Consider the following 144,179-nt stretch of genomic DNA (forward strand, 5'->3'; position numbering starts at 1 on the left):
TACTCCCACTCCTCCATGGAGAAATAGACAGTGACTTCCTGACACCTTATAGGAACCTGACACACACAATGATACAGTCACCATCCAGACACATCCCTTGTCTGTTACTGGATAATGTCCCAGAATTCCCAGAATCCTCCTCACCTCTCCTGTCAGCAGATGGACCATCATTGCGGTCAGTTCCAGGATCTTCTGCTCTTTCTTCCTCTCGGGTATGAGGGATGGAGGTGGGGGGATGGTAATGGGGTTCTGGCCTCTCCTCCATCTTGTAGAGGTTTGGTGATGTCTCCTCATTGTGTCATGTCCAGGAGAACATTTCATTACTACTTCACAGTCCTGTGTTATACAATAGAAGTGAGCCTGTATGGTCAGGTGTTGTGGATGGAGGGTTGGTGTAATGGGAGTAGAGGTGGAGCAGGACATGTTGGAGGTGATGGGGGTAGAGAATACATCAAGACTCAATGATGGACATAGAGAGAGATCAGTATATTCTGGAGTAGGGGGCGGGGGGATTAAAGCAAACCTGTCTAATGGGCAAAGCACATCTTTTTTTTTGGATGTGAATCTGCAAAAATACATCCCAGTGTACAACAAAGTCCTTTATTACACTCACCTCTCCGGACAGCAGGCTTAGGATCTCCAGGGTGAGGTTCAACATCTTTTTCTTGCCCACAATTTTCACAAAACCTAAAGTCTGCTGATTGTCTATCATGACGTCCTTGTAGAGATCCTTGTGTCCTTCTAAATACTCCCACTCCTCCATGGAGAAATAGACAGTGACATCCTGACACCTTATAGGAACCTGACACACACAATGATACAGTCACCATCCAGACACATCCCTTGTCTGTTACTGGATAATGTCCCAGAATTCCCAGAATCCTCCTCACCTCTCCTGTCAGCAGCTCCATCATCTTCTTGGTGACTTCTAGAATCTTCTCCATGTTGTGTCTCTCAGGTTTTAGGGAGTCACATGGAGGCACTGTGATGGTCATATGATCACCTGACTTCACAAGAGGAAATCTCTGTATTGAGGAACCAATAGGAATATCATGTTAGGATCCCAGAATCCTCCTCACCTCTCCGGTCAGGTCTGTGTATTATTAATAGAGATAAGAGTGATGTCATGTGACCTCCCAGAATCCTCCTCACCTCTCCAGTCAGGTCTGTGTTTTATTAATAGAGATAAGAGTGATGTCATGTGACCTCCCAGAATCCTCCTCACCTCTCCGGTCAGGTCTGTGTTTTATTAATAGAGATAAGAGTGATGTCATGTGACCTCCCAGAATCCTCCTCACCTCTCCGGTCAGGTCTGTGTTTTATTAATAGAGATAAGAGTGATGTCATGTGACCTCCCAGAATCCTCCTCACCTCTCCGGTCAGGTCTGTGTTTTATTAATAGAGATAAGAGTGATGTCATGTGACCTCCCAGAATCCTCCTCACCTCTCCGGTCAGGTCTGTGTATTATTAATAGAGATAAGAGTGATGTCATGTGACCTCCCAGAATCCTCCTCACCTCTCCGGTCAGCTGGTAGATGATCTCCAGGGTGAGGTTTATTATGTCCTCCATGCTATGACTCCAGCCCTTGTCCATCATCAATGAGGTGGTCATGTCATCTGTACAGGATGCTCCTCTTTGAAGATAGGTCATATACTGAAAATGTTATATCAATTTAAAATCTCAGAATTTTAGATAGAATAGAAAGCCCCCAGAGTGCTGAGCGTGGTCCGCAACCAATGGTTGTGTTATCATTAAGTGGTCCTCAATCCCAGGACTCTCCTATTCTCTGTTACATTATCTCCATCAGGAGAAAAGGATTATTACAAGGAGCCGAGTTCTCAATTATGGAATTAAAGCGGAGTTCCACCCATATAAAAGTCAGCAGCTACAGAAAGTGTAGCTGCTGACTTTTAATAATCGGACACTCACCTGTCCCACGGTCCAGCGATGCGGGAGCAGGAAGCTTCGCTCTTCTCCCTCTCCTCTCAGAGGCGCCAGCTGCGCGCTGTGAATGGCCGGACAATCTTCTGGGACCTGTGACATGTCCCAGAAGATTGCGGGGAGGGAGGGGTGAACTTCCTTCCGGCGTCTCAGAGCCAGGGGAGGAAGTAGGAGCTGGCTGCCTCTAAAAAGACGGTATCTGCCCCCCCACCACCAAAAAGATGACGAAACGTGGCATATCAGGGGGTCACCTGCACTTAAAGCCGAAGTTCCATTTGTGGGTGGAACTCCGCTTTAAACATTTATTTAAACACATCGAGAAACATTTTAATATCAGCAGACTACAAGGAACTCTCCGTTTTCCTGTCTAGCGTTTATTGGAAATATTATGAGCCGAGTTCCGGACAGATTGGGTTGGAGGAAGTGGTGGGACATCCAGACTGATATGTCAGATAGGAAGTTAGTAATGGGTGAGGAATCTGAAGGGTAAGCTGAGGAGTGTAGAGATAGAGTTGGGTGTCATCACCATAGAGGTGGTATTAGAAGCCATGGACAATCATCTGTCCCCGGGAGGAGGTGTGGATAGAGAATGGGACATGTCCAAAGGACAGAGCATTGGGGGACCTCTATGAAGTCCTGCCTCCTCCAACCTCAACCACAGCTACCCCATCACACCCAGACAACAATCCAAGACTTATACAATCTGGATGATCGGGAACTCTCAACACAGCTTGAGTGGACAGTCAGTGTCAGTTTTTTTTATTTTTTTTATTATTTTTACAATTTTACTTTTATTTATTACAATGTTTTCTTTTTTTTAATCTAAGCAGACCCCTGACATCTCCCTTTTGAGACATTGAAAGGGGCTGAGGACACAAACTCCTCACTCCCTTTCTCAGCTGCACTGCAGATGAATGGACAGAGAACGGCGGCTCCTCTTCATTCATAAACTGAAGCATAGCAAACACAGCTCACTATGATCAGTTATGATTGGACAGTCACTGACTCTGAGCATTCAGAAAAGGAAGGAGCCGGTAAATTACAGATTTACCAGCTCCTCCTTCCGCTCTCCATCCGACACAGAGGGGGGGACCGGACGACGACACAGAGGGGGGGGACCGGACGACGACACAGGGGGGGGGGAACCGGACGACGACACAGAGGGGGGGGGGAACCGGATGACGACACAGAGGGGGGGGGGAACCGGACGACGACACAGAGGGGGGGGGGAACCGGACGACGACACAGAGGGGGGGGGAACCGGACGACGACACAGAGGGGGGGGGGGACCGGACGACGACACAGAGGGGGGGGACCGGATGACGACACAGAGGGGGGGGGGACCGGACGACGACAAGAGGGGGGGGACCGGACGACGACACAGAGGGCGGACATCCAGACTGATATGTCAGATAGGAAGTTAGTGATGGGTAAGGAATACAATACCGGACATTTTCACCCCTTTCCTCCCCCCCAATACCGGGCACTTTCATCCCCTTCCTCCCCCCCAATACCGGGCACTTTCATCCCCTTCCTTCCCCCCAATATCGGGCACTTTCATCCCCTTCCTCCCCCCCAATACGGGGCACTTTCTCCCCTTCCTCCCCCCCAATACCAGACACTTTCATCCCCTTCCTCCCCCCCAATACCAGACACTTTCATCCCCTTCCTCCCCCCAATACCGGGCACTTTCACCCCTTTCCTGCCCCCCCAATACAGGGCACTTTCAATACCAGACACTTTCACTCCCTTCCTGCCCCCCCCAATACAGGGCACTTTCAATACCGGGCACTTTCACCCTCTTCCTGCCCCCCCCCAATATTGGGCACTTTCACCCCCATCCTGCCCAGGCCAATCATTAGTTGCAACCCTAGCAGATTCAGATGTGTCTTCTTTAAATCACTTCCATTCTCCTGATGCTCGGCAAATTGGCACCCAGTGCTGGTAGATCCGTATAACAACCTCAACCAACCTCCTCCAAAACTAGTCTTAGCTACCCCATCCCAACCAGACAACAATCCAAGACTCATACAATCTGGATGACCGGGAACTCTGAACACAGCTTAAAAGGGTATGCATGTCAGTTGGCGTGTCCTTCTTACCTACACTGATGGGTGACGTAGTGAGGACACATGGTGGTCTCCTCCATGTACTTACGCAACCATCGTAGAGCAGATTCAGATGTGTCTTCTTTAGATGATTTCCATTCTCCTGACGCTCGGCAAATTGGCACCCGGTGCTGGTAGATCTGTACAACAACCTCAACCAACCTCCTCCAAAACTAGTCTTAGCTACCCCATCCCAATCAGACAACAATCCAAGACTCATACAATCTGGATAACCGGGAACGCGGTGCTGGTAGATCCATATAACAATTATAAACACAGACGTAGTACATTGGGGGGAATCTATTGATGGGTTCCAAAACTGGAGCAAATTCTATTTATTGGTTATGTAATAATATGTAAATTTGGACTGGAAGTAGATATTAGATACATATATTTTGATTTCTGCAGTGTAAAATAATATATATTCACATATTATTACTTCTATATCATCTTATTACCTCCTTGGCTGTCCCAGCAACGTCTCCTCTCTACTTCCTCCCGAATCACCTCTCCCCGGAAATTCCTATTTATACCTGATATCACTTCCTGTCTGTAACTGACATCACTTCCTATCCAAAAGGAACCATTGACACTTCCTGTGTGTGTGTTCTTCTCAATATAAGTGAGATCGCCACCTTGTGGAGATGATAGGGACTGCAATCCTTGACGGGCCTTGTTCTACATCAGTGGTCTCCAAATTGCGGCCCGGGGCCAGATGCAGCCCTTTGCTTGCTTTTATCCGGCCCTTTGGGTACTATTTAATCCACTGATATCAACAATGGGACATAATCCCCCCCCAAGACTTGTGTGTTGGTGTCCTTTGATGTCATTTTGATATACCCACGGAGGTGGGCTGAGGCTAGCACTTGACTGGAGTTCCTATCAGGCACAAATCAATTTACCTGAAGCGGTGAGTTCTTCATTCCTGTATAATTCCCCCCACTGACACCAATGAAGGGGGCACGTTTCCTCCCAATGACACCAACAATGGGACTCAATTCCTCCTAATTACACAAACAATGGGGCCCAAGGACATCAATGATGGGGCACAATTCCTCTCAATGACACCAACCATGGAGCCCAGTGACATCAGCGATGGGGCACAATTCCTCCTAATTATAGAAACAATGGGGCCCAATGACATCAACGATGGGGCACAATTCCTCTCAATGACACCAACCATGGAGCCCATTGACATCAGCGATGGGGCAGAATTCCTCCTAATTATAGAAACAATGGGGCCCAATGACATCAACGATAGGGCACAATTCCTCTCAATGACACCAACCATGGAGCCCATTGACATCAGCGATGGGGCACAATGCCTCTCAATGACACCAACGATGGAGCCCAATGACATCAGCGATGGGACACAATTCCTCCTATTTATAGAAACAATGGGGCCCAATGACATCAACGATGGGGCACAATTCCTCTCAATGACACCAACGAGGAAGCCCAATGACAGCAACGATGGGGCACAATGCCTCTCAATAAAACCAACGATGGAGCCCAATGACATCAACGATGGGGCACAATTCCTCCTAATTATACAAACAATGGGGCCCAAGGACATCAATGAAGGGGCACAGTTCCTCTCAATGACACCAATGATCATGGCCGGACTGGGAATAAAAACCAGCCCTAGAAAAAATGTCATACCAGCCCCATAGCAGAGAAGACAGATATGAAAGCATATAGTGCTTTATATATATATAAAAGTGAATTCCAGTTAAAGGTGGTAAAAGTGTTTAATCGTCAAGGGGGACCCCAGTAACTCTGGGAACATGGGGGGGGACTCACCAGAGACCACCTTCCGCAGAGTGAAAACACCAAAGTAAGGGGGGGTGGGTTACTGATATAAGAGGAAACCTTTATATCAGTGCCCCCTTACAATATTGTATTCACTCTCCCCCTTACATCAGTGACCCCCCTCAGACTGGCCTGGCGGTGCTGTCACTGACCTCCTCTCAGGTGCACCATGCAGGGCTCAGTCAGTCGGCTCCAGCTTGGTTGGCTCTAGTTTTATCCCATAGTCTCCACTCCACAGTCCACACACATCTGACTTCTCCCATGACCCCCATCCCGGCGGCACTCCCACTCTTGACTCCTCTCCAGACTCTCCCTCAGAGACCGCAGACATGATATAAGACAAGAGATGGTCAGAGGTTGTGGGCATGATACAAGAGATGGTCAGAGACTGCAGACATGATACAAAAGATCAATGCAGCCTCACCACTGCCCATCAAATGCAGCCTCACTGTGTTCATCAAATGCAGCCTCACTGTGCCCATCATATGCAGCCTCACTGTACTCATCAAATACAGCTTTACAGTGCCCATGAATACAGCCTCACTGTGCCCATCAATACACTCTCACTGTGCCCATCATTGCAGCCTCACTGTGCCCATCATTGCAGCCTCACTGTGCCCATTATTTCAGCCTTTCTGTGCCTATAATTTCAGCCTTACTGTGCCCATGAATGCAGCCTTACTGTGCCCCTGTATGCAGCCTAACTGTGCCAATGAATTCAGCATTACTGCCCATGTATGCAGCCTCACTGTGCCCATTAATGCAGCCTCTCTGTGTCCATGTATGCAGCCTCACTGTGCCCATGTATGCAGCCTCACTGTGCCCATGAATTCAGCCTCACTGTGCACATCATTGCAGCCTTACTGTGCCCACATATGCAGCATCACTGACCATGTATGCACCTCACTGTGCCCATGAATGCAGCCTCACTGACCATGTATGCAGCCTCACTGTGCCCATGTATGCAGCCTCACTGTGCCCATGAATGCAGCCTCACTGTGCCCATGAATGCAGCCTCACTGACCATGTATGCAGCCTCACTGTGCCCATGTATGCAGCCTCACTGACCATGTATGCACCTCACTGTGCCCATGAATGCAGCCTTGTTGACCATGTATGCAGCCTCACTGTGCCCTTGAATACAGCCTCACTGTGCCCATGAATGCAGCCTCATCGTGCCCATGTATGCAGCCTCACTAACCATATATGCAGCCTCACTGTGCCCACGAATGCAGCCTCACCGTGCCCATGTATGCAGCCTCACTGACCATGTATGCAGCCTCACTGACCGTATATGCAGCTTCACTGTGCCCATGAATGCAGCCTCGCTGTGCCCATGAACGCAGCCTCGCCGTGCCCATGAATGCAGCCTCACCGTGCCCATGTATGCAGCCTCATCGTGCCCGTGTATGCAGTCTCACCATGCCCATGTATGCATCCTCACTGTGCACATGTATGCAGCCTCACTGTGCCCATTAATGCAGCCTCACTGTGCCCATGAATGCAGCCTCACTGTGCCCATGTATGCAGCCTCACTGTGCCCATGAATGCAGCCTTACTGTGCCCATATATGCAGCCTCACTGACCATGTATGCAGCCTCACCGTGCCCATGTATGCAGCCTCACTGTGCCCATGAATGCAGCCTCACTGTGCCCATGAATGCAGCCTCACTGTGCCCATGAATGCAGTCTCACTGTGCCCATGAATGCAGCCTCACCATGCCCATGTATGCAGCCTCACTGTGCCCATGTATGCAGCATCACCGTACCCATGTATGCAGCCTCACTGACCATGTATGCACCTCAATGTGCCCATGAATGCAGCCTCATTGACCATGTATGCAGCCTCACTGTGCCCATGAATGCAGCCTCATTGTGCCCATGTATGCAGCCTCACTGATCATATATGCAGCCTCACTGTGCCCATGAATGCAGCCTCACTGACCATATATGCAGCCTCACTGTGCCCATGAATGCAGCCTCACCATGCCCATGTATGCAGCCTCACTAACCATGTATGCAGCCTCACTGTGCCCATGAATGCAGCCTCACCGTGCCCATGTATGCAGCCTTACTGTGCCCATGAATGCAGCCTCACTGTGCCCATATATGCAGCCTCACTGACCATGTATGCAGCCTCACCGTGCCCATGTATGCAGCCTCACTGTGCCCATGAATGCAGCCTCACTGTGCCAATGAATGCAGCCTCACTGTGCCCATGAATGCAGCCTCACTATGCCCATGTATGCAGCCTCACTGTGCCCATGTATGCAGCATCACCGTGCCCATGTATGCAGCCTCACCATGCCCATGTATGCAGCATCACTGTGCCCATGTATGCAGCCTCACTGTGACAATGAATGCAGCCTCACTGTGACAATGAATGCAGCCTCACTGACCATGTATGCAGCCTCACTGTGCCCATGAATGCAGCCTCACCATGCCCATGTATGCAGCCTCTTTAACCATGTATGCATCCTCACTGTGCCCATGAATGCAGCCTCACCGTGCCCATGTATGCAGCCTCACTGTGCCCATGAATGCAGCCTCACCATGCCCATGTATACAGCCTCTTTAACCATGTATGCATCCTCACTGTGCCCATGAATGCAGCCTCACCGTGCCCATGTATGCATCCTCACTGTGCCCATGAATGCAGCCTCACCGTGCCCATGTATGCAGCCTCACTGTGCCCATATATGCAGCCTCACTGACCATGTATGCAGCCTCACCGTGCCCATGTATGCAGCCTCACTGTGCCCATGAATGCAGCCTCACTGTGCCCATGAATGCAGCCTCACCATGCCCATGTATGCAGCCTCACTGTGCCCATGAATGCATCCTCACCATGCCAATGTAAGCAGCCTCACTGACCATATATGCAGCCTCACTGTGCCCATGAATGCAGCCTCACCATGCCTATGTATCTAGCCTCACTAACCATGTATTCAGCCTCACTGTGCCCATGAATGCAGCCTTGCTGTGCCCATGAATGCAGCCTTGTCGTGCCCATGTACACAGCCTCACGGTGCCCATGTATGCAGCCTCACTGTGCCCATGTATGCAGCCTCACCATGCCCATGTATGCAGCCTCACCATGCCCATGTATGCAGCCTCACTGTGCCCATAAATGCAGCCTCACTGACCATGTATGCAGCCTCACTGTGCCCATGTATGCAGCCTCACTGACCATGTATGCACCTTACTGTGCCCATGAATGCAGCCTCATTGACCATGTATGCAGCCTCACTGAGCCCATGAATGCAGCCTCACTGTGCCCATGAATGCAGCCTCATTGTGCCCATGTATGCAGCCTCACTGATCATATATGCAGTCTTACTGTGCCCATGAATGCAGCCTCACCGTGCCCATGTATGTAGCCTCACTGACCATGTATGCAGCCTCACTGACCATATATGCAGCCCCACTGTGCCCATGAATGCAGCCTCACCATGCCCATGTATGCAGCCTCACTAACCATGTATGCAGCCTCACTGTGCCCATGAAAGCAGCCTCACTGACCATGTATGCAGCCTCACTGTGCCCATGTATGCAGCCTCACTGACCATGTATGCAGCCTCACTGTGCCCATGAATGCAGCCTCACAGTGCCCATGAATGCAGCCTCATCATGCCCATGTATGCAGCCTCACTGACCATATATGCAGCCTCACTGTGCCCACGAATGCAGCCTCACCATGCCCATGTAATCAGCCTCACTGACCATGTATGCAGCCTCAATGACCATATATGCAGCCTCACTGTGCCCATGAATGCAGCCTCACCCTGCCCATGTATGCAGCCTCACTAACCATGTATGCAGCCTCACTGTGCCCATGAATGCAGCCTCGCTGTGCCCATGTATACAGCCTCACCGTGCCCATGTATGCAGCCTCACTGTGCCCATATATGCAGCCTCACTGAACATGTATGCAGCCTCACTGACCATGTATGCAGCCTCACTGTGCCCATGTATGCAGCCTCACTATCCCCATGTATGCAGCCTCACCATGCCCATGTATGCAGCCTCACTGTGCCCATGAATGCAGCCTCACTGTGCCCATGAATGCAGCCTCACCGTGCCCATGTATGCCGCCTCACCATGCCCATGAATGCAGCCTCACTGTGCCCATATATGCAGCCTCACTGACCATGTATGCAGCCTCACTGACCATGTATGCAGCCTCACTGTGCCCATGTATGCAGCCTCACTATCCCCATGTATGCAGCCTCACCGTGCCCATGTATGCAGCCTCACCGTGCCCATGAATGCAGCCTCACCGTGCCCATGAATGCAGCATCACTGTGCCCATGTATGCAGCCTCACTGTGCCCATGTATGCAGCCTCACTGTGCCCATGAATGCAGCCTCACTGTGCCCATGAATGCAGCCTCATTGTGCCCATGTATGCAGCCTCACTGACCATATATGCAGCCTCACTGTGCCCATGAATGCAGCCTCACCACGCCCATGTATGCAGCCTCACTGACCATATATGCAGCCTCACTGTGCCCATGAATGCAGCCTCACCATGCCCATGTATGCAGCCTCACTAACCATGTATGCAGCCACACTGTGCCCATGAATGCAGCCTCACTGACTATGTATGCACCTCACTGTGCCCATGAATGCAGCCTCATTGACCATGTATGCAGACTCACTGTGCCCATGTATGCAGCCTCACTGTGCCCATGAATGCAGCCTCACTGTGCCCATGAATGCAGCCTCACTGTGCCCATGGATGCAGCCTCACTGACCATGTATGCAGCCTCACTGTGCCCATGTATGCAGTCTCACTATCCCCATGTATGCAGCCTCACCGTGCCCATGTATGCAGCCTCACCGTGCCCATGAATGCAGCCTCACCGTGCCCATGAATGCAGCATCACTGTGCCCATGTATGCAGCCTCACTGACCATGTATGCAGCCTCACTGTGCCCATGTATGCAGCCTCACTGTGCCCATGAATGCAGCCTCACTGTGCCCATGAATGCAGCCTCATTGTGCCCATGTATGCAGCCTCACTGACCATATATGCAGCCTCACTGTGCCCATGAATGCAGCCTCACCACGCCCATGTATGCAGCCTCACTGACCATATATATGCAGCCTCACTGTGCCCATGAATGCAGCCTCACCATGCCCATGTATGCAGCCTCACTGTGCCCATGAATGCAGCCTCATTGTGCCCATGTATGCAGCCTCACTGACCATATATGCAGCCTCACTGTGCCCATGAATGCAGCCTCACCACGCCCATGTATGCAGCCTCAACATGCCCATGTATGCAGCCTCACTGTGCCCATGAATGCAGCCTCACTGACTATGTATGCAGCCTCATTGACAATGTATGCACCTCAATGTGCCCATGAATGCAGCCTCATTGACCATGTATGCAGCCTCACTGTGCCCATGTATGCAGCCTCACTAACCATGTATGCAGCCTCACTGTGCCCACGAATGCAGCCTCACTGACCATGTATGCAGCCTCACTGTGCCCATGTATGCAGCCTCACTGACCATGTATGCACCTCACTGTGCCCATGAATGCAGCCTCATTGACCATGTATGCAGCCTCACTGTGCCCATGAATGCATCCTCACCATGCCAATGTAAGCAGCCTCACTGACATGTATGCAGCCTCACTGACCATATATGCAGCCTCACTGTGCCCATGAATGCAGCCTCACCATGCCCATGTATGCAGCCTCACTAACCATGTATTCAGCCTCACTGTGCCCATGAATGCAGCCTCGCTGTGCCCATGAATGCAGCCTTGTTGTGCCCATGTACACAGCCTCACGGTGCCCATGTATGCAGCCTCACTGTGCCCATGTATGCAGCCTCACCATGCCCATGTATGCAGCCTCACCATGCCCATGTATGCAGCCTCACTGTGCCCATAAATGCAGCCTCACTGACCATGTATGCAGCCTCACTGTGCCCATGTATGCAGCCTCACTGACCATGTATGCACCTTACTGTGCCCATGAATGCAGCCTCATTGACCATGTATGCAGCCTCACTGTGCCCATGAATGCATCCTCACTGTGCCCATGAATGCAGCCTCATTGTGCCCATGTATGCAGCCTCACTGACCATATATGCAGTCTTACTGTGCCCATGAATGCAGCCTCACCGTGCCCATGTATGCAGCCTCACTGACCATGTATGCAGCCTCACTGACCATATATGCAGCCCCACTGTGCCCATGAATGCAGCCTCACCATGCCCATGTATGCAGCCTCACTAACCATGTATGCAGCCTCACTGTGCCCATGAAAGCAGCCTCACTGACAATGTATGCAGCCTCACTGTGCCCATGTATGCAGCCTCACTGACCATGTATGCACCTCACTGTGCCCATGAATGCAGCCTCATTGACCATGTATGCAGCCTCACTGTGCCCATGAATGCAGCCTCACAGTGCCCATGAATGCAGACTCATCATGCCCATGTATGCAGCCTCACTGACCATATATGCAGCCTCACTGTGCCCACGAATGCAGCCTCACCGTGCCCATGTAATCAGCCTCACTGACCATGTATGCAGCCTCAATGACCATATATGCAGCCTCACTGTGCCCATGAATGCAGCCTCACCCTGCCCATGTATGCAGCCTCACTAACCATGTATGCAGCCTCACTGTGCCCATGAATGCAGCCTCGCTGTGTCCATGTATACAGCCTCACCGTGCCCATGTATGCAGCCTCACTGTGCCCATATATGCAGCCTCACTGAACATGTATGCAGCCTCACTGACCATGTATGCAGCCTCACTGTGCCCATGTATGCAGCCTCACTATCCCCATGTATGCAGCCTCACTATGCCCATGTATGCAGCCTCACTGTGCCCATGAATGCAGCCTCACTGTGCCCATGAATGCAGCCTCACTGTGCCCATGTATGCCGCCTCACCGTGCCCATGAATGCAGCCTCACTGTGCCCATATATGCAGCCTCACTGACCATGTATGCAGCCTCACTGACCATGTATGCAGCCTCACTGTGCCCATGTATGCAGCCTCACTATCCCCATGTATGCAGCCTCACCGTGCCCATGTATGCAGCCTCACCGTGCCCATGAATGCAGCATCACTGTGCCCATGTATGCAGCCTCACTGACCATGTATGCAGCCTCACTGTGCCCATGTATGCAGCCTCACTGTGCCCATGAATGCAGCCTCACTGTGCCCATGAATGCAGCCTCATTGTGCCCATGTATGCAGCCTCACTGACCATATATGCAGCCTCACTGTGCCCATGAATGCAGCCTCACCACGCCCATGTATGCAGCCTCACTGACCATATATGCAGCCTCACTGTGCCCATGAATGCAGCCTCACCATGCCCATGTATGCAGCCTCACTAACCATGTATGCAGCCACACTGTGCCCATGAATGCAGCCTCACTGACTATGTATGCACCTCACTGTGCCCATTAATGCAGCCTCATTGACCATGTATGCAGACTCACTGTGCCCATGTATGCAGCCTCACTGTGCCCATGAATGCAGCCTGACTGTGCCCATGGATGCAGCCTCACTGACCATGTATGCAGCCTCACTGTGCCCATGTATGCAGCCTCACTATCCCCATGTATGCAGCCTCACCGTGCCCATGTATGCAGCCTCACCGTGCCCATGAATGCAGCCTCACCGTGCCCATGAATGCAGCATCACTGTGCCCATGTATGCAGCCTCACTGACCATGTATGCAGCCTCACTGTGCCCATGTATGCAGCCTCACTGTGCCCATGAATGCAGCCTCACTGTGCCCATGAATGCAGCCTCATTGTGCCCATGTATGCAGCCTCACTGACCATATATGCAGCCTCACTGTGCCCATGAATGCAACCTCACCACGCCCATGTATGCAGCCTCACTGACCATATATGCAGCCTCACTGTGCCCATGAATGCAGCCTCACCATGCCCATGTATGCAGCCTCACTAACCATGTATGCAGCCACACTGTGCCCATGAATGCAGCCTCACTGACTATGTATGCACCTCACTGTGCCCATGAATGCAGCCTCATTGACCATGTATGCAGACTCACTGTGCCCATGTATGCAGCCTCACTGTGCCCATGAATGCAGCCTCACTGTGCCCATGAATGCAGCCTCACTGTGCCCATGAATGCAGCCTCATCGTGCCCATGTAAGTAGCCTCACTGACCATGTATGCAGCCTCACTGACCATATATGCTGCCTTACTGTGCCCATGAATGCAGCCTCACCGTGCCCATGTAAGCAGCCTCACTGACCATGTATGCAGCCTCACTGACCATATATGCAGCCTCACTGTGCCCATGAATGCAGCCTCACCATGCCCATGTATGCAGCCTCACTGTGCCCATGAATGCAGCCTCGCTGTGCCCATGAATGCAGCCTAGCCGTGCCCATGTATGCAGCCTCACCGTGCCCATGTATGCAGCCTCACTGTGCCCATGTATGCAGCCTCACTGTGCCCATGTATGCAGCCTCACCATGCCCATGTATGCAGCCTCACTGACCATGTATGCACCTCACTGTGCCCATGAATGCAGCCTCACCATGCCCATGAATGCAGCCTCACCATGCCCATGTATGCAGCCTCACTGTGCCCATGAATGCGGCCTCACTGTGCCCATGAATGCAGCCTCACTGTGCCCATATATGCAGCCTCACTGACCATGTATGCAGCCTCACTGTGCCCATGTATGCAGCCTCACCATGCCCATGTATGCAGCATCACCGTGCCCATGTATGCAGCCTCACCGTGCCCATGAATGCAGCCTCACTGACCATGTATGCAGCCTCACTGTGCCCATGTATGCAGCCTTACTGACTATGTATGCAGCCTCACTGTGCCCATGTATGCAGCCTCACTATCCCCATGTATGCAGCCTCACCGTGCCCATGTATGCAGCCTCACCGTGCCCATGAATGCAGCCTCACCGTGCCCATGAATGCAGCATCACTGTGCCCATGTATGCAGCCTCACTGACAATGTATGCAGCCTCACTGTGCCCATGTATGCAGCCTCACTGACAATGTATGCAGCCTCACTGTGCCCATGTATGCAGCCTCACTGTGCCCATGAATGTAGCCTCACTGTGCCCATGAATGCAGCCTCATTTTGCCCATGTATGCAGCCTCACTGACCATATATGCAGCCTCACTGTGCCCATGAATGCAGCCTCACCATGCCCATGTATGCAGCCTCACTAACCATGTATGCAGCCACACTGTGCCCATGAATGCAGCCTCACTGACTATGTATGCACCTCACTGTGCCCATGAATGCAGCCTCATTGACCATGTATGCAGACTCACTGTGCCCATGTATGCAGCCTCACTGTGCCCATGAATGCAGCTTCACTGTGCCCATGAATGCAGCCTCATCGTGCCCATGTAAGTAGCCTCACTGACCATGTATGCAGCCTCACTGACCATATATGCTGCCTTACTGTGCCCATGAATGCAGCCTCACCGTGCCCATGTAAGCAGCCTCACTGACCATGTATGCAGCCTCACTGACCATATATGCAGCCTCACTGTGCCCATGAATGCAGCCTCACCATGCCCATGTATGCAGCCTCACTAACCATGTATGCAGCCTCACTGTGCCCATGAATGCAGCCTCGCTGTGCCCATGAATGCAGCCTAGCCGTGCCCATGTATGCAGCCTCACTGTGCCCATGTATGCAGCCTCACTGTGCCCATGTATGCAGCCTCACCATGCCCATGTATGCAGCCTCACTGACCATGTATGCACCTCACTGTGCCCATGAATGCAGCCTCACCGTGCCCATGAATGCAGCCTCACCATGCCCATGTATGCAGCCTCACTGTGCCCATGAATGCGGCCTCACTGTGCCCATGAATGCGGCCTCACTGTGCCCATATATGCAGCCTCACTGACCATGTATGCAGCCTCACTGTGCCCATGTATGCAGCCTCACCATGCCCATGTATGCAGCATCACCGTGCCCATGTATGCAGCCTCACCGTGCCCATGAATGCAGCCTCACTGACCATGTATGCAGCCTCACTGTGCCCATGTATGCAGCCTTTCTGACTATGTATGCAGCCTCACTGTGCCCATGTATGCAGCCTCACGGTGCCCATGAATGCAGCCCCACTGTGCCCATGAATGCAGCCTCATCATGCCCATGTATGCAGCCTCACTGACCATATATGCAGCCTCACTGTGCCCATGTATGCAGCCTCACTGACCATATATGCAGCCTCATTGTGCCCATGAATGCAGCCTCACCATGCCTATGTATTCAGCCTCGCTAACCTTGTATGCAGCCTCACTGTGCCCATGAATGCAGCCTCACTGACCATGTATGCAGCCTCACTGTGCCCATGTATGCAGCCTTACTGACTATGTATGCAGCCTCACTGTGCCCATGTATGCAGCCTCACTATCCCCATGTATGCAGCCTCACCGTGCCCATGTATGCAGCCTCACCGTGCCCATGAATGCAGCCTCACCGTGCCCATGAATGCAGCATCACTGTGCCCATGTATGCAGCCTCACTGACAATGTATGCAGCCTCACTGTGCCCATGTATGCAGCCTCACTGTGCCCATGAATGCAGCCTCACTGTGCCCATGAATGCAGCCTCATTTTGCCCATGTATGCAGCCTCACTGACCATATATGCAGCCTCACTGTGCCCATGAATGCAGCCTCACCACGCCCATGTATGCAGCCTCACTGTGCCCATGAATGCAGCCTCACCATGCCCATGTATGCAGCCTCACTAACCATGTATGCAGCCACACTGTGCCCATGAATGCAGCCTCACTGACTATGTATGCACCTCACTGTGCCCATGAATGCAGCCTCATTGACCATGTATGCAGACTCACTGTGCCCATGTATGCAGCCTCACTGTGCCCATGAATGCAGCTTCACTGTGCCAATGAATGCAGCCTCATCGTGCCCATGTAAGTAGCCTCACTGACCATGTATGCAGCCTCACTGACCATATATGCTGCCTTACTGTGCCCATGAATGCAGCCTCACCGTGCCCATGTAAGCAGCCTCACTGACCATGTATGCAGCCTCACTGACCATATATGCAGCCTCACTGTGCCCATGAATGCAGCCTCACCATGCCCATGTATGCAGCCTCACTAACCATGTATGTAGCCTCACTGTGCCCATGAATGCAGCCTCGCTGTGCCCATGAATGCAGCCTAGCCGTGCCCATGTATGCAGCCTCACCGTGCCCATGTATGCAGCCTCACTGTGCCCATGTATGCAGCCTCACTGTGCCCATGTATGCAGCCTCACCATGCCCATGTATGCAGCCTCACTGACCATGTATGCACCTCACTGTGCCCATGAATGCAGCCTCACCGTGCCCATGAATGCAGCCTCACCATGCCCATGTATGCAGCCTCACTGTGCCCATGAATGCGGCCTCACTGTGCCCATGAATGCGGCCTCACTGTGCCCATATATGCAGCCTCACTGACCATGTATGCAGCCTCACTGTGCCCATGTATGCAGCCTCACCATGCCCATGTATGCAGCATCACCGTGCCCATGTATGCAGCCTCACCGTGCCCATGAATGCAGCCTCACTGACCATGTATGCAGCCTCACTGTGCCCATGTATGCAGCCTTACTGACTATGTATGCAGCCTCACGGTGCCCATGAATGCAGCCCCACTGTGCCCATGAATGCAGCCTCATCATGCCCATGTATGCAGCCTCACTGACCATATATGCAGCCTCACTGTGCCCATGTATGCAGCCTCACTGACCATATATGCAGCCTCACTGTGCCCATGAATGCAGCCTCACCATGCCCATGTATTCAGCCTCGCTAACCATGTATGCAGCCTCACTGTGCCCATGAATGCAGCCTCACTGACCATGTATGCAGCCTCACTGTGCCCATGTATGCAGCCTCACTGACCATGTATGCACCTCACTGTGCCCATGAATGCAGCCTCATTGACCATATATGCAGCCTCACTGTGCCCATGAATGCAGCCTCACCATGCCCATGTATGCACCCTCACTGTGCCCATGAATGCAGCCTCGCTGTGCCCATGTATGCAGCCTCACTGTGCCCATGAATGCAGCCTCACCATGCCCATGTATGCAGCCTCACTGTGGCCATGAATGCAAACTCACTGACCATGTATGCAGCCTCACTGTGCCCATGTATGCAGCCTCACTGACTATGTATGCACCTCACTATGCCCATGAATGCAGCCTCATTGACCATGTATGCAGCCTCACTGTGCCCATGAATGCAGCCTCACTGTGCCCATGAATGCAGCCTCATGGTGCCCATGTATGCAGCCTCACTGACCATATATGCAGCCTCACTGTGCCCATGAATGCAGCCTCACCATGCCCATGTATGCAGCCTCACTAACCATGTATGCAGCCTTACTGACCATGTATGCAGCCTCACTGTGCCCATGTATGTAGCCTCACTGACCATGTATGCACCTCACTGTGCCCATGAATGCAGCCTCATTAACCATGTATGCAGCCTCACTGTGCCCATGTATGCAGCCTCACTGTGCCCATGAATGCAGCCTCACTGTGCCCATGAATGCAGCCACATCGTGCCCATGTATGCAGCCTCACTGACCATATATGCAGCCTCACTATGCCCATGAATGCAGCCTCAGCATGCCCATGTAAGCAGCCTCACTGACCATATATGCAGCCTCACTGTCCCCATGAATGCAGCCTCACCATGCCCATGTATGCAGCCTCACTAACCATGTATGGAGCCTCGCTGTGCCCATGAATGCAGCCTCGCTGTGCCCATGTATGCAGCCTCACCATGCCCATGTATGCAGCCTCACCATGCCCATGTATGCAGCCTCACTGTGCCCATGAATGCAGCCTTGCTGTGCCCATGTATGCAGCCTCACTGTGCCCATGAATGCAGCCTCACCGTCCCCTTGTATGCAGCCTCACTGTGCCGATGAATGCAGCCTCACTGTGCCCATATATGCAGCCTCACTGACCATGTATGCAGCCTCACTGTGCCCATGTATACAGCCTCACCATGCCCATGTATGCAGCATCACCGTGCCCATGTATGCAGCCTTGCCGTGCCCATGTATGCAGCCGTGCCATGCCCATATATGCAGCCTCGCCATGCCTATGTATGTAGCCTCGCCGTGCCCATGTATGCAGCCTCGCCATGCCATGTATGCAGCCTCACCGTGTCCATGTATGCAGCCTCACTGCCCATCAAACTCACCATTGCCAGGCTGGATCACTCACACAGCGGGCATCTCCCGCTGTGTGTGACGGAGCTGGGTCTGTGTTCGGCGGCTGCGCTGTAACAAGGGCCCGCCTCCTAGGCCGTCTCGTGTGATAGTCTAGAATGGATGGAACACTGATTGAATCAGTGTTCCGCCTATCACATGAGACGACGGCCTAGGTGGCAGGACCTTGTTACAGCGCCGCCGAACCAAGACCCAGCTCCGTCACACACAGTGGGAGATGCCCGCTGTATGTTACACACAAAAAAAGGAGGAGAGAGGGAGGGAAGGAGGGGAGCGCAGCCACAGATCAAAGCAACCCCAGGGCAGACAGCCTACCGGGAAATTTCCCGGTATCCCGGTAGGCCAGCCCGGCCCTGCCAACGATGGAGCCCAATGACATCAACGATGGGGCACAACTCCTCTCAATGACACCAACGATGGAGCCCAATAACATCAATGATGGGGCACAACTTTTCTCAATTACACCAACGATGGAGCCCAATGACATCAACGATGGGGCACAACTTCTCTCGATGACACCAACGATGGAGCCCAATGACATCAACGATGGGGCACAATTCCTCTCAATGACACCAATGATGGAGCCCAATGACATCAACGATGGGGCACAATTCCTCTCAATGACACCAACGATGGAGCCCAATTACATCAACGATGGGGCACAATTCCTTCCACTTACACCAATAATGGGGCGCAATTACCCTCACTGAAACAAACAACGAGGCATTATTTTTTTCCCACTGACATTGGGACATTTTCTACTCCCACTGGCCACAACCCGGCCCTCCTAAAGTCCGAAGGACAGCAAACTGGACCTTTGTTTAAAAAATCTGGAGACCCCTTTTCTACATCTTATCAATCCAGATCACATTTCAGTTAACCCCTTGAGTGTCTGGTTCTTTTTCTCCCGTATATACCCTTGAGTTCATCCCAGAGCATTTTTTTCTTTTATAAATCATTTTTTTTATTGAGGTTTTAAGAGGAATACGGTTAGTACATACTCCAAATGACACAACCCACGCAGGGGGAGGTCACTTGTGACAACTTACAATCTACAACAAAAAGAAAAACAATTTAAAAAACACAACGTAGTGGTCCATAGCATAAATGTTGAAGATATCAGAGCATACTCCCCCCCCCCCCGGTTTTGAGTTCCACCGGGAAGGTGAACGGAAGACAGGGAATCCGGTTCAGGCCTTATTATGTATTTGGTTGAGAACATTAAGGCCTTGTTAACACTGGTGAGATATATACGCTCTGACTTTTGGGAGCACATGTCCCAGGACGTGTACAAAATCAAGGGTTCCCTGTGAGAGCCGTCTTAACTGGTCCGACACAAGTCGGTCCAACTTTGAAAAAAAGGTTCCTGAACTACTTTGGTCCAACTTGGGTCCGTTTTCAGCCCATTGAATATCATTGAAGTCGGATCAAAGTGGGATCCTTGTCATAACCATCCGACTTGTGACATCCTACATGGTGGTTACTCCATAGTTTAGTAACCGGATGAGAACGGGTCTTGGGATCGATGGTGCTGGGGGAATGCAATGTATACGCTAGGTGTCAGATCCTGCCCACGACTCGCCCCCTCACCCGTTGTGTCATTAATTAGATGTTGAAGGAAATGTACATTTTCCAGGTAGGTTTCTCCGCCCTCTGAACAGGTTTAAGGTCGTTCACGCTTGTGCGTTCTCTCGTGAACGTTAAGTTTTCCTCTATGAGAGAAGCCTTTCCCGCACACTGAACAATGAAAACGATAATCCCCCGTGTGGACGCTCAGATGCATAACAAGCTCATTTTTCCGGGTGAAGGATTTCTCGCACTCCGGACAGAAGAACCGCTTTTTCCCAGTATGGACTTTCTTGTCATTAGTTAAGTTCACCTGTCGTTTGAAGCCCGTGTGAGTTCTCTCGTGTACATGAAGCTTTCCTTTATGAGAGAAACCTTTCCCGCACACTGAGCATGAGAAAGGGTGATCCCCCGTGTGATCGTTCAGGTGCATAGCAAATTCACTTTTCCGTTTGAAGGATCTGTCGCACTCCGGGCAGGAGAACGGCTTCTCCTGAATGTGGACTTTCATGTGATTAGTGAGGTTCCCGTGTCGTGTGAAACCTTTCCCGCACTCTGGGCATGAAAACGGCAGCTCGCCGGTGTGACTTCTTTGGTGAATGACAAGTTCTGACATTACTACGAACCCTTTCTGGCATTGGGAGCATGAATAGGGCTTCACACCGGTGTGATTTCTCTGGTGGATAATAAGATGGGATTTACTTCCACACACTTTCCCGCACTCGGAGCAGGGAAAGATCTCCTTACCGGCGTGGGCTCTCTGGTGTATGGTAAGTTCAGATAGAGTATCAAAAGAAATCCCGCACTCCGAACATGAATGGGAACTCATCACCATGTGAATTTTCTGATGGCTGCAAAGGCCGTCTTTCTGATTGGAGCTCTGGCCGCAGTCTGGACAGGGATGCAGGTTATCATCTGTGTGGATCTTCAGGTGTCTGATGAGTCTATATTTCCCTGAAAAACTTTTCCCACACTTTGTACACGTATGCAGCTGTTCCCCGGTGTGGTTCCTTAGGTGTTCCGTGAGTCTATCACTCCGTGAAAAACATTTCCCGCACTCTTTACAGGGAAAAGACACACCGGTGTGAACTCTCATGTGTCTTTGCAGATTACTTTTCTCTTTAAAACCTTGACCGCACTCCGGGCACAAATATGTCTTCACTCCCCGAGATTTTGTTTTGGATCCATATTCTTCTCCGTCATAATCAGATGAAACCTGAGACCACTCTGAGGAACTCCCAACATCACATTCATCTGTTAGAAAGAAATATTATTATTATTTATCATACTCAAACATATTTCAATTGTTCGCAACCGTGCAACATAGATCTGAGGAATGGAGATGGACCTTTCATATGGTGTACAGTATCTCCTCATCATTTGTTGGGAACATGACATTATATTGAGGAATGGAGATGGACCTTTCATATGATGTACAGTATCTCCTCCTCATTTGTTGGGAACATGACATTATATTGAGGAATGGAGATGGACCTTTCATATGGTGTACAGTATCTCCTCCTCATTTGTTGGGAACGTGACATTATATTGAGGAATGGAGATGGACCTTTCATATGGTGTACAGTATCTCCTCCTCATTTGTTGGGAACATGACATTATATTGAGGAATGGAGATGGACCTTTCATATGATGTACAGTATCTCCTCCTCATTTGTTGGGAACATGACATTATATTGAGGAATGGAGATGGACCTTTCATATGGTGTACAGTATCTCCTCCTCATTTGTTGGGAACGTGACATTATATTGAGGAATGGAGATGGACCTTTCATATGGTGTACAGTATCTCCTCCTCATTTGTTGGGAACATGACATTATATTGAGGAATGGAGATGGACCTTTCATATGGTGTACAGTATCTCCTCCTCATTGGTTGGGAACATGACGTTATATTGAGGAATGGAGATGGACCTTTCATATGGTGTACAGTATCTCCTCCTCATTTGTTGGGAACATGACATTATATTGGAGGAATGGAGATGGACCTTTCATATGGTGTACAGTATCTCCTCATCATTTGTTGGGCACATGACATTATATTGAGGAATGGAGATGGACCTTTCATATGGTGTACAGTATCTCCTCCTCATTTGTTGGGAACATGACATTATATTGAGGAATGGAGATGGACCTTTCATATGATGTACAGTATCTCCTCCTCATTTGTTGGGAACATGACATTATATTGAGGAATGGAGATGGACCTTTCATATGGTGTACAGTATCTCCTCCTCATTTGTTGGGAACATGACATTATATTGAGGAATGGAGATGGACCTTTCATATGGTGTACAGTATCTCCTCCTCATTTGTTGGGAACGTGACATTATATTGAGGAATGGAGATGGACCTTTCATATGGTGTACAGTATCTCCTCCTCATTTGTTGGGAACATGACATTATATTGAGGAATGGAGATGGAGCTTTCATATGGTGTACAGTATCTCCACCTCATTTGTTGGGAACATGACGTTACATTGGAGGAATGGAGATGGACCTTTCATATGGTGTACAGTATCTCCTCCTCATTTGTTGGGAACATGACGTTATATTGGAGGAATGAAGATGGAATTTTCATATGGTGTACAGTATCTCCACCTCATTTGTTGGGAACATGACGTTACATTGGAGGAATGGAGATGGACCTTTCATATGGTGTACAGTATCTCCTCATTTGTTGGGAACATGACATTATATTGGAGGAATGGAGATGGACCTTTCATATGGTGTACAGTATCTCCTCCTCATTTGTTGGGAACATGACGTTACATTGGAGGAATGGAGATGGACCTTTCATATGGTGTACAGTATCTCCTCCTCATTTGTTGGGAACATGACATTATATTGAGGAATGGAGATGGACCTTTCATATGGTGTACAGAATCTTTTCCTCATTTGTTGGGAACATGACATTATATTGAGGAATGGAGATGGACTATGATGTACAGTATGTCCTCCTCATTTGATGGGAACATGACATTATGTTGGAGGAATGGAGATGGACCTTTCATATGGTGTACCGTATCTCCTCCTCATTTGTTGGGAACATGACGTTATATTGAGGAATGGAGATGGACCTTTCATATGGTGTACAGTATCTCCTAATCATTTGTTGGGAACATGACATTATATTGAGGAATGGAGATGGACCTTTCATACGGTGTACAGTATCTCCTCCTCATTTGTTGGGAACATGACATTATATTGAGGAATGGAGATGGACCTTTCATATGGTGTACAGTATCTCCTCCTCATTTGTTGGGAACATGACGTTATATTGAGGAATGGAGATGGACCTTTCATATGGTGTACAGTATCTCCTCCTCATTTGTTGGGAACATGACGTTATATTGGAGGAATGGAGATGGACCTTTCATATGGTGTACAGTATCTCCTCCTCATTTGTTGGGAACATGACATTATATTGAGGAATAGGGATGAGCCGAACACCCCTGGGTCGGTTCCCATCCAGAACATGCGAGCGGACCGAAAGTTTGCGCGAACATTCGAACACCATTAAAGTTTATGGGACTCGAACGTGAGAAATCAAAAGTGCTGATTTTAAAGGCTAATTTGCATGGTATTGTCTTAAAAAGTGTTTGGGGACCCGTGTCCTGCCCCAAGGGACATGTATCAATGCAAAAGAAAGTTTTAAAAACGGCTGTTTTTTCGGGAGCAGTGATTTTAATGATGCTTAAAGTGAAAAAATAAAAGTGAAATATTCCTTTAAATATTGTACCTGGGGGTGTCTATAGTATGCCTGTAAAGTGGCGCATGTTTCCCGTGCTTAGAACAGTCCCTGCACAAAATGACATTTCTAAAGGAAAAAAAGTCATTTAAAACTGCTTGCGGCTTTAACTGCTTGCTGACCGCCGGCCGTCAATTGACGGCCAGGCGGCGCAGCTCTCGTGGCGGGCGGGCGGGCGTCATATGACGGCCTCGCTTTCCCAGCCCACCAGGGGGCGCGCGCCCGCCGTGTCACTGGGCGCCCGGTGCGCGTGCCGGCGGCCGCGATGTCCGCCGGGCACCCGCGATTACCGGTAACACAGCAGGACCGTGGATCTGTGTGTGTAAACACACAGATCCACGGTCCTGTCAGAGGAGAGGAGACCGATGGTGTGTTCCCAGTACAGAGGCACACCGATCGGTCTCCTCCCCTAGTGAGTCCCCACCCCCTACAGTTAAAATCACTCCCTAGCAACACAGTTAACCCCTCGATCACCACCTAGTGTTAACCCCTTCCCTGCCTGTCACATTTATACAGTAATCAATGCATTTTTATAGCACGGATCGCTGTATAAATGTGAATGGTCCCAAATATGTGTCAAAAGTGTCCGATGTGTCCGCCGCAATATCGCAGTCACAATAAGAATCGCAGATCGCAGCCATTACTAGTAAAAGAATATAAAAAAATAAAAATGTTATAAATCTATCCCCTATTTTGTAGACGCTATAACTTTTGCGCAAACCAATCTATATACGCTTATTGCGATTTTTTTTTACCAAAAATATGTACAAGAATACATATCGGCCTAAACTGAGAAAAAATTTGTTTTAAAGAAAAAAAAATTGGATATTTATTATCGCAAAAGGTAAAAATTATTGTGTTTTTTTTTGTAAACTTGTCACTCTTCTTTTGTTTATAGCGCAAAAAATAAAAACCGCAGAGGTGATCAAATACCACTAAAAGAAAGCTCTATTTGTGGGGAAAAAATGATAACAATTTTATTTGGGTACAGTGTTGTATGACTGAGCAATTGTCATTCAAAATGTGACAGCGCTGAAAAATGGCTTGGGCAGGAAGGGGGAGCGAAAATGCACTGTATTGAGGTGGTTAATGTAATGTCGGGTCCTGGAAATATGGATGAAAATCCGTGAGACAAACGGCATTGGGCACCCCCCAGTCCATTACCATGCCCTTTGGGTCTTGTATGGATATTAAGGGGAACCCCGCATCCAAATTAAAAAAGGAAAGGCGTTGGGCCCCCAGGCCCTATATACTCTGAACAGCAGTATACAGGCGGTGCAAACAAGACAGGGACTGTAGGTTTGTTCTTAAGTTGAATCTGTTTGTAATTTGGAACTGGTACATTTTTAAAGTGTAGCTCCAGCCAAAAAATCTATTTTAAAGCTTTTTGGATAACATAGGGAAGGGTTATCACCCCTGTGACATTTGTTTTGCTGTCTGTGCTCCTCTTCAGAAGATTTCACCTCACTTTCTGTCCCAATGACAATTGGATTTTGAAAATTGGGGGTTATTAGGGAAACAAGGATTGGTGATAAAGCATCAGTGGAGGAAACACATTTTCCCCATATGAACTCTTACAGCAGAGAATTTCCTTTCCTAGGGGTAGATTTCATCTCACTTCCTGTTGTCTCCCTCCGTTTGTAAGTAGGAATCGTTTGTAAGTCGGATGTTTGAAAGTAGGGGACCGCCTCTATATACTATATGTCCTGCGTATATACTTTGCAGAAAATTGGGCCTCAGGTGTTGGTGGTACAAGAATACTGTAAGCCCTCACAGTTATTCTTGGTGGGCGCTGCAGCGAGCCCTGCTGTGAAATATTAGATCAAAAATTGTAATTACGCGACCCTGTTAAACAGGGCAGAAAAATTGGGCCTTTGGCGGCGGAGGTGGTGACACAACACTGTAAAGCCTCACAGATACTCTTGTTGAGCACAGGAACGAGCCCTGCTGTGAAATATTACAGCAAACATTGTAATTACACGCCCCTGTTCAACAAGGGCAGAAAATTGGGCTTCAGGCACTGGTGCTGGTGCCCAGAACCAAAAAATGTTCTTAGAAGCTTAGTCGCTGGATGCAGGACAGGCCAGTAGCTCAATTGCATACTGTACAAGCTCTGGCCAGTGATCCATCCTCAAGACCCAGTAACCCAGGTCCTATCCTGCCCCTAGGTATTCCTGCACCATGTAAATCAGACGCTAGCAATGGTTGCTGGAACCGCTCAAACCTTGGGGCTGCGGACTAAAAAATTGTCTGAACGCATAGGTCAGACGGCCACCTTCTCCACCGCTCCTTCTGTGACTGACCAAAGCCTCAGCAACACGTTGTCCAGGAGGACCAGGAAATTGTAACCTCCCAGGCTCTAGAAACGCATTGCACAAACCTTTCTGCAAGGCCTCCCGAAGAGGTTTCATCCTCTGCTCCCTCTGCGAAGGCTGGATAAGTTCCGCAACCTTACCCTTGTAGCGTGGATCAAGAAGGGTTGCCAGCCAGTACTGATTCCTCTCCTTGATAACACGAATCCGAGGGTCCTTTCCCAGGCTTTGCAGGATCGGGGAGGCCATGCAGCGTAGGTTTGCTGAGGCATTCGGTCCGGAGTCCTCTGGGTCACTAAGGACGACATGATCCGCAGCCACCTCCTCCCAGCCACGTACAAGTCCATGTGTTTCTGGGGACTGAAAACGATCTCTGAAAGACTGCTGCTGATGCTGAGTGCCAGGCTCCACCTCCATACTGACACAATCCTCCTCCTCCTCGTCCTCTTCCTGTGTGATAGGTGGGCCTGCAGGAATACTGTCTGGATAAAGGGGGCCTTGAGAGGTAAGGAAGTCCTCCTCTTCCTCCCTCTGTTCTGCCTCAAGTGCCCTGTCCATTATTCCACGCAGCGTGTGCTCCAACAGGTGGACAAGAGGGACAGTATCACTGATGCATGCACTGTCACTGCTCACCATCCTCGTGGCCTCCTCAAATGGTGACAGGACAGTGCATGCATCCTTGATCATTAGCCACTGGCGTGGCAAAAAAAAAACAAGTTCCCCTGACCCTGTCCTGGTGCCATAGTCGCATAGGTACTCATTGATGGCCCTCTGCTGCATGTGCAGCCGCTGCAGCATGGCCAACGTTGAATTCCACCTGGTGGGCATGTCACAGATGAGGCGGTTCTTGGGCAGGTTGCATTCCTTTTGAAGGTCAGCCAGCCGAGCACTGGCATTGTACGACCGTTGGAAATGACCACAGACTTTTCTTGCCTGCCTCAGGAAATCCTGTAAGCCCGGGTACCGGCACAAGAACCGCTGCACCACCAAATTAAGGACGTGAGCTAAACAGGGAACATGGGTCAAGTGTCCCTGTCGGAGGGCGGAGAGGAGGTTGGTGCCATTGTCGCAAACCACCAATCCTGGCTGAAGCTGGTGTGGCGTCAACCACCTCTAAACCTGCCCCTGCAGAGCTGACAGAATCTCTGCCCCAGTGTGGCTCCTGTCCCTCAAGCAGACCAGCTCAAGCACCGCATGGCATCTTTTTGCCTGAATGCTTGCGTAGCCCCTAGAACGCCTATAGAGCACCATTGGTTCCGAGGACAAATCTGCACAGGAAGAGGCCATGGAGGAAGAGGAGGGGGTGGAGGAGAGAGGTGTGTCAGAATCACCACTACCAGCATTTTGGAGGCGTGGTGGCAGAACAAGCTCCAACAATACTGCACCCTGTCCTGCATCCTTCCCAGCTACCAGCAGAGTCACCCAGTGCGCCGTGAAAGAAAGGTAACATCCCTGTCCATGCCTGCTGGACCATGAGTCAGCGGTAATATACACCTTACTGCTGAACGCCCTGTCCAACGAGGCCAAAACATTGCCTTCCACATGCAGGTAGAAAGCCGGAATGGCCTTCCGTTAAAAGAAATGGTGTTTTGGAACCAGCCACTGAGGTACAGCACATTCCACAAATTCTCGAAAGGGGGCAGAGTCTACCAGCTGAAAAGGCAGCAGTTGGAGTGCTAGCAATTTAGCCAAACTAGCATTCAGCTGCTGAGCATGTGGATGGCTGGGACCGAATTTCTTTTGACGGTTTAGCAACTGGGGTAGGGAAATTTGCCTGCTACAATCGGATGTAGGTGTAGCAATAGCAGATTGGCCGCAAGTGCTTGGGACACCTAATTCTACACCTTCATTCCTCTCAGTGCAGGTCTCTGAGAGGACTGAAGGTATAGTGGGGTTGGAGATCCCAGCTGATGAAGAGCAAGGAGAGGTCCGCCTTGTTCTTTGATGTGGGTCTTTTAAGTGCTGTTGCCAACGGACTGCATGGGAGGTCGACATATGTCTGGTCAAGCATGTGGTGCCCAAGCGGCTGCTGTTTTGGCCACACTTGATACGCTTCAGACATATGTTGCAAACAGCAATGGTGCAATCTGCTGCAAACGTTTCAAAAAAGGCCCACACCAAAGAACTTTTGAAAAAACGTGCGGAGTCAGCAGCGCCCTGCACATGCGGAGCTCTGCGGGGTGATGCAGTCAGTTGGCTGTCCTTAAGCTGCCCCCTGGAGGGCATCGTTGGAGATGTGACTCCTCCTTCCTTCTATCAGGCACCCACGTAGAGTCAGTGACCTCATCATCCCCTTCCTCCTCACAACTGGAGCAAACTTGGCAGTATGCTGCAGCTGGGGGGACATGACTGCCAGTTTCTTGTCCTTCTTGGGCACCCCCTCTCTCTGGGCTCACGTTACTGCCTTCATCCTCAACCTGGGTACCATCATCGGAGCCTTCAAAACGCTGCGCATGCTCCTGCAGCATGTACCCTACACTGTGGTTGAACAGTTTGGGGGACTCCTCAGGACATGAAGGTGGGGCTAGGGAAGGAGTGACTGATGACATTGAGCCGATGGAAGAGACCGCTCTGGCAGCTGCATTGGCAGCTAAACTTCTCTGAGCCTCTGTGACAGAGGATGAGGAGGATGAGGACGGCTTTGTGATCCACTCTAACAACTCTTCTGCATGTTGTGGCTCAACACGGCCAGCTGTCGAAAAAAAGGACAAGCGTGCCCCACGGCCACGTGCTGAGGATGTGTCCACGACCAGCACTGTTGGCTGTAGACACAGAGTCTACTTGCCCTCCTTTAGTGGCCTGTAAGCGTCTGCCTTTCCTTGGTGGCCTTCCACACATGCTGTAAAATTGGATTAGCAAAACACCACCTGAAGTTTACTAGAAAAATTACACCAGGAATGGCCTGCAGTCAGATATAGGCTTGGCTAAACTAGAATGCAGTGGATATATATGTAGGAGACTGTATATATATTTAATGCACTGCAGATCACTGAATCACCTGCCTGCCTGCCTGAAAGTGTATTTGAAAACGTACACCAGGAATGGCCTGCAGTCAGATATAGGCTTGGCTAAACTAGAATGCAGTGGATATATATGTAGGAGACTGTATATATATTTTATGCACTGCAGATCACTGAATAACCTGCCTGGCCTGCCTGCCGGAAAGTGTATTTGAATACGTACACCAGGAATGGCCTTCAGTCGGATCTAGCTACACAGGATACAGTGTATATATATATATATATATATATATATATATATATATATATATATATATATATATATACATACATATATATACAAAGCCGGAATGTATATATATATATATATATATACTAAATACACTGCAGCTAACTGAATCAACTGCCTGCCTGAAGTATATTAGAAACAGTACACCAGGAATGGTCTGCAGGAGATCTAGCTAAACTGTATGCAGTAGATATATATATATACCAGTCTGACTGCATATATATATATATATTAAATACACTGTAGCTAACTGAATCACCTGCCTGCCTGAAGTAGATTAGAAACTGTACACCAGAAACGGACTGCCTGCTCAATCTAACGCCAGCAACACAGTACACAGGGCCGACGTGCAGGGGGCCTTATATAGTGTGGGGCGTGGACCTAACTCCGCCTTTGGCCAATTATGGCTCTCTTTGCTGACGGTGCTGTGATTGGCCAAAGCATGCGGGTCATAGTGCATGCATGGCCAATCATCAGCCAGCAATGCACTGTGATGACACAGTGCATTATGGGGCGTGACGCGCCGCCTGAATTTGGCGCGAACGCCCCATAATCTTCCAACGATCGAACAGCCAATGTTCGAGTTGAACTCATGTTCGACTCGTACAGAAAGCTCATCCCTCTTGAGGAATGGAGATGGACCTTTCATACGGTGTACAGTATCTCCTCCTCATTTGTTGGGAACATGATGTTATATTGAGGAATGGAGATGGACCTTTCATACGGTGTACAGTATCTCCTCCTCATTTGTTGGGAACATGACGTTATATTGAGGAATGGAGATGGACCTTTCATATGGTGTACAGTATCTCCTCCTCATTTGTTGGGAACATGATGTTATATTGAGGAATGGAGATGGACCTTTCATATGGTGTACAGTATCTCCTCCTCATTTGTTGGGAACATGACATTATATTGAGGAATGGAGATGGACCTTTCATACGGTGTACAGTATCTCCTCCTCATTTGTTGGGAACATGACGTTATATTGAGGAATGGAGATGGACCTTTCATACGGTGTACAGTATCTCCTCCTCATTTGTTGGGAACATGACGTTATATTGAGGAATGGAGATGGACCTTTCATATGGTGTACAGTATCTCCTCCTCATTTGTTGGGAACATGACGTTATATTGAGGAATGGAGATGGACCTTTCATATGGTGTACAGTATCTCCTCCTCATTTGTTGGGAACATGACGTTATATTGAGGAATGGAGATGGACCTTTCATATGGTGTACAGTATCTCCTCCTCATTTGTTGGGAACATGACATTATATTGGAGGAATGGAGATGGACCTTTCATATGGTGTACAGTATCACCTCCTCATTTGTTGGGAACATGACGTTATATTGAGGAATGGAGATGGACCTTTCATATGGTGTACAGTATCTCCTCCTCATTTGTTGGAAACATGACGTTATATTGAGGAATGGAGATGGACCTTTCATATGGTGAACAGTATCTCCTCCTCATTTGTTGGGAACATGACGTTATATTGAGGAATGGAGATGGACCTTTCATATGATGTACAGTATCTCCTCCTCATTTGTTGGGAACATGACGTTATATTGAGGAATGGAGATGGACCTTTCATATGGTGTACAGTATCTCCTCCTCATTTGTTGGGAACATGACTTTTCTGAGGGACTAAAAACGTTCAATCCAAATGGCCAGGTTTCAGTTAATCATTACCTGGATAAGTTTATTTCTTATATTCGATTAACTACAACTACCAAAAGACAATTAAAAATGATTCAGTCTAACATAGGACAGATCGTCCTGAAATGAACAAGATTAACAGGGAATAAAAGTGAAGTAAATATACTCTCCTTACCCGGGGATGTGAGAGGCGGCTGATTGTCTAATAGGACGTCCTTGTGGAGATCCCTGTGTCCTTGTAAATAATCCATTACACCATACTCCTCATCCTCCTCTTTATACTCTTCTTTAACAAGAGTATTGTAATTCTCAAGGTTTCCACTCTGAAAATATAAAAAAACATTCATTGTAACGAACTTGCTGTGTATAAATCATAACTACCAATAATTATCAATTATCTACCTGATGATGGTGAGGGATGATGTGACCTTCCTGTGTGGAATCCCAGGAATACAGAGGACGGGGACATCTCGCTGGTGGGTTTCTGTAGCTGGATTGCTCCACCATGGTGTCCTGGTACAGATTTTTCTGTATTTCCTCCATCACCCCATCCTCATGATCCTCCTCTTTATACTCTTCTTTAATATGAATATTATTATCCCCAAAGTTTCCAAACTGAATATATAATAAAAATGACAACAATGGTAACAATGCAGATAATGTACAGATCCTAATGATACTATCAGTGATTGTTCCTCATCTACCTGATGATGGTGAGGGATGGTGTGATCTTCCTGTGTGGAATCCCGGGAATACAGAGGACGGGGACATCTCTCTGGTGGGTTCCTATTACTGGATCCATCTGTAGGAAACACACACACTGACTGAATACATTGTTTCTATGTATTTATCAGATGATGGGGGATCTAGGTGGAGCCTCCGTACTGCTCTCTCCTTTACAATAAAGTCTCCTCTTACCCGGTGATGTGAGGGGCGGCTGATTGTCCATCATGACGTCCTTGTAGAGATTCTTATGTCCTTCTAAATACTCCCACTCCTCCATGGAGAAATAGACAGTGACATCCTGACACCTTATAGGAACCTGACACACACAATGATACAGTCACCATCCAGACACATCCCTTGTCTGTTACTGGATAATGTCCCAGAATTCCCAAAATCCTCCTCACCTCTCCTGTCAGCAGCTCCATCATCTTCTTGGTGACTTCTAGAATCTTCTCCATGTTGTGTCTCTCAGGTCTTAGGGAGTCACATGGAGGCACCGTGATGGTCATATGATCACCTGACTTCACAAGAGGAAATCTCTGTATTGAGGAACCAATAGGAATATCATGTTAGAATCCCAGAATCCTCCTCACCTCTCCGGTCAGGTCTGTGTTTTATTAATAGAGATAAGGGTGATGTCATGTGACCTCCCAGAATCCTCCTCACCTCTCCGGTCAGGTCTGTGTTTTATTAATAGAGATAAGAGTGATGTCATGTGACCTCCCAGAATCCTCCTCACCTCTCCGGTCAGGTCTGTGTTTTATTAATAGAGATAAGAGTGATGTCATGTGACCTCCCAGAATCCTCCTCACCTCTCCGGTCAGGTCTGTGTTTTATTAATAGAGATAAGGGTGATGTCATGTGACCTCCCAGAATCCTCCTCACCTCTCCGGTCAGGTCTGTGTTTTATTAATAGAGATAAGAGTGATGTCATGTGACCTCCCAGAATCCTCCTCACCTCTCCGGTCAGGTCTGTGTTTTATTAATAGAGATAAGAGTGATGTCATGTGACCTCCCAGAATCCTCCTCACCTCTCCGGTCAGGTCTGTGTTTTATTAATAGAGATAAGAGTGATGTCATGTGACCTCCCAGAATCCTCCTCACCTCTCCGGTCAGGTCTGTGTTTTATTAATAGAGATAAGAGTGATGTCATGTGACCTCCCAGAATCCTCCTCACCTCTCCGGTCAGGTCTGTGTTTTATTAATAGAGATAAGAGTGATGTCATGTGACCTCCCAGAATCCTCCTCACCTCTCCGGTCAGGTCTGTGTTTTATTAATAGAGATAAGAGTGATGTCATGTGACCTCCCAGAATCCTCCTCACCTCTCCGGTCAGGTCTGTGTTTTATTAATAGAGATAAGGGTGATGTCATGTGACCTCCCAGAATCCTCCTCACCTCTCCGGTCAGGTCTGTGTTTTATTAATAGAGATAAGAGTGATGTCATGTGACCTCCCAGAATCCTCCTCACCTCTCCGGTCAGGTCTGTGTTTTATTAATAGAGATAAGAGTGATGTCATGTGACCTCCCAGAATCCTCCTCACCTCTCCGGTCAGGTCTGTGTTTTATTAATAGAGATAAGAGTGATGTCATGTCACCTCCCAGAATCCTCCTCACCTCTCCGGTCAGGTCTGTGTTTTATTAATAGAGATAAGAGTGATGTCATGTGACCTCCCAGAATCCTCCTCACCTCTCCGGTCAGGTCTGTGTTTTATTAATAGAGATAAGAGTGATGTCATGTGACCTCCTAGAATCCTCCTCACCTCTCCGGTCAGCTGGTAGATGATCTCCAGGGTCAGGTTCATTACGTTCTCCACACTGTGACTCCAGCCCTTGTCCATTATCAATGAGGTGGTCATCCACGTGGAAAGGTCATAAACTGAAAATTTTATATCAATTTAAAATCTCAGAATTTCAGATGGAAGAGAAAGCCCCTGGAGTGCTGAGCGCAGTCCAAGTTCTGATTATTACACAGAAAACCAATGGTTGTGTTATCATTAAGAGGTCCTCCATTCCAAGACTCTCCTCTTCCCTTGTTACATTGTCTCCATCAGTCAAAAAGATTATTATTACCAGCCAAGTTCTCAATGATCAGATTAAACATTTATTTGAACACATTGAAAAACATTTTAATACTAATATCATTATACTACAATAAACTCTCTATATTCCTATCCAGCGTTCATAGGAAATATGAGCTCAGTTTTGGAAAGAATGAGTGTGAGGAAGTGGTGAGACATCCAGACTGAAATGTCAGATAACAGAAATATTTACCTTTCCGTAATTTTCCTTTCCTGGTGCCTATTCATGGCAGCATACGGATGAATATGCTGCCATGAAGGCACCAGGGAAGTAAGTTAGTGATGGGTGAGGAATCTGAAGGGTGAGCTGAGGAGTATAGAGATAGAGTTGGGTGTCATCAGCATAGAGGTGGTATTAGAAGCCATGGACAATCAGCTGACCCTGGGAGGAGGTGTGGATAGAGAATGGGACACGTCCAAGGACAGAACATTGGGGGACCCTATGAAGTCCTGGCTACCTCCAACCTCAACCAACCTCCTCCAAAACTAGTCTCAGCTACCCCATCCCACCCAGACAACAATCCAAGACTCATACAATCTGGATGACCGGGAACTCTCAACAGCTTGAAAGGTAAGCGTGTCAGTTGACATGTCCTACTTGATACAGTGATGGGTGACGTAGTGATGTCACATTGTGGTCTTTTCTTCCATGCACTTACGTATCCATCGTAGGGCAGATTCAGATGAGTCTTCTTTATATCATTTCCATTCTCCTGATGGTCAGTAAATTGAGTTCTCGTTTTGGTGGAGCCATATAACAATTATAAACCCAGACGTAGTACGTAGGGTATATATTGATGGGCTTCACAATTGGAGGGAACTCTATTCATTGATCATGTAATAAATATTGATATGTGTGTTTGGCATGGAAGTAGATATTAGATACTTATATGTTGATGTATGTAGTGTAAAATGATTATATTCGCATATTATTACATCTATAATATCTTATTACCTCCTCGTCTGTCCCAGCAACGTCTCCTCTTTACGTCCTCCCGAGTCACCTTTCCCCCGGAAATTCCTATTTATACCTGACATCACTTCCTGTCTGTAGCTGACATCACTTCCTGTCTGTAGGGATCACAGAGACTTCCTGTGTGAGTTTCTCTCAATATAAGTGTGACCGCCACCTTGTGGAGATGATAGGGACTGCAGTCCTTGTTCTACCTTTTATCAATCCGGATCACATTTCAGTTAACCCCTTAAGTGTCTGGATCTTTCTCACCCTTATTCCCTTGAGTGTCAAAGAAATTTTTTTTTAAATCTTTTTTTATTGAGATTTTTAGAGAAATATGGTTACAACATACTACAAATGACGCAGCCCAAGTAGGGGGATGTCACTTGTGACAACTTACAATCTACAACAAAAGGGAAAACAATATAAAACACAACTTAGTGGTCCATAGCATAAATGTTGAAGATATCAGTGCATACCCCCCCCCAGTTTTGAGTTCCAAGGTGAAGGAAGGTGAACTGAAGACAGGGAATCCGGTTCAGGCCTTATTATGTATCTCATTGAGAGCAATAAAGCTGAAAACCAGGAATTCATCAACTTGGCAAAAAGTGCAGGCACACTATGAGTCGGTCCGATTGGGTACATGTCACCTCCGGGACTTATCTCTGTTATTTATATGGACAGCAAGGTAGCTAAGTGGTTAGCACTTCTGCCTAGCAGCACTAGGAGCGTGGATTCACATCCCAACCATGGCACTACCTGCCTGGAGTTTGCTTGGGTTTCCTCCAGGTTCCCCCGGTTTCCTCCCACACTCCAAAGACATGCTGGGAGGTTAATTGGCCCCGTGTCAAAATTAGCCCTAGAATGTGAGTTAGAGACCTTAGATTGTAAGCTTGTTAAGGGCAGGCACTGATGGGAATGTGTAAAGCACTGTGTAAATTGAAGATGCTATCTAAGTACCTGTATTAAATGTATTAATACACTCCGGCTGTGAGAGGCGAGAAGGACACAGAGCAGCTAAACCCTTCTCCGACCCATTCACAGAAGTCTCTTTTTTAATGAGTTCACCTAATACAAAGGCTTCTGTGAATGGGCAGAAAGAGGGGAGGGAAGCCTTTTTTTTTTTAATGAGTTCACATAATACAAAGGCTTCTGTGAATGGGCAGAAAAAGAGGTGGGCATAGCAGTTCCAGCGACTCTGCTCTTGAAGGAACAGACCACAGTGAGCAGCGTTGGAGCTCTTTAAGCTATCTTCCTGGAGCACAGTAAACCTGCCAGATGTGAATAATAGAGATAAGTCTACGAAGCAGTAGGCACCTTGATAGACTTAACTCATGCCATGCCTGTAGTTTTTACAAAGTAGCCAAATTCCTTGAATTCAGCTTCAAGGGGCTAGATCCATAGTGGTTGATGGCTCCTCTAGCTACTTCACCTAGACCAGGGGTCTCAAACTGGCGGCCCTCCAGCTGTTGCGAAACTACAAGTCCCATGAGGCATTGCAAGGCTAACAGTTACAAGCATGACTCCCACAGGCTGAGGCATGACGGGACTTGTAGTTTTGCAACAGCTGGAGGGCCGCCTGTTTGAGTCCCTTGATCTAGACATTTGTGAGTTTTTTCCTCAACCCCCGTGTCTTGATATAGCGGAAGGTTGGAGTTTACCAAATGTGTCCAAAAGGAGATAGAAGGAGGCACTTAATTTTTCCTAAGTCATGGTGATAGCCTTCCGGGCATAAAAGAACAGTAAGCCTAGACGTGTCCTTCCAGCAATAGAGGAAACCATGTCTTCTACTGGATCCAGTAAGCAGATTTTCGGTGTTGGAGTAAGGTGGGCCAAAGCCCGAAGTCCACTATTTCCTTCCAGAATAGAGAAACATAAGGACAGGTCTATGGAAAAAGCCTCCATCACGATGACCCCAACACCAACAGGCAGAAGGTAGGGCAGGGTTCAATTTGTGGGACCTATGGGGAGTGTAGTCTGTTCTATGAAGACTTTAGAACCTCATCAGCCTCCCCCTGACAGATACCGATTCCGGTCCGGTCCTCATCAATTATATCTGGTATGCCAAGTTACCATTTACTTTGGAGGTTAGGTCAAGAAAGAGGAATTAAGGTGACTTGTTGACAGAAAGACAAGGCTGGCTTCAGTAGCTGGTCGGCATGTAGGTTTTCATGGTGAAAAACAAAAAGCAGTGAAATGCCCTGAGCTTTCATAAGAGAATACACAAAGTTCGACTGAGCAGACTGAGGTGGTCTCCAGTAATGACGTGTGCTGATCAGAGGAGCCCCGTTTGAGCTTGTGGGTGTCCAACCTGGTGGATAAGGCAGCCGGGACATCAAAGAATCTGGTTGTCTCTCCCTCCAGGATATGGAGCCGGCTGGGATATATGAGGCTGTATTTGATGCCTTTATCCAGGAGATTCTTCTAAAACTCTGTGAAGGATCTACTGTAGCTGGTGTATCTCTGGAGCGTAACTGGGGAAGAGCGAGATCTTGGCATTTTGAAAACAAGACTTGGGCATATTCTAGGCTAGGATCAAGTTCCGATCTCCATAGTTTAGTAATCGGATGGGAAAGGGTCTTGGGATCGGTGGTGCTGGGGGAACACAATGTGTACGCTAGGTGTCAAATCCTGGCCATGTCCCCCCCACCCCATGACTACCCCCTAGCCCCCGCCTGTTGGGTTGCTAATTAGATGTTGAAGGAAATGTAAATTTTCCAGGTAGGTTTCTCCGCACTCTGAACAGGCTTAAGGTCGTTCGCGCTTGTGAGTTCTCTCGTGTAAGTGAAGTTTTCCTTTATGAGCGAAACCTTTCCCGCACACTGAACATGAAAAAGGATAATCCCCCGTGTGGACGCTCAGGTGCATAACAAGCTCATTTCTCCGGGTGAAGGATTTCTCGCACTCCGGACAGGAGAACGGCTTCTCCCGAGTGTGGACTTTCACGTCATCAGTTACGTTTCCTTGCCCCGTGAAACCCTTGTGCATTCTCTCGTGTAGGTGAAGTTTTCCTCTATGAGAGAAACCTTTCCCGCACACTGAGCATGAAAAAGGATAATCCCCCGTGTGAAAGCTCAGGTGCATCACAAATTCATTTCTCCGGGTGAAGGATTTCTTACACTCCGGACAGGAGAACAACTTCTCCTGAGTGTGGACTTTCGTGTCATTAGTTAAGTTCCCCTGTCGTGTGAAACCCTTGTGAGTTCTCTCGTGTACGTGAAGTTTTCCTTTATGAGAGAAACCTTTCCCGCACACTGAGCATGAGAAAGGGTGATCCCCCGTGTGATCGTTCAGGTGCATAGCAAACTCACTTTTCCGTTTGAAGGATCTGTCGCACTCCGGGCAGGAGAACGGCTTCTCCTGAATGTGGACTTTCATGTGATTAGTGAGGTTCCCGTGTCGTGTGAAACCTTTCCCGCACTCTGGGCATGAAAACGGCAGCTCGCCGGTGTGACTTCTCTGGTGGATGATAAGTTCTGACTTTACTACGAATCCTTTCTGACATTGGGAGCATGAATAGGGCTTCTCACCGGTGTGAATTCTCTGGTGGACAATAAGATGGGATTTACTTCCACACACTTTCCCGCACTCGGAGCAGGGAAAGATCTTCGTACCGGCGTGGGCTCTCTGGTGTATGGTAAGTTCAGATAGAGTATCAAAAGAAATCCCGCACTCCGAACATGAATGGGAACTCATCACCATGTGAATTTTCTGATGGCTGCAAAGGCCGTCTTTCTGATTGGAGCTCTGGCCGCAGTCTGGACAGGGATGCAGGTTATCATCTGTGTGGGTCTCCAGGTGTGTGATGAGTCTATATTTCCGCGAAAAACTTTTTCCGCACTTTGTACACGTATGCAGCTTTTCCCCGGTGTGGTTCCTCAGGTGTTCCGTGAGTCTATCGCTCCGCGAAAAACATTTCCCGCACTCTTTACAGGGAAAAGACACACCGGTGTGAACTCTCATGTGTCTTTGCAGATTACTCTTCCGTCTAAAACCTTTACCGCACTCCGGGCACAAATAAGTCTTCACTCCCTGAGATTTTGTTTTGGATCCATATTCTTCTCCGTCATAATCAGATGAAACCTGAGACCACTCTGAGGAACTCCCAACATCACATTCATCTGTAGGAGAGAAATATTATTATTATTTATCATACTCAAACATATTTCAATTGTTCGCAACAGTGCAACATAGATCTGAGGAATGGAGATGGACCTTTCATATGGTGTACAGTATCTCCTCCTCATTTGTTGGGAACATGACATTATATTGAGGAATGGAGATGGACCTTTCATATGGTGTACAGTATCTCCCCCTCATTTGTTGGGAACATGACATTATATTGAGGAATGGAGATGGACCTTTCATATGGTGTACAGTATCTCCTCCTCATTTGTAGGGAACATGACGTTATATTGAGGAATGGAGATGGACCTTTCATATGGTGTACAGTATCTCCCCCTCATTTGTTGGGAACATGACATTATATTGAGGAATGGAGATGGACCTTTCATATGGTGTACAGTATCTCCTCCTCATTTGTTGGGAACATGACATTATATTGAGGAATGGAGATGGACCTTTCATATGGTGCACAGTATCTCCTCCTCATTTGTTGGGAACATGACGTTATATTGAGGAATGGAGATGGACCTTTCATATGGTGTACAGTATCTCCTCCTCATTTGTTGGGAACATGACGTTATATTGAGGAATGGAGATGGACCTTTCATATGGTGTACAGTATCTCCACCTCATTTGTTGGGAACATGACATTATATTGAGGAATGGAGATGGACCTTTCATATGGTGTACAGTATCTCCTCCTCATTTGTTGGGAACATGACATTATATTGAGGAATGGAGATGGACCTTTCATATGGTGTACAGTATCTCCTCCTCATTTGTTGGGAACATGACGTTATATTGAGGTATGGAGATGGACCTTTCATATGGTGTACAGTATCTCCTCCTCATTTGTTGGGAACATGACATTATATTGGAGGAATGGAGATGGACCTTTCATATGGTGTACAGTATCTCCTCCTCATTTGTTGGGAACATGACATTATATTGAGGAATGGAGATGGACCTTTCATATGGTGTACAGTATCTTCTCCTCATTTGTTGGGAACATGACGTTATATTGAGGAATGGAGATGGACCTTTCATATGGTGTACAGTATCTCCTCCTCATTTGTTGGGAACATGACATTATATTGAGGAATGGAGATGGACCTTTCATATGGTGTACAGTATCTCCTCATCATTTGTTGGGAACATGACATTATATTGAGGAATGGAGATGGACCTTTCATATGGTGTACAGTATCTCCTCCTCATTTGTTGGGAACATGACATTATATTGGAGGAATGGAGATGGACCTTTCATATGGTGTACAGTATCTCCTCCTCATTTGTTGGGAACATGACGTTATATTGAGGAATGGAGATGGACCTTTCATATGGTGTACAGTATCTCCTCCTCATTTGTTGGAAACATGACATTATATTGAGGAATGGAGATGGACCTTTCATATGGTGTACAGTATCTCCTCCTCATTTGTTGGGAACATGACATTATATTGGAGGAATGGAGATGGACCTTTCATATGGAGTACAGTATCTCCTCCTCATTTGTTGGGAACATGACATTATATTGAGGAATGGAGATGGACCTTTCATATGGTGTACAGTAGGGGTGTTGAATTTAATCGCAGCATCAATGCATCGCGATTCGGCCGTCCACGATTCAGCATCGATGCTGCGACCAAAATAATCAATTTTTGGATGCTACGCCGAACGGAGCCGAAATGAGCCTTGGGCGTTAGCCGCGAAAGCAGCCAAAAGGCGCTGTGCCCTGCCTCTGCAAAAAGCCGAAATGAGCTGTGGGCGCTAGCCGCGCCCTCTTTTCCTGCCTCCCGCTGACGTCATCCCCAGCTGCCCAGCATCGCCGTGTGTTGAACTGGCTGCTACAGAAAGAGGAGACATGTGGAGCAAGTGTCCCCGAATCCCGGTCTCCAGAGAGTCCTCCTCCTCCTCGGCTCACTGTCACATAGGCTGCTGCAGAAGACCTGAGCCAGTGTCCCGCGCTTGTCCTCCTCACAACAGGCTGCTGCAGGCAGCGGAAAACCAGTGCAAACTCTGTCATCATCATCATCAGGTACTTAAGTCAGACACTGACAGTTTATATCTGATGCACCATTATGTGCAAATTGTCCAAATTATGACGATTGACCGTAATAAAAATAATAAATAAACTTGATGGTGGACATAAACATTAAAGTGAGCATACCATTTCATTAATTATGGTTTATGTATGTCTTATTGTCTTGATTCACATCACAACTTCATTGATACCTTTTTTTAATTTTTTTGTATGATTTATGGTTTTGCTCACCACTGCCCCACACATGCAGCCATACATTGCATGTGTGGGGCAGTGATGAGCAAAAACATAAATCATACAAAAAAAAAAAAAAAAGGTATCAATGAAGTTGTGATGTGAATCAAGACAATAAGACATACATAAACCATAATTAATGAAATGGCATACATTGTCGTTTGGGGGGACGTTATGGGGACATTGTCCACAGTCTCTGTCCATCTCCTGTATTATGCCTGCAGTCTCTGATCATCTCTTGTATCATGTCCGCATTCTTTGACCATCTCTTGTACCATGTCTGCAGTCTCTGATCATCTCTTGTATCATGTCCGCAGTCTCTGATCATCTCTTGTATCATGTCCGCCGTCTCTGATCATCTCTTGTATCATGTCCGCAGTCTCTGATCATCTCTTGTATCATGTCCGCAGTCTCTGATCATCTCTTGTATCATGTCCGCAGTCTCTGACCATCTCTTGTATCATGTCCACAGTCTCTGACCATCTTTTGTATCATGTCCGCATTCTCTGATCATCTCTTGTATCATGTCCGCATTCTCTGATCATCTCTTGTATCATGTCCACAGTCTCTGATCATCTCTTGTATTATGTCCGCAGTCTCTGATCATCTCTTGTATTATGTCCGCAGTCTCTGATCATCTCTTGTATCATGTCCACAGTCTCTGATCATCTCCTGTATTATGTCCGCATTCTCTGATCATCTCTTGTATCATGTCCACAGTCTCTGATCATCTCTTGTATCATGTCCACAGTCTCTGACCATCTCTTGTATCATGTCCGCAGTCTCTGATCATCTCTTGTATCATGTCCGCAGTCTCTGATCATCTCTTGTATCATGTCCACAGTCTCTGATCATCTCTTGTATCATGTCCACAGTCTCTGAACATTTCCTATACTATGTCTGCAGTCTCTAAACATCTCCTCTAGTATTTTGGGAGAGCCTGGAGCTCCTCTTTAAGTTGTCTGCTGTGTTTAGACTTTGCTACATGCAGAGAGTGTTGTCTTTTTTTTTTTAAGAACAGATCAAATAAAATAAATGGAGCATGGGCAGTAATCGTGATATCGAATGGAATCGTCGACAGGATAATCGTAATCAAATTGAATCGTGAGACGAGTGAAGATGCGCACCTCTAGTGTACAGCATCTTCACCTCATTTGTTGGGAACATGACGTTATATTGAGGAATGGAGATGGACCTTTCATATGGTGTACAGTATCTCCTCCTCATTTGTTGGGAACATGACGTTATATTGAGGAATGGAGATGGACCTTTCATATGGTGTACAGTATCTCCTCCTCATTTGTTGGGAACATGACGTTATATTGAGGAATGGAGATGGACCTTTCATATGGTGTACAGTATCTCCTCCTCATTTGTTGGGAACATGACATTATATTGGAGGAATGGAGATGGACCTTTCATATGGTGTACAGTATCTCCTCCTCATTTGTTGGGAACATGACATTATATTGAGGAATGGAGATGGACCTTTCATATGGTGTACAGTATCTCCTCCTCATTTGTTGGGAACATGACGTTATATTGAGGAATGGAGATGGACCTTTCATATGGTGTACAGTATCTCCTCCTCATTTGGTGGGAACATGATGTTATATTGAGGAATGGAGATGGACCTTTCATATGGTGTACAGTATCTCCTCCTCATTTGTTGGGAACATGACATTATATTGGAGGAATGGAGATGGACCTTTCATATGGTGTACAGTATCTCCTCCTCATTTGCTGGGAACATGACATTATATTGAGGAATGGAGATGGACCTTTCATATGGTGTACAGTATCTCCTCCTCATTTGTTGGGAACATGACATTATATTGAGGAATGGAGATGGACCTTTCATATGGTGTACAGTATCTCCTCCTCATTTGTTGGGAACATGACGTTATATTGAGGAATGGAGATGGACCTTTCATATGGTGTACAGTATCTCCTCCTCATTTGTTGGGTACATGACATTATATTGAGGAATGGAGATGGACCTCTTATATGGAAACTATTTTATCATGGCTGAGGGGCTAAAAACGTTTAATCCAAATGGCCAGATTTCAGTTAATCATTAACTGGATAGGTCTATTTCTTATATTTGATTCACTACATCTAGCAAAAGGCAATTACAAAGGATTCAGTCTAATAGAGGACAGATCATTCTGAAATGAACAAGATTAACAAGGAATAAAAGTTAAGTAAATATACTCTTCTTACCCGGTGATGTGAGGGGCGGCTGATTCTCTAATTTGACATCCTTGTAGAGATCCTTGTGTCCTTCTAAATAATCCATTACACCATACTCCTCATCCTCCTCTTTATACTCTTCTTTAACAAGAGTATTGTAATTCTCAAGGTTTCCACTCTGAAAATGTGATAAAACATTATAAACAAAAATGCTTGTGTATAAATCATAACTACCAATAGTTGGCAATCGTCTACCTGATGATGGTGGGGGATGGTGTGACCTTCCTGTGTGGAATCCCGGGAATACAGAGGACGGGGACATCTCTCTGGTGGGTTCCCATTACTGGATCCATCTGTAGGAAACACACACACTGACTGAATACATTGTTTCTATGTGTTTATCAGATGATGGGGGATCTAGGTGGACCCTCCATACTTCTCTCTCCTTTACAATAAAGTCTCCTCTTACCCGGTGATGTGAGGGGCGGCTGATTGTCCATCATGACGTCCTTGTAGAGATCCTTGTGTCCTTCTAAATACTCCCACTCCTCCATGGAGAAATAGACAGTGACATCCTGACACCTTATAGGAACCTGACACACACAATGATACAGTCACCATCCAGACACATCCCTTGTCTGTTACTGGATAATGTCCCAGAATTCCCAGAATCCTCCTCACCTCTCCTGTCAGCAGCTCCATCATCTTCTTGGTGACTTCTAGAATCTTCTGCATGTTGTGTCTCTCAGGTTTTAGGGAGTCACATGGAGGCACTGTGATGGTCATATGATCACCTGACTTCACAAGAGGAAATCTCTGTATTGGAGAACCAATAGGAATATCATGTTAGGATCCCAGAATCCTCCTCACCTCTCCGGTCAGGTCTGTGTTTTATTAAAAGAGATAAGAGTGATGTCATGTGACCTCCCAGAATCCTCCTCACCTCTCCGGTCAGGTCTGTGTTTTATTAATAGAGATAAGAGTGATGTCATGTGACCTCCCAGAATCCTCCTCAACTCTCCGGTCAGGTCTGTGTTTTATTAATAGAGATAAGAGTGATGTCATGTGACCTCCCAGAATCCTCCTCACCTCTCCGGTCAGGTCTGTGTTTTATTAATAGAGATAAGAGTGATGTCATGTGACCTCCCAGAATCCTCCTCAACTCTCCGGTCAGGTCTGTGTTTTATTAATAGAGATAAGAGTGAGGTCATGTGACCTCCCAGAATCCTCCTCACCTCTCCGGTCAGGTCTGTGTTTTATTAATAGAGATAAGAGTGACGTCATGTGACCTCCCAGAATCCTCCTCACCTCTCCGGTCAGGTCTGTGTTTTATTAATAGAGATAAGAGTGATGTCATGTGACCTCCCAGAATCCTCCTCACCTCTCCGGTCAGGTCTGTGTTTTATTAATAGAGATAAGAGTGATGTCATGTGACCTCCCAGAATCCTCCTCAACTCTCCGGTCAGGTCTGTGTTTTATTAATAGAGATAAGAGTGAGGTCATGTGACCTCCCAGAATCCTCCTCACCTCTCCGGTCAGGTCTGTGTTTTATTAATAGAGATAAGAGTGACGTCATGTGACCTCCCAGAATCCTCCTCACCTCTCCGGTCAGGTCTGTGTTTTATTAATAGAGATAAGAGTGATGTCATGTGACCTCCCAGAATCCTCCTCACCTCTCCGGTCAGCAGGTAGATGATCTCCAGGGTGAGGTTCATTATGTTCTCCATACTGTGACTGCAGCCCTTGTCCATCATCAATGAGGTGGTCATATCATTTGTACAGAACACTCCTCTTTGAAAGGTCATAAACTGAAAATTTTATATCAATCTCAGAATTTCAGATGGAAGAGAAAGCCCCTGGAGTGCTGAGCGCAGTCCAAGTTTTGATTATTACACAGAAAACCAATGGTTGTGTTATCATTAAGAGGTTCTCCATTCCAAGACTCTCCTCTTCCCTTGTTACATTGTCTCCATCAGAGGAAAGGATTATTACTACCAGCCGAGATCTCAATGATAAAATTAAAAATTTATTTGAACACACTGAAAAACATTTTAATACTAATATCATTAGACTACAATGAACTCTCTATATTCCTATCCAGCGTTCATAGGAAATATGAGCTCAGTTTTGGAAAGAATGAGTGTGAGGAACTGGTGAGACATCCAGACTGATATGTCAGATAACAGAAAATCAAATACTTACCTTTCCGTAATTTTCCTTTCCTGGTGCCTATTCATGGCAGAATACGGATGAATATGCTGCCAAGAAGGCACCAGGGAAGTAAGTTAGTGATGGGTGAGGAATCTGAAGGGTGAACTGAGGAGTATAGAGATAGAGTTGGGTGTCATCACCATAGAGGTGGTATTAGAAGCCATGGACAATCAACTGACCCTGGGAGGAGGTGTGGATAGAGAATGGGACACGTCCAAAGGACAGAAGATTGGGGGACCCTATGAAGTCCTGGCTACCTCCAACCTTAACCAACCTCCTCCAAAACTAGTCTCAGCTACCCCATCCCACCCAGACAACAATCCAAGACTCATACAATCTGGATGACCGGGAACTCTCAACAGCTTGAAAGGTAAGCGTGTCAGTTGACATGTCCTACTTAATACAGTGATGGGTGACGTAGTGATGTCACATGGTGGTCTCTTCCATGTACTTACGTATCCATCGTAGGGCAGATTCAGATGAGTCTTCTTTATATCATTTCCATTCTCCTGATGGTCAGTAAATTGAGTTCTCGTTTTGGTGGAGCCATATAACAATTATAAACCCAGACATAGTACGTAGGGTATATATTGATGAGCTCCACAATTGGAGGGAATTCTATTCATTGATCATGTAATAAATATTGATATGTGTGTTTAGAATGGAAGTAGATATTAGATACATATATTTTGATCATAGGTGTGCGCAGCCTATTGCATTAGGGTGTGCACCCGAAAGCTCAAGCACACATACGTGTGTATATGTATGTATAAACACCAGCCAATGTTTGAGCTGCTTCTGAGAGCGGGCGGGGCCACATAAATGTAGCGGCCCGCCCAGACCCCATCCCATTGGCTGGTGTTTGATGGCCATGCGGTCCCGCCCACCCCGGACATTTTGACAGCTGGTGTCTCTCTCCCTGCATGCGGTGTCATTATCTGACAGCTCTGGAAATTCTCATGATCTCCTGAATGTGAAACTGTTTCCCAGGCAGCGCGGGCCACACACTCACTTGGATGCAGCATTTTGGGGCAAATCTCTGGAGACAGCACGGGGTGATTAGGGTGTGCCCAGGCCCTCCCCTGTACGCACGCCTATGATTTTGATGTATATAGTGTAAAATTATTATATTTACATCTTATTACCTCTATAATATCTTACTACCTCCTCGTCTGTCCCAGCAACGTTTCCTCACGACTCACCTCTCCCTTGGAAATTCCTATTTATACCTGACATCACTTCCTGTCTGTAGCTGACATCACTTCCTGTACATAGGGATCATAGAGACTTCCTGTGTGTGTTCTTCTCAATATAAGTGAGATGGCCACCTTGTGGAGATGATAGGGACTGCAGTCCTTGACGGGCCTTGTTCTACCTTTTATCAATCCGGATCACATTTCATTCAGTTAGCCCCTTAAGTGTCTGGATCCTTTTCTTCCTATATCCCCTTGAGTTTATCCCGAACCTTTTTTTCATTCAATCGTTTTTGTTATTGAAAATTTTACAAAACAAGTGAAAAATAAACAGGTCACAAATAGCAATCTGATGACAGGTAAGCAAATTGTAGAAAACATATGTATAAGGAAAAACACAAGGGATATAACGTACATGGCCCATTTTGGAGAGTACCTAGGCAATGCTAGAAGGAGAAGAGTTATACCAATAGTCTGGTTAGACTTAAGAAGTTCTATATTCAATACCATTGGTCTCATTCAAGTACCAGAGGCAAGTTTCCATATTCTTGTAACATTTCAGCCGCCAAAATGCTACACCAAAACAGGTCACCTGTACTTTATATAATTGTATGAACGAATGTGTTTTCTAGATCAATCCCTGAGTTTTCTTGTCAAACTTTCAATGACGATCCGCCTCCGTCACGGGTGGGGGTCCGATTGCATCATGTAAGCCACCAATACTAGCCTATCCCTTAGTTAACAACAGGAAGGAGTATAGTTACGAATGGAGAAAAGGGGCTGAAGGGTTTATGATATTTTTTAATGCTGTATATATTTCTCTGTTTCTCATTTAACTATGTATATTTTATAGCGATGAGATTGTATTTGCACGTACAAGCATAATGGGCAGAAATAGTTCCTTCAAGAACATTTTGACTTGTAAACACAACAGCTGGAATATATTGTATGACTTTAACTCAAACCAGTTTCAAACGGTCTACCTCCTATTGTTTTTACCTGTTCATAAGCTTGGGATTTCTCTTGAATGAACATGTTTTGACCTCATCTTGTGTGTGTGTGGTGTCATTGTGTGTTCCCGGAGCTCCGTCTGGAGTTCCTGAGCCGTCCGGTTCTGAAAGTCCCCAACAGGGGCCTGATGGCCTAGAAAGCAAAGGGGGAAGAAGGGGAAAGGGGGTAAGGAACTTTGCGCTCCAGCCTTCACTGCCTAATAGTCAATCTAAGCGGGCAAAGTCCAGGGATCAGTAGTCAGATAGTTGATCCATGGATCCCACACCTTTTCAAACAGCTTCGTTTTTTTCATTTAGATTAGCCAATAACCTTTCATTTATCATAATCCAGGAGAGTTTGTTCTTAAGCTGATCAAAAGGTATGACCGCTGATTTCCAGGACTTGGCAATGATAATTTTTGCAGACACAAATATAGAGGTGATGAGTCTCATCTGATGTCTCGGTCCCTCCTCTATCACACTACCTAGTAACGCCTGTTTCGGAGATTTCATTAGGCTAATTTGTGTGAAGGGAAAAAATGAAATGATATACTCTTATCCAAAAACGCCTCACTTTGGGACACTGCCACCATATGTGGAACATTGTCCCCGCCTGACCGCAGCCTCTGAAGCATAGCGGAGAGACCCCCCCCCGGGACACAGGCGGCCAGCCTAACCTGCACTCTGGTGGATGAGGCGCTTTCTGGTGCACCATGAAGCAACACAGCACCCGACAGGCACTGTCAATGTCTTCCTGTGAATGAGTTACACAGGAGGGTCCGTTCAACACACCGAAGTGTGTGATTGCAGTCTGTGGTAAAAAGTCTTTAAGTTCTGGTTCAAAAGGCTCTCACCAGGTCCTGTGCAAAGGGGCATTCCCAGAAAACGTGCAAAGCAGTTTCCTCCAGGATGATACAAAAAGGGCAGTGTCTATATCTGCACAGGTTTCTGGCATGCATGAATGTCCTGAGCGGCAACCCCCCTTAGATTGCCATCCATGCCAGATCAGTGTGCCTGTTGGTGAGTCTCTTTGAAGAAACATTCCTCCAGACCACTTTGCAAGTGGCTGAAGGGAGTCCTGGAACAGTCTCAACAATGTCCGATGCTCTAATCAACTTGTGGATAGTTTTTGGCTGCCACAAGTCGGGCTTAACTCCATGCAGCCCCAGCTCCTTGATAAACTTAAAAGTATTCAAGTAATACCAAGTCGTGTCCCAGTTGTAGGGGATGGAACTTTCCCATTTGTTCCATCCTAGGGACTTCCAAAGAGGCAGGTGGAAAAAACAGGACATGGAGTTACCGCCAGAGTCCAAAGTTCTGTCAACCAAAGTCCTGCGGATGCAGTTACAAGCAAAGAACACCCTCACTAGAGTGGCAATGTCAGGCACGCCCTTAAGAGGTTCCTTAAACATAACCGCCCGCTTCACTCTGTCCATTTTGGACAGTGAAACACCACCCTGGTGATGGCCTTGCAGGTGTTAACCCGGGGGGGCCAGGCCTGGGTGAGGTACTGCAACACAGGGAGAATCTCGCTGCAGAGTACCAGTGTTTTACCTTCAATGGTGAGTTCTCTGAGGCTCCAAAGTCCAAACTACTGACGCATTTTGGCCAGTCTCTCCTCCCAGGACTTCAGGGCTGTGCCCTCAGCTCCAAACCAGACACCAAGAATTTTTATGAAGTCCGTTTAACGCTGAAAGGAATGGGTGCAGAAGAAGGCAGGAACCACTTTCCGCAGAGCATGACTTCCGACTTCCCGCAGTTGACCTTTGCTCCTGAAGCTTTGCCGAAGTCCTCACAGGTCTGGGCAAGTGTGTCGATGGAGCACCGATCAGCACAGAACACCGTCACATCGTCCATGTAGAGTGAACACTTGACCTCCCGTATGTCTGGTCCTGGTGCAGTGATCCCTCTGATCTCTAGGTTCCGTCTGACGCTTTGGGCGAAGAGCTCTATACAGCAAACAAAAAGCAGAGGTGAGAGAGGGCAGCCTTGTCTGACCCCAGATAGAACTGGAAAGGGGTCAGTTTTCCAGCCATTCACCAACACCAAACTACAGATGTCATTATACATCACATTCACATACGAACAAAACATTTCCCCAAGACCAAACCTGCGCAGAGCTCTGCGCATAAACTCATGGGAGACAAGGTCAAAGGCCTTCTCCTAGTCAAGACTGACCAAGGCCGTGTGCACACGGCGGCCATGAATGTACTGGACCATATCCTGGACAAGCGCAAGGCTGTCTGCAATCCTGCGACCAGGAATGCCACAAGTCTGATTCGGGTGGATGATCTGTCCGATGACTGACTTCAGCCTGTTGGCTAAAACCTTGGCGAGGATTTTGTAGTCCAGGTTCAAGAGAGAGATCGGACGCCAATTTTTCAGGTCCAATCTCTCCCCCTTCAGTTTATACAAAATCGTGATCATCCCCTCCCTAAGCGATGGAGGCATTTTGCCCTCCACCGCCATCTCCTCTCGGGCCCACGAGATCCCACAGCCAGCGCTACATAGAGCTCTGCAGGGAGACCATCGCAACCCAGGGTCCTGCCCCACCTAAAGGATCTAGCGGCAGAGTGCAGCTCCCCTAATGCCAAGGGAGCGTTGGTGGCCGATGAACCTGCTGGGCCAATTGGGTTAAAGATACCTGACAGGAACCTGTCAGCCGCCTTTGTGTCTGTTGCTTTCGAGCAGTAGATGTTGGTGTAGTAGTCACTGACCACTTGCATTACAGCCTCCTTCCCCTTCTGGAGTGTTCCGGTCTCGTCACGCAGCTCTGACAAGGGTGTGTGTCCCGAGTGAAGTTTCCTGAAAAAGAAAGAATTTCTCGCCTTTCTCAAGATTCTCCACCTTGGCACGGAAGACAATGTGCCTGGATTCTTCCATAAAGTGCCCTTTCAGGCTCTTCTTGGTGTCCTCCAGGTCCTGCCTAACATCCCAGCCGCAGTAGTGAAGGTGCTGCAGGGACTGCAACTGACCTTGCAGTCACCTGAGTTCCCTCTTCCTGGCACACACTTGCTGGCATCCCCTTGCCTGAAAGAAGCACCGCAGCTTGACTTTCACAAACTCCCACCATTCAATTATCCTTCTGAAGAATCTCTTTTCCTCCTTCCAAGTGGCATAGGCCTCTCTGAGTTCCCCCATCAGTTCCTCATTTTCCAGCAAGGTACTATTCAGCTTCCAGGAACCCGGGCCACGAGCAACGTCCTCGCCCAGGTCACCTCGAAAGTGAATGGCCCCATGGTCAGAGAAAAAGCAGGGGACCATGAAGAACTGATAATGCCTGACTGCCCTTGAAGTGAGCACGAAGTCAATCCTGGAATGCACAGATCCGTCAGGTCACACCATGAATAGTTCACTGAACTTTTCCCTATGGATCCCATGGCGTCCAGCAAGGAAGCCTCCGAGATCATCTCCCTGAGCAACCTAGAAGTGGCATTGAGTTTTGCGTACATGCTGGAGCTGCGCCCGTCCTCCTCAATCTGACAGTTAAAATCACCGCTGATCACTACTGTTCTGGCGGTGACAAGTTGGGTTTGCAGGGTCTGGAAAAGTTACAGCTGCACATTCTTATCTGGGGGCGGCGTACACATTGATGAGCCTAACTGGCTCTCCCACCCACAAGCCATCTATGACCAAAAGATGGCCACAGACTAACTCATGGATAGAGTCAACCGTGAAGCGCCCACCCCTGACAAGAATGGCTACCCCTGCAGATTTAGAATCGCCACCCCCAGACCAGTAGGAGGGACCAAGGGTGTGATGAGTGTACCTCTTCAAAGGAGGAAGAGTGCATTCCTAAAGCATGTAGACATCACTCTGCTGAGTAGAAAGAAAGGTCAGCACCGCTTGCCTTCTAGATGTATCCTTGATACTCCTCACATTAATGGAAAAGATGGAGATCTCAGCCATAATGAAAAAGGTTATGAGGTCTAGTTGGTAAGAGGCCGAACTTACCTCCCCGGGGGGGGGGGTGACTCTTTCATTGCATCCGCTGCCTGTCCTGTGTTCTGGGTCAGACCCAGCTACTTGCGGACAGCATCCATCATCTGGTTGAGGTCAGGCTCGGGGTTGGCCAGGATCTCCTCCTCCTCCCCCGCAGACTCAAGGCCCTCCACTACTGGCTCTGGTCCATCGCTGTCGCGCTGGACCCTGTTGGGCCGTTTGGTGGAGGCGGCGGGTTTCTCTGCTGTTGGACTCTGGTTTCCGTTTCCGGCTACCTGTTGGGCCACTGGCGGGGGTGGGGGTGGGAAGGGGGAGGGTGGGGAAGTCCTCAAGGGAGGACAGGTCTGGGGCAGGTGGGGGAGGCCTTTTTAAGGCTCCTTTGGCTTCTTTTCTGTGGGCTTACTCCCAGTGCTGGAGGATGACATACCCTGGATCAGGGCTCCAACATAGGTCCAGGTTCTCTTCGGGAAGTCTTTGAACACCTGCTCTGCCAATCCGCAGAGGTTGCAGGCTTTGGGCCTCAGACAGTCCTTGGTCTCGCGGCCTGCAACCCAACAAAACCTGCAAACAAGTTCTGTGCAATCCTTACCTACGTGTCCAGGATGGCCACATCTGATACAGTTGTGGGGCATGCTGGAGTAGTAGAGGCTTCCTGCGGAGTTGCCCAGGGAGAAGCACGGCTGCAGGTGCTGGAGGTCCCCTGAAGAGTCTCTCCTTGGCCTGCAAAACACAGTACACTTACCTATCCAGAAGCCATTGGCATTGAGGATTCGGACTGGGTCCTTTGCCACGATGCAGAACCTCTGGAGGTAGGTGACTATGTCCTTTCCTTGGGTATGGGGGTTCCTCATGGTCACCCGCACTTCATCCCGTTGTATGGGACAGTTGGCAACGAAGTTACGGAAAGGGGATTCCGCGCCACAAGTCTTCACTATCTCCCAGAATTGTCTGCAGACCTGAAAGGACACAAAAGTTATAAAGAATATACCTTTTGTGAAGGTCTGCACGGACAGCGTCTCCGCTTTGCAGAAGCCCTGCTCCAAGATCATCTTCTTTCCGAAGATCACCAGGGTTATGTCTGGGACTCTTCCGTCCACCTCCTTCAGCTGCAGCATGACAGTCTGCTTCATCCAAGGCTCCAGGATTGGGAGCCCATCTGCAGGCAAGTACAGCTTGGCTGGTCTCGGCAGGCTGGAGCCGGCTGGGGCAGGAGTGGTGGTTGAGGTGGCGACATGCTCGGGGGCTTCGGACAAAGTGGCTGGGGCAGGGTTTTTCTCCATCGTCTTGCTGGTCTTGTTGCCCTTCCCCATTATCGTGGAGTTGGATGTCGCTTCAGGAGTTCTTAAGCGGCGTCCTTCTGGTTCTTCGACATCTTCACTCTTTTCGTAGCCTTTACAAAGGCTCTAGAGCAGTGGTTCTCAACCTTACTAGTGCCGTGACCCCTTAATAAAATTTCCCCAAGTTGTGGGGACCCCTAACAGTAAAATTATTTTCGTAGCATCGGTTATCGGCACCCAAGGCAAGACAAGTATTATACGCCCCTAACCCACGGATATTACGAGTCCCTTCCACTCGTACAGTATTAAAACCCCTTTTGGTACATTTTAGGATGTACCACTCTTTCTCTTTGTTCTCCTTTCTTTCCCTTTTATCACTCTCTATCCTAATTTCTTGTTTTGTTTTTTTTCCCCACCCCTTTCTCATATTCTTTCTCTCCCTTTTTCTTTGTTCTTTCCCCTCTTTTCCTCTCCCTTCCATGTATTCTCTATTTTTATTCCTTCTCTTACTCCTTGGTGGAGAGGATGGGGGGAATGGGATGAGTGGCAGTGCTAGCGGGAGTTGGGATGAGTGGCAGTGCTAGCGGGAGTTGGGATGAGTGGCAATGCTGGGGGGAGTTCTGATTGGCCAACTTAGGTGCTCTTGATCAAGGTCATCTGCTGATCTGAGAACTGTAGTAGGGACTTTTAATGGCAACTATAATCACAGGTAGTGTTACCCACTGTGTCTCCGGCTTCACTGTGTCTCCGACTTTGTGGTGTCTCATAGCAGTGACACCTATGTCAAAATCAGGAGATAGGGTCTCCTCCAGCCTCTCCCACTTCACATTCTTCACCAGTCAGCTGACCTCTAGTCTCTGCCCCCCAGCCATGCCATAAACTGAATGGGCGGCTGTGAAGAGGCTGAGTGGGAGGCCGCGGGCTCCAGGAACAGCTCAGCTGGGCGGCCGCAAAAAGGCTGGGAGAGCGGTGCAGGCTTCAGGAACAGCCAAGGATTCGGTGACCCCTCGCAAATCATCATTCGGCCCCCAGGTTGAGAACCACAGCTCTAGAGCGTCTACTGCCCGAAGGTAGTAACGCAGAGCGGGGGGGTGGGGGAGGGAAGACTGCAAACTCGTTCCCTGTGGGGGGCTAAGCCTCTGCCCAATAGCAGCAAGTAGGTGAAGCTAAATTGAATCAACGATCCTACAAGGCCGAGTAGAGGGTACCCCACAAGGACCAAATGGCTTGGATAGATACAAGTGGTTCTCAACGTCCTAGCTGTGAAGCAGAGACACCCCTACAGGCTATAGTTGATACTACACTTGATCTTAGCCAAAAGGCCGAGAAGTGATGTAATGTACCCAAGAGATGTACTATATAGATCTGAACATATCTGAAGTGTTCTGAGGTTTCTCCAGTAAGGCTTGTTTTGTTAATATACCTTTATGATCACAAAGATCAGCTATGTGTAGGAAACCTTTATTAGTCCACCAATCAAAAGTCTGGGGTGAACTCTCTTTTTCGAGGCAGCATTTATTCTTTTAAACATCATGTTTTTATTAGGATTTTAAGAGACATACGGTTACTACATACTCCAAATGACACAACCCACACAGGGGAGGTCACTTGTGACAACTTACAATCTACAAGTAAAAGAAAAACAATACAAAACACAACTTAGTGATCCATAGCATTAATGTTGAAGATATCGGAGCATCTCCACAGTTTTGTGTTCCCCCTCGAGAAGGTGAACTGAAGACAAGGAATCCGGTTTAGGCCTTATTATGTTTCTGGTTGAGAGTAAAAGCTAAAATCCAGGAATTCAGCAAGTGGGCAAAAACTGCAGGAACACTATGAGTTAGGTCCAAATTAGGTGCACTTCACCTCCGCGGACTTATCTCTGTTACTTAAATGGGCAGCACAGTTGCTAAGTGGTTAGCACTTCCGCCTAGCAGCACTAGGGGCGTGGGATTGCATCCCAATCATGGCACTACCTGCCTGGACTTTGCTTGGGTTTCCTCCCACACTCCAAAGACATGCTGGGAGGTTAACTGGCTCAAGTCAAAATTGGCCCTAGAATGCGAGTTAGAGACCTTAGGTTGTAAGCTCGTTAAGGGCAGGGACTGATGGGAATGTGTAAAGCACTGTGTAAATTGAAGACGCTATATAAGTACCTGTAATAAATATATAAGATAGGTTTATTACACTCCGGCTGCGAGAAGGACACAGAGCAGATATGCCATTCTCCGGCCCATTCACAGAAGCCTTTTTTTATTTTATTAATGAGTTCACATAATACAAAGGCTTCTGTGAATGGGCAGAAGGAGGGGAGGGGACGGCATTGCAATTCCAGTGACTCTGCTCTTGAAGGAACGGAGACCACAGTGAGCAGTGTTGGAGCTCCATAAGCTATCTTCCTGGAGCACAGTAAACCGGTCAGATGTGAATAATAGCGAAGGCAGGCACCTCGTTAGACTTAACTCATGGCATACCTCCAGTTTTTACAAAGTAGCCGAGTTCCTGGAATTCAGCTTTAATGGACTGGATCCATAGTCGTTGATGGCTCCTCTAGCCACTTTATCCCGACATCGGTTAACATTTTTCCTTAAACCCGTTTTCATATGTGTCTTGATATAGAGGAAGGTTAGAGTTTACCAAATGAGTCCAAAAGGAGAAAGGAGGCGATTCTTTTCTCCCCCAAGTCATGGTGATAGCCACCCAGGCATAAAAGAGCAGTAGACCTAGCAGGGTTCTCTCAGCAATAGTGAAAAGCCATGTCTTCTACTAGATCCAGTAAGCAGAAGACATTCCTTACCTTCTCCGGCCCATTCACAGAAGCCCTTTTTTTATTTTATGAATGAGTTCACATAATACAGAGGCTTCTGTGAATGGGCAGAAGGAGGGGAGGGGGTGGGCATTGCAGTTCCAGCGACTCTGTGAGACCACAGTGAGCAGCGTTGGAGCTCCGTGAGCTATCTCCCCGGAGAACAATAAACCTGCCAGATGTGAATAATAGAGATAAGTCTACGAAGTGGCCCGGCTCCTCGTTAGACATAACTTATGGCATACCTGCAGTTTTTACAAAGTAGGCGAATTCCTGGAATTCAGCTTTAAGGGGCTGGATCCATAGTCGTTGATGGCTCCTCTAGCCACTTCATGTAGACATTGGTGAATACCAAGACATTAGAGTTTACCAAATGTGTCCAAAAAAGATAGAAGGAGGCGCCTCTTTTTCCCCAAGTCATGGTGGTAGTCATCCAGGCATAAAAGAGCAGTAGACCTAGCAGTGTCCTCTCAGCAATAGTGAAAAGCCAAGTCTTCTACTGGATCCAGCAAGCATATTTTCACTGTTGGAGTAAGGTGGGTCAAAGCCCGAAGTCCACTATTTCCTTCCAGAATAGAGACATGAGGACAGGTCTATGGAAAAAGTCCCCATCATGATGTCCGCAACACCATCAGGCAGAAGATAGGACAGGGTTAAATTTGTGGGGCCTATGGGGAGTGTAGTCTATTCTTTGAAGAATTTGGAACCGTATCAGCCTCCCCCTGACAGATACCGATTCCAGTCCGGTCCTCATCAATTATATCTGGTATGCCAAGTTGCCATTTACTTTGGAGGTTAGGTCAAGAAAGAGGAATTAAGGTGACTTGTTGGACAGAAAGACGAGGCTGGCTTCAGTAGCTGGTCGGCATTTAAGTTTTCATGGTAAAAAACAAAAAGCAATGAAATGCCCTGAGCTTTCATAAGAGAATACACAAAGTTCAACTGACCAGACTGAGGTGGTCTCCAGTAATGACGTGTGCTGATCAGAGGAGCCCCGTTTGAGCTTGTGGGTGTCCCACCTGGTGGATGCGGCAGCCGGGGCATTAAAGAATCTGGTTGTCTCTCCCTCCAGGATATGGAGTCGGCTGGGATATATGAGGCTGTATTTGATGCCTTTATCCCGGAGATTCTTCTAAAACTCTGTGAAGGATCTACTGTAGCTGGTGTATCTCTGGAGCGTAATTGGGGAAGAGCGAGATTTTGGCATTTTGAAAACAAGACTTGGGCATGTTCTAGGCTAGGATCAAGTTCCGATCTCCATAGATTAGTAATCGGATGGGAAAGGGTCTTGGGATCGGTGGTGCTGGGGGAACACAATGTGTACGCTAGGTGTCAGATCCTGGCCATGACCCCCCCACCCCATGACTACCCCCTACCTCCCCCCGCCCGTTGTGTTGTGAATTAGATGTTGAAGGAAATGTACATTTTCCAGGTAGGTTTCACAGGTTTAAGGTCGTTCGCGCTTGTGAGTTCTCTCGTGTACGTGAAGTTTCCCTTTATGAGCGAAACCTTTCCTGCACACTGAACATGAAAAAGGATAATCCCCCGTGTGGACGCTCAGGTGCATAACAAGCTCATTTCTCCGGGTGAAGGATTTATCGCACTCCTGGCAGGAGAACCGCCTTTCCCCAGTGTGGACTTTCGTGTCATTAGTTAAGTTCCCCTGTCGTGTGAAGCCCGTGTGAGTTCTCTCGTGTACGTGAAGTTTTCCTTTGTGAGAGAAACCTTTCCCGCACACTGAGCATGAGAAAGGGTGATCCCCCGTGTGATCGTTCAGGTGCATAACAAATTCATTTTTCCGGCTGAAGGATTTTTCGCACTCCGGACAGGAGAACGGCTTCTTCCGTGAGTGGACTTTCATGTGATTAGTGAGGTTTCCGTGTCGTGTGAAACCTTTCCCGCACTCCGGGCATGAAAACGGCAGCTCGCCGGTGTGACTTCTCTGGTGGATGATAAGTTCTGACTTGACTACGAACCCTTTCTGGCATTGGGAGCATAAATAGGGCCTCTCACCGGTGTGACTTCTCTGGTGGATAATAAGACGGGATTTACTTACACACAACATCCCGCACTCGGAGCAGGAATAGATCTCCTTACCGGCGTGAGCTCTCTGGTGTATGGTAAGTTCAGATAGAGTATCAAAAATAATCCTGCACTCCGAACATGAATGGGTTCTCCTGACCATGTGAATTTTCTGATGGCTGCAAAGACCGCCTTTCTGATTGGAGCTCTGGCCGCAGTCTGGACAGGGATTATCATTTGTGTGGATCTTCAGGTGTCTGATGAGTCTATATTTCCGCGAAAAACTTTTTCCGCACTTTGTACACGTATGCAGCTTTTCCCCGGTGTGGTTCCTCAGGTGTTCCGTGAGTCTATCGCTCCGCGAAAAACATTTCCCGCACTCTTTACAGGGAAAAGTCTCACCGGTGTGAACTTTGATGTGTCTTTGCAGATTACTCTTTCGTCTAAAACTTTGACCGCACTCCGGGCACAAATAAGTCTTCACTCCCTGAGATTTTCTTTTGGATCCATATTCTTCTCCGTCATAATCAGATGAAACCTGAGACCACTCTGAGGAATTCCCACCATCACATTCATCTGTAGGAAAGAAATATTATTATTATTTATCATACTCAAACATATTTCAATTGTTCGCAACGGTGCAACATAGATCTGAGGAATGGAGATGGACCTTTCATATGGTGTACAGTATCTCCTCCTCATTTGTTGGGAACATGACATTATATTGAGGAATGGAGATGGACCTTTCATATGGTGTACAGTATCTCCTCCTCATTTGTTGGGAACATGACGTTATATTGAGGAATGGAGATGGACCTTTCATATGGTGTACAGTATCTCCTCCTCATTTGTTGGGAACATGACGTTATATTGGAGGAATGGAGATGAACCTTTCATATGGTGTACAGTATCTCCTCCTCATTTGTTGGGAACATGACATTATATTGGAGGAATGGAGATGGACTTTTCATATGGTGTACAGTATCTCCTCCTCATTTGTTGGGAACATGACATTATATTGAGGAATGGAGATGGACCTTTCATATGGTGTACAGTATCTCCTCCTCATTTGTTGGGAACATGACATTATATTGAGGAATGGAGATGGACCTTTCATATGGTGTACAGTATCTCCTCCTCATTTGTTGGGAACATGACGTTATATTGAGGAATGGAGATGGACCTTTCATATGGTGTACAGTATCTCCTCCTCATTTGTTGGGAACATGACATTATATTGAGGAATGGAGATGGACCTTTCATATGGTGTACAGTATCTCCTCCTCATTTGTTGGGAACATGACGTTATATTGAGGAATGGAGATGGACCTTTCATATGGTGTACAGTATCTCCTCCTCGTTTGTTGGGAACATGACGTTATATTGGAGGAATGGAGATGAACCTTTCATATGGTGTACAGTATCTCCTCCTCATTTGTTGGGAACATGACATTATATTGGAGGAATGGAGATGGACCTTTCATATGGTGTACAGTATCTCCTCCTCATTTGTTGGGAACATGACATTATATTGAGGAATGGAGATGGACCTTTCATATGGTGTACAGTATCTCCTCCTCATTTGTTGGGAACATGACATTATATTGAGGAATGGAGATGGACCTTTCATATGGTGTACAGTATCTCCTCCTCATTTGTTGGGAACTAGGAGTGGGCCAAACACCCCCCGGTTCGGTTCACACCAGAACACCGCGAACAGGCAAAAAGTTCTAGCGAACATGCGAACCCTAATAAAGTCTATGGAAGACGAACATGAAAAATCAAAAGTGCTCATTTTAAAGGCTTTTATGCAACTTATTGCATCTAAAAAGTCCATGGGGACCCGGGTACTGCCCTGGGTCCCCATATGCAAAAAAAAGTTTTTTAACCACTTGCCGCCCGCCCTATTACACAATGACGGCGGCAAAGTGGTTTGATAATCCTGATCGGACATCATATGACGTGATCAGGATTATCCGCTATTGTGCGCCCCCGGGGGCGCGCAATACGGCGATCAGGGGTGATGCTTGTCCCTCGGACACAGCGCATCCCCGATCAGGGTAAACAGCCAATGAAATAGCTGTTTACCCACGTGATCAGCTGTGTCCAATCACAGCCGGTCACAAGTATAAACACTGTGACGGTTTCCAGGGATCTCTCCTTCGCTCTCCTCACACACCGATCGTGTGAGGAGAGAGGAGGAGAGATCTGATCAGTGAGTGAAACACCTTTATTTTTACATATCTACTACCGCCCATCAGAACCTGTCACAGCCCATCATCGGTACAGCCATCAGCACCACCACCGCCCATCAGCACTGCCACCACTCATCAGAACCTGTCACAGCCCATCATCGGTACAGCCATCAGCGGTACCGCCATCAGCACCGGTACCGCCATCAGCACAGCCACCGCCATCGGTACCATCTGGATCTGACAGCCCATCTGTTACACAGGCCGCCATCCGTGCCACTAACGGTACCGCTATTAGTGCCGCCATCGGTAAAATCTGGATCTGTCAGCCCATCTGTCACACAGGCCCGCCATCACTACCGTTGCACAGTCCCGCCATAAGTACCATCACACAGGCCATCAGTAACCTGTCAGTACCATCACACAGGCCCACCATCAGTGAGCTGTCAGGAGCACCACCAGTTCCATCACACAGGCCCGCCAAAAGTACCACCATCATGTCCCAAAGAGTTTACACAGCTGAGGAGGCATATAACATCCCTACCATGTCGGATGATGAGAGCAGCGGGGAGCTCTCATTATCCGATTCTGGTTCGGAATAGGAGCCAGTGCAGGGTAGCGGATCGGAGTCCGAGTCAGCGGAGGAAACCGCCCCTCCTAAAAGAGTAAGGAGATCAGGACACCAGAAAACCTGCCTACCACCAGCAGCGCCAGACCCCAGGAAGAGGAGCCCAGTACAAGTACTGGAATTGCACATCCAGCCCAAAGAATCCGGGCCCAGTCCTACCTTCCCGATGCCCTGGCAAACCCCTTATGGTTGCCTGCCAACTCAGGATCCGCTACAATCCCCCCTTTCACTGCACAGCCAGGTGTGCAGCCCAACACTTCGACTTTTCATATTTGGACTATTTACATAGTTACATAGTTACATAGTAGGTGAGGTTGAAAAAAGACACAAGTCCATCAAGTCCAACCTATGTGTGTGATTATGTGTCAGTATTACATTGTATATCCCTGTATGTTGTGTGATTATATGTCATATTACATTACATATCCCTGTATATTGCGGTCATTCAGGTGATTATCTAATAGTTTCTTGAAGCTATCAATGCTCCCCGCTGAGACCACCGCCTGTGGAAGGGAATTTCACATCCTTACCGCTCTTACAGTAAAGAACCCTCTACGTAGTTTAAGGTTAAACCTCTTTTCTTCTAATTGTAATGAGTGGCCACGAGTCTTATTAAACTCTCTTCTGCGAAAAAGTTTTGTCCCTATTGTGGGGTCACCAGTACAGTATTGGTAAATTGAAATCATATCCCCTCTCAAGCGTCTCTTCTCCAGAGAGAATAAGTTCAGAGCTCACAACCTTTCCTCATAACTAAGATCCTCCAGACCCTTTATTAGCTTTGTTGCCCTTCTTTGTACTTGCTCCATTTCCAGTACATCCTTCCTGAGGACTGGTGCCCAGAACTGGACAGCATACTCCAGGTGCGGCCGGACCAGAGTCTTGTAGAGCGGGAGAATTATCGTTTTATCTATGGAGTTGATCCCCCTTTTAATGCCAATATTCTGTTTGCTTTATTAGCAGCAGCTTGGCATTGCATGTCATTGCTGAGCCTATCATCTACTAGGTCCCCCAGGTCCTTTTCCATCCTAGATCCCCCCAGAGGTTCTCCCCCCAGTCTATAGATTGCATTCAGATTTTTGCCACCCAAATGCATTATTTTACATTTTTCTACATTGAACCTCATTTGCCATGTAGTCGCCCACCCAATTAATTTGTTCAGGTCTTTTTGCAAGATTTCCACATCCTGCGGAGAAGTTATTGCCCTGCTTAGCTTAGTATCGTCTGCAAATACAGAGATTGAACTGTTTATCCCATCCTCCAGATCGTTTATGAACAAATTAAATAGGATTGGTCCCAGCACAGAACCCTGGGGGACCCCACTACCCACCCCTGACCATTCTGAGTACTCCCCATTTATCACCACCCTCTGAACTCGCCCTTGTAGCCAGTTTTCAATCCATGTACTCACCCTATGGTCCATGCCAACGGACCTTATTTTGTACAGTAAACATTTATGGGGAACTGTGTCAAATGCTTTTGCAAAATCCAGATACACCACGTCTACGGGCCTTCCTTTATCTAGATGGCAACTCACCTCCTCATAGAAGGTTAATAGATTGGTTTGGCAAGAACGATTCTTCATTTCTATTTGTTTTTCCCGGAAGATTTGTTGCAGTACATGGTGGACCAAACAAATCTCTATGCAGAGCAATTTATTGCTGCCAACCCCAGTCCTTCCTACGCCTGTATGTTCCATTGGTGACGTCTCACACTAGACGAATTCAAATTGTTCTTGGGCCTTAATTTTAATATGGGGCTTACAAAGAAAAATGAACTGCATACCTAATGGTCCACCCACCCCATGCCCCTATATTCTTCTGTTATGTCCAGGACACGGTACGATATGATTATGTGTTTCCTACATTTCAATGACAATTCGCAGTGCCCTCCCCAAGATCATCCCAACCACGACAAATTATATAAGCATCGCCCCCTAATAAATTCTTTTAACAAACGAATTTCTGAAGTCTTTATCCCTGACCAAAATATTTGTGTAGACGAATCCCTTATCCACTTTACTGGCCGGCTGAATATCAAGCAGTATATCCCAAGTAAGAGAGCCAGGTACGGGGGTGAAATTGAACAAATTATGTGACCGAGCCACTGGTTACGTGTACTCATTTCATATTTATGAGGGCAAAGACTCCCAGCTCCAGCCCCGTGAGTGCCCCACGTACATAGGAACCAGTGGTAAAATTGTGTGGGACCTTGCATACCCCCTGCTCAAAAAAGGTTACCAATTATATGTAGATAATTACTACAGCAGCCTGCCCCTTTTCCGTCATCTGTATTGTGAAAAAACCCTGGCTTGCGGTACCTTCCCGAAAAAATAGGAAGGGCTTCCCACAGAATTTACTAGCAAAACGGCTACAAAAGGGGGAAGCCGCATTCATGAGGAATGAGGAGGTGTTGGCCATGAAGTGGCGGGACAAGAAGGATGTTCACATGATGACTACCATTCACAATGACACCTTGGTGGAGGTTCAGAGAAGACGTGGCCCCGTAGTAAAGCCTGAATGTGTCCATGACTACAATCTGTATATGGGGGGGGGTGGATTTAAATGATCAGATGCTGCAACCATATTTGTCAACCCGCAAGTCCAAATAATGGTATAAAAAAGTTGCATTTCATCTGTTTCATATGGCCATGTTCAATTCATTTGTCTGCTATCAAAAATCACCCGAAAACCAACCCATCACCTACCTCAAATATATTGAAAACATTGTCACTGCCCTTATTTACCAGCAAGGACCCGCCCCAGGAAGCATTCGCTCTGATAGTGTGAGTCGATTTCATGAGCAACATTTTCCCTATAACATTCCCCCCATAGAATCCGGAAGACGACGCCAAAAGAGATGTCGTGTATGCTCAAGTGGAGGAGCCAGAAGAGATACAAGTTATTATTGTCCCCAATGTCCCTCCCAACCTGGCCTGTGTATCGGTGATTGCTTCAAAAATTATCACACATCCATCAGATACCCTGTTTCCCCGAAAATAAGACCTAGCGTGATTGTCAGTGATGGCTGCAATATAAGCCCTACCCCCCAAATAATCCCTACCGTTTCCCCGAAAATAAGCACTACCTTAAAAATAAGACCTACAAGGACTTTAACTAGGGCTTATTTGGGGGGTAGGGCTTATATTGCAGCCATCACCGACAATCACGCTAGGTCTTATTTTCGGGGAAACAGTGTATTATTTCCCCTTATTAGTAACAGAATGCCATTTCCTCATTTCAGTTACCTGTGTGCATCATTTGCCTGCCACCATGTTTCTACCTTCCATGTTAACTGACCCTGGCCTGTTTACTGACAATGTCTTTGCCTGCTGTTTTAACCACGTTTCTGACTTCCACATGCACCAACCTCAGCCTGTTTACTGACGATGTCTTTGCCTGCTGTTTTAACCACGTTTCAGACTTCCACGTGCACCGATCTCAGCCTGTTTACCGAAGATGCCTTTGCCTGCCGTTTTAACCACGTTTCTGACTTCCACGTGCACCGACCTCGGCCTGCTAAAACGATCATGTTTTTGCCTGCCGCTTGGACTGATCTTTTGCCCTTCTACTTCAGTACACAGGGGTCTCACATATGTGAGGGGCTTGAGAATAGCGTTCTGAGTAGAGAAAATCATTTTTTGGTTTTCTGTGTTCCCAGAACAGGGTCTGGTTGCCCGGAGGCTTCAAAGAGATTTGGGTGGGAGAAGCCTCCACCCCTGTCCCCCTGGCCCTAAGCTTGATGGTCCTTCCTGCTGCCTGGACCAATACTTTGGCTGTGCTGACCATATCGCTGCCTGTAATGACCCAGGACTTTATGGACTGTGTTTATTTCTGCTGCCTGGACCAATACTTTGGCTGTGTTGACCATAGCTCGGCCTGCTGCCTCTACTGACTATACACAGTATTTTTGCCTGGACATCTCTGCCTGCTACCTGGACCAATGCTTTGGCTGTGCTGACAGTATCTCTGCCTGAACTGACTATGGACAGTATTGCTGCCTGGATGATTGCTTTTGCTGTCGCTGACCACATCCCCGCCTGCTGCCTGGACCGATGCGCTCCTCTGTGGACCACTACACTACTAAAACCACAGGTAATCTTTTGTTATTTGGTATGTACACGTTATGTATTAGAAATATGAAGTGTGTAATTTAGGCTCCTAGAACGACTGGAGGTACTATTTGGATGTTGGGCCTCTGTATGTGGCCAGGCTGTGTAAAAGTGTCACACATGTGGTATCGTTAAACTCAGGAGGAGTAGCAGAACGTATTTTGGGGTGTCATTTTTGCTATGCGCATGCTATGTGTTAAAAAAATCTTATAAATAGACAACTTTGTGTAAAAAAAATGCGTTTTCATTTTTTTCCCACGTTTTCCGAAAACTTCTGGAAAAAAATGAACTGTTCAAAAGACTCATTATGCCTCATAGATTATACATTGGGGTGTTAGCTTTCCAAAATGGGGTCATTTTGTGGGCATTTCCATTTTCCTGGTGCTCCAGGGCCATCAAAAGACAGATAGGTCGTCATGAAATGATATGTGTAATTTTGCTCCTAGAATGCCTGGAGGTACTCCCTGCATGTTGGGCCTCTGTATGTAGCCAGGCTGTGTAAAAGTCTCACACATGTGGTATCGCCATACTCAGGAGGAGTAGCAGAATGTATTTTTGGGTGTAGTTGCAAGTATATGCATGCTGTGTTCAAGAAATAACCTGTCATAGCAAAAAAAAAAAAAGTCTTCATTTTCCCAAGAATTGTGGGAAAAAATTACAACTTCTAAAAACTCACCATCCCTCTTACTAAATACCTTGGAATGTCTAGTATCCAAAAAGGGGTCATTTGGGGGGTATTTGTACTTTCCTTGATTGTTAGTGTCTCAAGAAATGAGGCCTTCAGTAAATCAGGTGTGGTCAGATGTGATCTATTTTCAGTGATTTGCACCCCAACTGGTAGACTCTAACTTTCACACAGACTAAATAATATCCACTAATTTGGGTTATTTTTACCAAAGCTATGTAGCAGTATAAAAATTGTCCCAAATTTATGAAGAAAAATGACTTATTTGCAAAAGTTTACAATAGAAGCTAAAAAAAAGTGCTTTTTTTAAAAAATTTTCGCTCTTTTTTCGCTTATATCGCAATTAAATACCAACAAAAGAAAGCTCTAATTGTGAGAAAAAAATGATAAAAATTTTGTTTGGATACAATGTAGCATGACAGAGTAATTGTCATTCAAAGTGTGAGAGTAGTGAAAGCTGAAAATTGGTCTGGGCGGGAAGGTGTTTAAGTGCCCTGTATTAAAGTGGTTAAACTGACCATTTTTTCAGGAGGAGTGATTTTAATAATGCCTAAAGTTGAACAACAATGAAAAATTCCTAATATATAATTCCTAAATAACGTGCCTGGGGGGGTCCCCTTAGTCTGCCTGTAAAGTGGTGCATCTGTTCGACGTGTATAACAGTGCCGCAGCAATAATGACATTTCTGAAGGAAAAAATGTCATTTAAACTTGCTCGCGGATGTAATGTATTGTCAGCTCAAGGCAATATATATATGAAAAGTCAAGGAAAAAAAAAAAAAAGGCGTGGAGGGCTTTCCCACCCCTCCTGAACTATACCAGGCCACATGCCCTCAACATGGGGAGGGTGATTTTGGGGTCCCCCCAAAACAGCTTGTCCCCATGTTGATGGGGACAAAAGCCTCTTCCCGACAACCCTGGCCATTGGCTGTTGGGGTCTGCAGGTGGGGGGCTTATCGGAATCTGGAAGCCCCCTTTAACAAGGGGACCCCCAGGTTCCACCCCCCCATGTGAATGGGTATCGGGTACATCATACCCCTACCCATTCACCAAAAAAAGTCTCCAAAAGTAAAAACCACAACAGACAGCTTTTGACAATTCCTTTATTAAAAAAAAAAAAGTGTCCCGCGATGTCCACCCAGCTTCAATCACACTGCCCGATGGACCCAAAAAAACTCTGCCTCCATGGGAGGCCTCCCAGTGACTGCAGTCTTTTCGCTTTGACAGCTCTTATGTAGGCAAGTGCAGGGCCATTCGCTGATGTAACTGGATGACCCCACCCCCTCTCTTGTCACATGACATCAGAAGGGGGTGGGGTCACTTGGTTACGTCACCGGGTTGCCCCACCCTTGCCTATGTAACAGCTGTCAAAAACCAAGTGACAGCAGTCGCCAGGAGGCCTCCCATCGAGGCAGAGCTTTTTAAATTTTATCTATTTTTCGGGTCTATTGGGTGGCGTGATTGAAGATGGATGGACATTGCTGGACATTTTTTTTTCTTTTTTAATAAAGGAATTGTCAAAAACTGTCTGTTGTGGTTTTTACACTTTTTCTGGTGAATGGGTAGGGGTACAATTTACCTGTTACCCATTCACATAAGAAGGGGGGGAGGATCTGGGGGCCCCTTGTTAAAGGGGGCTTCCAGATTCCGATAAGCCCCCCACCCACAGACCCCGACAACCACAACCCAGGGTTGTCAGGAAGAGGCTCTTGTCCCCATCAACATGGGGACAAGGTGCTCTGGGGTGGGCGGCGAAGAGCCCCCCTGCCCCAAAGCACCCACCCCCTCGCGTTGAGGGCATGTGGCCTGGTATGGTTCAGAAGGGAAGGGGCGCTTGCTTGTCCCCCCCTATCCTGACCTCTAGGCTGCATGCTCGGATAAGGGTCTGGTATTGATTTTGGGGGGGCCCCAAGCCAATTTTTTTATCAAGATTTGGCCTTAAAATCTATTCCAGACTCGAAGGGCCAGGTATGGATTTTGGGGGGGACCCCACACTGTTTTTTTCGTTAATTCTGTCATAGGGTTCCCCTTAACCACTTCAATACACTGTATTATATACTCTGCACTAAAAATTCTCCACTGTATTATATATACACTACACTGACTGCACTATATTTATATATATATATATATATATATATATATATATATATATATTTACGCTGACTGCACTAAATATTCTCCACTGTATTATATATACACTGCACTGACTGCACTATAAATTCTCCACTGTATTATATATACTACACTTACTGCACTATATACTCGCAACTGTATTATATATACTACACAGACTGCATTATATTCTCTAAACTGTATTATATATACACGACACAGACTGCACTATATACTCTCCACTGTATTATATATAGGTAGCGGTACCCCCGTAGGGGCTGCTAAGTGTTGTGGCCCACCTGTCACCCTGCCTGGCCCGGCCTTCACCTCTCAGACACTCTAAGACAGAAAAACAGCCCATGTGCTTGTTTTTATGTTTTATTGAGGGATTTGAACTTGGATGGGGTATAGGAAGTATGGGATGCCCAATGGAATTTTGCAGAACTTGCTGGGACAACTATACACACTCCTCTCTCCTCCTGCACATTGCTTCCTCTCTAATGTTCAGGCACAGTTAGCACAAAGCGGATAAGCCTGACACTGGCTCTGCCAGGCCTTGGCAATAGCCCTTTACTATAGGGGCCCACGGTCCCTGCCTGCATAGCAAGATAGAAAGTCTCTGGTGCTAGCTGTCCTACATGCAGCTATTGAGCCCAGTCAGCCATCTTCAGGCCCTGCCAGCCTTCCTGGCTGCAGCTGCTCTTCTCCACGGCCCATGACACCACAGTCTATTACTCTGGCTCTGCACCCATCTCAGACTGCATCCTCCCAGTCCTCACAGGCGTGCCTCTCCAGTTCTCTCAGGTCTGTGCATGTCACTCACCAGCCCTCCTGGCTGCAACTAGTCATTCCTCCCCCTGGGGACTTGTCTGGCAGTGCTCTCTCCTGCTGTCATCTCTTGCTCCTCCTGTCCAGGACACCCCTGTGGTTTGTACGAGGGTTCCGTCCACACCCGAGCCCAGGCCCAAGGTCACCAAGAACACTGTAACCCCTCACAGTTACTCTTGTTGGGCGCAGGAACGGGTCCTGCTGTTAAAAATTTGTGAAAAGATTGTAATTACATGCCCCTGTTAAACAGGTGCAGAAAAATTTGGTGTTGGTGGTGCCCTAAACCAAAAAAATTGTTGGAAGCTAGCATAATCGAGATTCAGGAATAGGATAAGCAGCATAGGCAGTCTTTAAGGGATTCCAGATCCCTATCAAATTAAATCAGTTACATCAGCATCAGGGGCTTGATAGCTGCTGATCCAGGATTGATTCATTTTGATAAATGTCAGCCTATCAACGGAGTCTGTGGACAGACGCACTCTTTGATCCTTCACAAACCCTCCAGTAGCACTGAATGTCTATTCAGAAAGCATGCTGGATGCAGGACGCTGGATGCCAGTAGCTCAATTGCATATTGAGCAAGTTCTGGCCAGTGGTTCATCCTCAAGACCCAGTGGATGCTCTGTTGGAAAGGTCTTCCATTCTGCTCTTGCCACTAGATATTCCTGAACCATATAATGCAGATGCTGCCGATGGTTGTTTAAACCTAATAGCCCTGGGCGCTGAGGACTAAAGAATTGTTTAAAGGCATCGGTCAGCCGGCCACCTTCTCCACCACTCTTCCTCTGACCGAACAAAGCCTCAGAATCACGTTGTACAGGAAATGGTAACCTCCCAGGGTCTGGAAAGGCGTTACACAATTTTTTCTTCAAGGCGCCCTGAAGATGTTTCATCCTCTGCGAAGACAGGATGAGCTTTGCAACTTTACCCTTGTAACGTGGATCAAGAAGGGTTGCCGGCCAGTAACGATCCCCCTCCTTGATACCACGAATCCTCGGGTCCTTTTTCAGGCTTTGCCGAATCAGGGAGCCCATGCAGCGTAAGTTTGAAGAGGCATGAGATTCTATGTCCTCTGGGTCACTAAGGATGACATTGTCAGTTACTACTTCCTCCCAACCACGTACAACTCCTTGGGTTTCTGGGGACTGAAAATTATCCCTTGAAGACTGCTGCATGTTATCCTCTACATCCATGCCGACACAGTCCTCCTCCTCCTGTGTGTTTGGCGGCCCCGCAGGAATGCAATCTGCATAAAGGGGGCCTTGAGAGGAAAGGAAGTCTTCCTCTTCCTCCCACTGTTCTGCCTCAAGTGCCCTGTCCATTATTCCATGAAGCGTGTGCTCCAGCAGGAAGACTAGAGGGACAGTGTCACTGATGCATGCATTGTCGCTGCTCACCATCCTTGTGGCCTCCTCAAATGGTGACAGGAAAGTGCATGCATCCTTTATCAGTAGCCACTGGCATAGCGAAAAGAAGCCAAGCTCCTCTGAGCCTGTCCTGGTGCCATATTCGCACAGACAAGTTCTCATTGAAGGCTCTTTCCTGTGTGTGCAGCCACTGCAGCATTGCCAACATTGAGTTCCACCTGGTGGGCAAGTCACTAATGAGGCGGTTGGTAGACAGGTTGAATTCCCATTGAATGTCAGCCAACTGAGCACTGGCACTGTATGACCGCCAGAAATGGCCACAGACTTTTCTGGCCTGCCTCAGAAGATCTTGTAATCCTGGGTACCTGGTCAAGGGTGGAGAGAAGGTTGGTGCCATTGTCGCATACGACCATTCTTGGCTCAAGCTGCCATTGCGTCAACCACCTCTGAGCCCGCCCCTGCAGAGCTGACAGAATCTCTGCCCCAGTGTGGCTCCTGTCCCCTAGGCAGACCAACTGAAGCACCGCATGGAATCTTTTAGCCTGAATGCTCAGACAAAATGTGGCAGAACCACCACCAGCATTTTGGAGGCATGATGGCGGAACCCTGTCCTGCATCCTTTCCAGCTGCCGGCAGTTACCCAGTATGCCATGAATGAAAGGTAACGTCCCTCACCATGCCTGCTGGACCATGAGTCAGCGGTAATGTGAACCTTACTGCTGACCGCCCTGTCCAACGAGGCCAAAATATTGCCTTCCACATGACGGTAGAGAGCTGGAATGGCCTTATGTGAAAAAAAAATGTCTTTTTTGGAACCTGCCACTGTGGTACAGCACATTCCACAAATTCACAAAAGGGGGCAGAGTCTACCAGCTGAAAAGGCAGCAGTCGCAGTGCTAGCAATTTGGCCAAGCTAGCATTTAGACACTGGGCATGTGGATGGCCGGAACAGTTTTTTTTTTTTTTTTTTTTTTTTTTACGGTTTAGCAACTGGAGTAGCGAAATATGCCTGCTGAAATCAACTGGTGGTGTACTGCTAGCAGATTGGATGCAAGTACTTGTGGCACCTATTGCTATACCTTCATTCCTCTCAGTGCAGGTTTTTGAGAGGACTTGAGGTATAGTAGTTGAGATCCCTGATGAGGAGCAAGGAGAAGTCTGCCTTTTTTATGATGTGGATCTTTCAGGTGCTGTTGCCAAAGGACTGCATGGCAGGTCATCATATGTCTTGCCAAGCATGTGGTGTTCTGGCCATGCTTGATCCGCTTCAGACATAGTTTGCAAACAGCAATGGTGTGATCTACTGCACAAGTGTTGAAAAAAGCCCACACCGATGAACTTTTGGAAGTCAGCGGGGAGTCAGCAGCGCCCTGCACCTGTGGAGCTCTGTGGTGTGATGCAATAGGGTGACTGCCCTTAAGCTGGCCTCTGGAGAACATCCTCCTCACTTTCCTCCTCTTTTCTCTCAGGCACCCAAGTACAGTCAGTGACCTCATCATCCGCTCCCTCCTCGTCACTGGAGCAAACTTGGCAGTATGCTGCAGCTGGTTGAACATGACTGCTAGTTTCTTGTCTTTCTGTGGCACCCCCTCTCTAGGCTCACATTACTCCCTTTCTCAACTTGTGAACCATCATCGGAGCCTTCAAATTGCTGCATGTAACCGACACTATGGTTGAATAATGACTGCACTGTATTATATACTGTACACTGACTGCAATGTATTATATACTGTACACACTATTATATACTGTGTACACCGACTGCACTGTAGTATATACTGTACACCACCTGCACTGTATTTTATACCGTACACCGCATGCACTGCATTATATACTGTACACCGACTGCACTGTATTATATACTGTACACCGACTGCACTGTATTATATACTGTACACTGACTGCACACCACCTGCACTGTATTATATACTGTACACCAACTGCACTTGTATACTGTACACCGCCTGCACTGTATTATATACTGTAAACCGCCTGCACTGTACATCGACTGCACTGTATTATATATCACCACAAAGCTTCTAATCCACTCCCTGGTCATCTCCCGCCTCGACTACTGCAACTCCCTCCTCATTGGTTTACCTCTAAATAGGCTATCCCCACTTCAGTCCATCATGAACGCTGCTGCCAGGCTCATCCACCACACAAACCGCTCAGCGTTTGCCACACCCCTCTGCCAATCTCTCCATTGGCTGCCACTCAGTCACCGAATTAAATTCAAGATACTAACTATAACTTACAAAGCCATCCACAACCTGGCCCCCAGCTACATCTCTAACCTAGTCACAAAATACCAACCTAATCGTTCTCTTTGCTCCTCCCAAGACCTCCTGCTCTCTAACTCCCTTGTCACCTCATCCCATGCTCGCCTTCAGGACTTCTCCAGAGCCTCCCCCATCCTCTGGAATGCTCTACCCCAATCCGTCTGATTTTCTCCTACTTTATCTACTTTCAGACGATCCCTGAAAACTCATCTCTTCAGAGAAGCCTATCTGGCCCCCACCTAACAATTGTACATTTATCTTCTCAATCAGCACATCACCCACAGTTATTACCTCTTGTATCTCTTGACCTTCCCTCTTAGATTGTAAGCTCTAAGGAGCAGGGCCCTCTGATTCCTACTGTATCAAATTGTATTGTATTTGTACTGTTTACCCTCAAGTTGTAAAGCGCTACGTAAACTGTTGGCGCTATATAAATACTGTATAATAATAATAATAATACTGTACACCGCCTGCACTGTATCATATACTGTACACCGACTGAACTGTATTATATACTGTACACCGACTGAACTGTATCATATACTGTACACCGACTGAACTGTATCATATACTGTACACTGCCTGCACTTGTATACTGTACACTGACTGCACTGTATTATATACTGTACAACTGTACACTGACCGCACTGTATAATATACTGTACACTGAGATATATATATATATATATATATATATATATATATATATATATATATATATATATATATATATATATATATATATATATATATTACATTGCCTGCACGCCACTAACCTGCCTAATCTATCACAAGTTCTCCATATTAACACACTACATATGGCTGCCATGTAAGCAGCCTTGTATAGTGTGGGGCATGGACTTAGCCCCTGAGCCATGATTGGCCAAAGGCACCCTGCCTTTGGCTAATCATGGCTCTGACAGCACTGTGATTGGCCAAAGCATGCAGGTCAGGTGCATGCTTTGGCCAATCAGCAGCTGTATCTGCACTGCGATCTCGCAGTGCATTATGGGTCACTCCGCGGCACTCGAATTTGCCTACGAACAGCTGATGTTGGAGTCGAACTTACGTTCGACTCAAAACATACAGCCCATCCCTATTGGGAACATTACATTATATTGAGGAATGGAGATGGACCTTTCATATGGTGTACAGTATCTCCTCCTCATTTGTTGGGAACATTACATTATATTGAGGAATGGAGATGGACCTTTCATATGGTGTACAGTATCTCCTCCTCATTTGTTGGGAACATGACATTATATTGAGGAATGGAGATGGACCTTTCATATGGTGTACAGTATCTCCTCCTCATTTGTTGGGAACAGGACATTATATTGGAGGAATGGAGATGGACCTTTCATATGGTGTACAGTATCTCCTCCTCATTTGTTGTGAACATGACATTATATTGAGGAATGGAGAAGGACCTTTCATATGGTGTACAGTATCTCCTCCTCATTTGTTGGGAACAGGACATTATATTGGAGGAATGGAGAAGGACCTTTCATATGGTGTACAGTATCTCCTCCTCATTTGTTGGGAACATGACGTTATATTGAGGAATGGAGATGGACCTTTCATATGGTGTACAGTATCTCCTCCTCATTTGTTGGGAACATGACGTTATATTGAGGAATGGAGATGGACCTTTCATATGGTGTACAGTATCTCCTCCTCATTTGTTGGGAACATGACGTTATATTGAGGAATGGAGATGGACCTTTCATATGGTGTACAGTATTTCCTCCTCATTTGTTGGGAACATGACATTATATTGAGGAATGGAGATGGACCTTTCATATGGTGTACAGTATCTCCTCCTCATTTGTTGGGAACATGACGTTATATTGAGGAATGGAGATGGACCTTTCATATGGTGTACAGTATGTCCTCCTCATTTGTTGGGAACATGACATTATATTGAGGAATGGAGATGGACCTTTCATATGGTGTACAGTATCTCCTCCTCATTTGTTGGGAACATGACGTTATATTGGAGGAATGGAGATGGACCTTTCATATGGTGTACAGTATCTCCCCCTCATTTGTTGGGAACATGACATTATATTGAGGAATGGAGATGGACCTTTCATATGGTGTACAGTATCTCCTCCTCATTTGTTGGGAACATGATGTTATATTGAGGAATGGAGATGGACCTTTCATATGGTGTACAGTATCTCCTCCTCATTTGTTGGGAACATGACATTATATTGAGGAATGGAGATGGACCTTTCATATGGTGTACAGTATCTCCTCCTCATTTGTTGGGAACATGACGTTATATTGAGGAATGGAGATGGACCTTTCATATGGTGTATAGTATCTCCGTGTCATTTGGTGGATGGGGGGTCTAGGTGTAGCTCTCTCCCTTACAATAAGGTCTCCTCTTACCCGGTGATGTGAGGGGCAGCTGATTGTCCATCATGACGTCCTTGTAGAGATCCTTGTGTCCTTCTAAATACTCCCACTCCTCCATGGAGAAATAGACAGTGACATCCTGACACCTTATAGGAACCTGACACACACAATGATACAGTCACCATCCAGACACATCCCCTGTCTGTTACTGGATAATGTCCCAGAATTCCCAGCACCGCTCACCTCTCCTGTCAGAAGATGGATCATCATGGTGGTCAGTTTCAGGATCTTCTGCTCATTCTGTCTCTCAGGTATTAGGGATGGAGGTGGGGGGGTGGTAATTAAGTTTTGGCCTCTCCTCTGTCTTGTAGAGGTTTGGTGAGGTCTCCCCCTTGTGTTATGTTTAGATTTCTTCATCACTACTTCACAGTCCTGGGTTACAGAAGGAGAAATATTACTGTCCCATCTTCCCTCACCCTAAAATTGTGCCTGTTCCATCACAGGAGGGACTATGAAAATTAAAGCAATCTGCTGTCTGGCAAGGGGGACACCAGTACAGTACAGGTACAGAACAGGTACACATCAGAGGGCAGACTGTGGAGCAATGTGAAGCATGAAATGTAGAGAATGGTGTACCATGTGGAGAAGTGTAGAGTATAAAATGTTGTGGACCAGTATGGAATATGGAAAGTACAGCACAGTGTAGAGTCTGAAGCAGTGTAGAGTATAGAAACATACAGCACAGTGCCCTGTGTGGAGCAGTATGGAGTATAGAATGAACAGCACAGTGCTGGTGACAAAGGTTGGAGTAATGGGAGTAGAGGTGGAGTAGGACATGTTGGAGGAGGTGGAGAATACATCATGGCTTCCAATGCTGGACAGAAAGAGAGATCAGAATATTCTGGGCTCGGGGGCGGGGGGGGGGGATTAAAGAAAACCTGTCTCATGGGCAAAAGCACAAGTTGCTTTATTAGGAATTTGAACAAAATACATCCCAGTGTAAATCAAATATTAACCCCTTCCTTCCACCCACCTCTCTAGTCAGCAGGCTGAGGACCTCCAGGTTGAGGTTCAATATCTTCTCATTCCGGGGAAATTCCGTCCTCTCAATATTCACAAAACTCAAAGGCTGCTGATGCTCTATCATGACGTCTTTGTAGAGATCATTGTGTCCTTCTAAATACTCCTTCATCGCCCCATACTCCTCATCCTCCTCTTTATACTCTTCTTTAACAACAATATTATAATCCTCGAGGTTTCCACTCTGAATATATTAAAAACATTCATTGTAACAATCATGCTTGTGTATAAATTACCAATAATTGTCAATCATCTACCTGATGATGGTGAGGGATGAGGTGACCTTCCTGTGTGGAATCCCAGGAATACAGAGGACGAGGACATCTCTCTGGTGAGTTCCTGTAGCTGGATGACTCCACCATGGTGTCCTGGTACAGATCTTTGAGTACTTTTGGAAACTCTGACTCCTCCATCACTCCATCGTCATCATCCTCCTCTTGTATCTCCTCTTTAACCTCAACTTTAGAATCTCTCATATTTCCACTCTGAATATATAATAAAAATGACATCAATGGTAACAATGCAGATAATGTACAGATCCTAATGATACTATCAGTGATTGTTCCTCATCTACCTGATGATGGTGAGGGATGGTGTGATCTTCCTGTGTGGAATCCCGGGAATACAGAGGACGGGGACATCTCTCTGGTGGGTTCCCATTACTGGATCCATCTGTAGGAAACACACACACTGACTGAATACATTGTTTCTATGTGTTTATCAGATGATGGGGGATCTAGGTGGACCCTCCGTACTGCTCTCTCCTTTACAATAAAGTCTCCTCTTACCCGGTGATGTGAGGGGCGGCTGATTGTCCATCATGACGTCCTTGTAGAGATCCTTGTGTCCTTCTAAATACTCCCACTCCTCCATGGAGAAATAGACAGTGACATCCTGACACCTTATAGGAACCTGACACACACAATGATACAGTCACCATCCAGACACATCCCTTGTCTGTTACTGGATAATGTCCCAGAATTCCCAGAATCCTCCTCACCTCTCCTGTCAGCAGATGGACCATCGTGGTGGTCAGTTCCAGGATCTTCTTCTCAGGTATGGGAAAACAAGGGGGAGGCACCATGGTGGGGCTCTGGGTCCTGCTCCATCCTCCTGAGATTGGCTCCCCACTAGACTTCTTCACTACAACATAATCCTACAGATCAGGAAAAATATAAACCGATATCAATCATCTGACATCATCTAAATGTCTACAATAAGAACATGGTCTACTGACCAGACTAGACAAGAGTGATGTCATGTGACCTCCCAGAATCCTCCTCACCTCTCCGGTCAGGTCTGTGTTTTATTAATAGAGATAAGAGTGATGTCATGTGACCTCCCAGAATCCTCCTCACCTCTCCGGTCAGGTCTATGTTTTATTAATAGAGATAAGAGTGATGTCATGTGACCTCCCAGAATCCTCCTCACCTCTCCGGTCAGGTCTGTGTTTTATTAATAGAGATAAGAGTGATGTCATGTGACCTCCCAGAATCCTCCTCACCTCTCCGGTCAGGTCTGTGTTTTATTAATAGAGATAAGAGTGATGTCATGTGACCTCCCAGAATCCTCCTCACCTCTCCGGTCAGGTCTGTGTTTTATTAATAGAGATAAGAGTGATGTCATGTGACCTCCCAGAATCCTCCTCACCTCTCCGGTCAGGTCTGTGTTTTATTAATAGAGATAAGAGTGATGTCATGTGACCTCCCAGAATCCTCCTCACCTCTCCGGTCAGGTCTGTGTTTTATTAATAGAGATAAGAGTGATGTCATGTGACCTCCCAGAATCCTCCTCACCTCTCCGGTCAGGTCTGTGTTTTATTAATAGAGATAAGAGTGATGTCATGTGACCTCCCAGAATCCTCCTCACCTCTCCGGTCAGGTCTGTGTTTTATTAATAGAGATAAGAGTGATGTCATGTGACCTCCCAGAATCCTCCTCACCTCTCCGGTCAGGTCTGTGTTTTATTAATAGAGATAAGAGTGATGTCATGTGACCTCCCAGAATCCTCCTCACCTCTCCGGTCAGGTCTGTGTTTTATTACTAGAGATAAGAGTGATGTCATGTGACCTCCCAGAATCCTCCTCACCTTTCCGGTGAGCAGGTAGATGATCTCCAGGGTGAGGTTTAATATCTTCTCCAACCTTTGACTCCAGTCTTCCTCCATCCTGATTGTGGTGGTCATGTGATCTGTACAGTACACTCCTCTTCATAGATGGGTCAAAAACTGAAAATGTTAAACCAATTTTATTATCTCCAAGAATCAGGATACTGCAGAATGAAAAGACACCTTTGGAGGTGTTGACTGTGGCCCGTATTCTGATTATCAAAGAGAAGATAAATGGTTGTGTGAGCTCTATGAAGTCTTCCAAGCCAGGACTCTCCTATTCTATCGGGTGAAAGGATTATTACTACTAGCCGAGTTCTAAATAATAAAATTAAACATTTATTTAAACACATTTAAAACCATTTTTTATATTAATAACAGGAGACTACCTTGAACCCTTTATATTGCTGTCTAGCATTCATAGGAAATATCACAAGCAACGTTGTGGAAATACGGAGTTTGAGAAAGTGATGAGACATCCAGACTGATACGTCAGATAGTAAGCTAGTGATAGGTGAGGAATCTGAAGGGGTGAGATGAGGAGTATAGAGATGAGGTTTTGTCAGCCTAGGGATGGTATTGTAAGCCATGGCCAACCAACTGACCCTGACAGGTGTAGAGGACAAAGCCTTGGGGAATCCCTATGGCCACTTCCAGCCTTAACCAATCTCAACCCTAACTAGTCTTAGCAATGCCATCCCACCAAAAACAGCAACCCAAAGACATATACAATCTCAAAGACTGACCGGATGTCCGGGAACCACAAAGCACAGCTTTGACCCGTAAGTGTGTCCAATGGTTGAGGTGTCCTTCATGAAACAGTGATGGGTGACATGTTGGAATGTACGTAGTGATGTCACATGGTGGTTTCTCCCATGTACCCACACACTCGTAGGGTAGATTCAGACAAGTCTTCTTTATGTCGTTTTCACGTTCCTGACGCTCAGTAAATTGGCTCCTGGTGCTGGTGGATCCATATAACAATGATATACCCAGACGTATAGTATGAAGGGCTTGTATTGATGGGCTCCAAGATTAGATCTGATTCCTATAATTATTAATGATGTAATAAATAGCAATATGTGTGTGTGGCAGTAGATATTGGATGTCTATATTAATGTATGTAATAATATTATATTCACATATTATTACTTCTATAAGATCTTATTCTCCTACCTATGCACTCCATGCAACTTCCCAAACAATCCTTTTCCTCTCTCCGACCATCACCTTATTAGTTTCTCTCTCCCCCCGTCTTCCACCACCTTTCCCTCCAATCGCCTAACCATCACCTGTAGAAACCTTCGCAACTTCAACTCCTCTCTCCTCTATTCTGCTACTGACCACCTCTATGACAAAATCTCTCCCCTGTCCTGCCCCAACCAAGCCACGTCCATCTACAATAAATCTCTGTCCTCCACCCTGGACAAGCTCACTCCCCTCACTACACGCAGAATCAGACCTCGACCCCTACAACCCTGGCAAACAGATGACACTAAAATTCTCAAAAAACGTAGTCGCGCTCTTGAGCGTCTGTGGCACAAGACTAAGTCTCTCAAAGACTTCAACCAATACAAATCTGCTCTCCAAAAATACTATTCTTTCCTCCACACTGCCAAGCAAACCTATTTTACAGCTCTTATTAACACTTTCTCATCCAGTCCCCGTAAACTCTTCTCTACCTTCAACTCTCTACTTTCTCCTCCACCGCCTCCACCCACTGACTCACTCACTGCCCAGGAAATCGCTAATCACTTCAAAAACAAGATTGATACAATCCGTGATGAAATCTCCACTCTACAGGTATCTCCCCCAGCTAAGACCCCATGTCAACAGGTACAACTGACACTCCCCCTATTCAAATCTGCTACTACAGATGAAGTTGCTAAACTCCTTTCTATCGCCCACCTAACCACCTGTCCCCTGGACCCTATTCCCTTTCCAATGTCACGGTCACCCTCTGACTCCATCCTACACTCTCTAACCCACATCTTCAATCTGGCATCTTCCCCAATGCTCTAAAACATGCACTGGTCACCCCCATACTTAAAAAGCCGTCCTTGGACCCCACCAATGCTAACAACCTACACCCAATCTCCTTGCTCCCCTTTTCCTCTTAACCCCTTGAATGCCTGTTTTACAACCAACTGAGTGACCACCTCATTAAAAACAACCTTCTTGATCCTCTTCAATGTGGATTTCGCCCTCAACACTCCACAGAAATTGCTCTTTTAAAACTCACAAATGACCTACTAACTGCAAAAACCAACGGACACTATTCTGTACTCCTACTTCTGGATCTTTCAGCTGCCTTTGACACGGTTGACCACCCCCTCCTCCTCGAAAAACGTTACTCCCTCAGTCTCCGTGACTGTGCTCTTCAGGGGCTCATCCTACCTATCCCAACGCACCTTCAGTGTCACTTACAATTCTACTTCCTCCACTCCTCTTCCCTTCTCCGTCGGGGTCCCCCAAGGTTCTGTTCTTGGACCTCTTTTATCTTCAATCTACACCTCTTCCCTGGGTCAGCTGATAGCCTCTCACGGCTTTCAATATCATTTCTACGCTGACGACACACAAATCTATCTCTCCACCCCTCAACTCACTCCATCAGTCTCCTCACGCATCACTAACTTACTAACCAACATATCTGTATGGATGTCACACCACTTCCTCAAACTCAACTTGTCCAAAACTGAGCTTATAATATTTCCTCCCCCACGTTCCTCTTCCCCGGACTTCTCTGTCAAGAGCAATGGCAAAACCATCCCCCCATCCCCCCATGTCAGGGTGCTAGGTGTTATCCTGGATTCTCAACTCTCCTTTCAGCCCCACATCCAATCACTTTCCAAAGCTTGTCGCCTCAACCTCCGCAACATCTCTAAACTACGTCCCTTTCTAACCAATGAAACCACAAAGCTCCTGATTCACTCCCTGGTTATCTCTCACCTCGACTACTGCAACTCCCTTCTCATTGGCTTACCTTTAAATAGACTCCTCCCCCCTTCAGTCCATCATGAATGCTGCTGCCAGACTCATCCACCTTACAAACCGCTCAGTGTCTGCTACCCCTCTCTGCCAATCCCTCCATTGGTCTTCATTCAGTGTCCTCAACCCCTCTCTGCCAATCCCTCCATTGGTCTCCATTCAGTGTCTGCTACCCCTCTCTGCCAATCCCTCCACTGGTCTCCATTCAGTGTCTGCTACGCCTCTCTGCCAATCCCTCCATTGGTCTCTATTCAGTGTCTGCTATGCCTCTCTGCCAATCCCTCCATTGGTCTCTATTCAGTGTCTGCTATGCCTCTCTGCCAATCCCTCCATTGGTCTCCATTCAGTGTCTGCTACCCCTCTCTGCCAATCCCTCCACTGGTCTCCATTCAGTGTCCTCCACCCCTCTCTACCAATCCCTCCATTGGCTGCCACTCGCACAACAAATTAAATTCAAAATACTAACAATAAGTTACAAACCATCCACAACTCTTCCCCCAGTTACATCACTAACCTAGTCTCCAAATACCAACCTAATCCCCCTCTTCGTTCCTCTCAGGACCTCTTGCTCTCTAGCTCCCTCATCACCTCCTCCCATATCCGCCTCCAGGACTTCTCCCGAGCCTCGCCCATCCTCTGTCTCCAAATGTATCCACCTTTAGGCGATCCCTGAAAACTTTCCTCTTCAGAGAAGCCTATCCTGCCTCCATCTAATAACTGCACTATTTTCTCCATTAGCTCATCCCCCACAGCTATTACCCTTTTGTATAACTTGACCCTCCCGCCTAGATTGTAAGCTCTAACGAGCCGAGCCCTCTGATTCCTCCTGTATTGTAGTTGTTCTGTCTGCCCTCATGTTGTAAAGCGCTGCGCAAACTGTCGGCGCTATATAAATCCTGTTATATAATAATAATAATCTTATTACCTCCTCATCTGTCCCAGCAGCGACTCCTCTCTACTTCCTCCCAACTCACCTCTCTCCCGGAAATTCCTATTTATACCTGACATCACTTCCTGTGTGTACCTGACATCACTTCCTGTCTGTGGTGGTCATAGAGACTTCCTGTATGCGTTCCATTGCATATAAGCGAGATCACCACCTTGTGGAGATGATAGGGACTGCCGTCTTTGGTCATTCTTTTTTTTGGCCGGTCTCGTTGTACATCTTCCAAATCCGGATCACATTTCAGTTAGCCCCTTCAGTCCCTGGGACTTTTTCTCCCCATATAAGGTTATCCTTAGATTTTTTTTTTTTTGTAAAGTATTATACGTCATATTTTTCTGCTCACAGATGGGTCTTTAATTTAACAAATTTGAATTGATATAAATATTTAAATAACACATTAATTCATGAATGCAATATAACACAATATAATACAACCTAGGAGAAGGGGTGCCAGCCAACTCATGACTAATTACTACCATATGTAAGCTCCCCAGAGGTGTACAGACTAGGCCTACAGTATATAAACTCACCGGCCACTTTATTGGGTCCACCTTGCTAGTCTCGGGTTGGACCCCCTTTATTAGGACCACCTTGCTAGTACCGGGTTGGACCCCCTTTATTAGGACCACCTTGTTAGTAGCGGGTTGGACCCCCTTTATTAGGGCCACCTTGCTAGTCTCGGGTTGGACCCCCTTTATTAGGACCACCTTGCTAGTAGCAGGTTGGACCCCCTTTATTAGGACCACCTTGCTAGTCTCAGGTTGGACCCCCTTTATTAGGAGCACCTTGCTAGTACCGGGTTGGACCCCTTCATTAGGGCCACCTTGCTAGTCTTGGGTTGGACCCCCTTTATTAGGTCCACCTTACTAGTCTCGGGTTGGACCCCCTTTATTAGGTGCACCTTGCTAGTCTCGGGTTGGACCCCCTTTATTAGGAGCATCTTGCTAATACCTGGTTGAACCCCCTTTATTAGGACCACATTGCTAGTCTCGGGTTGGACCCCCTTTATTAGGGCCACCTTGCTAGTCTTGGGTTGGACCCCCTTTATTAGGACCACCTTGCTAGTCTCGGGTTGGACCCCCTTTATTAGGTCCACCTTGCTAGTAGCAGGTTGGAGCCCCTTTATTAGGTCCACCGTCCTAGTAAATGGTTGGACCCCCTTTATTAGGTCCCCCTTGCTAGTAGCGGGTTGTACCCCCTTTGGCCTTCATTCTTGGTGGCATAAATACAACAAGGTGTTGGAAACGTTCCTCAGAGATTTTGCTCCATAGTGACCTGATAACATCACACAGTTGCTGCAGATTTGCTGGCTGCACATCCATGATACCAATCTCCTGTTCCACCACATCCCAAAGGTGCTCTATTGGATGGAGATGTGGTGAGTGTGGAGGCCATTGTCCAGTGGTGAGATGATTGGAGCTTTGTGACATGGTGCATTATCCTGCTGGAAGGAGCCATCAGAAGATGGGGACACTATAGTAATAAAGGGATGGACATGGTCAGCAACAATGATGTGGTGATTAAACCCCATCCCCCACACCATTACACCCCCAGCCTGAACCAGTGATACCCCATCCCCCACACCATTACACCCCCACCTCCAGCCTGAACCAGTGATATCCCATCCCCCACACCATTACACCTCCACCACCAGCCTGAACCGGTGATATCCCATCCCCCACACCATTACACCCCCACCACCAGCCTGAACCGGTGATACCCCATCCCCCACACCATTACACCCCCACCACCAGCCTGAACCGGTGATACCCCATCCCCCACACCATTACACACCCACCACCAGCCTGAACCGGTGATATCCCATCCCCCACACCATTACACCCCCACCACCAGCCTGAACCGGTGATATCCCATCCCCCACACCATTACACCCCCACCACCAGCCTGAACCGGTGATATCCCATCCCCCACACCATTACACCTCCACCACCAGCCTGAACCGGTGATACCCCATCCCCCACACCATTACACCCCCACCACCAGCCTGAACCAGTGATATCCCATCCCCCACACCATTACACCCCCACCACCAGCCTGAACCGGTGATATCCCATCCCCCACACCATTACACCCCCACCACCAGCCTGAACCGGTGATATCCCATCCCCCACACCATTACACCCCCACCACCAGCCTGAACCGGTGATATCCCATCCCCCACACCATTACACCTCCACCACCAGCCTGAACCGGTGATATCCCATCCCCCACACCATTACACCCCCACCACCAGCCTGAACCGGTGATATCCCATCCCCCACACCATTACACCCCCACCACCAGCCTGAACCGGTGATATCCCATCCCCCACACCATTACACCCCCACCACCAGCCTGAACCGGTGATATCCCATCCCCCACACCATTACACCCCCACCACCAGCCTGAACCGGTGATATCCCATCCCCCACACCATTACACCCCCACCACCAGCCTGAACCGGTGATATCCCATCCCCCACACCATTACACCCCCACCACCAGCCTGAACCGGTGATATCCCATCCCCCACACCATTACACCCCCACCACCAGCCTGAACCGGTGATATCCCATCCCCCACACCATTACACCCCCACCACCAGCCTGAACCGGTGATACCCCATCCCCCACGCCATTACACCCCCACCACCAGCCTGAACCGGTGATATCCCATCCCCCACACCATTACACCCCCACCACCAGCCTGAACCGGTGATATCCCATCCCCCACACCATTACACCCCCACCACCAGCCTGAACCGGTGATATCCCATCCCCCACACCATTACACCTCCACCACCAGCCTGAACCGGTGATATCCCATCCCCCACACCATTACACCTCCACCACCAGCCTGAACCAGTGATATCCCATCCCCCACACCATTACACCACCAGCCTGAACCATTGATAGAAGACAGGATGGATCCATGCGCCAAATTCTGACCCCACCGTCTGAATGTCGGAGCTGAAATCCAGACTCATCAGATCAGGCAACGTTTTTCCAATCTTTTATTGTCAAATTTTGGTGATCCTGTGCCAATTGTAGCCTCAGTTTCCTGTTCTTAGCTGACAGGAGTGGCACCTGGTGTGGTCTTCTGCTGATGTAGCCCATCTGCTTCAATGTTGGATGTTTTGTGCATTCAGAGATGGTATTTTGCATACCTTGGATGTAACGAGAGGTTATTTGAGTTACTGTTGTCTCTTTATCACCTGGGACCAGTCTGCCCATTCTCCTCTGACATCAACAAGGCATTTTCCTTCACACAACTGCCGCTCACTGGATATTTTCTCTTTTCCCCACCATTCTCTGTAATCCCGAGAGATGGTTGTGTGTGAAAATCCCAGAAATACTCAGACCAGCCCGTCTGCCACCAACAACCATGCCACGTTCAAAGTCACCCAGATCCCCTTTCTTCCCCATTCTGATGCTCAGTTTGTAACTTCAGCAAGTCGCCATCACCACGTCTAGATGCCTAAATGCATTGAGTTGCTGCCGTGTTATTGGCTGTTTAGCGATTTGTGTTGCCAAGCAATGGAACAGGTGGACCTGATAAAGTGGCTGGTGAGTGGATATTTTTACATGACTATAAAATATATTTATTTTACTCTTCACCAATCTAGAATAAATAAAATGGAACAACTCAATTATTATATTAAGATCCAACTCATTCATACATGTCAGTGATGCCAATGGAAGGCTTCTAACAAACAAAGAAAAATGCATTTTTCTAAACTTTTGGTCTTTTTTCATTTATTTAGCAAAAAAAAAAAATCCCGTGGTGATTAAATACTGCCAAAAGAAAGCTCTGTCTCAAAAAATGATCATTTCATATGAGTACAGTCAGTGTTGAATGACTGAGTAATTGTCATTCGAAGTGTGAGGGCGATGAAGGCTGAAAATCGTCCTGGACAGGAAGTGGGTAAAAGCGTCCGGTATCGAAGGGGCTACTGAAGAGCTTGGTCCATCTCCATGGTGCCCAAAACAAAAAAATGTGGCCTAAGTAGGCTTACTGTCTGGGGAAGAAAGCTGAAGAAGAGTCCTGCTTAGCAGATTGCCGGTCCTGGCTTAAAGGTCCACAACGGGCCTGTAAGTGGGGCTGAATATGCTTAAAGGTCCACAACGAGCCTCTAAGTAGGGCTGAAGATACTTAAAGGTCCACAACGAGCCTCTAAGTAGGGCTGAATATGCTTAAAGGTCCACAACGAGCCTCTAAGTAGGGCTGAAGATACTTAAAGGTCCACAACGGGCCTGTAAGTGGGGCTGAATATGCTTAAAGGTCCACAACGGGCCTGTAAGTGGGGCTGAATATGCTTAAAGGTCCACAACGGGCCTGTAAGTGGGGCTGAATATGCTTAAAGGTCCACAACGAGCCTCTAAGTAGGGCTGAAGATACTTAAAGGTCCACATCAGGCCTGTAAGTGGGGCTGAAGATGCTTAAAGGTCTTGTTAGAAACCATGAAATCAGGCCGAGACAGAAGTACAGTTAAATCACACTTGTTTAATAATAAAAGTATAAAAAAAAACAAACGTAGTCAAAACATAGACAAAGTTCAGTAACCGGAACGGATAGTCAGCCAAGCCAGAAGTCAGGGATCAATGTGGTGGAACATCAAGCAGGATCTGGAGCCAGAAGGGATGTCAGCAAAGCAAGTCTTGAACAGGATCACAGGAGTTTCTGTGATGTTGACCAAGGCGAAGGCAGAGATCTTCTGGACTGGATGGCTTAAGTAGGCAGGACTGATGATCAGGATATCATCAACAGCTGAGTAACTGTGGAGAGATAGGAGCTGGCAATTAGCTGACAGCTGAGCAACCAGCTCAGAAAAGGAAGGGCTGAGCCCAGCCCTAACAGTACCCCCTCCTCAACGACCCCTCCCCCTCTGAGGACCACCAGGCTTGAGGGGAAAACATCTATGGTAATCACGGAGGAGGACAGGGGCATGTACGTCCGAGGATGGGACCCAAGAGCGTTCCTCCGGACCGTACCCTTTCCAATGCACCAGGTACTGTATGTGCCCACGGAACCTATGGGAGTCAACAATGGAATGTACTTCATACTCCTCATGGTTCTCAAACTGTACAGGGTGAGGACGTGACACCAAGGTGGTAAAGCCGTTGCAGACCAAAGGTTTTAATAAGGAGACATGAAATACATTCAAATACGCATATTAGAAGGAGGGTCTAATGCGTAAGCCACTGGGTTAATTCTGCGAGGAAAACGGAAAGGCCCAATAAAACGAGGTGTGAACTTCAGTGAGGGAACACGAAGTTGGAAGTTGTGAGATGACAGCCAGACCCTGTCCCCAACCTGGTACGAAGGCGCAGGCAGGCATCTGCGGTCAGCATGGAGTCTGTACCTATCATTAGCATGACGCAAAGCCTCCTGGACTTGTGCCCAAGTGGAACGAAGACCACGGAGATGCTCCTCTAATACAGGAATACTCTGCGGAACAAACGAGTCAGGCAACATGGAAGGTTGGAAACCATAATTTGCCATAAACAGGGACAATCGTGAAGGAGAATTCAAGGCACTGTTGTGAACAAACTCTGCCCACGGTAATAGGTCTGACCAGTTGTTATGATGGTCAGAAATATAGCAACGTAGGAATTGCTCCAAGGACTGATTGGCTCGTTCTGCGGCCCTATTAGAATGCGGGTGATACGCAGAGGAAAAAGCAAGCTGAATTCCCAACTGAACACAAAAGGCTCACCAGAACCGGGACACAAACTGACTAACCCTGTCTGAGACAATCACCTTGGGTAGCCCATGTAAGCGAAAGATCTCCTGAGCAAAAATGGAAGCCAGTTCCTTAGAAGTGGGCAACTTCTTAAGTGGAATATAATGATACATCTTTGAGAACCAGTCAACCACCATAAGGATAACTGTGTTGCCCTGGGAGTTGGGTAACTCCACAATGAAATCCATAGACAGGTGGGTCCAGGGCCTCTCTCCATTGGGTATGGGTTGTAGGAGGCCCACTGGAAGGTGTCGTGGAGTCTTACTCTGACCACACATGGAACAGGCAGCTAAGAAGGCAGTTACATCAGCACATAGACTAGGCCACCAGAATTGTTGGGAAATGACCCAATAGAGTTGATTATTCCCAGGGTGGCCAGCAGCCTTGGGAGAATGGTAAGTTTGGAGCAGGGCAGTACAGAGACTGGGACAAAGAAGCGGTCACAAGGTTTCTCAGGAGGAACATGGACCTGAGCAGCAAGAATTTTGTCATCCAAAGGAGAAGTGAGACTTGTTCGAACCGTAGCCAGAATACGATCAGGAAGAATCACAGGAACCAGAACCGACTCCAACTAGGAAGTGGAGGAAAATTGTTGTGACAAAGCGTCAGCCCTTACATTCTTAGTACCGGGTAAGAATGAGACAATGTAATTGAAACTAGACAAGAAAAGAGCCCATCGCTCCCTTCTGGGAGAGAGGTGTTTAGCCTCAAACAAGAATGTAAGATATGGTCAGTAAGAATGAGAACCGGCAGAGTGGTACCTTCGAGGAGATGTCTCCATTCTTTCAGGGGTAAAATGATCGCTAACAGCTCTCTGTCACCAATCTCGTAATTGTACTCCGCAGGTGACAATTTCTTGCAAAAGTAGCCACAAGGATGCATAGCGCTCTCAGAGGTAGGACATTGAGACAGAAGGGTGCCAACACCAGTCTCAGATGCATCAATCTCAAGGATAAAAGGTAATGTAGGATCAGGATGTGCCAACACAGGAGCAGAAAAAAAGGCAGCCTTGAGACTCTCAAAGGCCTTAATGGACTCTGGAGACCAACTCTGTGGGTTACCATCCTTTCTGGTCATATCAGTCAGGGGCTTGACCAGAGACGAGAAGTTACAAATAAACTTCCGATAATATTTGGCAAAGCCCAGGAAACGCTGCAGAGGATGTAACCCCATGGGTCGGGCCACTTAAGAACTGCCGAAAGTTTCTCTGGGTCCATCAAAAAACCAGCAGTGGAAATAACAATACCCAGGAATTTAACCTGTTCTCGATGGAACTCACACTTTTCCAGTTTACAATAGGGATTGTTCTCTCTTAGTTTCTGAAGCACATGACAGACATCTGTGTGGTGGCTCTCCAGGGACTTGGAAAATATGAGAATATCATCGAGAGAAACCACCACACATAACTGCAACAAATCTCGGAGGACATCGTTAATAAATTCCTGGAAAACTGCCAGGGCGTTACAAAGGCCAAAAGGCATTACGAGGTACTCATAATGGCCTGTTCTGGTATTAAACGCAGTTTTCCACTCGTCGCCCTCCTTAATCCTCACGAGATTGTATGTCCCTCTCAAATCAAGCATTGTGAAAACCGTTGCTCCCTTGAGGCGGTCAAATAACTCCGTAATCAACGGAATCGGATAGGAATTCTTAAATGTGAAACGATTGAGACCCCTATAATCAATACAAGGTCTCAGTTCACCACTCTTCTTCTTCACAAAGAAGAAACCAGCACCAGCAGGAGACAAGGATTTGCGGATGAAACCTCGAGAAAGTGCGTCTGCAACGTACTTCTCCATGGCCTTATCCTCCAAGACCGACAAAGGGTAAACCCGGCCATGAGGGGGTATGGCACCAGGTGGTCAATTGCGCAATCATACAACCGGTGTAGAGGCAAACTACCAGCTTGACCTTTGTCAAAGACATCGCTAAAATCGCGGTACTCCTCTGGCAGGGAGGAGAGTGAAGAGGTGCACAGGACCTTGGCTACCTTCTGGAAGCATGTTTCACTGAATTGTGGTGACCAGTTGAGAACCTCAGCATGGAGCCAATCAAAAGAGGGGTTGTGCCTCTGTAACCAAGAATAACCAATAACCAGCGGAAACTTAGGTGAGGAAATAACTTGGATTATATCATGGTGAAGAGCCCCTATGGCCATGGACAATGGAACAGTGTCATGGGTCACATGGGCAGACTGTAGAGGTCTCCTGTCAAGAGCTTCAATGGCAAGTGGAGTGTCACACAGCTGCAGCAGAATCAAGTGCTTCGATACAAAGGCAGCATCAATGAACAGGCCTGCAGCCCCAGAGTCAATTAGAGCCTGTATCTCAACGGACGACTCAGCCCAAGAAAGGGTAACCGAAACCAGGGGCTTATCCTTCTAGATAACTGGGGATGAAACAACGCCACCTAAGCTCTGTCCGTGACAGGACCTCAAGGTTTGGGCGTTCCCTGGCCACAATAAAGGCACAATCTCTCGCTCCTCCTAACGGTTCTCTCATCTGCAGAGAGACGCGTGAAACCCAAGTGCATGGGTTCACCTTCACTGACCGACTCGGTACCAGGAGGCATGGGAGATGAGGGAGGCATGGGTGGGACTGCAAAGCTCGGAGACTAACGTACAGGAAGCTTCCGCAAGCGCTCCTTAAAAGAGACTCTTTCTCTGAGTCTGGAGTCAATGAGGATGGCAAACGTGATTACCTTCTCCAGCTCAGTGGGTATATCTCGTGCTGCTATCTCATCCTTGATGGTATCCGAGAGGCCATGAGAAAAAGCAGCCACAAGGACCACAACCTCTGCTTCCAGAGTACAGAATCCAATGGCGTAGTCGGCAACAGTTCTTGTTCTCTGTTCGATGGACATGAGGCACTTGGCAGCAGAAGTGGAGTGTGTGGGAACGTCAAATTCCCTTTTAAACGAAGCCACAAACTCAGGGTAGCTCAAGACAACAGGTTTTTGCGTCTCCCATAGAGGGTTTGCCCAGGCCAAGGCTCTCTCAGAAAGCAAAGATATCACAAAACCTACTTTGCTTCTGTCTGTGGGAAACGCCTCGGGCAGCATCTCAAAGTATATCTCAACCTGGTTGAGAAACCCTCTGCATTGGACTGGATCACCCCCAAATCGCCAGGGAAGCGGAGCGGAACCAGACATACCTCTTATAGAGTTATTACTCGAGGCGGGTGCCTGCACAGAGACTGGAGCAGCAACAGGGATGGCCTGCAACTCAGGTTGTACCAGAAGCGGCCACAGTGGGAGATTTCAGGTGAGCCGTGCGACTTAGGAGCGTCTGTAACTCCATGGCAAACTGATCCATGCGGTGATCCAGTTCATCCAATCTGGAAAAAATATTACCAAGTGGATTGACTGCATCTTCTGAATTCATGGCCTTCGCCTACTGTCAGAAAACATGATATCAGGCCGAGACAGAAGTACAGTTAAATCACACTTGTTTAATAATAAAAGTAATAAGAACAAACGTAGTCAAAACATAGCTAGAGTTCAGTAACCGGAACGTATAGTCAGCCAAGCCAGAAATGAAAGTAGTGGAACAGCAAGCAGGATCTGGAGCCAGAAATTATGTCAGCAAAGCAAGTCTTTAAACAGGAACGCAGGTGATAGTTTCTTGTGATGTGACCAAGGCAAAGACAGAGCTCCTCTGGACTGGACTGCTTAAGTAGGCAGGACTGACGAGCAGGATCATCAACAGCTGAGTAACTGTGGAGAGAGGTGGGACCTGGCAATTAGCCTACAGCTGAGCGGCCAGCTCAGAGAAGGAAGGGCTGAGCCCAGCCCTGACAGGTCCACAACGAGCCTCTAAGTGGGGATGAAGATGCTTAAAGGTCCACAACGAGCCTCTAAGTGGGAATGAAGATGTTTAAAGGTCCACAACGAGCCTCTAAGTGGGAATGAAGATGTTTAAAGGTCCACAACGAGCCTCTAAGTGGGGATGAAGATGCTTAAAGGTCCACAACGAACCTTTAAGTGGGGCTGAAGATGCTTAAAGGTCTACAATGAGCCTGTAAGTGGGGCTGAAGATGCTTAAAGGTCCACAACGAGGCTTCTAAGTGGGGCTGGTCCACAACGAGCCTCTAAGTGGGGCTGAAGATGCTTACATGTCCACAACGAGCCTCTAAGTGGGGTTGAAGATGCTTAAAGGTCCACAACAAGCCTCTAAGTGGGGCCGAAGATGATTAAAAGGTCCACAACGAGCCTGTAAGTGGGGCTGAAGATGTTTAAAGGTCCAAAACAAGTCTGTTAGGGGTAGAGTTACACCTTTTCTTCAAGCCAAACCAAACACTTTAGCAGCCTGGGACACCGCAGCGAACAGTGGGTGAGGCCAAATTGCTTTTGGTGACATTATCGCTTTGCCCCTGCGTGATGCCGAACTTGCCCCTGGACATACGCCTGCAGCTCCCAGACAGCAACAGATTTGTGTGAGACTATCTTGGGTTACTTAGGGACCCACAGCCCGGTCTGAATAATGTGTCCGGGTTTTATTCCACCTGAAACCTGAACACATGATTCCAAATCCAGACTGTCCGGGTTAATCCCAGACAGGTAGGTGTCCGCCTGGACTCCCTAATGTGCATTAGGGAGGCCAGCGACAGACCCTGTATGTCTGTCACTGTTGCTGTAGTGGCGATCCTCTAGGTGATGCTACAGGACAAGTCATCAGTAGTCAGGCTAGGATCGCTTCTCGGCCTTTTGGCTAAGATCAAGTGTAGTATCTGTTCTTATCAGTTTCCAGAGGAGGCGCTGTGTCACTCTCGTTGGGGAGAGCCAGCAAATCCAATGGTGTCATAGTACCTGGAAGGGCGGTACTCAGCAGGGACTACGCCGTGTTGCCCGACAGTATACTGGGGACCGGCCAATGGTTGAGTCTGAGCCGTCTGGAAGGGTGCTCCTGGTTGGGATGGGTGCTGCATTTTGATCTGGCCGGAGGGTCGGGTCCCTGGCCTTCTGGCCTGGATTGTGGTAGCTCTAGCTGCTGACAGTTATTTGGGTAGGAGAACGCCTACTCCCCTTTTGCTGGAGGGGGGGAGTGGCTAGTATCCATTTACCCGAATGTGAAACTGGAAGGGGTGATGGGAGTGACGGTGGAGCCTACGGGGCAAGGGCTCTCACCAAGATTCCTGAACCTCATGCCTTTTCTGTCTGTGGTGGGGGCTGCCGTGATCTGGGCTGTGGGCCAGGGTTGGTCTTGAAAGCCTATGGAGTAGTGCCCCTGGAGTGGCAGTCACTTTGATTTTGGGCACCATGATCACTGCACCATAACACGCTTTTTTTGCACCTGCCTCTTGGGCCGGGCCTTTTGGCTAGGACCAGAGGAATTTTTTATTCCTGGCCGGAGGGCCTGGTCATTGTTTTACACAATGGCCACTTCTTTCACTCTCCTCTCCACTATCCCTTCCCCCACTTTTTATTTATTTTGAAATCCTGTGTTGTCACGTCTTGTTTTTGTCACGTTTGTCTCACTGTGTGATGAGTAAGGATGCGGGTCCTCGGGCCAGCCCTGAAAGTCTTGGGAAGGGGTGGACATGGCCTTCTGGCTTAGTCCGCCCTCTCTCATGGGGTCTCCCTTCGGGGGAGCCCCACCTAGTACTTGGGTGGGTCCTGTCTCGGCAGGCCCTCCAGAGAATGGGGTCTGTCTGGTTTCGGCCAGATAGACCACAGTAAGTACCTTTGTCCCCGTCTGGAGCCTAACGCCCCGGGGGGAATCAGGGAATTGGCACGTCTGTGTACCCGTGGCACTTTTTTGTGAGCACTCTTTATGTGTGTGCACATTTTTTATGCACCGGGTGAAGTTTTTGGGTGTGTTTTGCACGCCATAGGCTTTTAAAAAAAAAAAAGTAGTCAGGCTAGGAGGGCCTGAAAAATCCACCAATTTTAAGGCTTGGCACGTTTGGTATCTATTTACTTGACACAACCCCATCCTTTATTTTTTTTTTCCCAAAAATTGGTATTTTATTGTACTTGTGTGCACTAAAATTCATTTTAGAATATTTTTTCTAAAAATGTATATAAGATAAACAGTTACGTGACATTAAAACATTGCAGTTGCCAACTTCTTCTTCTTCTACAGGGTCTCCTCTCCCAGAAAATATCAAATTGTTTGCGAGTTTTCATCTTGTAGAAAAATTTGGTAATATATATTTGAATACGGAGCATTTTTGCCTAAAAACATCCTGGAGTCGATATACGTTTTTTTTCTGTCTGATGAAGGAGGAGTTTCAGTCTGATGAAGGAGCTTCAGTTTGATGAAGGAGGGGCCTCTGTCTGATGAAGGAGGAGCTTCAGTCTGATGAAGGAGGAGCTTCAGTTTGATGAAGGAGGAGCTTCAGTCTGTTGAAGGAGCTTCAGTCTGATGAAGGAGGAGCTTTTCTCATCCGAAACGCGTTGAACGTTTTATGAGATGTTGCTAAAGAACCCTTAAAGCATTTTGGACTCTTTACCTTTTGGTTTGCTGATTCTGTTGTATTCTACTTTTAGTATAAAATGCTTTCAGAGCACGGGGAAAACTCGCTAACTCTTGTTGAGTTCTCTGGTGAACGGCAATGATATGTTTATCAATGAAACATGACCATTGTGACTTTTCCGGTACCTACGTAGGCGTCCTTCATCAGTCTAGGATTTATATGAAAAAGGACACCCCCCAGTGGGCCTGCACCGGTGTTTAACAAGAAGAGATTTATTTGGGAAACATCTCCCGCACTCTGAGCATGGAAAAGGGTGTTCTCCTGTGTGGCTTCTTAGGTGGGTAATAAAATCAGAATTTTTTAGGAAAGTTTTTCCGCACTCTGGACAGGTGTAAGGTCGCTCACCCGTGTGGGTTCTCTGGTGTCTATGAAATTTTCCTTTATGAGAGAAACCTTTCCCGCACTCTGGGCATGAAAACGGTATCTCTCCGCTGTGACATCTCTGGTGTATGGTAAGTTCTGACTTCACCACGAATGATTTCTGGCATTGGAAGCACGAGAACGGCTTCTCACCGGTGTGACTTCTCTGGTGGATGATGAGATGGGATTTCCTGTCACACATGATCCCGCACTCCGAGCAGGAGAAGACCTCCTTCCCGGCGTGGCCTCTCTGGTGTATGGCAAGTTCATATTTATTATCGCAAGAAGTCCCGCACTCCGAACACGTCAAGGAACTCTGGTGGGTTTTCTGATGGCTGCAGAGGTTGCCTTTCTGATTGAAGCGTTTCCCGCAGTCCGGGCAGGAAAACGGCTTCTCGCCCGTGTGGGTTCTCAGGTGCACAACAAGTCCCTCTTTCCGTATGAAACTTTTCCCGCACTCTGTACATGTATGCGGCTTTTCACCCGTGTGGATCTGCTGGTGTATGTAGAGTTTATCTTTCCGCAAAAAACATTTCCCGCACTCTTCACATGGAAAACCTTCACGCGTGTGAATTCTTAAATGTCTATGCAGATGATCTTTCCGTTTAAAACTTTGGCCGCACTCCGAGCACAAAAAAGGCCTTTTCTTCTCAGAATCTGTTGGGATTCCATCATAGTCTGTAGAAGAAATCCGGGGCCCCTCTGAGGAATTCCCATCACCACATCCAGCTGTTAGAGAGAAACATTATTATTTATCATCGACAAACGTATTTGGGGTGTTTGCGTTTTGCAGTCGGTCATTGTGTATGTAGGTCTAGTAGTCAACGGTGTAACATAGATCTGAGGAATGGAGATGGACCTTTCATATGGTGTACAGTATCTCCTCCTCATTTGTTGGGAACATGACGTTATATTGAGGAATGGAGATGGACCTTTCATATGGTGTACAGTATCTCCTCCTCATTTGTTGGGAACATGACATTATATTGAAGAATGGAGATGGACCTTTCATATGGTGTACAGTATCTCCTCCTCATTTGTTGGGAACATGACATTATATTGGAGGAATGGAGATGGACCTTTCATATGGTGTACAGTATCTCCTCCTCATTTGTTGGGAACATGACGTTATATTGAGGAATGGAGATGGACCTTTCATATGGTGTACAGTATCTCCTCCTCATTTGTTGGGAACATGATGTTATATTGAGGAATGGAGATGGACCTTTCATATGGTGTACAGTATCTCCTCCTCATTTGTTGGGAACATGACGTTATATTGAGGAATGGAGATGGACCTTTCATATGGTGTACAGTATCTCCTCCTCATTTGTTGGGAACATGACGTTATATTGAGGAATGGAGATGGACCTTTCATATGGTGTACAGTATCTCCTCCTCATTTGTTGGGAACATGACGTTATATTGAGGAATGGAGATGGACCTTTCATATGGTGTACAGTATCTCCTCCTCATTTGTTGGGAACATGACGTTATATTGAGGAATGGAGATGGACCTTTCATATGGTGTACAGTATCTCCTCCTCATTTGTTGGGAACATGACATTATATTGAGGAATGGAGATGGACCTTTCATATGGTGTACAGTATCTCCTCCTCATTTGTTGGGAACATGACATTATATTGAGGAATGGAGATGGACCTTTCATATGGTGTACAGTATCTCCTCCTCATTTGTTGGGAACATGACGTTATATTGAGGAATGGAGATGGACCTTTCATATGGTGTACAGTATCTCCTCCTCATTTGTTGGGAACATGACGTTATATTGGAGGAATGGAGATGGACCTTTCATATGGTGTACAGTATCTCCTCCTCATTTGTTGGGAACATGACGTTATATTGAGGAATGGAGATGGACCTTTCATATGGTGTACAGTATCTCCTCCTCATTTGTTGGGAACATGACGTTATATTGGAGGAATGGAGATGGACCTTTCATATGGTGTACAGTATCTCCTCCTCATTTGTTGGGAACATGACGTTATATTGAGGAATGGAGATGGACCTTTCATATGGTGTACAGTATCTCCTCCTCATTTGTTGGGAACATGACGTTATATTGAGGAATGGAGATGGACCTTTCATATGGTGTACAGTATCTCCTCCTCATTTGTTGGGAACATGACATTATATTGGAGGAATGGAGATGGACCTTTCATATGGTGTACAGTATCTCCTCCTCATTTGTTGGGAACATGACATTATATTGAGGAATGGAGATGGACCTTTCATATGGTGTACAGTATCTCCTCCTCATTTGTTGGGAACATGACATTATATTGAGGAATGGAGATGGACCTTTCATATGGTGTACAGTATCTCCTCCTCATTTGTTGGGAACATGACATTATATCGAGGAATGGAGATGGACCTTTCATATGGTGTACAGTATCTCCTCCTCATTTGTTGGGAACATGACATTATATTGAGGAATGGAGATGGACCTTTCATATGGTGTACAGTATCTCCTCCTCATTTGTTGGGAACATGACATTATATTGGAGGAATGGAGATGGAACTTTCATATGGTGTACAGTATCTACTCATATGTTGGATGGGGGACACACTTACCCAGTAATGTGAGGGACGGCTGATTCTTCATCATAATGTCCTTGTAGAGATCATTGTGTCCTTTTAAAAAATCCATCACTCCATACTCCTCATCCTCCTGTTTATACTCTTCTTTAACGACAATATTATCTCCAAGGAACCCACTCTGAATATATAAAAACAAACATTCATTGTAAAAAGCATGCTTGTATATAAATCACAACTACCAATAACTGTTCTTCACCCTACCTGATGATGGTGAGGGATGGTGTGACCTTCCTGTGTGGAATCCCGGGAATACAGAGGACGGGGACATCTCTCTGGTGGGTTCCCATTACTGGATCCATCTGTAGGAAACACACACACTGACTGAATACATTGTTTCTATGTGTTTATCAGATGATGGGGGATCTAGGTGGACCCTCCGTACTGCTCTCTCCTTTACAATAAAGTCTCCTCTTACCCGGTGATGTGAGGGGCGGCTGATTGTCCATCATGACGTCCTTGTAGAGATCCTTGTGTCCTTCTAAATACTCCCACTCCTCCATGGAGAAATAGACAGTGACATCCTGACACCTTATAGGAACCTGACACACACAATGATACAGTCACCATCCAGACACATCCCTTGTCTGTTACTGGATAATGTCCCAGAATTCCCAGAATCCTCCTCACCTCTCCTGTCAGCAGCTCCATCATCTTCTTGGTGACTTCTAGAATCTTCTGTATGTTGTGTCTCTCAGGTTTTAGGGAGTCACATGGAGGCACTGTGATGGTCATATGATCACCTGACTTCACAAGAGGAAATCTCTGTATTGGAGAACCAATAGGAATATCATGTTAGAATCCCAGAATCCTCCTCACCTCTCCGGTCAGGTCTGTGTTTTATTAATAGAGATAAGAGTGATGTCATGTGACCTCCCAGAATCCTCCTCACCTCTCCGGTCAGGTCTGTGTTTTATTAATAGAGATAGAGAAAATTGAGTACTGTCCGTGATACTTTTTTTATTTGCACTAACATACAATTTTTCAGGACAAGCTTTCGGGGTATGTCCCCTTCTTCATTGTCCAAGCAGTACACACAATGAAGAAGGGGACATACCCCGAAAGCTTGTCCTGAAAAATTGTATGTTAGTGCAAATAAATAAAAAAAGTATCACGGACAGTACTCAATTTTCTCTGTCACAATTGCACTAATACGGCTACAACAAATCAAGTATTAATAGAGATAAGAATGATGTCATGTGACCTCCCAGAATCCTCCTCACCTCTCCGGTCAGGTCTGTGTTTTATTAATAGAGATAAAAGTGATGTCATGTGACCTCCCAGAATCCTCCTCACCTCTCCGGTCAGGTCTGTGTTTTATTAATAGAGATAAGAGTGATGTCATGTGACCTCCCAGAATCCTCCTCACCTCTCCGGTCAGGTCTGTGTTTTATTAATAGAGATAAGAGTGATGTCATGTGACCTCCCAGAATCCTCCTCACCTCTCCGGTCAGGTCTGTGTTTTATTAATAGAGATAAGAGTGATGTCATGTGACCTCCCAGAATCCTCCTCACCTCTCCGGTCAGGTCTGTGTTTTATTAATAGAGATAAGAGTGATGTCATGTGACTTCCCAGAATCCTCCTCACCTCTCCAGTCAGGTCTGTGTTTTATTAATAGAGATAAGAGTGATGTCATGTGACCTCCCAGAATCCTCCTCACCTCTCCGGTCAGGTCTGTGTTTTATTAATAGAGATAGGAGTGATGTCATGTGACCTCCCAGAATCCTCCTCACCTCTCCGGTCAGGTCTGTGTTTTATTAATAGAGATAGGAGTGATGTCATGTGACCTCCCAGAATCCTCCTCACCTCTCCGGTCAGGTCTGTGTTTTATTAATAGAGATAGGAGTGATGTCATGTGACCTCCCAGAATCCTCCTCACCTCTCCGGTCAGGTCTGTGTTTTATTAATAGAGATAAGAGTGATGTCATGTGACCTCCCAGAATCCTCCTCACCTCTCCATGCAGGTCTGTGTTTTATTAATAGAGATAAAAGTGATGTCATGTGACCTTCCAGAATCCTCCTCACCTCTCCGGTCAGGTCTGTGTTTTATTAATAGAGATAAAAGTGATGTCATGTGACCTCCCAGAATCCTCCTCACCTCTCCGGTCAGGTCTATGTTTTATGAATAGAGATAAGAGTGATGTCATGTGACCTCCCAGAATCCTCCTCACCTCTCCGGTCAGGTCTGTGTTTTATTAATAGAGATAAGAGTGATGTCATGTGACCTCCCAGAATCCTCCTCACCTCTCCGGTCAGGTCTGTGTTTTATTAATAGAGATAAGAGTGATGTCATGTGACCTCCCAGAATCCTCCTCACCTCTCCAGTGAGCAGGTAGATGATCTCCAGGGTGAGGTTTAGTATCTTCTCCATGCTGTGACTCTGGCCTTCCTCTATCCTGATTGTGGTGGTCGTGCGATCTGTACAGGATGCTCCTCTTCATAAAAGGGGTATAAACTGAAACTTATCCTCACATCCAATAATCAGTGAACTCCAGAGGAAAAGGAAAGCCCATGGAGTACTGCTTGAGGTCCATATTCTGATTGTCAAAAAGAAAAGAAATGTTTTTGTGTACTCTATCAAGTCTTCGATCCCAGGACTCTCCTATTCCCTTGTTACATCATCCATATCAGGGGAAAGGATTGTTACTACCAGACAAGTTCTCAATGATAAAATTGAACATTTATTTAAACACATTTAAAACCATCTTCAATATCAGCCAACTACAATGAACTCTTTATATCTAACGTTCATGTGAACTGTTACCTTTGTCATGGACTCATGGTATTGGATTTTTAGTTTTTTTATAACTGCATGTCTCCAGTAGAGTATATGCCTAAGGCTCACCTCACTCCGATCCCAACCACTAGCTCGGCGTACGAAGGATGACCCTACTCCTAAGCCTTTCTGCTGCCTTTCACACAGTTGACCTCCCGCTCTTTCTCAAAAAGCTTCACTACCTTGGTCTCTGTAACTTTGCTCTTTCCTGGTTCTCCTCCTAACTATCTCAGCGTTCCTTCACTGTCACCTACAACTCAGTCTCCTCCATTACTAGAGGGGTCTCTTTCCATCAGGGTCCCCCCAAGGCTCTATCCCCAGAACTGCTGCTCTACTTCTTCTCTCTTTTCCTTCTTCATGGAGATTAAATGTACAACTATCAGTACTGCCTCTCATAGGCAGGGTGTTAGGTGTAACCCTGGGCTCTGACCTCCTCCTGCTTGGTGTCCTCCACCCCTCTCTGTCAGTCCATCCACTGGCTTTCATTCAGTGTTCTCCACCTCTCTCTGCCAACAGAGGTCCTCCTTCCTCCGGCTGGTGACCCCTCTAGTGATATAGATATCTATGTAGAGGAATCAGGACCTTCTTCCTCCTGCTGGTGATCCCTCTAGTGATATAAAGATCTAAATAGAGGAATCAGGACCTCCTTCCTCCTGCTGGTGATCCCTCTAGTGATATAAAGATCTATATAGAGGAATCAGGACCTCCTTCCTCCTGCTGGTGATCCCTCTAGTGATATAAAGATCTATATAGAGGAATCAGGACCTCCTTCCTCCCGCTGGTGATCTCTCTAGTGATATAAAGATCTATATAGAGGAATCAGGACCTCCTTCCTCCCGCTGGTGATCTCTCTAGTGATATAAAGATCTAAATAGAGAAATCAGGACCTCCTTCCTCCTGCCGGTGTCCCCCCTAGTGATATAAAGATCTATATAGAGAAATCAGGACCTCCTTCCTCCTGCCGGTGACCCCCCTAGTGATATAAAGATCTATATAGAGGAATCAGGACCTCCTTCCTCCTGCTGGTGATCCCTCTAGTGATATAAAGATCTATATAGAGAAATCAGGACCTCCTTCCTCCTGCCGGTGACCCCCCTAGTGATATAAAGATCTATATAGAGGAATCAGGACCTCCTTCCTCCTGCCGGTGACCCCTATAGTGATATAAAGATCTATATAGAGGAATCAGGACCTCCTTCCTCCTGCTGGTGACCCCTCTAGTGATATATAGATCTATATAGAGGAATCAGGACCTCCTTCCTCCCGCTGGTGATCCCTCTAGTGATATAAAGATCTATATAGAGGAATCAGGGCCTCCTTCCTCCTGCTGGTGACCCCTCTAGTGATATAAAGATCTATATAGAGAAATCAAGATCTCCTTCCTCCTGCTGGTGATCCCTCTAGTGATATAAAGATGTATATAGAGGAATCAGGACCTCCTTCCTCCTGCTGGTGATCCCTCTAGTGATATAAAGATCTATATGGAGGAATCAGGACCTTCTTCCTCCTACTGGTGATCCCTCTAGTGATATAAAGATCTATATAGAGAAATCAGGACCTCCTTCCTCCTGCCGGTGACCCCCCTAGTGATATAAAGATCTATATAGAGGAATCAGGACCTCCTTCCTCCTGCTGGTGACCCCTCTAGTGATATATAGATCTATATAGAGGAATCAGGACCTCCTTCCTCCTGCTGGTGACCCCTCTAGTGATATAAAGATCTATACAGAGGAATCAGGACCTCCTTCCTCCTGCCGGTGATCCCTCTAGTGATATAAAGATCTATATAGAGGAATCAGGACCTCCTTCCTCCTGCTGGTGATCCCTCTAGTGATATAAAGATCTATATAGAGGAATCAGGACCTCCTTCCTCCTGCTGGTGATCCCTCTAGTGATATAAAGATCTATATAGAGGAATCAGGACCTCCTTCCTCCTGCTGGTGATCCCTCTAGTGATATAAAGATCTATATAGAGGAATCAGGACCTCCTTCCTCCTGCTGGTGATCCCTCTAGTGATATAAAAATCTATATAGAGGAATCAGGACCTCCTTCCTCCTGCCTAGGTCCCCTCTAGTTATATTAATATCTATATAGAGGAATCAGGACCTCCTTCCTCCTGCCTAGGTCCCCTCTAGTTATATTAATATCTATATAGAGGAATCAGGACCTCCTTCCTCCTGCCGGTGATCCCTCTAGGGATATAAAGATCTATATAGAGGAATCAGGACCTCCTTCCTCCTGCCGGTGACCTCTCTAGTGTTATGGCCTCCATCCCTCTCTGGCTTCCAATTGCCCAACAGATAAAATTCAAAATATTAACATACAAAGTCATTTACAACTGTGGCCCGAGCTTCAGCACCAACCTCATCTCATAATATCATCCAAACCGTCCTCTTCATGACTTCTATAACATAATTTCGTATAACCTCCTCGTCTGTCCCACCAACGTCTTTTCTGCACTTCCTTCGGGGTAGCGGCTAGTTCCTACCCAGTAGAAGGTCCTGGTGATGTCAGGAGACCATGTGACTGTTCCGTCGGGTTTACCTCCTACCTACTTCCTATATGATGTGACATCACTTCCTGTCTGTAGGTGTCATAGAGATTTGCAGTGTGCGTTCCCTCACTATCACTAAGGTTGCCATCTTGTGGAGGGAATTAGGTACTGCAGTCAAAAATCTTTTTTTTTTTTTTGTCCTTGTCATACATCTTCTCATTACATTACCATCATTATTACAGATCCAGGTGACATTTTAGTTAAAGAAAAAAGACAAATGAAACTACAAGGAAACATTTTTTTGTCTTGCTGTTTTAACATTTGTCCAAGAGCAGATCTATGTTTGTTCAGAGAATGTTTGAATCCACTTACTGTTGAATGACTCAATACCTCTGATGGAAGTCTAAACCAACCATCAACTACGCTTTCAGCAAAATAATACTTTCTAAGGTTGGTTTTCAGAATTACTCCTGTCCTGATAGTTGGAGGTCATGTCCCCGTGCTCTTCATCCTGGCTTCAAATTCAAAATACCTCCCACCTGAACCTTATTCACACCCTTCACGTATTTAAAGATCTCAGTCACATCCATCCTTTCCTCCAGACTGTACATATAAAGTCCAAGCAGTCTCTCCTGATATGTTTTATCCCTTAGAACCTTCACATTTGATGTTGTCCATCTCTGGATTCGTTCTTCTAAATGAGGTCTAACTATATATATATATATATATATATATAAAGAGAGAGAGAGAGAGAGAAATCAGGACCTCCTTCCTCCTGCCAGTGATCGCTCTAGTGATATATAGATCTATATAGAGGAATCAGGACCTCCTTCCTCCTGCTGTTGACTCCTTTAGTGATATTTAGATCTATAAAGAGGAATCAGGACCTCCTTCCTCCTGCTGGTGATCCCTCTAGTGATATAAAGATCTATATAGAGGAATCAGGACCTCCTTCCTCCTGCTGGTGATCCCTCTAGTGATATAAAGATCTATATAGAGGAATCAGGACCTCCTTCCTCCTGCTGGTGATCCCTCTAGTGATATAAAGATCTATATAGAGGAATCAGGACCTCCTTCCTCCTGCTGGTGACCCCTCTAGTGATATAAAGATCTATATAGAGGAATCAGGACCTCCTTCCTCCCCCTGGTGATCCCTCTAGTGATATAAAGATCTATATAGAGGAATCAGGACCTCCTTCCTCCTGCCGGTGATCCCTCTAGTGATATAAAGATCTATATAGAGGAATCAGAACCTCCTTCCTCCTGCAGGTGACCCCTCTAGTGATATAAAGATCTATATAGAGAAATCAGGACCTCCTTCCTCCTGTTGGTGATCCCTCTAGTGATAGAAAGACCTATATAAAGGAATCAGGACCTCCTTCCTCCTGTTGGTGATCCCTCTAGTGATAGAAAGACCTATATAAAGGAATCAGGACCTCCTTCCTCCTGTTGGTGATCCCTCTAGTGATATAAAGACCTATATAGAGGAATCAGGACCTCCTTCCTCCTGTTGGTGATCCCTCTAGTGATAGAAAGACCTATATAGAGGAATCGGGACCTCCTTCCTCCTGCTGGTGATCCCTCTAGTGATATAAAGATCTATATAGAGGAATCGGGACCTCCTTCCTCCTGCTGGTGACCCCTCTAGTGATATAAAGATCTATATAGAGGAATCAGAACCTCCTTCCTCCTGCAGGTGACCCCTCTAGTGATATAAAGACCTATATAGAGGAATCAGGACCTCTTTCCTCCTGCTGGTGACCCCTCTAGTGATATAAAGATCTATATAGAGGAATCAGGACCTCCTTCCTCCTGCTGGTGACCCCTCTAGTGATATAAAGATCTATATAGAGGAATCAGGACCTCCTTCCTCCTGCTGGTGATCCCTCTAGTGATATAAAGATCTACATAGAGGAATCAGGACCTCCTTCCTCCTGCTGGTGACCCCTCTAGTGATATAAAGATCTATATAGAGGAATCAGGACCTCCTTCCTCCTGCTGGTGACCCCTCTAGTGATATAAAGATCTATATAGAGGAATCAGGACCTCCTTCCTCCCACTGGTGATCCCTCTAGTGATATAAAGATCTATATAGAGGAATCAGAACCTCCTTCCTCCTGCAGGTGACCCCTCTAGTGATATAAAGACCTATATAGAGGAATCAGGACCTCCTTCCTCCTGTTGGTGATCCCTCTAGTGATAGAAAGACCTATATAAAGGAATCAGGACCTCCTTCCTCCTGTTGGTGATCCCTCTAGTGATATAAAGACCTATATAGAGGAATCGGGACCTCCTTCCTCCTGTTGGTGATCCCTCTAGTGATAGAAAGACCTATATAGAGGAATCGGGACCTCCTTCCTCCTGCTGGTGACCCCTCTAGTGATATAAAGATCTATATAGAGGAATCAGGACCTCCTTCCTCCTGCTGGTGACCCCTCTAGTGATATAAAGATCTATATAGAGGAATCAGGACCTCCTTCCTCCTGCTGGTGACCCCTCTAGTGATATAAAGATCTACATAGAGGAATCAGGACCTCCTTCCTCCTGCTGGTGACCCCTCTAGTGATATAAAGATCTATATAGAGGAATCAGGACCTCCTTCCTCCTGCTGGTGACCCCTCTAGTGATATATAGATCTGTATAGAGGAATCAGGACCTCCTTCCTCCCACTGGTGATCCCTCTAGTGATATAAAGATCTATATAGAGGAATCAGGACCTCCTTCCTCCTGCTGGTGACCCCTCTAGTGATATAAAGATCTATAGAGGAATCAGGACCTCCTTCCTCCTGCTGGTGACCCCTCTAGTGATATAAAGATCTATATAGAGGAATCAGGACCTCCTTCCTCCTGCTGGTGACCCCTCTAGTGATAAAATGATCTATATAGAGGAATCAGGACCTCCTTCCTCCTGCCAGTGATCCCTCTAGTGATATAAAGATCTATATAGAGGAATCAGGACCTCCTTCCTCCTGCTGGTGATCCCTCTAGTGATATAAAGATCTACATAGAGGAATCAGGACCTCCTTCCTCCTGCTGGTGACCCCTCTAGTGATATAAAGATCTATATAGAGGAATCAGGACCTCCTTCCTCCTGCTGGTGACTCTTCTAGCGATATAAAGATCTACATAGAGGAATCAGGACCTCCTTCCTCCTGCTGGTGACCCCTCTAGTGATATAAAGATCTATATAGAGGAATCAGGACCTCCTTCCCCCTGCTGGTGATCCCTCTAGTGATATAAAGATCTACATAGAGGAATCAGGACCTTCTTCCCCCTGCTGGTGATCCCTCTAGTGATATAAAGATCTATATAGAGGAATCAGGACCTCCTTCCTCCTGCTGGTGACCCCTCTAGTGATATAAAGATCTATATAGAGGAATCAGGACCTCCTTCCTCCTGCTGGTGACTCTTCTAGCGATATAAAGATCTATATAGAGGAATCAGGACCTCCTTCCTCCTGCTGGTGATCCCTCTAGCGATATAAAGATCTATATAGAGGAATCAGGACCTCCTTCCTCCTGCTGGTGACCCCTCTAGTGATATAAAGATCTATATAGAGGAATCAGGACCTCCTTCCCCCTGCTGGTGATCCCTCTAGTGATATAAAGATCTACATAGAGGAATCAGGACCTTCTTCCTCCCGCTGGTGACCCTTCTAGTGATATAAAGATCTATATAGAGGAATCAGGACCTCCTTCCTCCTGCTGGTGACCCCTCTAGTGATATAAAGATCTATATAGAGGAATCAGGACCTCCTTCCCCCTGCTGGTGATCCCTCTAGTGATATAAAGATCTATATAGAGGATCTGAGTAGACCATGCTGATCTGTTCAAAGCACATGGAAAATAAACTTTTAAAATTGAGCTTCAGGCAAATGTATTTTAATTTGAAAAAACTGCCAGAATTGTAAAAAATGTTACTCCATAAAAAACAAATACACCGATGTCTGGGTGCCCACTTGGCTTCTCTCCTAGTTAAGCTCTAGTTGGGATGGTGGACACGGAATGGAGGTTCATAACATTTAAAGTTCCCGTTTCCATGTGATCACTGTGATTGGCTAATGATGGTGATCACTGTGATTGGCTAATGATGGTGATCAGTGTGATTGGCTGATGATGGTGATCACTGTGATTGGCTGATGATGGTGATCACTGTGATTGGCTGATGATGGTGATCACTGTGATTGACTGATGATGGTGATCACTGTGACTGGCTGATGATGGTGATCACTGTGATTGGCTGATGATGGTGATCACTGTGATTGGCTGATGATGGTGATCACTGTGATTGGCTAATGATGGTGATCACTGTGATTGGCTGATGATGGTGATCACTGTGATTGGCTGATGATGGTGATCAGTGTGATTGGCTGATGATGGTGATCACTGTGATTGGCTGATGATGGTGATCACTGTGATTGGCTGATGATGGTGATCACAAGATGGAAAAACCCTCAGAATGGTTACCGATCATCTCTCCAGGACCTGAGGCTCATTCCAAAGACATCAGCACTCGCCCTCCCAGACTTCACATACTTAACTCTTTCAGAATTCGTTTCTCTCTTCTTCTTTTGTGTCTTATGTAGGTTTTGTATTATTATACAGAGCGAAAAAAGAAGCAACGAGAAGACCTCAACGTGGGCAGGAGGACCCAAAGTGGGCAGAGTCAGGAAACGGGGGACTTTGTTGTCACCAGCAACTGATGGCTTGACTCCCATCAATATGTGTCCCAGCATTCACGCCGGGGGGGAATAAAAGAAATTTTCCCCGTGTGACATCTTTGGATTAACTTAAATATTTTGTGAATGTGGAAAAGTGTGTTATAAGCAGGTTGGCTTCTTCGGAAAGGAACATGGAAAAGCATGCTCACCCAACGCGGCTTCTCAGGTATATAAGAAGGTCTCAAGGTATCAAAGGCATTTAGAGGACGGGAGAGGCCGCTTACTCTTGTGACTTCTCTGGTGTACAGCAAGCTCGCGTTTATTACTGAAACATTTCCCGCACTCTCCACAGGAAAGAGAAGGCTCACCGGTATGGCTCTTCTGGTGCCGACGGTAGTGTCCTTCAATAATGTAACATTTCCCGCACTCTGCGCACGAAAAAGAATGCTCCCCCGTGTGGCTTTTCTTGTGTATATCAAGATCGATTTTCCTTGGGAAACAATTCCCGCACACCGAACATGAAAAAGGCCGCTCCCCCGTGTGGCTTCTTAGGTGTTCGAGAAGATGGCTGTTCTGTAGGAAACTTTTTCCGCACTCTGAACAGGCGTAGGGCTTCTCGCCCGTGTGGGTCCTCCGGTGCCTATTAAGTTTTCCTTTATGCATGAAACCTTTCCCGCACTCTGAACAGGAAAAACGGTGTATGCCCGTGTGAGTGCTCAGGTGCGAAACAAGGTCGCTTTTCCGACTGAAGGATTTCCCGCACTCCGTACAGGAGAACGGCTTCTCCCCAGTGTGCAGTATCATGTGGGCATTTAAGTTGTCTTTTTGTGAGAAACACCTTCCGCACTCCGTGCATGAAAAGGGCTTCTCACCGGTGTGAGTCCTCTGGTGCACCACAAGTTCTGACCTCACCGTGAAGGATTTCTGGCAGTGGGAACACGGAAACGGCTTCTCACCGGTGTGACTTCTCTGGTGTATGGTAAGCTGAGATTTACTTATATACAGTTTCCCACACTCCGAGCACGGGAAGATCTCCTTACCAACGTGTACTCTCTGATGTATATTCAGATCGGATCTCGTTTGAAAACATTTCCCGCACTCTGAACACGACAAGGAGCTCTTGTCCATGTGCTTTTTTCGATGTAGGGTAAGACTATATTTCCTGCAGAAACATTTCCCGCACTCTGGACAGGAATACGGCTTCTCGCCTGTGTGGATTCTCATGTGTAGGACGAGTCCCTCTTTCCGTATAAAACCTTTCCCGCACTCTGTACACCTATGCGACATTTCACCTGTGTGGGTTTTCAGATGTTCTGTGAGTTTCTCTTTCCGTAAAAAACATTTCCCGCACTCTTCACATGGGAAATTCTCACCGATGTGAGCTCTCACGTGTCTTATCAGATGATGCTTCTGTTTAAAGGTCTGACCGCATTCCGAGCACAAATAAGGTCTTTTTCCCTGAGAAGGTGTTGGGATTCCACTATCTTCTCCAGTATTATCCGCAGACGAAATCTGAGGACCCTCCGAGGAATTCCCAACATCACATCCATCTGTGAGAGAGAAACTTCATCAAAGTATTTTCATTGGTTACATTTTACAGTCAGTCAACATAGATCTGAGGAATGGAGATGGACCTTTCATATGGTGTACAGTATCTCCTCCTCATTTGTTGGGAACATGACATTATATTGAGGAATGGAGATGGACCTTTCATATGGTGTACAGTATCTCCTCCTCATTTGTTGGGAACATGACATTATATTGAGGAATGGAGATGGACCTTTCATATGGTGTACAGTATCTCCTCCTCATTTGTTGGGAACATGACATTATATTGGAGGAATGGAGATGGACCTTTCATATGGTGTACAGTATCTCCTCCTCATTTGTTGGGAACATGACATTATATTGAGGAATGGAGATGGACCTTTCATATGGTGTACACTATCTCCTCCTCATTTGTTGGGAACATGACGTTATATTGGAGGAATGGAGATGGACCTTTCATATGGTGTACAGTATCTCCTCCTCATTTGTTGGGAACATGACATTATATTGAGGAATGGAGATGGACCTTTCATATGGTGTACAGTATCTCCTCCTCATTTGTTGGGAACATGACATTATATTGAGGAATGGAGATGGACCTTTCATATGGTGTACAGTATCTCCTCCTCATTTGTTGGGAACATGACATTATATTGAGGAATGGAGATGGACCTTTCATATGGTGTACAGTATCTCCTCCTCATTTGTTGGGAACATGACATTATATTGAGGAATGGAGATGGACCTTTCATATGGTGTACAGTATCTCCTCCTCATTTGTTGGGAACATGACATTATATTGGAGGAATGGAGATGGACCTTTCATATGGTGTACAGTATCTCCTTCTCATTTGTTGGGAACATGACGTTATATTGGAGGAATGGAGATGGACCTTTCATATGGTGTACAGTATCTCCTCCTCATTTGTTGGGAACATGACGTTATATTGAGGAATGGAGATGGACCTTTCATATGGTGTACAGTATCTCCTCCTCATTTGTTGGGAACATGACGTTATATTGAGGAATGGAGATGGACCTTTCATATGGTGTACAGTATCTCCTCCTCATTTGTTGGGAACATGACATTATATTGAGGAATGGAGATGGACCTTTCATATGGTGTACAGTATCTCCTCCTCATTTGTTGGGAACATGACATTATATTGGAGGAATGGAGATGGACCTTTCATATGGTGTACAGTATCTCCTCCTCATTTGTTGGGAACATGACATTATATTGGAGGAATGGAGATGGACCTTTCATATGGTGTACAGTATCTCCTCCTCATTTGTTGGGAACATGACGTTATATTGAGGAATGGAGATGGACCTTTCATATGGTGTACAGTATCTCCTCCTCATTTGTTGGGAACATGACATTATATTGAGGAATGGAGATGGACCTTTCATATGGTGTACAGTATCTCCTCCTCATTTGTTGGGAACATGACGTTATATTGGAGGAATGGAGATGGACCTTTCATATGGTGTACAGTATCTCCTCCTCATTTGTTGGGAACATGACGTTATATTGAGGAATGGAGATGGACCTTTCATATGGTGTACAGTATCTCCTCCTCATTTGTTGGGAACATGACATTATATTGGAGGAATGGAGATGGACCTTTCATATGGTGTACAGTATCTCCTCCTCATTTGTTGGGAACATGACGTTATATTGGAGGAATGGAGATGGACCTTTCATATGGTGTACAGTATCTCCTCCTCATTTGTTGGGAACATGACGTTATATTGAGGAATGGAGATGGACCTTTCATATGGTGTACAGTATCTCCTCCTCATTTGTTGGGAACATGACATTATATTGAGGAATGGAGATGGACCTTTCATATGGTGTACAGTATCTCCTCCTCATTTGTTGGGAACATGACATTATATTGGAGGAATGGAGATGGACCTTTCATATGGTGTACAGTATCTCCTCCTCATTTGTTGGGAACATGACGTTATATTGAGGAATGGAGATGGACCTTTCATATGGTGTACAGTATCTCCTCCTCATTTGTTGGGAACATGACATTATATTGGAGGAATGGAGATGGACCTTTCATATGGTGTACAGTATCTCCTCCTCATTTGTTGGGAACATGACGTTATATTGAGGAATGGAGATGGACCTTTCATATGGTGTACAGTATCTCCTCCTCATTTGTTGGGAACATGACGTTATATTGAGGAATGGAGATGGACCTTTCATATGGTGTACAGTATCTCCTCCTCATTTGTTGGGAACATGACATTATATTGGAGGAATGGAGATGGACCTTTCATATGGTGTACAGTATCTCCTCCTCATTTGTTGGGAACATGACGTTATATTGAGGAATGGAGATGGACCTTTCATATGGTGTACAGTATCTCCTCCTCATTTGTTGGGAACATGACGTTATATTGAGGAATGGAGATGGACCTTTCATATGGTGTACAGTATCTCCTCCTCATTTGTTGGGAACATGACATTATATTGGAGGAATGGAGATGGACATTTCATATGGTGTACAGTATCTCCTCCTCATTTGTTGGGGACATGACGTTATATTGAGGAATGAAGATGGACCTTTCATATGGTGTACAGTATCTCCTCCTCGTTTGTTGGGAACATGACATTATATTGAGGAATGGAGATGGACCTTTCATATGGTGTACAGTATCTCCTCATTTGTTGGGAACATGACGTTATATTGAGGAATGGAGATGGACCTTTCATATGGTGTACAGTATCTCCTCCTCATTTGTTGGGAACATGACATTATATTGAGGAATGGAGATGGACCTTTCATATGGTGTACAGTATCTCCTCCTCATTTGTTGGGAACATGACGTTATATTGGAGGAATGGAGATGGACCTTTCATATGGTGTACAGTATCTCCTCCTCATTTGTTGGGAACATGACGTTATATTGAGGAATGGAGATGGACCTTTCATATGGTGTACAGTATCTCCTCCTCATTTGTTGGGAACATGACGTTATATTGGAGGAATGAAGATGGACCTTTCATATGGTGTACAGTATCTCCTCTTCATTTGTTGGGAACATGACATTATATTGAGGAATGGAGATGGACCTTTCATATGGTGTACAGTATCTCCTTCTCATTTGTTGGGAACATGACGTTATATTGAGGAATGGAGATGGACCTTTCATATGGTGTACAGTATCTCCTCCTCATTTGTTGGGAACATGACATTATATTGGAGGAATGGAGATGGACATTTCATATGGTGTACAGTATCTCCTCCTCATTTGTTGGGGACATGACGTTATATTGAGGAATGAAGATGGACCTTTCATATGGTGTACAGTATCTCCTCCTCGTTTGTTGGGAACATGACATTATATTGAGGAATGGAGATGGACCTTTCATATGGTGTACAGTATCTCCTCATTTGTTGGGAACATGACGTTATATTGAGGAATGGAGATGGACCTTTCATATGGTGTACAGTATCTCCTCCTCATTTGTTGGGAACATGACATTATATTGAGGAATGGAGATGGACCTTTCATATGGTGTACAGTATCTCCTCCTCATTTGTTGGGAACATGACGTTATATTGGAGGAATGGAGATGGACCTTTCATATGGTGTACAGTATCTCCTCCTCATTTGTTGGGAACATGACGTTATATTGAGGAATGGAGATGGACCTTTCATATGGTGTACAGTATCTCCTCCTCATTTGTTGGGAACATGACGTTATATTGGAGGAATGAAGATGGACCTTTCATATGGTGTACAGTATCTCCTCTTCATTTGTTGGGAACATGACATTATATTGAGGAATGGAGATGGACCTTTCATATGGTGTACAGTATCTCCTTCTCATTTGTTGGGAACATGACATTATATTGAGGAATGGAGAAGAACCTTTCATATGGTGTACAGTATCTCCTCCTCATTTGTTGGGAACATGACGTTATATTGGAGGAATGGAGATGGACCTTTCATATGGTGTACAGTATCTCCTCCTCATTTGTTGGGAACATGACGTTATATTGAGGAATGGAGATGGACCTTTCATATGGTGTACAGTATCTCCTCCTCATTTGTTGGGGACATGACGTTATATTGAGGAATGGAGATGGACCTTTCATATGGTGTACAGTATCTCCTCCTCATTTGTTGGGAACATGACGTTATATTGAGGAATGGAGATGGACCTTTCATATGGTGTACAGTATCTCCTCCTCATTTGTTGGGAACATGACATTATATTGGAGGAATGGAGATGGACCTTTCATATGGTGTACAGTATCTCCTCCTCATTTGTTGGGAACATGACGTTATATTGAGGAATGGAGATGGACCTTTCATATGGTGTACAGTATCTCCTCCTCATTTGTTGGGAACATGACGTTATATTGAGGAATGGAGATGGACCTTTCATATGGTGTACAGTATCTCCTCCTCATTTGTTGGGAACATGACGTTATATTGAGGAATGGAGATGGACCTTTCATATGGTGTACAGTATCTCCTCCTCATTTGTTGGGAACATGACATTATATTGGAGGAATGGAGATGGACCTTTCATATGGTGTACAGTATCTCCTCCTCATTTGTTGGGGACATGACGTTATATTGAGGAATGAACATGGACCTTTCATATGGTGTACAGTATCTCCTCCTCGTTTGTTGGGAACATGACATTATATTGAGGAATGGAGATGGACCTTTCATATGGTGTACAGTATCTCCTCTTCATTTGTTGGGAACATGACATTATATTGAGGAATGGAGATGGACCTTTCATATGGTGTACAGTATCTCCTTCTCATTTGTTGGGAACATGACATTATATTGAGGAATGGAGAAGAACCTTTCATATGGTGTACAGTATCTCCTCTTCATTTGTTGGGAACATGACATTATATTGAGGAATGGAGATGGACCTTTCATATGGTGTACAATATCTCCTCCTCATTTGTTGGGAACATGACATTATATTGAGGAATGGAGAAGAACCTTTCATATGGTGTACAGTATCTCCTACTCATTTGTTGGGAACATGACATTATATTGAGGAATGGAGATGGACCTTTCATATGGTGTACAGTATCTCCTCCTCATTTGTTGGGAACATGACATTATAGTGAGGAATGGAGATGGACCTTTCATATGGTGTACAGTATCTCCTCCTCATTTGTTGGGAACATGACATTATATTGGAGGAATGGAGATGGACCTTTCATATGGTGTACAGTATCTCCTCCTCATTTGTTGGGAACATGACGTTATATTGGAGGAATGGAGATGGACCTTTCATACGGTGTACAGTATCTCCTCCTCATTTGTTGGGAACATGACGTTATATTGGAGGAATGGAGATGGACCTTTCATATGGTGTACAGTATCTCCTCCTCATTTGTTGGGAACATGACGTTATATTGAGGAATGGAGATGGACCTTTCATATGGTGTACAGTATCTCCTCCTCATTTGTTGGGAACATGACGTTATATTGAGGAATGGAGATGGACCTTTCATATGGTGTACAGTATCTCCTCCTCATTTGTTGGGAACATGACGTTATATTGGAGGAATGGAGATGGACCTTTCATATGGTGTACAGTATCTCCTCCTCATTTGTTGGGAACATGACGTTATATTGGAGGAATGGAGATGGACCTTTCATATGGTGTACAGTATCTCCTCCTCATTTGTTGGGAACATGACGTTATATTGAGGAATGGAGATGGACCTTTCATATGGTGTACAGTATCTCCTCCTCATTTGTTGGGAACATGACGTTATATTGAGGAATGGAGATGGACCTTTCATATGGTGTACAGTATCTCCTCCTCATTTGTTGGGAACATGACATTATATTGAGGAATGGAGATGGACCTTTCATATGGTGTACAGTATCTCCTCCTCATTTGTTGGGAACATGACATTATATTGGAGGAATGGAGATGGACCTTTCATATGGTGTACAGTATCTCCTCCTCATTTGTTGGGAACATGACATTATATTGGAGGAATGGAGATGGACCTTTCATATGGTGTACAGTATCTCCTCCTCATTTGTTGGGAACATGACGTTATATTGAGGAATGGAGATGGACCTTTCATATGGTGTACAGTATCTCCTCCTCATTTGTTGGGAACATGACATTATATTGAGGAATGGAGATGGACCTTTCATATGGTGTACAGTATCTCCTCCTCATTTGTTGGGAACATGACGTTATATTGGAGGAATGGAGATGGACCTTTCATATGGTGTACAGTATCTCCTCCTCATTTGTTGGGAACATGACGTTATATTGAGGAATGGAGATGGACCTTTCATATGGTGTACAGTATCTCCTCCTCATTTGTTGGGAACATGACGTTATATTGAGGAATGGAGATGGACCTTTCATATGGTGTACAGTATCTCCTCCTCATTTGTTGGGAACATGACGTTATATTGGAGGAATGGAGATGGACCTTTCATATGGTGTACAGTATCTCCTCCTCATTTGTTGGGAACATGACGTTATATTGAGGAATGGAGATGGACCTTTCATATGGTGTACAGTATCTCCTCCTCATTTGTTGGGAACATGACATTATATTGAGGAATGGAGATGGACCTTTCATATGGTGTACAGTATCTCCTCCTCATTTGTTGGGAACATGACATTATATTGGAGGAATGGAGATGGACCTTTCATATGGTGTACAGTATCTCCTCCTCATTTGTTGGGAACATGACGTTATATTGAGGAATGGAGATGGACCTTTCATATGGTGTACAGTATCTCCTCCTCATTTGTTGGGAACATGACATTATATTGGAGGAATGGAGATGGACCTTTCATATGGTGTACAGTATCTCCTCCTCATTTGTTGGGAACATGACGTTATATTGAGGAATGGAGATGGACCTTTCATATGGTGTACAGTATCTCCTCCTCATTTGTTGGGAACATGACGTTATATTGAGGAATGGAGATGGACCTTTCATATGGTGTACAGTATCTCCTCCTCATTTGTTGGGAACATGACATTATATTGGAGGAATGGAGATGGACCTTTCATATGGTGTACAGTATCTCCTCCTCATTTGTTGGGAACATGACGTTATATTGAGGAATGGAGATGGACCTTTCATATGGTGTACAGTATCTCCTCCTCATTTGTTGGGAACATGACGTTATATTGAGGAATGGAGATGGACCTTTCATATGGTGTACAGTATCTCCTCCTCATTTGTTGGGAACATGACATTATATTGGAGGAATGGAGATGGACCTTTCATATGGTGTACAGTATCTCCTCCTCATTTGTTGGGGACATGACGTTATATTGAGGAATGAAGATGGACCTTTCATATGGTGTACAGTATCTCCTCCTCGTTTGTTGGGAACATGACATTATATTGAGGAATGGAGATGGACCTTTCATATGGTGTACAGTATCTCCTCCTCATTTGTTGGGAACATGACATTATATTGAGGAATGGAGATGGACCTTTCATATGGTGTACAGTATCTCCTCCTCATTTGTTGGGAACATGACGTTATATTGGAGGAATGGAGATGGACCTTTCATATGGTGTACAGTATCTCCTCCTCATTTGTTGGGAACATGACGTTATATTGAGGAATGGAGATGGACCTTTCATATGGTGTACAGTATCTCCTCCTCATTTGTTGGGAACATGACGTTATATTGGAGGAATGAAGATGGACCTTTCATATGGTGTACAGTATCTCCTCTTCATTTGTTGGGAACATGACATTATATTGAGGAATGGAGATGGACCTTTCATATGGTGTACAGTATCTCCTTCTCATTTGTTGGGAACATGACATTATATTGAGGAATGGAGAAGAACCTTTCATATGGTGTACAGTATCTCCTCCTCATTTGTTGGGAACATGACATTATATTGAGGAATGGAGATGGACCTTTCATATGGTGTACAGTATCTCCTCCTCATTTGTTGGGAACATGACATTATAGTGAGGAATGGAGATGGACCTTTCATATGGTGTACAGTATCTCCTCCTCATTTGTTGGGAACATGACGTTATATTGGAGGAATGGAGATGGACCTTTCATATGGTGTACAGTATCTCCTCCTCATTTGTTGGGAACATGACGTTATATTGAGGAATGGAGATGGACCTTTCATATGGTGTACAGTATCTCCTCCTCATTTGTTGGGGACATGACGTTATATTGAGGAATGGAGATGGACCTTTCATATGGTGTACAGTATCTCCTCCTCATTTGTTGGGAACATGACGTTATATTGAGGAATGGAGATGGACCTTTCATATGGTGTACAGTATCTCCTCCTCATTTGTTGGGAACATGACATTATATTGGAGGAATGGAGATGGACCTTTCATATGGTGTACAGTATCTCCTCCTCATTTGTTGGGAACATGACGTTATATTGAGGAATGGAGATGGACCTTTCATATGGTGTACAGTATCTCCTCCTCATTTGTTGGGAACATGACATTATATTGGAGGAATGGAGATGGACCTTTCATATGGTGTACAGTATCTCCTCCTCATTTGTTGGGGACATGACGTTATATTGAGGAATGAACATGGACCTTTCATATGGTGTACAGTATCTCCTCCTCGTTTGTTGGGAACATGACATTATATTGAGGAATGGAGATGGACCTTTCATATGGTGTACAGTATCTCCTCTTCATTTGTTGGGAACATGACATTATATTGAGGAATGGAGATGGACCTTTCATATGGTGTACAGTATCTCCTTCTCATTTGTTGGGAACATGACATTATATTGAGGAATGGAGAAGAACCTTTCATATGGTGTACAGTATCTCCTCTTCATTTGTTGGGAACATGACATTATATTGAGGAATGGAGATGGACCTTTCATATGGTGTACAATATCTCCTCCTCATTTGTTGGGAACATGACATTATATTGAGGAATGGAGAAGAACCTTTCATATGGTGTACAATATCTCCTCCTCATTTGTTGGGAACATGACGTTATATTGGAGGAATGGAGATGGACCTTTCATATGGTGTACAGTATCTCCTACTCATTTGTTGGGAACATGACATTATATTGAGGAATGGAGATGGACCTTTCATATGGTGTACAGTATCTCCTCCTCATTTGTTGGGAACATGACATTATAGTGAGGAATGGAGATGGACCTTTCATATGGTGTACAGTATCTCCTCCTCATTTGTTGGGAACATGACGTTATATTGGAGGAATGGAGATGGACCTTTCATACGGTGTACAGTATCTCCTCCTCATTTGTTGGGAACATGACGTTATATTGGAGGAATGGAGATGGACCTTTCATATGGTGTACAGTATCTCCTCCTCATTTGTTGGGAACATGACGTTATATTGAGGAATGGAGATGGACCTTTCATATGGTGTACAGTATCTCCTCCTCATTTGTTGGGAACATGACGTTATATTGAGGAATGGAGATGGACCTTTCATATGGTGTACAGTATCTCCTCCTCATTTGTTGGGAACATGACGTTATATTGGAGGAATGGAGATGGACCTTTCATATGGTGTACAGTATCTCCTCCTCATTTGTTGGGAACATGACGTTATATTGGAGGAATGGAGATGGACCTTTCATATGGTGTACAGTATCTCCTCCTCATTTGTTGGGAACATGACGTTATATTGAGGAATGGAGATGGACCTTTCATATGGTGTACAGTATCTCCTCCTCATTTGTTGGGAACATGACGTTATATTGAGGAATGGAGATGGACCTTTCATATGGTGTACAGTATCTCCTCCTCATTTGTTGGGAACATGACGTTATATTGAGGAATGGAGATGGACCTTTCATATGGTGTACAGTATCTCCTCCTCATTTGTTGGGAACATGACATTATATTGGAGGAATGGAGATGGACCTTTCATATGGTGTACAGTATCTCCTCCTCATTTGTTGGGAACATGACGTTATATTGAGGAATGGAGATGGACCTTTCATATGGTGTACAGTATCTCCTCCTCATTTGTTGGGAACATGACGTTATATTGAGGAATGGAGATGGACCTTTCATATGGTGTACAGTATCTCCTCCTCATTTGTTGGGAACATGACGTTATATTGAGGAATGGAGATGGACCTTTCATATGGTGTACAGTATCTCCTCCTCATTTGTTGGGAACATGACATTATATTGGAGGAATGGAGATGGACCTTTCATATGGTGTACAGTATCTCCTCCTCATTTGTTGGGGACATGACGTTATATTGAGGAATGAAGATGGACCTTTCATATGGTGTACAGTATCTCCTCCTCGTTTGTTGGGAACATGACATTATATTGGAGGAATGGAGATGGACCTTTCATATGGTGTACAGTATCTCCTCCTCATTTGTTGGGAACATGACGTTATATTGAGGAATGGAGATGGACCTTTCATATGGTGTACAGTATCTCCTCCTCATTTGTTGGGAACATGACGTTATATTGAGGAATGGAGATGGACCTTTCATATGGTGTACAGTATCTCCTCCTCATTTGTTGGGAACATGACGTTATATTGGAGGAATGAAGATGGACCTTTCATATGGTGTACAGTATCTCCTCTTCATTTGTTGGGAACATGACATTATATTGAGGAATGGAGATGGACCTTTCATATGGTGTACAGTATCTCCTTCTCATTTGTTGGGAACATGACATTATATTGAGGAATGGAGAAGAACCTTTCATATGGTGTACAGTATCTCCTCATCATTTGTTGGGAACATGACGTTATATTGAGGAATGGAGATGGACCTTTCATATGGTGTACAGTATCTCCTCCTCATTTGTTGGGAACATGACGTTATATTGAGGAATGGAGATGGACCTTTCATATGGTGTACAGTATCTCCTCCTCATTTGTTGGGAACATGACATTATATTGAGGAATGGAGATGGACCTTTCATATGGTGTACAGTATCTCCTTCTCATTTGTTGGGAACATGACATTATATTGAGGAATGGAGAAGAACCTTTCATATGGTGTACAGTATCTCCTCCTCATTTGTTGGGAACATGACATTATATTGAGGAATGGAGATGGACCTTTCATATGGTGTACAGTATCTCCTCCTCATTTGTTGGGAACATGACATTATAGTGAGGAATGGAGATGGACCTTTCATATGGTGTACAGTATCTCCTCCTCATTTGTTGGGAACATGACGTTATATTGAGGAATGGAGATGGACCTTTCATATGGTGTACAGTATCTCCTCCTCATTGTTGTGAACATGACGTTATATTGAGGAATGGAGATGGACCTTTCATATGGTGTACAGTATCTCCTCCTCATTTGTTGGGAACATGACATTATATTGAGGAATGGAGATGGACCTTTCATATGGTGTACAGTATCTCCTCCTCATTTGTTGGGAACATGACATTATATTGAGGAATGGAGATGGTCCTTTCATATGGTGTACAGTATCTCCTCCTCATTTGTTGGGAACATGACGTTATATTGGAGGAATGGAGATGGACCTTTCATATGGTGTACAGTATCTCCTCCTCATTTGTTGGGAACATGACGTTATATTGAGGAATGGAGATGGACCTTTCATATGGTGTACAGTATCTCCTCCTCATTTGTTGGGAACATGACATTATATTGAGGAATGGAGATGGACCTTTCATATGGTGTACAGTATCTCCTCCTCATTTGTTGGGAACATGACATTATATTAGAGGAATGGAGATGGACCTTTCATATGGTGTACAGTATCTACTCCTCATTTGTTGGGAACATGACATTATATTGAGGAATGGAGATGGACCTTTCATATGGTGTACAGTATCTCCTCCTCATTTGTTGGGAACATGACATTATATTGAGGAATGGAGATGGACCTTTCATATGGTGTACAGTATCTCCTCCTCATTTGTTGGGAACATGACATTATATTGGAGGAATGGAGATGGACCTTTCATATGGTGTACAGTATCTCCTCCTCATTTGTTGGGAACATGACGTTATATTGAGGAATGAAGATGGACCTTTCATATGGTGTACAGTATCTCCTCCTCATTTGTTGGGAACATGACATTATATTGGAGGAATGGAGATGGACTTTTCATATGGTGTACAGTAGCTCCTCCTCATTTGTTAGATTGGTGATCTAGGTGGAGCCTCCATACTGCTCTCTCCTTTACAATAGAGTCTCCTCTTACCCGGTGATGTGAGGGGCGGCTGATTGTCCATCATGACGTCCTTGTAGAGATCCTTGTGTCCTTCTAAATACTCCCACTCCTCCATGGAGAAATAGACAGTGACATCCTGACACCTTATAGGAACCTGACACACACAATGATACAGTCACCATCCAGACACATCCCTTGTCTGTTACTGGATAATGTCCCAGAATTCCCGGCACCGCTCACCTCTCCTGCCAGCAGATTGACCATCATGGTGGTCAGTTCCAGGATCTTCTGCTCATTCTGTCTCTCAGGTATCGGGGATGGAGGTGGGGGGCTGGTAATGGGGTTTTGGCCCCTCCTCAATATTGTAGAGGTTTGATGAGGACTCACTGTTGTGTCACGTTCAGTTGGTTTCTTCAATACTAATTCACAGTCCTGTGTTATACAGATAGAAAAGTCTCATTCCCATCATCCTTCACATCTATGGTCAGGTCTATATTTACTAAGGACTGGTAAAAGTGTGCTCATATCAGCACAGGAGAGACTAAGAAGTTGAATGTAATCTGCTGTCTGGCAAGGAGAGGAAACGGTCTATTGCAGGTATATATCAGAGAGGTAAATGTAATCAAGCACAATTTCACACAAAAATTAAGGTAGTATAGTGCAGTGTAGTCGGAGAGGAGGATGCTAAGGTTGGGGGGGTTTCTACTAGTTGGGGTAATGGGAGTACATGTAGGACAGGAATAGTTAGAGGAACAGGGGGTGGAGAACAAAAGACCCCATTTTGCAGGATACAGAAGAGCAGGACTATGGGGGCTGGGGAGGGGTGGTAAGCAGTAGGCAGAGACCACTTGGTCTCCAGTGGGATTCTGGTGAGTGAGTACTGAGGATTTTCCTTGGCTCTCGGCACTGGACAGAAAGAACAACCTCACCTCTCCAGTCAGCAGGCTGAGGACCTCCAGGGTGAGGTTCAATATCGTCTCATTCAGGGGAAATTCCTTCCTCTCAGTCTTCACAAAACTCAAAGTCTGCTGATTGTCCACCATGACGTCCTTGTAGAGATCCTTGTGTCCTTCTAAATACTCCCACTCCTCCATGGAGAAATAGACAGTGACATCCTGACACCTTATAGGAACCTGACACACACAATGATACAGTCACCATCCAGACACATCCCTTGTCTGTTACTGGATAACGTCCCAGAATTCCCAGCTCCGCTCACCTCTCCTGTCAGCAGATGGACCATCATGGTGGTCAGTTCCAGGATCTTCTGCTCTTTGTTCCTCTCAGGTATGGGAGAAGGAGGGGGAGGCACCATGGTGGGGCTCAGGGTCCTGCTCCATCCTCCTGAGATTGGCTCTCCACTTGACTTCTTCACTACAACATAATCCTACAGATCAGGAGAAAGATAAACCGATATCAATCATCTGACATCATTTAAATGTCTACAATAAGAACATGGTCTATTGACCAGACTAGACAAGAGTGATGTCATAAGACCTCCCAGAATCCTCCTCACCTCTACCGTCAGCAGGTAGATGTTCTCCAGAGTAAGGTTTAGTAGCTTCTCCATGTTGTGACACTGGTCCATCTCCACCTTGATTGAAAGGGCCGTGTGATCTGTACAGGACACTCCTCTTAGAAGATGGGTCATAAGCTGAAAATTTTACGTCAATTTTAATTATTTCAGCTTCCAGGATACTAAATGTTATCACGTGTCTTTTTCATAAGTGTGACTAAATATGAAAGAAATACAGTGCCGCCTGCTTACGCCTTGCATCCATACTAATCTACTGTTTCTCCTAGGTGGACAAAGATCTAGAGATGGAGATGAAGTTTTAATTTTCATATGGTGTACAGTATCTCCCCCTCATTTGTTGGGAACATGATGTTATATTGAGGACTAGAGAAGGACCTTTCATATGGTGTACAGTATCTCCTCCTCATTTGTTGGGAACATGACATTATATTGAGGAATGGAGATGGACCTTTTCATATGGTGTACAGTATCTCCACCTCATTTGTTGGAAACATGACATTATATTGAGGAATGTAGATGGACCTTTCATATGGTGTACAGTATCTCCTCCTCATTTGTTGAGAACATGACATTATATTGAGGAATGGAGATGGACCTTTTCATATGGTGTACAGTATCTCCACCTCATTTGTTGGAAACATGACATTATATTGAGGAATGGAGATGGACCTTTTCATATGGTGTACAGTATCTCCACCTCATTTGTTGGAAACATGACATTATATTGGAGGAATGGAGAAGGACCTTTCATATGGTGTACAGTATCTCCTCCTCATTTGTTGGGAACATGACATATTGGAGGAATGGAGAAGGACCTTTCATATGGTGTACAGTATCTCCTCCTCATTTGTTGGGAACATGACATATTGGAGGAATGGAGAAGGACCTTTCATATGGTGTACAGTATCTCCTCCTCATTTGTTGGGAACATGACGTTATATTGAGGAATGGAGATGGACCTTTCATATGATGTACAGTATCTCCTTCTCATTTGTTGGGAACATGACGTTATATTGAGGAATGGAGATGGACCTTTCATATGGTGCTTTCCCTTTTCTGCCCAAACCAATGGCCTCCAGCAAATGCACAAATTTCCTGACCACTCGTGGCCTTCCCCTGGGACTCACAACAACCTGTACCAACCTCACAAACTTATAGTCAGTTGCCCCTTCCCACCCAACCCAGACCACAACTCGAGACCTATGCAATCTCATAGAGTGACTGGATGACCAAATCCTGGATATGTGGTTAGGAGTGCTTTCTACAGTCATATTTCGTTCATTGAACAAGAACCTTAATTTCAGCCAACGTATTTTGGGACTCATTGTAGTCAGAGAGGGTGACATACCCAGCCCCATTTTATTTGGAATACATTCTTTAAAGATAAAACCAACTTGATTCTTTTTTTTTTTTAAATCGTAGTTTAAAACCCTGAAGAAGGGCAATGGCCTTCTTACTGAAATGCATAGGCTGTACTTGATGATCTCTGAACCTCCAAGCTGAATGACCATCTGCACTAGGAACGCCTAACCACTTCTTGTCTAATGAGAGGTTCCTTCTACCATGGTCAGAGAGGTGGAAGCTGAAGAAGAGAACCAGGTCCTATATATACCTCACTTTCACCAGGGGATCACCTTCTCATGTTAGAACCCTATTGGTCCACCACATATCTACCTGACTGGATGAACGAGAATCCTGAAGCACAACTTGAAGTGGGTTGGATGGTTGACGTGTCCTACGTGATGAATGACGTGTTTCGCCATATGTAGGTAGTGCTGGTGGCCTTTTCCATATACTGGCACAGCCACCGTAAGGTAGATGTAGAAAAGTCTTCTCTATATCATTTCCAAGTTTCTGACGCCCAATAAATTCCCACCCGATACTAATAAATCCATATAATAATGATAAACCCAGAAGTAGTACGTAGTTATTGATTATACAATATATCGATATATGGAGGCAGATATGACACTTATATAATAATTTACTGCATGTGATTGTAGTGTAATGTATTATATTCACATATTATTACTTCTATAAGATCTTATTACCTCCTCGTCTGTCCCAGCAATGTCTCCTCTCTACTTCCTCCTGACTCATCGCTCACCCGGAACTTCCTATTTATACCTGACATCACTTCCTGTCTCTACCTGACATCACTTCCTGCCCATAGAGGTCATAGAGACTTCCTGTGTGTGTGTCCTATCAGCTTTAGTGAAATTACCACCTTGTGGAGATTATAGGAACAGCGGTTGTCAACCTTTCTTTTTCATTCATCCTCGTAATACATTTTTCTGGTGCCTCCATGGCAGCATACCTGTGATAGAGCTCCACCTCAACTCCTCCCACAGCACCAGTGAAGAGCATAAATTAAAGACCCCCAACATTCTCCTTTTTTTCCTCATATCTCTTGAGCTGGTGAAGAGCAGCAGTATGTCCATACCTCTGCCTTTGGCAGCTTCCACCGGGTTCAGCCTCTCCCGTGCGCAGTCCCTGTTTTTGGGCCACTATTAGCGCTGATAAGACTGGGAACCTCTTCTGTGGATCTTTTGGGGTCTTATAGAGTTTTCTCATAGGAACGCAGTCTGCTGGTGCATCATGAACGATGAATGCTGGTGGATACAGCAGGAGGATCAGCTTCTTTACATCCCTGGACAGGTTAGACTTTCTCCCTCGTTTACCTCAATAAAAAAAAAATTTTTTTCCCCTTTAAGACTTTTATTCCCAGACCACGTATGCGCGGCTCGGCCGGCACGGCTCGAGTTTTTAATTTTTTTTGTAAAACTGAAGTCTCGGGAAATAATGACCTCCACCCTTTGTTTTTGGGTTTGGGCTGCTCTGGACCTTTGGCCATGACTGGCGGGCTTCCAGGTTTTCGCGCACGAGAGAGAAAGGGGGGGCGGTGACGCAGGGCGTGTTCCGGTGGACAGTGCACGTGCGCAGCCCCGGAATACGGAGCTGATGTCCATCTCAGTCAGGGGCCTATGCTGCTGTTAGTGCCCATGCGCGAGCGCAGGCGCACACGGCGGCAAGCCCTTGGCAGCCATGTTTGATTAGGGAAAACATACTGTAGCTTAGTTTAATGGTGCCAGAAGAGGGTCGGACATATTCATTAATCCGCCTACTCTTTGCCTTTTAAAAGTTTGGCTCCATTTGGGCTCAGGGCTGCGTTTAATAGCCAGTGGTGCCCTGCAGGTCAAAAGATATCAGCAAGCAGGTATGTGTTTCTTCTTCCACTGTTGAGACCGTGGTCATGTTTGTTTTTCCCAAAGGGTTCTATCCCTATTCTCACTTTATCTTCTTGCAGCTGATCCTCCTGCCCATTTCACTATGAGTCATTAGTCACGAAGCCAAGATCCCCCTTTGTCCAATAGGTATGGGACCATCTGTACGTGAAAAAAAAAAAAAGTGCGCCACCGACGAACAAACTGATCTCGAGTTGGGCCTCAGTCAGAGCTCCCTTAAGGTGCAAGTGGCAGCAATTTCTGCAGCGACTGATACAAAGTGGGCAGAAGATCCCCTAGTGGTCACATTTCTCATTGGAGTGCTGAAGATACGTCCGCCTGTCAGGTGCCCCTTTACCAAGTGGGATCTTCCGTTAATACTAGAAGTCTTATCCAGCCATCCCTAAAAACAACATTTCTTCTGGCCATCACATCTGGCAGAAGAATCTCAGAACTCCATTCCTTGGGCATAGGGGATGAGCACATCTCCTTTTTTACGGACAGGGTAGAGCTTCGCCCTCTCCGAGGATTCACACCTAAAGTCACCACGCCAGCACATCTAATGGAGCCATGGGCGTTGCCAGTTTTTTCTGATTCAGAATCAGACCCCTGTCATGAGTTAGATATATCCAGAGTCCCCAGGGCCTACTTGGAAGCCTCGGGGTGAAGAACATGTAGCCTCCTTCTTCTGCTCATTCGACTAGAGCGGTGTCAGCATCATAGGCAGCGAGGATGAACCTTTCTTTGGAAACAGTACGCAGGGCCGCCACTTGGTCTTTTCGGCACACATTTCTTAAGCACTATCGTGTTCGGAAGAAGTGCAGATCATGCGGCTATGTCGGTGTCTACTTAAATTTTTTTTCGTTCGGAAAGCGGCTTCCCATGGCGGTACTGGACATAGAGGAGAAGCCAATAGCTTCTGGCAGGCGGACCCGAAAAGAGGAGGATCGGGGCCAATCTGCGCAATTCCATATAGACATGTTTGTTATTAACCACTTCCCGCCGGGAGGGTGTACATGGAGGTCCTCCCGTTTTCATTGGATATACGGGGAAGAAGCACGTGCCTACAGGCATCATCCCCGTTTTGATCTTTTCGGCTGGCGATTCCCTACACCATAAGAACAATCATAGCGCTGGAAGTTGACCATAGAGATTTCTGAGGAACAGATTGTTCCCTGGTCATCTCTATGACTCTCGGAGGCCTGGGCGCGATGCTAGGACGTCACGTCCAGCCTGGCAGTTGTAAATAAGGCCATGTACTTGGCTGGAAAGCCAAGATCATCTTGTTTTTTTTTTTGTTTTTTTTTATCTCAGGCTTTCCAGCCTGGAGGAGAGATGTGGGGACTTTTGACACCAGATCTCTCCATAAAGAGGACCTGTCATGCCCCATTCCTATTACAAAAGATCTCTCCATAAAGATGACCTGTCATATCCTATTCCGATACAAGAGATCCCTCCATAAAGAGGACTTGTCATGTCCTATTCCTATTACATGAGATCTCCATAAAGAGGACCTGTCATGTCCTATTCCTATTACATGGGAATCTCTCCATAAAGAGGACCTGTCATGTCCTATTCCTATTACATGGGATATCTCTCCATAAAGAGGACCTGTCATGTCCTATTTAAATTACGAGAGATCTCTCCATTAAGAGGACCTGTCATGTCCTATTCCTATTACATGGGATATCTCTCCATAAAGAGGACCTGTCATGTCCTATTCCTATTACATGGGATATCTCCATAAAGAGGACCTGTCATGTCCTATTCCTATTACATGGGAATCTCTCCATAAAGAGGACCTGTCATGTCCTATTCCTATTACATGGGAATCTCTCCATAAAGAGGACCTGTCGTGTCCTATTCCTATTACGAGAGATCTCTCCATAAAGGGGACCTGTCATGTCCTATTCCTATTACATGCGATATCTCTCCATAAAGAGGACCTGTCATGTCCTATTCCTATTACATGCGATATCTCTCCATAAAGAGGACCTGTCATGTCCTATTCCTATTACATGCGATATCTCTCCATAAAGAGGACCTGTCGTGTCCTATTCCTATTACATGAGATCTCTCCATAAAGGGGACCTGTCATGTCCTATTCCTATTACATGGGATATCTCCATAAAGAGGACCTGTCATGTCCTATTCCTATTACATGGGAATCTCTCCATAAAGAGGACCTGTCATGTCCTATTCCTATTACATGGGAATCTCTCCATAAAGAGGACCTGTCGTGTCCTATTCCTATTACGAGAGATCTCTCCATAAAGGGGACCTGTCATGTCCTATTCCTATTACATGCGATATCTCTCCATAAAGAGGACCTGTCGTGTCCTATTCCTATTACGAGAGATCTCTCCATAAAGGGGACCTGTCATGTCCTATTCCTATTACATGGGATATCTCTCCATAAAGAGGACCTGTCATGTCCTATTCCTATTACATGGGATATCTCCATAAAGAGGACCTGTCATGTCCTATTCCTATTACATGGGAATCTCTCCATAAAGAGGACCTGTCATGTCCTATTCCTATTACATGGGAATCTCTCCATAAAGAGGACCTGTCGTGTCCTATTCCTATTACGAGAGATCTCTCCATAAAGGGGACCTGTCATGTCCTATTCCTATTACATGCGATATCTCTCCATAAAGAGGACCTGTCGTGTCCTATTCCTATTACGAGAGATCTCTCCATAAAGGGGACCTGTCATGTCCTATTCCTATTACATGGGATATCTCTCCATAAAGAGGACCTGTCATGTCCTATTCCTATTACATGAGATGTCTCCATAAAGAGGACCTGTCATGTCCTATTCCTATTACATGAGATCTCTCCATAAAGAGGACCTGTTATGCCCTATTCCTATTACAAGAGATCTCTCCATAAAGAGGACCTGTCATGTCCTATTCCTATTACATGAGATCTCTCCATAAAGAGGACCTGTCATGTCCTATTCCTATTACAAGGGGATGTTTACATTGTAATAGGAATAAAAGTGATTGAAAAAAATAAAAATTTAAAGGCAAAGTGTAAAAATTTAAAAAATTAAATAAACAATAAAAAAAAATAAAAATGTAAGTTCCCCCATCCAGTGGTAAAAAAAAAATTAAAACCTTTACAACCACTTTAAGGAGGTCATACGTGATTTTATTTTATTTTTTTTCGTTCAACCAGCAAAAAAAGAGTGGATTTCCCCATTCACACATTTGAGGTGGCTGGGACAATCTCTCCTGCTGAGCGATTATATTCTGGCTGCAGGGAGCCTTCCCACTGCCCACTCACTACAAGGGGATCCTGAGCCTGCACTCACAGCTACCTATGCTGACACCTACTGGCCAAACTGGGGAATTACACCGGGCACTCCTGCGCTCACCAAAGGCTTGGTACTACTGTGTTCTGGTCATGTATGCAGAGGCGTAGATAAGGGGGGTCAGGGGTGTTCAACCCCCCCCCCAGAGCACCCTGGCAAAATGCACAGACAGTGTCCTTGCTGTTTAGCCTCAGCATCAGCACAGTAGAAGCAATCAGAGTTTCTGAGTGCAGCAGCCAGCCCCCCTTCTATTGTGCCCCATCCCCTCAGTTTAAAAAGGGGTCCCCCTGAAAAGCATGAAATTACTGAAAGGTTTCAGATGACGGCAAGGTATCATATGACACAGCTGAAGGGAGACTGGGGATGCAGAAGTTTTCCTACTTCTGTGTTGTGCTGAATTTGAGGTCTGAGGTCCATCGACTCCAACAGTGGGGCATTATTCATTCCACCGACTCCAACAGTGGGGCACTATTCATTCCACCGACTCCAACAGTGGGGCACTATTCATTCCACCGACACCAACAGTGGGGCACTATTCCTCCCACCAACACCAACAGTGGGACACTATTCATTCCACCGACTCCAACAGTGGGGCACTATTCCTCCCACCAACACCAACAGTGGGACACTATTCATTCCACCGACACCAACAATGGGGCACTATTCATTCCACCGACACCAACAGTGGGACACTATTCATTCCACCGACACCAACAGTGGGGCACTATTCCTCCCACCGACACCAACAGTGGGACACTATTCCTCCCACCGACACCAACAGTGGGACACTATTCATTCCACCGACACCAACAATGGGGCACTATTCCTTCCACCGACACCAACAGTGGGGCACTATTCATTCCACCGACACCAACAATGGGGCACTATTCCTTCCACTGACACCAACAGTGGGACACTATTCATTCCACCAACACCAGCTTCTAGATGTGCTTTTGCATCCAATGTCCATGTAGATGCCTTCTAACTGAGCCTGCACCCATAAAGATAACCTGCCAGGATAAAAAAAAATGGTGGCCACCACTGGCGTCTAATTTTGGAAGCTGTTACCGTTACCTTTTGCTTTACTGCTTAGTAAATCTCTAACCCAGCACTGATTTGCTGCCAATAAAATGAGCGCTGCATTTATGAAGTCTTGGAAAATAGAAAGGTCTCCAGAGGGGATGATTGTGTGCTTTTGACTTAGCTCAATCTGTAGAGCGCTGGTCTTGCACCTTAAAGGTTGTGTGTTGAAATCTGCACGTAGAAAAAAAACAAATGTTGTGTTTCATGAGCCACCAAATGTTTTTTGATTGTTCCCATCATGTCGTATTTGGTATATAGTTCTACAGAGAAGGTAGCTCGCAGGCTAGAGCCTGTGGTGCACGGTGTTGGTGTGCTGCTGTTGAGTGCTGAAAGCTCTGAATTTCTTATTACAAATCTGATGTAGTAAAAAAAAAAAATGTGTTCTATGGGCCACAGGAAGTTTTTCAATTGTTCTCACCATGTTGTATTTGGTATATAGTTCTACAGAGAAGTGGCATGGCTGGCTAGAGCCTCTGGTGCATGGTGTTGGTGTGCTGCTAGTGAACCTGTAACTGGGGCAGGAATACAGTGAAGGAGAAGCGTTTGTTGATGAAAAATATAAGGTTTTTTGGTAAAAAAAAACACAAAAATTCCTTCCTCGGTCTTAAGATAATTAACCTTTGAGGTTGTGGGTTCTTTCCTAAGCCTTTAGCACCTATTGTACCAACTCTTCTGTGCTTTCTATGTTCAAGTTGCCCTTTGTGGCACAGTAGCCACTGATTGTGGTTTTCACTCAGATGGTTTCAAGGACACACCCTTGATGGTTACATGGCTGGAATGCATCTCATTGAGGCTTCATTCACATGGTGCCAAGGTCCCCTACTCAGTGATTACATAGCTGGAATGCTACTAAGGTCACCCACTCAGTGATTACATAGCTGGAATGCTGCTAAGGTCACCCACTCAGTGATTACATAGCTGGAACGCATTTCATTGAGGCTTCATTCACATGGTGGCAAGGTCACCCACACCATGGTTACACAGATGTCCACTCCTCTGTAACCCCTTTGCCAACAAGCACATGGTTGCTGTTCCACCCCAAACAGCTCTGCTGAGTAGACACCTCTTTGATCTGCTTTGGGAATCAAACTCATGGTCTTCAGATTCCATAACCACCACCCTGCATGTTGTACCACAGCCCTAGATGCTCACACCTAACAGCTGTGCCTATACATCCTATAATTCAACCAATATTCAACCTGCAAAATGTAGTAACCCATAGCAACCGATATGAAGAGGATTGGTTGCAGCAGTTTGTACAGCGTTCATTAATAAACCAGGGAAGGTGACCAACTGAGGATTTGAACTCACAACCATTTTGATGATGAGATTACAAACATTCCCCCAAGGCTATAATCTCAGATGGTGAGCAGTATCCCAAACCAGAGTTGTAATATCATGACCTACCATATGATCAGTGGATTAATGTTTAAACATTGTACTAAAAAGCCATCATCTAACAAAAACTAGACTACCAGTTGACCTTCCAAAGGACATTCCCATCTGGTAAAGCTGTATCTTCAAGTGTACGTTACCTTGATCATTAGCTTAATTGCTGTTTGCAAAGTACAATAACCCAAAGAAACCATAATGAAATAATACCTAGTCTGAAAATTGGTTGGTTATTATAGGCGTCTTCAGTTTGTGTAACGTTAATAAATTAATCATGGAAAGGTGGTTGCTTGAGGATTTGAACTGGCAAACTTGTCATTTATGAGATCAGCAGCATACATAGAAGGCCATTGTCTCAGATGGTGAGAGGTTTTTAAAACTCAAGCTTAAATATCATGAAATAACACATCACTGGGGCCTAATATTTGACCAAATTGCTACCATCAGACCCTAGACCGGTCTGCCACTTGGCCTAGAGGAACTTCCAATTTGGTAAAACTTTACTTTCAAGACTCTATTGCCATGAACCACAGAGAACTCATCTGCTGCCTACAAAAGTGCAATAATCTATAGCAATTAAACGATAAGTTCTCTGAGAGGTGATTGGTAGCTTTAGGATTTTGTCATTTTAATAAATGAATCTGAAAAGGTGGCCACAGTGGGAATCAAACTTGCAATCATTTACTTGCTAGACCAGTGTCCTACATATAAGGACACAGCCTCAGATGGTGGGTATGGATCAAAACTAGATCTTTAATGCAATGGAAAACCATATGACTCGTGGATTAATATTCACACAATTTACTAAACTGCGACCATCAGACCTAGACAAATCTCTCACCCGGTCTAGAGGAAATTCCCATCCGGTAAATCTGTACCTTCAAGAGTCCATGGCTAGAAACCACAGGGCATTATCTCAGCTGCTGCCTACATATCAAAGTCATCAACTAAGGCCATCCACCACAGACAGGGAAGCAAGCCACCAGAGAAACACTGAACCCCTTTTAAGCACATATCAAACATTTTGTTTAATATATTGAAGCTTACCACCCTTAGATGTGGTGGCTACATTAGTTCTCTTTTCCTAATGCTTTTTTTCCCTTTATGTTTACCTGGTGATCCTGCCCTTAAAAGAGAAGTTCAGGATTAACCACTTGCTGCCCATGGTACATCCACGGACGTCCTCGGGTTTCAGTGCTTATACCGGGATGGTGGGCGCACCTACAGGAATCATCCCGGTATCACTCTTTTCAGCCGGCGATTCTCTTGCATGCAGAAGTGATCCGAGTGGCTAATTAGTCACTCGACCACTTCTGCAAGTGGCGGAAGGGGGTCCCTGTACAAAGGAGACAGAGAGGAACTGATGCAAATAACTGATACAAAACCGTTTTATATTTTGTTAATACATTTTGCAAACAGGCAATTTTTCTCCTTCATTGATGTACGCTGATGAGGCGGCACTGATGGGCACTGATAAGGTGGCACTGATGGGCACTAATAGGCGGCACTGGTGGGCACTGATGGGTGGCACTGAAGGGTATTGATAGGTGGCACTTAAAGCGGAGCGCCACCGAAAAAAAAATTTTTAAAAGTCAGCAGCTACAAATACTGCAGCTGCTGACTTTTAAAACATGGACACTTACCTGTCCAGGGCGCCCGCGATGTCGGCACCCGAGGCCGAAGCCTCTCTCCGTCCTCGGGTGCTGCCGCCTCCATCTTCGGTAAGGGAATCAGGAAGTGAAGCCGTGCGGCTTCACTTCCCGGTTCCCTACTGCGCATGCGCGAGTCGCGCAGCGCAATCCGGATGGTCCCTGCTGCCTCTGGGACCCGTGTGTTTCCCAGCAGGCAGCGGGGAGGGAGCAGGAAGTGGCGTAAATACCCGCAGATCCTGCGGGTATCTATGCCGGAAGTGGGTACAGATACCTGTAATATACAGGTATCTGTACCCCCCTCCCCCCTGAAAGGTGCCAACTGTGTCACCGGAGGGGGGGAGGGATCTGATGAGTGGAAGTTCCACTTTTGGGTGGAACTCCACTTTAAGGGCACTAATAGGTGGCACTGATGGGTGGCAGTGGTGGGCACTGATCGGCACTGGGAGGTGACACTGATAGGCAGCACTGCTAGGTGGCACTGATGTGCATTGATAGGTGGCACTGATTGCTGGCACTTATGTACTGGTGGGCACTGATTCGTGGCACTGCCAGGTGGCACTGGCAGGCGGTACTGGCGGGCATATATGAGGCGGCTTTGCTTCTCCCTGCTTGGGACCGATGTCTCTTCAACAGAAGCCAGTGATCTGCTTTTTCTTCTTCTTCTCATGCTGTCAGCGTGAGAAGAAAAAAAACCTATTACCGATCTTCTGTTTACATCATGTGATCAGCTGTCATTGGCTAACAGGTGGTGAGGGGCCGGGATCGACCCCTTACTCCGATCTGTGATCACCTGAGTCCCATCGACTCAAGTGATCACAGCCCGCGCCGCGCACGCCCTTCGGGGGGGGGCGTGGCGATCGTGCAAAGGGGAGGGCGTCTATCGACGGCCTCCCGGCAAAGCAGATCCGCGCTGTAGCCGTCGTTCGGCTATAGCGCTGATCTGAAGCAGTTAATCGTTAAACTTGCATGAATATTGAGACATAAACACATACAATGCCTTGAAAAAGTATTCATACCCCTTGAAATTTCCCACATTTTGTCATGCCACAACCAAAAACGTAAATGTATTTTATCGGGATTTTATGTGATAGACCAACACAAAGTGGCACTTATCTGAAGGCACGCTTTGATCAATCATCTTGCAAAGAACGTGATAATTGTAGGTATATGTATTTTAATATGAATTTGTTGGAGAGTAACATAAATAAGTAAATATATTGATATATTTGCCATTTTTTCAGATAAATGTGCAAAGATTTGTTTAAAAAATGTCATATTTTCCACTTTCAGCCAGCAGGTGGCGCTCTCTAATCAGTCAGACGGAACCCGGAAGTCTTTAGTGAAATCTGGTTTCCTTATGTAGCGCTGGTAGAGTTTTCAATCTCTTATAGGTAAATTTAGTGGGTCGTCTGTTCTGTATATAGTTCAGATTTAGTTTATTGTCAGATTTAGCCTCTGTTCCTGTTTGGCTGTGTTGCGTGTAGTTTCACATTGTGCCTGTGGGTGTCGTTGTCGCCATGGGTCGGTGTTGGAAAGGCAACATGCTGAAGTGTATGAGTGCTCTTCTGTCCCGGAGATAACTCGGCGGAGGTGGTCCTCCGAGTTGCATTCTGGGAGAGGGTATTTATGGGACAGACGCCATGTTTAGGAAGGTTTTTCTGCCTCGTGGTCCTCCTGGCCTAGAGGTATGTGTCAGTGAGTTCTACCTCGTAGCCCACCGGGCTGGAGGGTTGCGTTGCTGCAGCCTAGGTGGGCCTAGAAGCCTATCTGGGGCCTGCTCTTGCTGGGATGGTCCTGTGCTGTCTGTGCTGCGGGAAGAAGCCAGACAATCGGGAAGATCCACGGGAGGACCCATCTTGGTAAGGACCATGCAAGGCTGGTCTTAAGAAGGGCCTGGCGACTCGATTGGAGGACGTATCCTAAACTACCTTACCGCACAAGTACTGCCGGGTTGGCTTAAAGGTTCTGGTACTGTGTTTGCTGTTCATCGAAAACTTCTACATCCTGTGGCAGAGGATCGTATGAGTTTGTTTCATTCAAGTCTGTGGCAGAGACTTTTTGTTCGTGCTGTGTTCCGGCTGCTAGGTCAGTGAGAGAGACCTATCCAGGCGGGCAAAGGTTCAATCCTAAGCTGAGGATACATCCATCCTAAAGATTTCAATTCCTTAGTGCTACGCCAAGAAAAGGTATTTGAACTTCCCTGCAACTCTTCTTCTACCTCTTTCCTGCTACTTCTTCCAGTTATCTCCCATTAAAGCATTGGAAAAGTACTCAAGTGACTGTGGCCTACGTTGTTTGATAGTAAGCTCAACGGGACCCTAGACCCGGTATCGGTGAAATTACAGGTAACAAGGTGACGGTAACAGCCTGCTTTAAACCTGCAGCTCCACCGTGAGTTAGTGCTACATATATAAAGCGCTTCTTTCATTATAAAGATCAGAGGAGCGCTCCGCCATGTGTTTTCTGAGGTGTGCTTCTTCCTAGCGTGAGATGTCCGGCAAAATATGATCCAAATAGAAGACATTTCCCGCACTCGAGACAGTAATACAAGTCAAGGGTTGTGAGACAATCTCTGATGTCTGGTAAGACAGGAATATGGCTTCTCTCCTATGTGGTATCTCCAATGTAACGAAAGGTAGGACTTCTTCAAAAATGTCCCACACTCAGAACAGCAATATGGCTTCTCCTCTTTGCGAGACCTTTGATACCTGACAACTTTTTATTGCAAAACTTTCCGGAATCAGGAAAGGAATACAGTTTCTCCTTCATGTAAGACCTCTGATGTGTAGCAGGATGTTGTCGACATACAAAACATTTCCCACACTCAGGACAGTAATATGGCTTCTCCCCCGCGTGAGACCTCCAATGTCTAGTAAGATGTTCTTTTCACCCCTATGAATGTATTGGTGTCTATCTAAATCTGATTTTGTGAAAAAACCTTTCCCGCACTCAGGGCAGGAATATGGCTTCTCCGCACGTGAGATTTCTGAAGTTTTGGTAGTGAGGAATGATTTCCTTCACTCAGGGGCAGGAACGTGTCATTTTGCCTTTGTGATATATTTGATGCCTATTTAGTTGGGACTGCCACAGAAAACATTTCCCGCACTCGGGGAAAGAATACGGTTTTTCCCCCGTGTGAGACCTCTGATGTGTAGTAAGATGTTGACGACATACAAAACATTTCCCGCACTCAGGACAGGAGTATGGTTTCTCGCCCCTGTGAGATTTTTGGTGTCTATCTAAATCTGATTTTGTGGCAAAACATTTCCTGCACTCAGGGCAGGAATACGGCTTCTCACCCGTGTGACACCTCTGATGTCACACGGGCCCTGCCCCTGTTGAAGGTCTATTGATCGAAACGCGTAAGGCGGCTTTTAACCTTATACACTGCCTTTCTGTTTTATTTGTGATCACTTTTATGTACTACGGTTTTTTAGTAATAAACGAACCCTGATTTACACTATGTGGAGGCATCCCCCCTTTTTTCCACCTCCGTGATTTGAGAAAACAATTGAATCTTGGAACCAGTTTGGGCTCCCTTCCTGTTGATCCAGAGATGACATCTTGGCTCGCAGACGCTCTATTCATCCTTGACCACTCCATACATCTGCCCTTGGTGGCACACAGCTCGATTGACTCTATGCTGATGGCAGTAGAGTCCAACAGTTCCGGTAAGCGTATCCAATCTACTTAATTTTTGATGACATCTAAGTGGATATTTGGAAAGCTGATGGAACTTCTACACTGATTGCACTGATTTGTCGTAGACTATTATTTCTTCTGACAACACCTCACCATTGGGACATATACTTTTGTTTACAGAGACATTTACTATATACCACACATGGTGTTTTTTCTTTTTTAGCGCTACAATTTATTTTTATATTGGTCCTCAGGATAAGAGGAATACGATGGTCCGGCACCGTCCCGCACAGTCTGAGGTTCCTCAGGATAAGAGGAATACGATGGTCCGGCACCGTCCCTCACAGTCTGAGGTTCCTCAGGATAAGAGGAATACGATGGTCCGGCACCGTCCCTCACAGTCTGAGGTTCCTCAGGATAAGAGGAATACGATGGTCCGGCACCGTCCCGCACAGTCTGAGGTTCCTCAGGATAAGAGGAATACGATGGTCCGGCACCGTCCCTCACAGTCTGAGGTTCCTCAGGATAAGAGGAATACGATGGTCCGGCACTGTCCCTCACAGTCTGAGGTTCCTCAGGATAAGAGGAATACGATGGTCCGGCACCGTCCCTCACAGTCTGAGGTTCCTCAGGATAAGAGGAATACGATGGTCCGGCACTGTCCCTCACAGTCTGAGGTTCCTCAGGATAAGAGGAATACGATGGTCCGGCACCATCCCGCACAGTCTGAGGTTCCTCAGGATAAGAGGAATACGATGGTCCATCTACACTGTGTGGTGCCGGATGGACATTTGAAGTAGTCGGGTTTTCTCCTGGACTATACTGTGTGATGTCCTCATCTTCTACTTTACAGTCTGGAGACAAAGTGAGACAATCCTCTGAGCCTTTCCTCATCTCCCGTCCATCTACTAAAATAGTCTTGAATGGAGGAGAAGATTTGGATGCCGCACACCGGATGTAGTCAAAAAACTTCACTTTATTGAAAGCTATGCTAGCTATGAGTAAGCACTCAGTCCTGAGTGCGAAACGCGTCAGCTTACCTGTACTTTCTGCATGACAGTCTTGTTATTTTGATGATCCCATTTTTTCAATAAAGTGAAGTTTTTTGACTACATCCGGTGTGCGGCATCCAAATCTTCTCCTCCATTCAAGACTGCTTTGCTTAGCATTCAGCCAGCACCTGGAGCTCTTCTGCTCTGAAACTTCCACTTACACCTGGGTCAGTGTCAGCCTGAGCGGTGGAAACACTTTCTTTGCTTGTCTGCATCTACTAAAATAGAAATACAAAGATTATTACTAGACATGAGCAGATTGGTTAATTTAAATCAAGACTCCTCCCACATCAGGTGGCTTTTCTTGGTTAATTGCTAAATGGTTTCTCTTGGCCTCTATATTCACTGACTCTGAACTTTGCACAGTCGTTCCAGGTCAGTGACTGAAAGTACTCAAGCCAAGAACTTAGTCTGACACCCAGACAACTAGTATTTCCAGCAGGAGGTTCAGCAATGGAAGCCTCGTCCATCATTGAATACACTATTTGAAAGATTGATCTGAGAGAAATAAGATCTAATGTGCAGTTACCATTACTAGCTTATTATAGGCCGATACCCCCAGTCCCCGCCCTACTCTGGACCAATCAGTGAGCAGTATGGGTGGAGGAGTGTATTTAGTGTTAATGACCCACCTGTGCTGATCTTTGTAGGAGTGTCCTCCTCTATAAATGTCCCCGTTATTCCATCCTCCTCCATAGACTGCTGATCATCCCTCACATACCTCTCTTCTTCTTCTGATTTAACCTCAACTTTTATACCTAGCAGATCTTCACCCTAAACCAAGAGAAGTATCAACAATAACATCCATTAAATATAAAGTCTAATGACGAGACCACAGACAAATGTCATCTTGTAGGGTCCACACATCGCCTCCATGAGTTGTTTTCATGTTCTAGATGCTCCACCCCACCAACCTGATAATGTTGTGTGTAGCTGCGATCTTCCTGTGTGGAATCCCGGGAATACAGAGGACGGGGACATCTCTCTGGTGGGTTCCCATTACTGGATCCATCTGTAGGAAACACACACACTGACTGAATACATTGTTTCTATGTGTTTATCAGATGATGGGGGATCTAGGTGGACCCTCCGTACTGCTCTCTCCTTTACAATAAAGTCTCCTCTTACCCGGTGATGTGAGGGGCGGCTGATTGTCCATCATGACGTCCTTGTAGAGATCCTTGTGTCCTTCTAAATACTCCCACTCCTCCATGGAGAAATAGACAGTGACATCCTGACACCTTATAGGAACCTGACACACACAATGATACAGTCACCATCCAGACACATCCCTTGTCTGTTACTGGATAATGTCCCAGAATTCCCAGAATCCTCCTCTCCTCTCCTGTCAGCAGCTCCATCATCTTCTTGGTGACTTCTAGAATCTTCTCCATGTTGTGTCTCTCAGGTTTTAGGGAGTCACATGGAGGCACTGTGATGGTCATATGATCACCTGACTTCACAAGAGGAAATCTCTGTATTGGAGAACCAATAGGAATATCATGTTAGAATCCCAGAATCCTCCTCACCTCTCCGGTCAGGTCTGTGTTTTATTAATAGAGATAAGAGTGATGTCATGTGACCTCCCAGAATCCTCCTCACCTCTCCGGTCAGGTCTGTGTTTTATTAATAGAGATAAGAGTGATGTCATGTGACCTCCCAGAATCCTCCTCACCTCTCCGGTCAGGTCTGTGTTTTATTAATAGAGATAAGAGTGATGTCATGTGACCTCCCAGAATCCTCCTCACCTCTCCGGTCAGGTCTATGTTTTATTAATAGAGATAAGAGTGATGTCATGTGACCTCCCAGAATCCTCCTCACCTCTCCGGTCAGGTCTGTGTTTTATTAATAGAGATAAGAGTGATGTCATGTGACCTCCCAGAATCCTCCTCACCTCTCCGGTCAGGTCTGTGTTTTATTAATAGAGATAAGAGTGATTGTCATGTGACCTCCCAGAATCCTCCTCACCTCTCCGGTCAGGTCTGTGTTTTATTAATAGAGATAAGAGTGATGTCATGTGACCTCCCAGAATCCTCCTCACCTCTCCGGTCAGCAGGTAGATGATCTCCAGGGTGAGGTTTAGAATCTTCTCAGTCATGTGACTCCGGTCCTCCTCCATCCTCATTGGTCATGTGATCTATACGGGTTTCCTGTAGACCAATAGTTGATAAGAGAGAATGATTTGGACTGTACTGGTTGTACAATATTAGGATGGGGGGTAATATGAGGGTTTCTATCAGGGAAGAATGTGGGATTACACACAGAGGAACATTCAGTTTAGGGTTTTATATGTTTTTGGGGCCTGGGAGCCTCTAACTTTTTGGCCTGCCAGATCAGAAATCCCATGTAAAGTCTGTTTTTTTTATTGTTTGTTTAGTTTGGTTAGCTTTTGATCAAACAAAGCTGAACAAGATTCTAATGTCTAAATAAACCTTCCCATCCCTTGGCCTCCCAATAAAAGTCATACAATCCGTATAGTATAGACTGATGAGGTGATTGGTGGGAAAGGTGACACATCTCCAAAATGAAGAGAATGTTCCGGCCCCGTAAGTGGGGGAATGTTCTGCCCCTGAAGGGGTTAATCTAGGTTCCCACACTATATATGTGTGTATCATCATCTGCTGGAGATAAAAGACATCACAGTGACTATGGAGGAAGAGGACGGACATGACGGGGGGGGGGGGGGGTTACTGGGTGTAAATAGGAAATAAGATCTTTTTACCTCCTCTGCTGCCACTTCCAGCAACGTCTTCTCTCTACTTCCTCCCGTCTCCCTCTCAACGGGACTTCCTATTTATAACCTGACATCACTTCCTGTCTATACCTGACATCACTTCCTGTCTTCCATAGAGACTTCCTTTCTGGGTAGAAGTGAGATCACCACCTTGTGGAGCTCAGAAGAACTGCCGCCCCGAGACCCCAATATTTAAAAAAAGGCCAAAATACATCCCTGGGAATTACAGACCAATTAGCCTAACATCAATAGTATGTAAACTCTTGGAGGGGATGATAAGGGACTATATACAAGATTTTAGTAATAAGAACGGTATCATTAGCAGTAATCAGCATGGATTCATGAAGAATCTTTCTTGACAAACCAATCTATTAACCTTCTATGAGGAGGTGAGTTGCCATCTAGATAAAGGAAGGCCCGTAGACGTGGTGTATCTGAATTTTGCAAAAGCATTTGACACAGTTCCCCATAAACGTTTACTGTACAAAATAAGGTGCGTTGGCATGGACCATAGGGTGAGTACATGGATTGAAAACTGGCTACAAGGGCGTGTTCAGAGGGTGGTGATAAATGGGGAGTACTCGGAATGGTCAGGGGTGGGTAGTGGGGTTCCCCAGGGTTCTGTGCTGGGACCAATCCTATTTAATTTGTTCATAAATGACCTGGAGGATGGGATAAACAGTTCAATCTCTGTATTTGCAGATGATACTAAGCTAAGCAGGGCAATAACTTCTCCGCAGGATGTGGAAACCTTGCAAAAAGACCTGAACAAATTAATGGGGTGGGCGACTACATGGCAAATGAGGTTTAATGTAGACAAAAATGTAAAATAATGCATTTGGGTGGCAAAAATCTGAATGCAATCTATAGACTGGGGGGAGAACCTCTGGGGGGATCTAGGATGGAAAAGGACCTGGGGGTCCTAGTAGATGATAGGCTCAGCAATGGCAGGCAATGCCAAGCTGCTGCTAACAAAGCAAACAGAATATTGGCATTAAAAAGGGGGATCAACTCCAGAGATAAAACGATAATTCTCCCGCTCTACAAGACTCTGGTCCGGCCGCACCTGGAGTATGCTGTCCAGTTCTGGGCACCAGTCCTCAGGAAGGATGTACTGGAAATGGAGCGAGTACAAAGAAGGGCAACAAAGATAATAAAGGGTCCCGAACCGTTCGCTCAAATCCACTCCCACCAAGGGGGATAGAAATATATTACTGCTTAGCCCAGCCTTTCTTAAAGTGTGATTGTAGCACTGAAACCGTCATGTAGTCTGATCTCTCCCGCTCTTCATCTTGAAGCATTGGGGCCTATGAGGTGCGTCCTAGGAATTTTTTTTTTTTCAGCAATATGTAGCTCCTCGTTCAGCACTCTCCAAGGGAGATCAGACTACACTGCAGCAGAGACTAAACCAGCAAAAAGACGCCCCTTTCCCCTCTCAACTGTCACTGCTGCGGGACAACTGTCAAGCGCAGTACCAGAACCCCATTGAAGGCTACGGGAGCCAAATCTTCTTTTTTAAAACAGCTTTATTTCATTCTTTCTTTTTTCTTAAAAGGTACAAAGCATACAAATTGACAAAATCGTGATCCATTGAAGACAAAGCAATGTTTGTATTAGTACAGAGGGGTGTATTTATAAAAACATTCACAGAGCTGTCTGTCCTGTGACACCACGTTCTGGGCAAATGGGGGAAAAAAATTGAATGTTATTAGGCTATACCCGCTCCAGGTCGAATGTTATTTATTGGTACAGAATAGAGAAAATCAGGAAAATACATCCCTTTAGCCACTAGATGGAGCTGATGGTCATAGGGAATAAGCATTTATTTGCCATCATTGCCAGCTCCATCTAGAGGTGGTAATGTGGAATTTTCCAGACTCCCTCTATTCCGTATGAATAAGTAACATTTGACTTGGAGGGGAAACAGCCGAATAACATTCGTTTTTTTTTTTTGCCTTCATTCACACAGAAGGAATGTTCATGCAGTTTTGCAATTTTCCTATAAATACACCCCTGAGGATACAGCTAATAAAGTATTCCATCATTGGACTTTATCACACCGCTGCGTTGTGTCTTCTTCTGATTGGATGGTTGAAGGAAGTTCTGATCGCACCGCGTATAGACACAGCATTGTACAACCTTCCTCTACAAGAAGAATGGGGATGAGGGAGGGGAATAGAGGAGAGGTATGGGGGTGGGAAGGCAGGAAAGAGAAAAGAGGTGGGAGAGGGGAAGCGGGCAAGGAAAAGAGGAAACAGGTGGGAGGGGCTGGGAGGAAGCCGGCAAGGGGACAGGAAAAGAGGAAAGAGTTGGGAGAGGGGAAGCGAAAAAGGGAACAGAGAAGAGAAAAGTGATAAGGAAGGAAAGGGTGAGGGAGAGGAAACAGGAAAGAGATGGGGGAGGGGAAGTGAGAAAAGAGGAAAGTGATGGTAGAGGGGAGGCGGACAAGGGAAAGGGAAAAGTGGAAAGCGGTAGCAGGGAGCGGGAAAAGGATAAGAGTAAAGAAATGGGGGAAGGGAAACAGGTAAGGGAACGGCATAGAGGAAAGAGATGGGAGAGGGGAAGCGGACAAGGGAACGGGAAAAGAGGAAAGAGATCAGAGAAAGGAAGCGGTAAAGGGAAAAGAGGAAAGAGGTGGGGGAACAGGAAAGTGATAAGAGAAAGGATATGGGGGAAGGGAAGTGGGTAAGGGAACAGGAAAAGAGGAAAGAGATGGGAGAGGGGAAGCGGAAAAAGGAACAGGAAACGAAAGACATGGCAGCGGGGAAGCGGACAAAGGAACGGGAAAAGAGGAAAGAGATGGGAGAGGGGAAGTGGACAAGGGAACGGGAAAAGAGGAAAGAGATGAGAGAGAGGAAGCGGACAAGGGAAATGAGGAAAGAGGTTGGGGGAGCAGGAAAGTGATAAGAGTAAAGATATGGGGAAGGGAAGCGGGTAAGGGAACAGGAAAAGAGAAAAAAAAGAGGGGAGAGGGGAAGCAGACAAAGGAGGAAAGAGATGGAGGTGGGGGATGGGAAGTGGGTAAGGGAACGGGAAAAGAGTTGGGAGAGGGGAAGCGGACAAAGGATCGGGAAAAGGGGAAAGACATGGGAGAGGGGAAGTGGGCAAAGGAACAGGAAACGAGGAAAGAGATGGATGATGGGAAGCGGACAAGGGAATGGGAAAAGAGAAAAGAGATGGGAGAGGGGAAGCAGACAAGGGAACGGGAAAAGAGGAAAGAGATCAGAGAAAGGAAGTGGTAAAGGGAAAAGAGGAAAGAGGTGGGGGAGCAGGAAAGTGATAAGAGTAAAGATATGGGGGAAAGGAAGCGGGTAAGGGAACAGGAAAAGAGAAAAAAGATGGGAGAGGGGAAGCGGACAAAGGAACGGGAAAAGAGGAAAGAGATGGAGGTGGGGGATGGGAAGCCGGTAAGGGAACGGGAAAAGAGAAAAGAGATGGAAGAGGGGAAGCGGACAAAGGAACGGGTAAAGAGGAAAGAGATGGAGGATGGGAAATCGGACAAAGGAATGGGTAAAGAGGAAA

The 144,179-nt window shown here is 46.2% G+C and overlaps 8 protein-coding genes, 2 long non-coding RNA genes and 2 pseudogenes across 12 annotated transcripts in view; 1 reads left to right on the forward strand and 11 right to left on the reverse strand.

The window, feature by feature from the left end:
* The window catches only part of LOC141104800 (uncharacterized), a 7,018-nt gene extending 6,152 nt beyond the window's left edge, over positions 1 to 866 (reverse strand). The window contains exons 1-3 of the mRNA XM_073594556.1: positions 614 to 866; positions 145 to 336; positions 1 to 56 (exon numbers count right to left, since the gene is read on the reverse strand). The exon at positions 1 to 56 is cut by the window's left edge and continues 68 nt beyond it. Coding sequence (XP_073450657.1) covers positions 1 to 56; positions 145 to 336; positions 614 to 763 — 398 coding nt within the window. The 5' untranslated portion in view covers positions 764 to 866. The remainder of the gene's footprint in view (positions 57 to 144; positions 337 to 613) is intronic.
* Positions 867 to 20,065: 19,199 nt separating this feature from the next.
* On the reverse strand, positions 20,066 to 76,801 carry LOC141104772 (uncharacterized). Its single transcript, XM_073594504.1, has 9 exons — positions 76,706 to 76,801; positions 76,389 to 76,616; positions 76,085 to 76,315; positions 75,295 to 75,483; positions 75,085 to 75,208; positions 32,392 to 32,489; positions 32,090 to 32,302; positions 31,863 to 32,010; positions 20,066 to 21,947 (listed from the first exon to the last, which is right to left on the reverse strand). The coding sequence occupies exons 2-9, from the start codon at positions 76,605 to 76,607 to the stop codon at positions 20,791 to 20,793; spliced, it is 2,379 nt and encodes a 792-aa protein (XP_073450605.1). The 5' UTR covers positions 76,608 to 76,616; positions 76,706 to 76,801; the 3' UTR covers positions 20,066 to 20,790.
* Positions 32,820 to 44,419, reverse strand: LOC141104854 (uncharacterized). Its single transcript, XM_073594637.1, has 5 exons — positions 44,299 to 44,419; positions 44,074 to 44,221; positions 35,448 to 39,568; positions 34,175 to 34,290; positions 32,820 to 32,952 (listed from the first exon to the last, which is right to left on the reverse strand). Exons 2-3 carry the CDS (start codon positions 44,147 to 44,149, stop codon positions 38,196 to 38,198), a joined length of 1,449 nt encoding a protein of 482 aa, XP_073450738.1. The 5' UTR covers positions 44,150 to 44,221; positions 44,299 to 44,419; the 3' UTR covers positions 32,820 to 32,952; positions 34,175 to 34,290; positions 35,448 to 38,195.
* On the reverse strand, positions 44,519 to 47,533 carry LOC141105010 (uncharacterized). The gene is made up of 3 exons (XR_012235513.1): positions 47,400 to 47,533; positions 45,717 to 45,851; positions 44,519 to 44,859 (listed from the first exon to the last, which is right to left on the reverse strand). It is a non-coding gene; the product is annotated as an uncharacterized lncRNA (long non-coding RNA).
* On the reverse strand, positions 52,747 to 53,688 carry LOC141105460 (uncharacterized). Its single transcript, XM_073595313.1, has one exon. The coding sequence runs from the start codon at positions 53,686 to 53,688 to the stop codon at positions 52,747 to 52,749; it is 942 nt and encodes a 313-aa protein (XP_073451414.1).
* On the reverse strand, positions 54,783 to 54,989 carry LOC141106971 (U2 spliceosomal RNA; annotated as a pseudogene).
* A 333-nt stretch (positions 76,802 to 77,134) lies between the features above and the next one.
* On the reverse strand, positions 77,135 to 82,827 carry LOC141105007 (uncharacterized). Its single transcript, XR_012235510.1, has 4 exons — positions 82,151 to 82,827; positions 78,984 to 79,285; positions 78,220 to 78,357; positions 77,135 to 77,287 (listed from the first exon to the last, which is right to left on the reverse strand). It is a non-coding gene; the product is annotated as an uncharacterized lncRNA (long non-coding RNA).
* Positions 82,828 to 91,458: 8,631 nt separating this feature from the next.
* On the reverse strand, positions 91,459 to 97,706 carry LOC141104929 (uncharacterized). The gene is made up of 3 exons (XM_073594735.1): positions 97,574 to 97,706; positions 97,346 to 97,490; positions 91,459 to 95,478 (listed from the first exon to the last, which is right to left on the reverse strand). Exons 2-3 carry the CDS (start codon positions 97,419 to 97,421, stop codon positions 94,538 to 94,540), a joined length of 1,017 nt encoding a protein of 338 aa, XP_073450836.1. The 5' UTR covers positions 97,422 to 97,490; positions 97,574 to 97,706; the 3' UTR covers positions 91,459 to 94,537.
* On the forward strand, positions 92,602 to 92,706 carry LOC141106927 (U2 spliceosomal RNA; annotated as a pseudogene).
* A 60-nt stretch (positions 97,707 to 97,766) lies between the features above and the next one.
* Positions 97,767 to 105,019, reverse strand: LOC141104949 (oocyte zinc finger protein XlCOF8.4-like). Its single transcript, XM_073594757.1, has 3 exons — positions 102,511 to 105,019; positions 99,688 to 99,907; positions 97,767 to 98,134 (listed from the first exon to the last, which is right to left on the reverse strand). Exons 2-3 carry the CDS (start codon positions 99,739 to 99,741, stop codon positions 97,784 to 97,786), a joined length of 405 nt encoding a protein of 134 aa, XP_073450858.1. The 5' UTR covers positions 99,742 to 99,907; positions 102,511 to 105,019; the 3' UTR covers positions 97,767 to 97,783.
* A 118-nt stretch (positions 105,020 to 105,137) lies between these two features.
* LOC141106808 (uncharacterized) lies at positions 105,138 to 108,912 on the reverse strand. The gene is made up of 2 exons (XM_073597734.1): positions 108,900 to 108,912; positions 105,138 to 108,851 (listed from the first exon to the last, which is right to left on the reverse strand). The coding sequence occupies exons 1-2, from the start codon at positions 108,910 to 108,912 to the stop codon at positions 107,551 to 107,553; spliced, it is 1,314 nt and encodes a 437-aa protein (XP_073453835.1). The 3' UTR covers positions 105,138 to 107,550.
* Positions 108,913 to 121,037: 12,125 nt separating this feature from the next.
* Positions 121,038 to 124,897, reverse strand: LOC141104892 (uncharacterized). Of its 3 annotated transcripts, XM_073594683.1 has the most exons (5): positions 124,611 to 124,877; positions 122,539 to 122,676; positions 122,242 to 122,409; positions 121,952 to 122,155; positions 121,038 to 121,454 (listed from the first exon to the last, which is right to left on the reverse strand). In XM_073594683.1, the coding sequence occupies exons 2-5, from the start codon at positions 122,671 to 122,673 to the stop codon at positions 121,167 to 121,169; spliced, it is 795 nt and encodes a 264-aa protein (XP_073450784.1). In that variant the 5' UTR covers positions 122,674 to 122,676; positions 124,611 to 124,877; the 3' UTR covers positions 121,038 to 121,166. The 3 variants fall into 3 exon arrangements, with proteins under 3 accessions (XP_073450784.1, XP_073450783.1, XP_073450785.1); XM_073594682.1 differs by having other exon boundaries at positions 121,315 to 122,155; positions 124,611 to 124,885; XM_073594684.1 differs by lacking the exon at positions 122,539 to 122,676 and having other exon boundaries at positions 121,315 to 122,155; positions 124,611 to 124,897.
* Positions 124,898 to 144,179: the final 19,282 nt, after the last annotated feature.

The sequence above is a fragment of the Aquarana catesbeiana genome, linkage group LG08 (genome assembly GCF_042186555.1).
Source record: "Aquarana catesbeiana isolate 2022-GZ linkage group LG08, ASM4218655v1, whole genome shotgun sequence".
Classification (NCBI taxonomy): domain Eukaryota; kingdom Metazoa; phylum Chordata; class Amphibia; order Anura; family Ranidae; genus Aquarana; species Aquarana catesbeiana.

What these genes read in the sequence shown, in the direction of transcription:
- LOC141104854 (XM_073594637.1), bottom strand. Translation starts at nt 44,149, where the DNA reads ATGGATTATTTAGAAGGACACAAGGATCTCTACAAGGATGTCAAATTA. An exon ending in GCCGCCCCTCACATCACCGG is followed by an intron (nt 39,569 to 44,073) that starts GTAAGAAGAGTA and finishes TCTCTCCTACAG; the next exon opens with ATGAATGTGATGTTGGGAGT.
- LOC141105460 (XM_073595313.1), bottom strand. Translation starts at nt 53,688, where the DNA reads ATGGGGAAGGGCAACAAGACCAGCAAGACGATGGAGAAAAACCCTGCC.
- LOC141104772 (XM_073594504.1), bottom strand. Translation starts at nt 76,607, where the DNA reads ATGAGAGATTCTAAAGTTGAGGTTAAAGAGGAGATACAAGAGGAGGAT. An exon ending in TCATCCCTCACCATCATCAG is followed by an intron (nt 76,316 to 76,388) that starts GTAGATGATTGA and finishes TAATATATTCAG; the next exon opens with AGTGGAAACCTCGAGGATTA. An exon ending in TCCATCTTCTGACAGGAGAG is followed by an intron (nt 75,209 to 75,294) that starts GTGAGCGGTGCT and finishes TGTGTGTGTCAG; the next exon opens with GTTCCTATAAGGTGTCAGGA.
- LOC141104929 (XM_073594735.1), bottom strand. Translation starts at nt 97,421, where the DNA reads ATGGATTTTTTAAAAGGACACAATGATCTCTACAAGGACATTATGATG. An exon ending in GCCGTCCCTCACATTACTGG is followed by an intron (nt 95,479 to 97,345) that starts GTAAGTGTGTCC and finishes TCTCTCTAACAG; the next exon opens with CTGGATGTGGTGATGGGAAT.
- LOC141104949 (XM_073594757.1), bottom strand. Translation starts at nt 99,741, where the DNA reads ATGGAGAAGATACTAAACCTCACCCTGGAGATCATCTACCTGCTCACT. An exon ending in TCTACCTGCTCACTGGAGAG is followed by an intron (nt 98,135 to 99,687) that starts GTGAGGAGGATT and finishes TCTCCAATACAG; the next exon opens with AGATTTCCTCTTGTGAAGTC.
- LOC141104892 (XM_073594682.1), bottom strand. Translation starts at nt 122,673, where the DNA reads ATGACCCATCTTCTAAGAGGAGTGTCCTGTACAGATCACACGGCCCTT. An exon ending in TCTACCTGCTGACGGTAGAG is followed by an intron (nt 122,410 to 122,538) that starts GTGAGGAGGATT and finishes CCTGATCTGTAG; the next exon opens with GATTATGTTGTAGTGAAGAA. An exon ending in TCCATCTGCTGACAGGAGAG is followed by an intron (nt 122,156 to 122,241) that starts GTGAGCGGAGCT and finishes TGTGTGTGTCAG; the next exon opens with GTTCCTATAAGGTGTCAGGA.